The sequence below is a fragment of the Pecten maximus genome, chromosome 6 (assembly GCF_902652985.1).
Source record: "Pecten maximus chromosome 6, xPecMax1.1, whole genome shotgun sequence".
Lineage (NCBI taxonomy): Eukaryota > Metazoa > Mollusca > Bivalvia > Pectinida > Pectinidae > Pecten > Pecten maximus.
The window spans coordinates 41166022-41310200 of NC_047020.1; the positions used below are offsets into that span (position 1 = coordinate 41166022).

Below are 144179 nucleotides of genomic sequence, written 5' to 3' on the forward strand. Positions count from 1 at the left end.
TATCGACTTGGCAGACACGTTTAATAAGTAAATAAAAAAGCGTTACTAACAATATGATTATTACGTTAAAGCTTAATAATAATGTGGGCTATTTCAGACAAAAAAAATCACGTAGCTCTGTTTTACCTTCATGAAATACAAGAGTCCATCCGGTTTTCGCAGTATTCTGATTCACATAATTGGTTCCGGTTTGTTTTTGAAAATCTTGATCTCTTCCTTGATTTTTCAGCGTCATTATTAGTTATCCTTTCCACATTGCTAATGTTATGGAAAAATATCATTGTGTTTTCCTCTTTTTGTTTTGCAAACGTATACAAACCATGTATATATACAGATACCTTTATCTGTAGTAAAATATAATTATGAGCTTTGTCCTATTTCCGAAAGATCCCTTGAATTATGGTTTCGTTATTATATCGGGGGTTTTCATTGTTTTTTAACACCGACGAACCGACCGACTTTCATACACACTTTACGTAAATGTTACAATACTTGTTAATTGATAAGCGTATTAAAGAAGTCTGATGAAACCAACTGGACATTATGGTTGACCCAAAGGAGAGACAAATGTTGATGTTTCATTATAGGTAGAAGTAACTAAGCGACTTATATGGGAGAATATGTAGTGTCCTTAAATTCAATTTCAGTAGGGTACATCAAATCGACCATTTCATAACGATTATGTATGGACATCGCCCTTGTCACTACCCTGGTTCTCATTTTGATAACATGATTTGTCCAAAATTGGACCTCAATACATTTTCGAGTGGCGTCGATGAAGCAGAAGACGCTTAAACTTCGGAACACATGGTCATTTTCTACTTTTACTTCCACTTTGCTTGTATTTTGTATAAAACGACTGCCTGAAAGTAAAGACGTTACACTGCTTCCACTGTAAATTTCTGAAAAATTTAGAAAAGCAGACGAGAAAAGGGATGCTTATCACTCCTTCATCACTTGTTGCCTGTATAAAACAAAATAATTGGACAATTAAAAATATCTTAAGATTAGTGTAGAGCATATGCTGACCAAAATTAACTTACTTGTTGAAACACATAAAGCTGTGGCAATGACCTCATTATCCGTTATACATTTGTACGTCAATATTCAAATCTTAGTTATTGCTTGTTTTTGATCTCGTGCAAGATAAACTGACAGATTTCGGTTTCAACTTAATATGCCTTGCGCGAATCCAGAAAATTATCTTCTCTTTTATTTATATGTTTCGTCGCTAAAGCTGTGAAAGTGAAATGAGATATGAAAAACAAACACGCTGTCTTTCACAGCTTTAGCGGAGAAACAGGAAAATAAAAGAGACGGTAATTTTCCGGATTCGCGCAAGACACGTTATCTTGCACGTGAATCAACAATTAACGTAAGAGTAAGGAAAATGATGTCATAGTCACAGCTATATATGTTTCTACAATTAAGCTAATTTGGATCAGCACCTGCTCCCCACTAATGTCAGGATATTCCTCATTTTCATGCAGGATTTAGTGGAAATCCACATAGAAATCGTGATCATAATTAGTGTTTCTGGGCATATATTTTTCTTTTTCGGTACAAATCGTTGCAATTGTTAATAAATATTGTTGTCTTCATGCAGGCAAACTAATCGCGGATTTCGTTAGTAATGAAGTATCTTTATTGATTTCACTCAATACAATATGGATTCCTGTGTTCATGAATTGTACGAAGGACACCTAATTGCAAGTGATTAGCATCTTTAAATGTACAGAGTGTATATGAATTTAGTCATATAGAGAGTACGTGTACGTACATTTGCTGAATAATGACTTTAAAACAGTGGTATAGGGCACATGGACTTGACTCAATTTTCCAACTTACGGCCTATGTATATATGTACATGTATGGGCCGTGGGTTGGGAATTCGTGCCAAGTCCCTATGGTCTAGGGGTCACAACAAGTGAAGCTTAGAATGAAGAGGTATCGATATGGGCTTTAACAAATGTCAACACATAGATGCGAGGGTAAACAATTCATAGTACTCATTGATATTCATCAAATAATATTTACCATTGTATGGCACTGCCACTATATAACCCTACCAATTCAGTTGCGAGTTCACCAGCTTATGAACTGCCAACTGAAATTTGAATTTGAAAATTTCAAAAAAAAATCGCACGACAAATAAAAAATCGCAGATGGTAAATATAAGCATTGAACGGCTTTCAGTTGGCATTCATAGTCAATATGAATGCCAACTGAAGGCCGTTCAATGCTTAAATACACATCAATGTACATGTATATACCCATCAATATCCATGAAACAATTCTTATCACTATTCATCAAACAATTGATCAATATCCATCAAATAACATATATACAGGTATATAACTATGAATATTCATCAAGCAATTAATCAATATCCATCAAATACCATATGTACATGTATATACCTTTGAATATTCATCAAACAATTTATCAATATCCATCAAATAACATATACATGTATATACCTATAAATATTCATCAAACAATTTATCAATATCCATCAAATAACATATACATGTATATACCTATAAATATTCATCAAACAATTCATCAATATCTATCAAATAACATATGAACATGTATGAACCTATAAAAATTCATCAAACAACACTTAATAAACGTCCCTCAACAAATTACCTACTTACGGGTAGCTTTCTTGTGTTCAGTTAGGGGCTCTGGTCCATTCACCAAAATATCCATATTGGTTTGCTAAACCCTGGGGTGGGTTGGGGTGCTGGGATTTCACTGACAGCTCTGCAGAATCGACATGGCGTCGTCCATCCTACTATCACATCATACATTTGTCACTCTCATTGCTCCATCAGCTGATTGCAAGTCCGTATCTGTGACTGTAGTATTAAATTATATTTTATTTTTCTTTGTGTCTGTAAAGAGGAAACAGTCACTTTTTTGTGTATTATAAATGCTTTATGTCACGGTGCGACTTAACCCGGATTTGAACTAGATTTTTACCTCGCGGATGACGTCGATGAAGCAGGAGACGCTTACTCCAGCGGAACGCATGGTCTGATCCCCTTTCACTTTTACCAAGGTTTCCATGCTCATCTATGTTTCTTCCTCATTATTTTATATAGAATTACGATTTCCTTTTTCTATATGTTAACGATATTCCTACATTTAAAACATCCGTTATAATTATATATTTTACGGCTTTTCGTTTGTATAAAAACATTTCGATTAAATGTCAATTATAAGATATTTATGGCGGATGTAGACACCATTGCAGGTAAACCGAGACCTCGTTAAGGAAATATTGCAACAAGCCACCTGAACAAGACAGATACCATATAGGAACATTTGCTAAGCGTTCAATGTCCTAGATATACAGTCAATGAGGACACATAGTCTTTCAACGATCTATGACCGACACAATTATCGGCTCAAATCATGATCGGCTGTCAAGATTATCGCCATACCATACGACAGACGTCTGCATCTGGCAAGTACAGTGGCCGATTTGTGCCATTTCGTTATTTCGATGTTTTGCCCCAAAAATCAAATATCTTAATTCTCGCCCTTTCGTCTTTTCTGACTAGATACTTACAAGCTGGTTATCACTAGCAGGGTAATTTGATATTTTGATTGTTTCCCTTAGTAACAGTCACGTAAAAGTTAAGGGGTATGGCTTTCCAGAAGTTGTTGATGTGAGCAATGAAGATGATTATGTTCCCCGCATTCACCACCTTATCAATCGTCTTTCCTTCAGTGTAGTCTACTATTCTTTTTCCTCTATTTGAGAGTTTCCGCTAATCCCCTCTATATATTCTATGTCAAAGAATTACCTCTGTTGACTTATTCGACGTCGTGAAGAATGCTTTATATATCTGGACCACATCATTTCATCCTGCAATGTGGTGTAGGTAGCCCCAAGCGTTTGAGCCGATCACTATACAAGTTCCGCATGTCCTTCACGAGTTTGGTAGCTCTGCGCTGTGTACTTTCTATTGCCACGATGTCCTTTTCACAAGTGGGATTCCATATTTAACTGGCGTACTCTACTTGAGGTCGAATGAGGGCTCTGTAGATTGATAGGAAAGTTTTTGTGTTCATGTGTTAGAAAGTTTATCTTGCATTTTATTTGTCTCAGCTACAGATGATGCAACATGCTGGTTGAATTTCAAATTCATGTCGAATATGTCCCCCAAATCGTTCTCTAATTCTATTTCAGTCTCTTTGCTAGTTTGATGTATTCATTGAGTACTTAACTTTCTGATTTGTAAGTCCTATGTGTACAGTATGATATTTTGAAGCGTTGAATACCTTTTGCCTGCTTTATATATCGTCCCTCTTTCTTTCCTAGTAATTTTCCTTTTATGTCTCCGGGAGCTTAAGTACTTGAATATATTCATTTCTCGTTTCCTTTGATCTTCCAATTCTACTATCCGCTTCCTCACATTTTCTTCTAGGTCTTATATCATACTGGTGGCTATTTCTTCCTTCATCACTTGCACAGCTTCAATTTCAAATAATTTTATTGACAAAAATACAATTGTCAAAGGGATTAGACATCAGGCATTGCCTATATAAGTCTTCTCCCTTAGAACAACACAGTGGTACAAAATACAGACATTCATTAACAGTACACATACTCAACACACAACAAAACAATAATAGTCATCTAAATTAAAATGTAAACAATTGAAGGGAGATAACTCCAATATGATTATCATAATTAAATGAGATTTAAATGGTGTAAGAAAATAAATATATAATTCAAATTTGTCATTAACATAATAACTTGAATAAATGATTCAATTTTTTTAGTTGGTGATTATATTTTGCAAATATTTAGTGAAATTGTGGTCCCCTCCAAATACAGATACAGGCCAAGGACTGTCCATTTCACTTTAAGTAGGCCATCCACTGATGAGGAAGGAGACACAACTACACAAAACAGTTAGCTTTTTAAAAGGAATCAAGGTTTATTTAGTATTTTCGTTTCAATGGGACATTGTTTTTAAAAATTTATATTGGAGTTTCACTTCATGAGAGTAAAAAACAAAGAAAAAAGGTAACATGTAAATAATAATTTGAAATGAATAATTCATAACAATATGTATTATATTATTCAGTCTATTATAGAAATGAAAATATTTAAATAATGAATGAATATACCCATTGGAAATCTCGAAATAGAATTCATATACATGTGTTTTGTTAAAATTTAATTGTATCAAAAAAGTGATTGTTTTTGATTAAATGAATCTTTTTGAGCTGGTGATAAAGTTAGAGACAGCAGATAGAATATTCGTATTTTCATTAATAGTACACAATTCACATCCATTCAAAAGGATATTTAAAGAGAAGTGGTTATGATTTTCATTTTCATACATTATATTACTTATAGTATTATGTAAAATGACACGACAATTAGCGAAGTTAACACAATTAAAGAAGAAATGCCATGATGTTTCAGGACCATGACCACACGAGCGTACAGCAGATTCAGCAAGGTGATCTTTATATAGATCATAGTTTAAATTACTACACCTATTCCTCAGTTGACAAAGAATAATATTAATAATATATAATTGTTCATTGAGTACTTAACTTTCTGATTTGTAAGTCCTATGTGTACAGTATGATATTTTGAAGCGTTGAATACCTTTTGCCTGCTTTATATATCGTCCCTCTTTCTTTCCTAGTAATTTTCCTTTTATGTCTCCGGGAGCTTAAGTACTTGAATATATTCATTTCTCGTTTCCTTTGATCTTCCAATTCTACTATCCGCTTCCTCACATTTTCTTCTAGGTCTTATATCATACTGGTGGCTATTTCTTCCTTCATCACTTGCACAGCTTCAGTAACATTAGCTGGTAGCTCATTCTCCGTCGATTCCATTCTTGATTCAAGCTTGTCAACTCTTTCTTGTTGTGTCCTTAATATCGCTGACCTATCCATTGAACAGAATCTAGTGAAGTTTACCTTGCAAATGGAACAAGTCTACTTGAAGCTATCCAATATTCCTTCTGCTAGCTTGTATACTTCTTTCGCCAGTTTGCTGCATGTTAAACAATACCAGTTTTCACATAAAATGACATCCACTTTATCTGTTCCTTTCATAGCACAAGAGGGGCACTGAGGGACGGTTTAGCCTGACCATATGCAGGCCAGCTATTTCTAGGCAACTCTAATGATTCCAGACTTGTGCTAGGATTTACTCACCTACTTCCAGTTTTTCTCTGCATTCTTGCTGTACTCCTTGTTCTTGTATTTATGATCCAAGCTATGTATGTAAGTATGATGGATTATACTTCTGTATAGGGGCCGCGGTGGTCGAGTACGTTTAACAAAATAAACCAAACCAAACTCCTGTTCATTTAATGATTCGACTTAATTTACGTCATATTAAATATACTCCGGGTACACTCTATTTGAATAGATCATTTTGAACCCAAGGAGAGTTCAGATCCTCCTATTTCTGCTCCCAGGGTTCAGACCCCCCCCCCCCCCCCCCCCCCCCCATCCCATTTAAACGAACTCTCTCTGCCCCCAGGGGGCTCAGGTGCTTCGCTTAAATCGACCATATCTGCCCTAGGGTATTCAGGCCCTCCATATAAACAAACCAATTCTGCCCCCAAGGGTGACGTTCAGACCTTCCATTTACACTGAATATCTCTAGCCCCTGGTGTTCAGACTCTACAATTCAATAGACCATCTCTGTTCTTAGGGGTTCAGGCCCTTTATTTAAACAACATTAACACTTCTTCAGAGCAAAGGATTTTCGCAGCAGAAACAAATTCAGCTCATATATACTGGTTGTTTTGACCAGGTGAGCTAACAAATCCCTCGTCTCATATGATATCAGTTTAATTATTTAAGATTTAAACAAGAAACAACTTAAAATGTTAACGAAAAACTTAACTTTATTTATCAATCAAGGCACAATAACAAAACAAATCAACAATCTTTTAAGCATAACTATAAATTTCAAGTCTGGTATCACAGTATGGCCATTCCTGTAAAGAACCTTCAATTCAATTTGTGAATTTATAAGTAATTCATATAGACAAATCAGTGTCTTCAACTGAACAGTGAAGGGGACTACAAGTGTACATCTATTTCATGAAACTATATTTTGCAATATTTTTGTGAATAAAAGAAACTGCCAAAAAAGGCTGAATAAAATTAACTGAGAAATTCTAGTCTGTACATAATTTCTACCAAAAATATAAGTTCTTTCACTTCAAACTTCTGTTCGATAAACCTCCGGTCAGTTCGAATTGGCAGATAATTTGAACACGTTTGTAATTTTGTATAATAAAACGATAATTTTCTCGCTAGTGTTGGTTTAAACTGATGGTTTATAACCGACTCTATTTAGGATACTTTGTCAGGATTTTTGCTGATATCAACCGAGATAGTTTGAACTCAAGCTTATTTCTGAAGAATAATTTCACATAATTAGAACAGGTTATCAATACTTAGTAAATTGTGTTGGAAATGACAAAAGGTTTACTGTATATCATAAGTTTCTGATAAGAAAATTTCTTGACAACAACTAGCTGGGCACAAAGAGTGAACATTCTGCAACTATTATCAACAATTAAAATTTGTGCACAAATACCATTTACCTCTACTTAAAGTTTGATGTTTAAACATTAAATAAACTATACTTAAAATTTGCCTCAACACACAACATCCTGTCAATGTGGAAGTCAATCCTTATTTCCTTCTATCCACAAGAACACCATTTTCTGGACGTCCTCAAGGGACGGACGTTTAGTCTGATCATCCTCAGATGAGGGAGAGTGGTATCTCTCCTTCTTTTCCTTATTTTTTCTTTCCTTCTGAGATGTGTCATCTTTCCCCATGTATGATAAATGTCTTAAGATTTTCTGTTCAAATAGAGACAAAAATTAATCAGTGAAAGTGCTACCCTGATATGTTTCCCAAAATAGAACAAGTATCATTTTGACAGGTATCTATGAAAATCATATTCATCCAGCAATAAGCCTATGCATGCTAATAAGCCCACACATACATTGTGTTTTAAGGTGCTACATCTCAGACGAAGACTAATTATGATGGATTGAATATAGGGAACAACCAACCAATTGAAAAAATAGATTTTTGAAACACCCCCTGTGTATAGAAAGTTGAGCCAAGGATAAAATGTCTGGCAGCCACTGATTGGCCAGTATGTTATGAAGCGAGAAAATAGATATGTAGCCTGATAGGTAACTATCAATAAAAAATGTTGATATTAATTTCGTAAGTCCGATCGATTTTTTTCCCAAAAGTTCAGGTAATAACAATTAACAGGTAAACATTTCAGATTTTTGAGAATTTTTACTGCGAAATTCACCCATTTTCAAAATGGCTACCCTGGAGAAAATTTGAGCTGAAGGACCCAACTTTTTTTTTTGATTAGGTATTATACCCCAAACTTTTGTTATAAACCATAATTCGTCATATTCAATTCAAGAATTTGAATGAAATACTCCAAAACGTTAACACTAAAGTCTATGGGAAAACAATTGGTTGGTTGGTCTCTTGAAAACAAGAAAAGTCTGTTGTATATTTTCATACGATGCCAAAAGTTATATACATATATATTTTGCCACATCCCTTCTCCTGTTTTACAATGTAAAGTAGTTTTGTTTGCTTTTGGGTGCTATCAGGACGAAAACAGGGAATTGAAGACATTTCTGGAGACAACATAAGAAATTCATGCATTTCTGAAGTATTTTCTAATCTTTAAAAGTCGACAGGTTCGTCCAGTTTCTTCTTGATTATGACCTCTGCTTCGGTTTTAAATCTCAGAATGTCACTGAAAAAAAGACGCTTTTCAATATTTGGGACACAGAAATGATGGTCGCTTAACACTGGGAAGGAAAAAATACGGTTGCATTTGAGAGGGAGTCACTTAATTCAGGTGGTCGCTAAGGCAGGTTTGACTGTACCTTATGCTATTACCTCCCTCAAAAAGATTCACCTATTTTTTATATATATTTTTTTTTCTTAAAGTGTAAAAAAAATAAAGAGCATCCTAAAGAAATTCCATGGTACAGCCAGATTTTCCACCTTGATATTTTTCTATCTTAACTTTCTATCTATAAGTAAAGTGATAAGTATTAGCACTTTGTCAGTATCTTTAAAATTTCCTTTGTTGGTGTTGATAAGAAGATACATGTAATTGAATTTCATGCTCACCCAGCCTTCTCTGTCTTTGGTAAGATGCTTCAAAACACGTGACACAAACTGCTGGTATCTATAATATATAAACAGACAACAAATTATGTACAGAGTTAAGAGTTGTTTATTCTAATCAACTAGTTGAACTTTTCTGACAATGTCATATATAGTTACTGCCACAAAGTTGTCGAAGGCATACTGTAAACCTCCGGTTATTTCGAACACGTGGATAGTTCGAACACACATTTTTTTTCTAGAAAAACAATATTTTTTTAGCTAGTAATAGTTCGAATTCTGTTTATTTATATCTGACTCAATTTCAGATAGTTCAAACTTGTCAAATGAAGAACGTAAAATAACATTTTTTCGGCAAACTCCATTGAAAGCTCACGACGACCAGCCCAAAAAAAATACCAATGTACATTGTACAGCACTATACCCTTTTTCCATTATAGATGAACGAAGGGTTGCTTGATCAAATCCCATAACACGGACGCTGTGTTGTATCCTTAAACAAGATCCTTTAATGTGTTTTTTCCGGAAAACTGACCTCTCCCTACTATTAGAATACTGGTATGGTGTCGCTAGAATGTAAGTGACCACTGACCCCTCCCTACTGTTGGAATACTGGTATGGTGACGCGAGAATGTAGGTGACCACTGACCTCTCTCTACTAGTAGAATACTGGTATGGTGTCGTTAGAATGTAAGTGACCACTGACCTCTCCCTACTATTAGAATACTGGTATGGTGTCGTTAGAATGTAAGTGACCACTGACCTCTCCCTACTATTAGAATACTGGTATGGTGTCGCTAGAATGTAAGTGACCACTGACCCCTCCCTACTGTTGGAATACTGGTATGGTGACGCGAGAATGTAGGTGACCACTGACCTCTCTCTACTATAAGAATACTGGTATGGCGCCGCGAGAATTTAGGTGAACACTGACCTCTCCCTACTATTAGAATATTGGTATGGTGACGCGAAAATGTAGGTGACCACTGACCTCTCTCTACTATTAGAATATTGGTATGGTGATGCGAGAATGTAGGTGACCACTGACCTCTCCCTAATGTTGGAATATTGGTATGGTGACACGAGAATGTAGGTGACCACTGACCTCTCCCTACTATTAGAATACTGGTATGGTGAGACAAGAATGCAGGTGACCACTGACCTCTCCCTACTATTAGAATATTGGTATGGTGACACGAGAATGTAGGTGACCAATGACCTCTCCCTAATGTTAGAATATTGGTATGTTGAATGGAGAATGCAGGTGACCACTAACCTCTCCCTACTATTAGAATACTGGTATAGTGATGGTAGACTGTAGGTGACCACTGACCTCTCCCTACCATTAGAATACTGGTATAGTGATGGTAGACTGTAGGTGACCACTGACCTCTCCCTACCATTAGAATACTGGTATAGTGATGGTAGAATGTAGGTGACCACTGACCTCTCCCTGTTGTTTGAATATTGGTAATGTGATGTAAGAATGGCCAGCAACGTCTCGGCCTGGCTTTCCAGTCTACATTCCTCTGTGGAAACTCCAAGCTGGTCAAGTATTTCCTCAAACGTGTGAACAATAGTCCTGTTTTCACAACTCTCACTGCACACCTATATCAACAAAGGTCATACAGTTGTTACTATGACATAGACAGACAGGTGGTCAGGTGGCACAGTGGCAACACACTTGTCTTTCACCTATGCGGCCGGGGTTGGATTCCCCGTTTTAATGTGAAAAGGTACTGGGTCACCTACCCTACCACATGGGTTTTCTCAGGGTATTTCTCTCACAGCCATACCCCTCGCATGCTTCCATCTGGGCTAATAAGAGTGAGGAATATTATTCTAATACAAAATGTATTTCATGGGTGTCTGTGCAATAGTTTGGCCTCTTGCAATAGAACGTTAGTCGATTACCAGTACCAAGGGTCAAATATTCTGGACTACTGCACAGACAGCCATGATATACTTGTTTTATTACATAATCATTAAAACACACTTAGAATCACTGAAATTTCGACTTTCCTGTCGGCCTAGAAGTCGCCATGACTGTCGTCTGACAGTGTTGACATCTGAGTGACGTAGACGCTTGAAATGGTAGGACTAAATTCTGAAATGTCACAGGTTTCATGTGACCCAATTTCAAAGTGTCACAGGTGTTCAGTAGTTCGCACCTGTATGTGCAATAGTTCAAAATATAGCTTATGCTATTAAGGAAAATCAATTGAATTATGTAATTAAAGTTGACATAACTTGTTTTGCAGTTGCTATAGAATAAATAAAATTTACATAGATACAAAAGTGTCAAAATTGAGGGCCCAGCAAAAAGACTTGTCTGCTTTTACTGATAGGACAGATTTTATGAAAAAGTGTAGAATTTTTTCTCAGGTGAATTCCTAATTCATTATTATTACACACATTAATTCCTGTTTTGTGAACAGTTACATTTTTTTTATGAATTATATCATTTTCAAAAAAATTTGCAGAACATGTTATATCTACTCAAAGACATGGTTGGGTAGGTGACTCCCATAACACCTTTTGTCAGATTGGACAATACAAAAAATATCTACCTACCAACTTTCATTTGTTCGGACATTTTGTTTACCCCACATGTGTTCTAAGACAAAGTTGACGGTCAATTGCTAAAAAATAATCTGGTATACACTACTTGACAAAAAAGTCTGGTATACACTACTTGACAAACAAGAATTCCACGGAAGTGGAGGTGTCGCCTGTGTATGCGAATAATTAAAGGGTCATAACTCTTTAAAATTAGGACTTGAAAAAATAAATGGCTATAACTCTTTTAAAAACTTGCGAAAGACTTCCCATGAAATTTTGAATTCATTCCAGTAATTAAAGGGCCATAACTCTTTAAAACTAGGACTTGAATAAAAATAAAACAATAACAAACTTGTCCACAGTATTATGGTAACGAACATTCTATTTTCGCAAAAATAATTAAAGGGCTATAACTCTTTTAAAAAGGTCCGAATAAATTTGGTTAACGAACTTGTCCACAGTATTATGGTAACGAACCTTCCCATGCAGTTTCAAATTAATCCAGTAATAATTATTCAAGTTATTGAGTGGAAACCATTTTGGCAAAAAATTAAAGGGCCATAACTCTTTTAAAATGGTGCGAATAAATTTGGTTAACGAACTTGTCCACAGTATTATGGTAACGAACCTTCCCATGAAGTTTCAAATTAATCCTGTAATAATTAATCAAGTTATTGAGTGGAAACCATTTTCGCTAAAAATTAAAGGGCTATAACTCTTTTAAAAAGGTGCGAATAATTTTGGTTATCGAACTTGTCCGAGCTATCATGGTAATGAACCTTCCCATGAAGTTTCGAATTAATCCGTTCCAAACTACTAAAGTTATCGCACGAAAACCATTTTCCGGCCGACGCCGACGCCGACACCGAAGCCGCCGAAAAGTAATACCTATATGTCTCCTTTTTCAAAGACGACACAAAAAGTCCTTAAATCTGAAAAATTGAATGAATTTTGTGTATAATTATAAGTTGTTTTTTCATATTTTTTTTAATGAAAATGTGCTTGATACACAAATATTTATGGTACAGCATACATTACCTTAGTAAATGAGTCCAGCTTAACCTCACTCTTAACACAAATGTCAACAACATCCTTCAGTAGTCTTGTTGGCAACAAGGGATTTTCTACCAGGGTCTGAAACAAGTACAAAAACTTGCATCTTCTAGCAAAGGCTTGGACCAGGGATTTTCCACTGAGGGCGTTGTATTGTGAAGGATGAATGGGGAGGGTGTCACAATACAATGTATCATCGATTACATTCATGTACTGCAGTTTCCTGGCTATTCATATTTCATATTCCTGCATTATTTCTATCTCTTCATTGAATCAAAGTTGATGAGTCCCCCCCCCCCCCCCCCCAAATTTGGATGGGGATAAGTCCAACCCCCCATTTTTGGCATTTTCACTGCATAGCTATATTCAGGAAATACTGTATCCCAAACTTTTGAATGTCTAACCAACAACGGAAAAATAACAATAAAATGATACTAAACATATGTTGCTAAAATGATTATTTTCAGTAAAAAATGATCATTTTTCTTGAATGATCTTTCTGTGAAAGGCATACTCTTTTTAGTAATTACCTGTATGAAAAGTCTTTCTATATGAATACAGTGAGTTACCTGAATGAGAAGCATTCCAGTCTGAATATAGTAAGTTACCTGTATGAAAAGTATTTCAATTTGAATGCAGTAAGTTACCTGTAAGAGAAGTATTTCAGTCTGAATGCAGTAAGTTACCTGTATGAGAAGTATTTCAGTTTTAATACAGTAAGTTACCTGTATGAGAAGTATTTCAGTTTTAATACAGTATTTTACCTGTATGAGAAGTATTTCAGTAGGAATACAGTATTTTGCCTGTATGAGAAGTATTTCAGTAGGAATACAGTATTTTGCCTGTATGAGAAGTATTTCAGTAGGAATACAGTATTTTTTGCCTGTATGAGAAGTATTTCAGTTTTATTTCAATATTCATAATTTTACCTGTATGAGAAGTATTTCAGCATGCTGTAAGGCATCAAGGCTCAAGTCTAGACAACAAGGACTGGACATATACAGGGACAATGTCTTGATGTGTCTGTCTAACTCGGCCTGGTATGGTCGTCCTTCTGTCTCACGGTATACCTAAAATATAAACAAGTATATAAGGTGAAATATAATTAATATTAGATTACTATTCCGTGGAATTTTCAGTTCAGAAAGTAAAGATATGTAGGCAAAACTTTTTAAAAATATGATATAGAGCAAGGATTTCAACAATGCTTGCCTGATATCAGTGATATAAAATGAAGATAAAGATATAACAGAATAGAAATGTTCATTTCATTTTTTGCAAAACTTGCAAGTCTCAGGTTCTAAGCATGAATGTTTCGAAATCGTTTTTACTGCAACTATATGAAACTAAGGTATCCTTAACTATGATTTTTTAAAAATTGTTTACTCAAACAATGTTCGTGTTTTCATCTTGATATTAAAACTTCACAACACAGGGCCAGGGTTTTAACATAGTACTTTGTATAGGAACTGAAAACAACCAAGTATGCTGGGCATTGCTAATGCAATACATGTCTCCTACTGGCCCCCGCTTAAAATAGTAACAGTGACCTTGACCCAAAAACCCTGAAACTCCAACTTGATCTGTAGCTACTCATACTGAAGTTACATATTACCAACTTTCACCAACATACCTCAAAGCATGGCTGAGAAAAACGCGGAAAACTGAGTGGACGGACTGACAAATGGACGGGGAGGAAATTTAAACCTACACCAGTAGGGGAATTATATATGAGAATTTAAAATTAAAAGTAAGTTTTACTCTTTGGCAGTAGTCTGCCCAGTTAAAGGCATTCTGTATAGATTTGTCGTTCCAGTGAGTAACAGCATCTCCTCCAGCCTGGCGCACTATGTCAGCAAATGTGTACACATTCTTCATCAACGTGTCCATCGCTACGTCTACCTCAGTTTGTCCAAGGCCATGCTGTTCCTGGCTTGTTCCCCAGCCACTGAAGCCAAATATAAAACATATCATGACAAGACAGTTTAGAATACTATAGTCTCACATTTAATGTAGATCCAGGACATCCATGCCAGTAGACACTTGAAAATATGTTTCGACTCCACAAAATCGGATTTGACTAATCTGTTTGACATACATTATTTGTAAGTTTTTATCCTTCAAATTTCCAAGAAATAGTAATTTGCAATTGACTTCTGAAATTGGTAACAGTTAAGGGCCAACTGGATGCCCTAACTACATTCGTAATGTACATACATGTATATGCCTAGTCTGTCTGGATATAGGAGTAAGGTATTTGATCTTTGTTTTTTTTCTCTATTGCATGGTTATATTTTTATTAGTCTCACGTCTTTTCTGTGATCTGTACATGTAAAGCTAGCTAGCTAGCGCGCAGTGCCATTCAAATTTCTAGTGTTCCAACTTGTTGCCAACGCTGGATGTGTTACAGTACCATATAAGGCTACCCCTACACATTGTACCATCTCTAACTTATTTATCTACATCATTTCTTACGTAAGGGTCCCACTGAGTTCTATTATTTTGAAAGCTACATATCCAGATGTTAACCTTTCCAGTAATTCCATAAATCATAAGGAAGGCATGGTTCCCCTTATCAGAGGCCTTACTGAAGTCCATAATTAGCATATCTGTCTGTTCACCCACAGGGACATGTCTACATATACTCTTATATTAGAAAATAGCATGAAATACATATACAATGTACATGTATATAAAAACTCTAGCTATTTTTCAATATAAGAGTAGACATGCCCCTGTGGTTTACCTGCTCCTAAATTACTGAAGATGTCATCATTAAGTAGAAGATCATTTTAACTAACTTTAGATCTATATCTACATGTACTTTAAAAAACTGGTTATATATAAATTGATTATATGATATCCCTCAACTTTCCTTTGATAAGTTTTAGTCATGTATGTTAAGCATGGGAACTAATTAACACCCTGCTCACAGGGGCATGTCTAGTCTTAATTATGTATTAAAAAATAGCCAGAAATCCCTATAATTGGCAGTAGACATGCCCCTGTGCCATATACTGAACTAAAAAAATTTATGTACACCTATAGCTACCAGCAGTTGAGCGTTTCTGCTGTGCCAATCGGGCGAGAGGTGGGTGTAGCTTGATACCGAATGCGCTGCCTTTAGCAAATCGACACTATCAAATATGTCTAATATCTATTTCCTAGCACTGCCATGATTTCTGAATTACAGTATTCCGAAAAGATACTGGGTCATTGAAAATGTTGAAGGCACCCCAGTTGCCGTTTTTTTCACATTAATTAGGGGCAAAGAAAAATATAGACGTGACTGACAGCTGTAACTTTGATTACTAACTATTCTAAATAGAATGTGTCGCCAAAATCTTCATTATGACATTGATTAATCCTACTTACCTCGAGTCGCTTTACCATAAACTTTAGCGCGTTTGTTTTGAAATCTCCCGTATTCGGGTGCATTCGCATAACTCTGTTTAAAAACAGTCCACAAATTCTTATTCTATTTTAAAGTTCATACAATTTCAAACAAAAATTAACATAGCAATTAAGCTATACGACGAAAATGAATTAGTATGTGAGTATGATTGCTAATATTTTCTAATGAGAATACAACTAAATATCCCGATATTTCAGGATATTTGCCACGGAAAATACGCAAATCGAACACGCCTACAAGATCTCTTAATACAACAGCAATTTTCATTGGCTAAGAATGACACACCTTCTAATAAGCTGTTTTTGTATTGAGTTACTTCCCCTCTACCTATGATGCGTCGAAGTTCAGATAGTTAGTTGAAGTTCGAGGGAGAGTTCGAGTTGGAGTGCCTAGGTGTTACTTTGCTGGATGTTGCTACGTATGCTGATGAAAGCGAGAGTGGTGTTGCCATTTATATATACTCTGTACACTGCTGATGTTGCTGAATATATAGACTGAAACTTTACGACGGTGTTGAATTGTGTTTCTCGACGACCCACACTATTTATTTCTAAACTCGAGTATTGTGGCGGGTGTCTGACGCTACCTCGAGGACACATAGAGGTCTACCGAGGGCTGCGGGACTTTGATTCTAGTTCCCCGGCTATTTTCGCTACAATAACAATATACATAGTTCATTTAGTACAGTTTTTAATTAAAATGTTACGTTATAGACGAGTAAATCATTGTATTACAATTTCATGCTTGATTATTATGTATAATGTCAAAAATAACCAAAACTACGCTGTCCAAAATTATAGATTATCCTATGAATCTTTTTTTCCGTCTACTGTTAGGTTATGGAATAATTTACCAATCGATGTCCGAGAGCATCCATCCATCAATTGTTTTAAATCTAAAATCCAACACAACCTTGACGCGTTGCCTTTATTTTATCATGTAGGAAACAGAAAGTTAAATGTTTTGCATACAAGGTTGCGACATGCTTGTAGCAGTTTAAAATATGATTTGTTTCGAGTTAATATAATTAATGATCCATCATGTGAATGTGGAAATGAATGTGAAAATGTTGTGCATTATTTGTTAGAATGTATATTATATAGAAGACAACGTGAAATTTTATTCAACAACATTTCTCAATATTGTAATGTCACAAGCAATGTTGTTCTTTGTGGTTCTCCAAACCTGTCAGACGAGCAAAACGGATATATTTTAAAATCCGTACAGACCTATATTAAAAATAGTAATCGGTTCTAAGGTCGCTTAAGAATATTTCACTTCAATAGATTTAACCCCCCTACCCACTTTTTTTTTGTTATTCTTTTCTTCTTCCTGGCTTTTCAGCTCTCCTCTTCTTAACAAATATCTAACTCTAGAAAACTTAATTGGTGATAGTGTATATTATTGTAGATATGTTATAAATATACAATGTATTTTTGGGAGAAGGCGTTTCTAAGTTGAGATAACTTGTGCCTTATCCCTGTTGTTATATTGAACAATAGAAATATGTTAAATCAAAAGCGAAGGGGCGAAAATACGATGGCGAAGGAGCGAAAACACGATGGCGAAGGAGCGAAGTTCCATCGCCTCTCCGCCATCGTGTTTTCGCTCCTTCGCTCCTTCTCTCCTTCGCTATCGTGTTTTCGCTCCTTCGCTCCTTCTCTCCTTCGCTATCGTGTTTTCGCTCCTTTTTACAAAGGATATATCTTACACGGAGTATTTTCATTAATTTTCACAGGAACTTGGAATCTCTACCTGGAGATGGTAAACAAATTCATTCACAACAATACTTAAAATATTTATCACACACTCATATCGCAGTAGTCTGACCAGAATGATCTGCCGCGCGCGCGTTAAAACTTAAGTTTGTAAGCTGAAAATCGGTAGGTAATTGATATCGGTATGATAATAATCAGTTGCCGGAAAAAACAGTCGTTAATATCTCCCTAGTAACGATTATGACAGTTAAACAAAAACAATGTAAGGTATTTGATAAACTCATCGTTTCTCTAGACATATATTTTTTGCGTGTTGCACCACAGGCACCTGTTTCTGGTTAGTATTAATAGAAAACAAGAAATATCTTTAAAAAAAGATAAACGGCATACTTTAAATGCTAGTTTTATAATATAAAACTGCTGGTGAAATAAATGAACGAACTAATGTGTTTCAGCACAGATAACAAAATGATATCAGTTTGAATCATTTTGGTGATAATACCATACGCGTAGCCAAGTTATTTTGTATGTGTATGCAGAGAAATGAAATGAGGGGTGAATGAGTACCGTATTATGATATACAGTTAAGTGTAAGTCCGTCATTTAACGATGTCCGAATAGTTACGTTGTCCTGTTTTCTTGAAACGACGAGCCTTGTACAGCATTTAGGATGATAATTTGTGTTGACTTTACCTTATTTTGCACGCTTGGAACACGTTTACATAATGTCCGAATATGTGTTCAATAACCATACGTACATAACCATAGTCCATTGGGCAAAGCAGTACCTTTCCTGTGGGAAGGGATGTAAAAGAAAGAAATCAAGACCAAAAACCTGAGATCAACCTTGTATTTAAGTCGCGTTTCCGTAACACGACGTTTTGGGATGCTCATTGCGATAATGGGTGATGTTTTCATGACGGTATATGTAGGTAAAATACATTTAGATATAAAGATACAGTTGTAGTTATAAAAGTTCCAGTAAAGTCGAATTGAATTTTATATAAATGAATCTTTCAACTATACCGGTGGTCATAACATAGCACGACATGTGTTCTAGAGTCAAGTTAAAAGTTAAATGGGAAAGGAATTAATATAAGCTCTAAGCTTGTTTTCCCATCCCATAAAAATATTTGTATATGTATTGATTATTTTGATTAATGAATAAACTATTGTTTAAACTAAGTTAAAAGTTGGAATTGTAACGATTATCATTATACTCAGATAGGGGTTGATTGACGAGGATTAATGTCCTTGTTCTGGTTATAGCCGAGCCTAGGACACTCTCTCAGATACAGGCCAGAGTTCAGAAACTTAACTACCAGGGAACTGTGTTCATGTGACAAGCCAGGAAAACCACACTTGGTCTCGTTTGGAGACGTTAATCCCACTATTTAGCAGCCTTGATATATAAGGCAAAACATTCGTGACAGCGTTGGGGGGCTTCTTCCAAAGAAACAAGTCTTCGGATTTTTCTTTGTCCCACTTTAACCTACCGATTGATTGCGTTCCCTACCACGTAATGACTAGTTATATCAATTAGTGGGTTTGACTAGAACCATCACCTAGGGACAGCATTCATAGTTTGTGTATAGATAAGCTCATATAAATAACAGAGTTTTTTCTTTCTTTGTTTTGTTTTGTTTGTTTTTTTGTTTTTTTTGTTTGTGTTTTGTTTTTGTTGAAAACTGATGTGTACGCAAATGCGTATTTGCGTATAGGCAGCTACGCGCCTGAATACGACTGCATTTCAATCAGGAATATAATTTTATTAATGTGTCATTTGAAAAGATGCATCCACTTATTCAGCTTGCATTCCATCTTAACTGAAATTTGTTTCGTTTTTAACTGCATATCTGCATTTTGCATTTACCGCTACATTGACCAATCACATGCTTCATCTTGACCAGTAACGCCACCTGTCGCGTCATTTCCGGGGACAAAAGAATATTATACGGCTATGCCGAAAATAATATTACCCGGAGTAGGGTCTAATATTTTTTCTATTGACACTAACCGGAAGCAGACGCCTGTGGTTGTGGTCGTGAGCGATTCGTCAATGTAAACGATTTGGAAGATCGTTTAAAGTGTTGCATATACACGAACGCACCTACTTCCCTATTAATATTGACTTGTATGTTGTCAATGTTGTAGTGTTATCAGACTTTAATCGACCTGATGTGACCCCAACCTAAAGTTATCTGCTATCTACAGATAGTGCACCGCCTGATTGATAGTCAGGCCATGTATCATGTATATTGCATATATATTATCATGGTTTGTTAGGCCCTGTATCATGTACATGAACATTGTATATTTTGACTGCGTATACGTTAGTATGCCCGCAGTTGGCATCGAACATTTCCTATGGTTAGCGCGAAATTGACAAAGTTTCCTTAGGTTCAAAAGAAGAAAAAAAGAAGAAATATGTACCTTCTGCAGGAACACATGATAGAAAATTCGTTATAGTACTACGATATCATACAATAATGTTTATATATCAGTTGGAAATAATGTATATGGTAGTCATTGATCATACAATGTATGTACTTAATATCGCGTACAAGTTGGTTATATTAAGCAGGATGTTTGTTTGTTTGTTTGTTTTTGTTTAACGTCCTATTAACAGCCAGGGTCATTTAAGGACGTGCCAGGTTTTGGAGGTGAAGGAAAGCCAGAGTACCCGGAGAAAAACCACTGGCCTACGGTCAGTACCTGGCAACTGCCCCACGTAGGTTTCGAACTCGCAACCCAGAGGTGGAGGGCTAGTGATAAAGTGTCAGGACACCTTAACCACTCGGCCACCGCGGCCCATCTAAGCAGGATGTACGATAATTATGCTATAATATTTGCTAACCATTTATTTTTCTTTCATTTTTTCTTCGTTTTGATTCTCATAACAAGTCATGGTAACTACGAAAGCTTAATCGTGCCATTTTTAGAGGAAAAAAAAGTCGTAGGAACGAGATCAAATAGATTTTCGTCTTTCGTACGACGTAAATACACACACGAACTATTTTAATAGATGGAGACAAACATGAAGGTGTATTGACAGACTGGCAACAGGACTAAAATCACACAGAAAATTAAAAATGTGTCATAACTGTAGACATTTATAGATGAACAATCCTATATTATCAAGAAAGGGCGCCTCGTAACGTAAGCTTTCTTCTGGCACAAGAACATACTAGTGTTTATGCAAAGAGAGACAATTTCGCCATGATTTCCATAAAGTGGTTGAAATGGTGTATTCAACAACAGAAAATTCTTTTGTCTATTATGGATAAGAAATGAATTACAATACAGTAGTACAGAAAAGCTGGGTTTCAAGGACATTTAAACAACTACAACATGACCTTACATGATGGAACGCTGCACGAGTTTCTAGGATGATCCATTCGTAAGTTCGAAGCTGACAAGTTTTTAAATGCTTGTCTGATTCAATGAAAATCTTAAAAGATTTTTACGTAGCAACTGATGGCATACGCAACATTCGAGAACGTTAAACGCTTTACTTTATCAGCAAAGCAACATCTCCGAGGCTAGCATGATAATATACCGGGCAAGACTCAGAAATCATGAACTTATACGCCTATGTTCTGTATCAATTCATAGTTACAGGAATCTGTACATCAAACATCAAACCACACAGTTGTGCGCCATATGCTGGATCTGAGTACGAACGTTTAGCACGTTGTACATGTGCGATTCCACAACTGCTTACACGAAGGCCTTTGAAAACATACCGGAATATTCTGGACTTTTCCGTTAGTGTTAGAATCAAAATTCTGGTAATAAGACGTTCTCAAGATAAAACCCGGGGAAATAACAGCAGAAAAAAACAACAACAAAAAACAGCAACAACGAAAACAAAAAACAACAACAACAACAACAACAACAACAACACCGGCACATCAAGGTGTAACGAACATATTTAACTTCATAAGGGGAACTTTAACACTTCTTGGCGAGATCATGAATGATGAAGAAAAGAAACTGAAGCAAATTTGTTCGAAAAATATTTATTTCGCTGTAAAACAACACGAAGCAAAATATATATGCAAAGCGCCACATGTAAATACACGTGACAAAACTAAAGTTAAGAAAATCAGGCATAAATAGAAAAGAATATGCATGGTACATAAAACACACTTTTTCATAAATTAAAAACTGGAGAGAACTTACGATTCGGTAGAATAAATGATGATAGTCGATCTTTTATCGGCGAATGGAATTGCCGAAAAAGAAAAAAAAAATTGCATGCATTATCATGTGAGGATGAGGCGACTAACGTGAATGTGTTAGATTTCGAGACATCGGCTTTGGGACTTAATTCTTAATTCTTAATTATTAATATTAGAACTGAATAAGAATAAAGCAGGCATTATCATATACCTTCAATCGAGTATCATAGAAGAAGTAAACAAATAAATATATAAAATGAGTAAACATTTATATAAAGTCATATACGATTTCAATCCACAAACAATATCAAACTTGTCCAATACAATTTTATCGATAGTATATAGTTGTATTTAGCCCCCGTAAGCTACAGACGTTTTGGAAGTTTGGATGATATGTATATCAGAACGAAAATGCATGAGTAGCAATCGAAAACAATTGACGAGGCTTTTACTATTATTTACCTATATGTTCTATCCATGTTCATTTCTTACAGAAACAATAATTACGTAGATACTTATCAGCGATACACTGTGATTGTGTTCCATATCTATTTGTCCTCGTGATGTCCCCCACGAAGTAAACTTCACCGTCACTTTCAATATGCGCGGTCACTTCGAACAGGGCGCCACTTGGTGCTGTCTCAAACAATATTGTATATTTATTTTGATCTTTAACTGGTGTGTTGAAGAATTCCCTGATCGTGAATGTCTTTTTTGTCTCATATCGTTTAAAGCTTGAAACAATGAGCTGAGCATCTCTTACTTGTGACAAGGCTAATACTACGCATACGGTTCGGTGCTTATCCAACATGCGATTGATTCTTTCTAAACTGAAATTAACAATTTTCTGAACATCTGGCGAGTCTATATTTGTAGATTTACTTACAAAACACGGACAAAAATGTTCGGCTATGCTAGCGTTTGCGCACGTCCGCTCCTTTGGAATTTTTTCAAAAAGGCTTATACCTCTCCGCGGTTTTGTTGTTTTTCGATTCTGGTCAAAATTCTTGTGTAATACGTCACCAAGCATTGCGTTGACGTCAAAAGCCGTTGTCAGAACGTTTGTGTTCTCCATCATGGTTTGCACAAGATGTTTGTGCTCTTTTTTGAAATGCTCAGGGAGTACTATGGAAAGGAGTGGCATTCTGGCTTCTATTCGCCCGGCTGGAGTGTTTCTTAAATCATCAATTCTACTTCCATGGTCACTCATAAATAACAAAATAGTATTATCAAGATGCCCTTCGATTTTCATCCACCGAAGAAAATCCGTAAAATCTTGATCAGCGATTTCGAGATAATATGGATAGTCATGACTGAGTTCGCTCATCCATGAAAAGCTAAATTTCAATTGAGATTTATATCCTTTTAGAAATCTCTTTAAATTCTCCAAGAATATAACATGTTTGATCCGATTTTGATAGCACAGCGAGGATGGCATCACTTTAATACTTTTATCTTCTAGATAAAGACTTACTTGTTCTAAAGATGTCGACACGGGTGCTAATTTTTTCATAGTAAGATACATTGGACGTAAATAATGATCAGTTGGCTGCACTTTAAAGCCGTTTGACAAATAATTAAATGTCGAGAAATATGGCCAATCCTCGGCAAAATTGGTGACGTAGCCTGCGCTGGAATAATTGTACTGTATAAGAGGGAATTCATCGTAGTACTCCTGTCCCCAGGCGTGACCTAGATCTTCCTTGTCAGCTCGTCTGCCTGTCAACAACGGAACAACATTCGGAAATGTGTTGCCGCCCACTTTCGTATATCCTTTGAAAGTGATTCCTCCCAAATCATTTTGAATATATTTCATAGTTTTTGGAATTTTTCTCAAGGCGCCAGTTCTTGATAAGGAGTCTATACCAAACAGAATCACATTAAATTGATTAGGAGACGCCATTTTTATTTTATTTGCCCTTAATACGGTTCTGAAGTCTATATTTGTAAGCACACTTTGGTATATAAGTTTTGCTTTTTTGTTCAAACAACTTGCCACTACGACATCACTCTCAATATATTCTGGTTCCGTAAATTGCACTTCCGGTTTTAATATGACGTCATCGTCGCCTCCACTACGTTCCACTGGTCTGTAAGAGCAGACTACCTCAGATTTTGAAAGTTTATTTAAAGCGAATGATGATGTGTTAAATTGAATATAGCCGTTCATATCTATAAATACTAATGACATACTCTCGCTACAAGTGGGTGGCTTGGGGTGTTTGTCCAGTTTCGTAAGCTCCTTGTCAAATGGATCGATTTCCGGTATGACACACTGCGCATGCACATCGGCGTGACGCAAGTCTAACGTCATCGGAGTATTGTATTTGTGGTTAAGATAGAATAGTACACACAACATACAGACGAAGAGAAGAATTTTCTTCTGTTTGCTATTAGGCGACCACATTGTACATATGTATAATTCCTGTTCACCCAACTTATTCACCTAGGTTGAAGTAAAAACCTATCTTGAAATATACACACCTAACTGACAATAAACATTCAAAATTTGCTATTCCCACGCTACCTTCCTTTCAACTTTTGCCGCTAGGGGTAACATTCTTCAGAATGGAACGTCTCAATACGCATTCCTTAAGAAATTCGAAGTTTTGAAGTAGATACACTTTGACAATGCAGTTGCCAATTCGACGAAATTTCCTTCAAGGTGTCTTTGTTTTCATGTTGAGAGGTCTGTACACGATTTCTTTTGAAACTTGCAGATTAGGTAATGATGACACTCCTCGACAAATGTGTTCCTCTGTATAACGAATCCCAAAGTGATCCGCATTCCCGCTCACCTAAAATAATAATAAAAAAATGTTGAAAAGGTGTTATTTACAACAAAACACTTTGTTCAATTTCCTAAATGAAATGTGTTGCTTCTTTGTATACTGCATGTCGTGCGGTGTGTGCTGTATGTAATGTGGAAAGTCCCTGTTACTATTTATAGCCGAGCCTAATGTCCTTCCCGTATCGTGGCCAAGTGTTTTGGAGGTCCGTGGTAGATATATTCATTATAGATGGTGATTGTAAAAAAAGCATGTGTGAGAAACCTTGTAGTTCGCCTAATCATTACGCAATCAGAGATGCTGAATAGGGTACCTATAAGAACCACGGAACCAAATGATTTCACATAGACGGTAATGTTAACGTTTACCAGTGTACTGCTTAAATGGAGTTTTCAACACTGGTCCACTAGCCATAATTTTGAAGAATGTCATCTCGGAAACCTGTAAATAGAATGATTAAAAATTCTACCAATTTGAACTTTTTTTTTCATGGGGGCCACCATCTTGTATTGAATCAGCACCAAAAATTCATCTAAATTTACAACAAAATACACACTTAATTAACTCCCCCTGACAAAAACAGGCTAGGAAAAAAATATTTTTTTTTCTATATATTTTACATCTACATGTATTGCCCAGCCCACACATAAAACTTCTCTCACCTAAATATCCAATCAGTAGGCCCCGATGCATTCACCTTCCTATTAAATCTTACTGCCCAAACGGGGAAAACCCACAATCTATTTTTGATTTGGTTCTGTGGTCCCTATATCACCTTGGCTCCATCTGACAGCCATACAGAGGATGGTTACGTATGATGGCCACTTGAGCAGTGGCTATGTTTCAATCACAATAAATGGAATACACATTCTACTAATGCCGTTCTTCAACGACAAACCATATGTCGTGTGATTCCCCGAGACATTGTCCACTTAATACACAACGCTAGCACTTAAAGGTAACTTTACAATCGACATATAATGCAACGTTATCAATTTGTATCGAGTATATAAACCCATATCAATTACATATAGATGCATTGTCGTTCTCCAACGAAAATCAATAGATATCGTCATCCCCAAGGCATTGTCCACCCAATCACACATTTATTTAGAAAACTGGAGAAACGAAATCTACAATCTACAAGACTGAACTTTGTTTAGAGAAATATTTACTGAAATTCCCTCCCAAATCATCCAAAGCTTACTGTAAACTTAGAACAAGTAATACAAAAATACCAATCGAAAGTGGTAGATGGTCTAATATACCACGTGGAAATAGAATTTGCACTTTATGTACATGTTATATAAGAGAAATAGGCGACCAATTTCATCATTTATATAATTGTGATAACCAGACGGAAATATAAGTCTAGATATTATTATGAAAGATCAAATACATTTAAATTCCATACATATTCAATAACGTAACTTAAAATTATGAAAGTGATATGTCACTTTTTCTTATATTTTTGCACTAGCGAAAATATCACCTTTTTTAATATGACCAATCAAAACACTGCTTACAAACGACAAATGTAATAAACAGAATATCTAACAGTATCTTCAGTAATACCAAGTAAATTTCACTCGTGTAGCTAATATTCTAATATTTTCACTCGTGCTGCGCACTCGTGAAAAATATAAAAAAAGAATTAGCCTCACTCATGAAATATATTTGGTATTCAATTTCAAGTTCAATTGTTTATTAAAGTGTCAAACACCTTACAACATATAAAATACATCATACAATATTTCTCTCAAAGTAAGCTATGTCCAGCCATTTATCACTTTTCAATTTCTAGGGAAAGTGACCCACATTCGAAATTGCACAACAGGCCTCTTCCCTCTCTAAACTTAACAATTTTCACATAATCGCTTGTAGTAGGCTCAAACTTATAGGGTCTATGTAGACGTAATTTATTACCATTAGCATTTCCATCATCACTCCACAATAGATTTTGCCAGTTGTCAGCATCAATATTCTGTAATTATTTTTTTGATATTGCTCATTTTTCAGTTTAAAGACTTTTGTGCTGAAATTATATACCTTTAATTAGCCTTTACTATTATATTATGTATCCGAGACTTGGACCATTTATGAGTTTTACTCAATGTCCCATCACTTTCCTTATGTGTTATTCTTAAAGTCTTAAAACATTGATAGTCTGTTTAGTGGTAGTTGACGTCCAACCTATGTCACCCCTTGTGGCCAAGTTACTGGAAAACTTCGATTCTCCAAGAAAATATCGACAGGCCTTGTTTTGTAGTAATGTTACTTCTCTGTAGGAGTTTATACCCAAGAGTCTACTCGCGAAGTAAGTAATAGGCTCCACTAAAGATATGTACAGTTTGGTATAAACAGAGTAAGTCATACCTCCCGCGTGGGTGAGCTTTGAGTAAAGGGCATAAAGGGCTCTACTCGCAGACTTACACAACTCTCGTACAGCGAGACGTAGATCGAGATGTTCATGGAACCACAGTCACAAGTATTTTTACTTAGAACAACTGTCAAAATCAGAGTCACCACATATAAATTTAGATTGTGTTAAAGTCGAAGAAAGGTTACGAAAATAAATAACGTTAGTTTTGTCCTTGTTTATACATGTAATCAGTTTCCATTTTCAAAGTGTATTTTGCATTGAATTTTCATCCGGCGATATGATGACTATATCGTCCGCATACAGAAGGATGGATATCATTGTGTCTTCTACTTAAACACCACAATTCATAGCGTTTATATCTTTAGGCAAGTCGTTTAGAAGTAGAAGTAAAGTAAAGAAAAGTATCGATGAGGCTTTACAGCCTTGTTTTAATTCAGTTGAGACCCAGAATGGGTCAGTTAAATTGCCATTTACCCGAACCCTAATAGTGTTGTGTCCGTAAAGTAATTACATCTCTCGTAGAAATAATCCGTCTATTCCGAGATGCTTCAACTGCTTACTATAAAAAATCTCTATTTACACTGTCAAATACTTTTTTCATGTCTACAAAGCAGACGAACGTGGATTGTTTCCGTATTGTACGTTTTTTGATATGGTATAAAGTGCATATTGGTGGTCAGGAAAAATCGCCGAATCTGTTTTATTCATCGACTAGCATATTGCTAACTCTTCCAACCAGCTATATAAGCGCTGATTAAGTACGAGAGCAGATTGATATGCCTTGAGCCTCATATTGAAGGATTTGAATTTTGCCGGACATATTGTATTATTTATCAACATAATCCCGTTCAGTATCTATACAGTGGTGTTTAAGGGCCTCAATGCCACTTTTATAAAACTTCTTTCCTTGGCTGTTCAGGAAGTCATTCACTGCATGTATGACGTCATCATCGGACTGAAATTGTGTGCCTGAAATAGCTGTTTTCAGTTTTGGAAATAGATAAAAGTCTGATGGAGCGAGATCAGGTGAATAAGACTGATGTTCAATCAATTTAAAGCCACACTTTTGAGTGGCAGCCATGGCAATGACAGACTTATTGTCCTGATGGAATAACAACCTTTAGTGAGCTTTCCGCTGCGCTCAAGTTTAATATTTTCCTGTAAGTGCCCAAGAAGTGAAGCATAGTATGTGGCATTGATTGTTTGTTACTTTTAGAGATAATCTATCACAGAATACCTTCTGCATTCCAGAAAATCGAGGCCATAGCCTTCCCAGCTGATTGAACAGTTTTTGCCTTCTTTGGCGGGGGAGAGCCAGGGCTCTTTAAGCCATTGTTTGGATTGTTTTTTGGCCTCTTAGGTAAAATGATGGACCCATGTTTCATTCATCGTGAAAAATCTCTGAAGAAAGTTGGCAGGATCTTCCTCAAAATTGTTAAGATAAGCACGCGATAATGTGCTTCTGGGGTGCGTCTGATCAGCTGTCAGAAGTCTTGGTACCCATTGGGCCGAAAGCTCATTGCAAGATCCTCTGTCAGAATGGAATGTTCTCTTTCCTGTGAAATGCCAACACTACTGGCTATATATCTTTCTGTGAGCCGAATATCAGTCATAACAATATCATGAATTCTATTGACCATTTCTGGGGTTGCAACATTGACAGGCCTTCCAGGACGGGGGTTTATCCTCAAGGCTCTCCACCTTTTCACTGTAGCATATGAAGGGGCATCTTTCCCTAGTGCTGCTACCATATCATTATATTTACACTTGCAAAGTTTTGTCACTATATAACAATACCAGACCGATTTGTTTACCATTCTTGCATGGAAACATTGACCTTTGAACTTCGAGTGCTTCGGTCGCGGTCTGTTTTCTGTTACTCTCGATGAACGCGTGATGAAATGTTTCTTAAAATAAAACAACACGCTTTGTTTACCATTGTTAAATGTATCAAAATAACATGTTCGACAATATTAAATATGATAATCTATCAAAATGTTTTTGTTATTTATGTTAATATCATAATAAAAAACAGAACTATTTTTTAACGCGGAAAAAAAGTCTCAATTTGTTGTGAAGCGTCACCATTGGCTGTTCTAATAATTGACTCCTCCCACTGTGTCCGACTTTTATATGATTTTTTTATTTACAAAGAAAAAATATTGTTATCACAAAGACTTATAGAAACAACATCCGTAAGTGTAAATATAGGGATTGGATTTCACTTTTATGTTAACCATGCTTTTATGGAGCAATTCCTCTAAGAATGTATTCTAAATGGGGCGCTGCTCTTTCATCGATTTTGTCCCTTTTGCAAAAGCCGCTTGTCTTGTTTAATTTGGAGTGCTACCTCGTCGATATAAACTAACCAAATGAGACCAGTGCTTGGGTACAAGGCCTTATATAGTCAGAGAATAGTGGAACTTAAAAAGAACATCCTTGCGTACCTCCTTCAATACGAGGCTCACAATATATCAATCATTCCTCGTATGTCCGTATACATTTTGCACTGTATAGCTATATAAGTGATATTCCTCACTATATAGCTATATGGGTCCAACCCAACGGGCCTTTTCCTGCATTTGATATAGGGGTTACAATACTTTCACCCCACACGTCCGGAACTATACCTGATCGGAATGAGTTACATATAATCCCGTGAAGTATATGTCTATACAGGCTGAATTCCTCAGCACTGCACTTTGAATGTCATCTATACCTGCCGCTTTGTGCAATTTAGCTCAATACACGGCGTCCTTACTTCCTTTATAGATATGCGGTTGTTTAAAATTGTAATATCTGTATCTAGCACAGGGCCAAGTGAATGTTGGAGATAATCCGTTGAATATTTTACATCGGAGTCAGACGGTACGTTGTATAACTCTTTATAAACATCGTGCAATATTCTTTAGACATGCTCGCCGTCCGTACTTACGTTGCCGTCCTTGTCTATCACTTCATCAGGTTTCGATTTTTAGCGATCATTAGAAATAACCAACTGTCCTATCTTATTACCGAATTGTTTACTTTATTATTTATTTACTTTATTACTGAAGACAATGTTAGATATTTCCTGTTCAACGAAATTTTCCTGTAACGTGTAGTGGTATTCTGTCCAAAACAGTAGTTGATGTGTCCATGCTTTATGTACATGTACTTAACTTAAAGCACGCGTACTACCTGTCAACATGTATGCTATAAATGGAGATCAACAAAGGACACACATTATTTGCACATATATATGTATCTAAATTTTGGTCAGACTTTAGCCAATCGTACAACCATTCAAAACATATCTTTTTCAATAATTATTTTACACTTATCAACAAACAAGAAATAATTGATCTCACAATCCATATAGACTGAATCTAGGTTTTTTACTCGGTTTATTAACCTGTACCCATGATATCTGACGAAAAAAAAAGAAAAAAAAAAAAGAAAAAAAAGGAAAAACTTAAATTTTGGTTAAATGTGCCACGGTTTTCAATTTATTCACACTTTTATGTGTGCATACAGCTAAGATATTTATGTCAAGAATTGTCCTTTATTGTTAGTTCAGCAGAAAAAGAAATCAAAAAAAATGTATGATCCGATATAATATGGCCTTATAAAGCTGCCATTCGAACATATTTTTGCAAGGGTTGATTTGAAAATTAATGTATGTATATGTGTATATAGTATTTATGTATTTATGTAATACAATGTCTTTAAAGATAAAAATTAGAACAAAATGATCTCATAAGATTACCATTTCGAGGGAGGGAACACAACACTGATGTCATTTTGAAATATTGGATGTCATTTCACTATTTAACGTGTACGATAAGTGTGTCTGTTTCTCAGAACTTCCGCATTTACTTGAAATTCTTTTGGAAAATAAAATAAAAAATAAAGAAATCAATTGAATTGCACCTCTCCTTCACTTTTTAAACTTTTTTTGCTATTTTTTTTTTATCCATTGCCTTTATATATCAACGTGTATCAACACTTCAGGCCTAAAGTAGCACAGCTGATTCCTCCTTGAACGTCTATATAGCTGTATGATGCAGTTTAAGTACATTTTAAATTCTACTATATATAACCCTCAAATTATATTGTGTGGTGCTAAAATGTCTTTTGTGCAATCTGTCTGTATTTTGTTTTTATTAGGGTGTCTCCTTGACACCCGTCCTCTTTTGAATAGCTGTTGTGCCGACGTTAAACCTAGAATAAACACACTGACAAAGTTCTCGATAAGCGCCGTAGAATTGATAAGGTCATTGATTTCCTTCAAATTGAGCAGTCTGTTAAGGAGATAAGCTATAGCCGTACTGTATAGCACTTAGATTTCGCGTGGGATTTATTTCGCGTTAATACGCGATGAGAGTCTATCGCGAATTAAAATCCTTCGCGATTATTTATAAGAAAATAACACCTTTGACTGACGGCCATGCTATCAGTAACTGATATGGGAGTCTTACGGGGTCCTTGGCTCTATAGCAGATTATTCGCGAATTTAAGTCAAAAAGCAAAATGTCTTCATGTCATTTCATGTCAAATTCAGGCATATTTCATGTGAAAATTTTCAGGTGAAATTGACCTAAAAAGAGCAAAATAGTCAATTAATGTTAAGAAATTGACCTGAATTTGACATGAAAGTTTCACCTGAATTCACATGGAGATATTTGCAGGTCAAATTGACCTGAAATTGACCTGAACATTTCTTTATGCCAAGTTAACCTAATTTTCAGGTCAACATTTTTCCAGGTCAAATTTACCTCAAGACATTTTGCCTGTGTACAACCTATTGGTGAATTCGAAACACTTTAAATTCAGATACGATATTAACATATACAGTATGTAAATTTCATGGGATAGGTTCATTCTCTTGTAAAGTTTGCCCGTTAATTCCATTTTAACGACAATTTTTCTCATTTTCAGAATGTGACAAGTTTAGATTTGACCAAGATTTACATGGCGGATATTGTCGCTGAATTAGAGGAATGTCACCCTTCCGGAACGCGTGGGTCTCCATGTAAATGTACACTCATTTATCGATTTATAGTTAGAACTACGATTTTATTTACATGTCGGTAGCTTCCGTTTTTGTTGCACCTTCCTTTTAATGGAAACATATGTTTCCGTAATTTTTCAGTAAAATGGTCTTATTAAAGGAGGCATCATCTTGAAATTATAATAAATAAATGTGAAAGATCCGATAAGCAAGCCCTTCTTGATAATTCAACTTTTGTTGTTTGGTTTGGTTCGGGTTCCTTGACGTTGAAGCTATGTCGTGTTTTCGCTAGCTGTAGATAAAATCTTTTATCAGTCAGTAAGAGGAACTCGATTTCATTCAGATAAGTGTGTTGTTAAGGTTGGGGGAAATTAGTGGTTTGAAACAAAGCTCGAACGATATGTAAAAAAGAACATAGCTGATGATTCACCGGTTATTAACCAAGGAACTGTTCGGAATATTAATCAATAAATCTATGTTTAGATAAATAAAAACCAATAGATTAAAAAAAAAATAAAAAATTAGTAATAGATATAAAAGTATTTTTTGGTGAGAATTAAAGATTAATGTCCTTGCTGTATTTCTTCGTCGACTATTGTCAACGTATAATAATTCGGAGTACCTCTGATATACCTCTGTAAAAAGAAGAAAAAATAGATGATGATTCTACGGCTATTAAGCAAGAAACTTTTGTAAAAATTAATCAATAAATCTATATTTAGATAAATTAATAATAATAAATTATGAAAAAATAAATCATTAAAGGGACATCACGGTAAAAACGTTGTAATTTTCAATGAATGTACGTGTTTTGTTCCTTTCCAGTTATGTTTCTGTGCTGTCCCAATGTTCACAGTCGATCCTCATGTCCAGCTTGACCACTTGATTTAGTTGGGAATCCCCCTCTAAATTTAGCGCGGAAATTATTTTTAAATCATCACGTAACTGTTTTGAAATCGAGGCAACACAAGCACACGATAGTTTACAAGGGATTAGTTGGACAACGATATTATACAGTGGTTTAAATGTTAAATAACACGTTCTGTATATATTCCGGCACATATATTTATGTGTAAATAAGTGTAAACACCGTACATATAGTATAGTGACAGTAGCGATGTACTGGTACAGACTGTATAAATATTACCGAGTTTGTGTAAATATTACCGAGATTGTCATGACCTACTATCCAGCAATCAAGCAGAATACGAGCAGCGTCCGTATTACTGCTGTTTTCATGTTTGAACTGTATTGTACTGCTTCCCCAGTTTAATTCTAGGATTGTGTTTGACCCATTTTCCAATTATTCTCTTCATTGCGGAAGCTGTTATCGTTTTCAACCGCAGTCGATTCACATTGGAAGCCATTTTTGCTTTCAGGTGTTTTAGTGTGTTGTGCGCATGCGTGTTATCGTATATGTCACAAAATTTGCATATTCAGACTATTGATCAACGAATTGTGATAACCTTTTTATAATTAATAACTGATGTTTTTTTATATACATATATCATCAAATTCGAATGGTTATTGTTCATTAGGATATTTTTTTAAGATATACCCAATAATATGAAAAAATACAAAATAAAAATTGGTTTACCGTGATGTCCCTTTAAGTAAAAGATAAGGCAAAAAAAAAAAAAAAAATTTAATTGATAAAGAATTAAGTTTTGATGAAAATCAAAGATAAGATAAAAAAAAAGGAAAGAAAAAAAAAGAGTGCATACGAGACCAAACTATTCTGGTATGAAGAAAAGGAATAATAACAGAGAACTTATTACAAATGTATGTGTTACTGATATAGATTTTTCCATGCTGTATTTCTTCGTTTGGCTGTTAATGTATACTCATTCGGAATATCTCTAATATATTCTGTATACAGGTAGATATTTCGAATTCACCTGTAGTATTGATTTTATCGTACCTGTCAGGAATTTCACTAATGAGTCCCATTGATTGTCAATCGGAACATTTCGCCTCCGTCTGCCAACTTCTAGTTCAATCGGAACCCCTCGTCATTTTGTCCGAAACTAGACGTGTTCCGATTGCTTCTAGTTTTGTAGAAAATGACGAGGGGTTCCGATTGATTGATTGCACATGCGTTATCATGAATGTTTACAATAACATTTATTGTCCTTATCGCTTCAGTTTATCCTTATTTCGCTTGGACCAGTTGAAGTATTCGCTGTTCATTAGCAGGAAGCCATGACATGTTTTCAATATAAAAGTATGAGTTGATGTTTATGTCTTAAAATTATATAATAATATATAACCTAGGGCCAAGTATTTGGTCAGCGTATATCTTTGACCAACGAAATGAGACAGCTAGATTGATCACGAGTGACCACGGGTGTCTGGTATAGTGTGAATGTGGCCGACCCCATATCATTGTACCTCTTTAGCTGACCATCCTATCACTGGCTCTGTAATTAACTGTTCCAGAATAATACTACAAATTACCCATATTTTCATAAAACGGAGGATTTGTTTACCTTGTCGCTTCATTATTGAAAAAAAATCTAAAATGCTAATTAAGTATTTAAAAATTCACACATCATTTCATTGTTTGTGTTTCACAGAGAGATTAGTAACATCGCTATTTCCCCGTACACATATAGTGGCTCCCTTTATTCGTGACCACTCAAGCATATCCCTTATCGAGAGCGTCCTGTGTCCTATCAAACACACGCGAGCGCAGGTAAATCGGGCTATGCGCATGTGTGTATCGTAGTATTGGAACTTATTCGACATGTTCTGGTTAATCCGCCATTACGTCAGACCAAAACATCGTCATTTTAAATACACACAGAAAGCACATCGTTTTATTTTGGCCACTACAAAAGTTACCACATTAACCAAAAACTATCAAACTTATATATAAATTATGGGATATAGTCTTATTGATCATGCATATTGTTGTCATTTATCCGTATTTTCTAAAATCCATTGGGTCCTATTCGACATGTCCAAGTTTGTAATTAAGCCGCCATTACGTCAGACCAAAACATCGTCAATTTTAAACGCACACAAAAAGCACATCGTTTTATTTAGGCCACTACAAAAGTTACCACATTAACCAAAAACTATCATACTTATGGGATATAGTCTTATTGATCATGCACATTGTTGCCATTTATCCGTATTTTCTAAAATCCATTGGGTCCTATTCGACATGTCCAAGTTTCGTAATTAAGCAGCCATTACGTCCGACCAAGACATCGTCAATTTTAAACGCACACAAAAAGCACATTGTTTTATCTAGGCCACTACAAAAGTTACCACATTAACCAAAAACTATCATACTTATGGAATGTGGTCTTGATTATCATGCACATTGTTGTCATTTATCCGTATTCTCGAAAACCCCATAGGGACTTTTCGAAAATTGGAGATTCCCGCCGATCTTTCCTGCGTTGTGCTTGACTTTCATACTCAAAATACAAACACTTGGACAGCAAATTGTGATATATTTCATATTGATGACACTTCTGCACTTTGATATTAATAAAATTAAAGCACATAATTGGATCTTGGTGATGATTTCAAATAGAAATTATCGATAATTATGTGTCTGGTTTTCAAGTTTTCTCCAATATGGCGTCTAGTGAAGACTGAACCGAGCGACCGCAAAGGATTGTGGGAAGGTCAGGGGCCACTATGTAAACACAAGGGCAAATAGAGAGCTGCCAATCTCTCTGTATATATGTCTCTGTTATGAGCGAATGACTAGTATTACATATGTGTGCTAGAGTGAGAATTATAGCACATTATATGTACTAGAGTGAGAATTATAGCACATTATATGTACTAGAGTGAGAATTATAGCACATTATATGTGCTAGAGTGAGAATTGTAGCACATATATGGGCTAGAGTGAGAATTGTAGCACATAATATGTTTCTAAGTGGAATTTAATTTTTGGGAAAAAAAAAAAAATTGAGCCCCATTTTATTTTTGTTGTTTTTTTTAAAAAAAAAAAAAAAAGGGAAAAAATTTTCTAGGCCATTAAAATTAAAGTTTTGTTTTTATTTAAAAAGAATTTTATTGGGGGGGGGGGGGGGGGGGGGGGGGGGGGGGGGGGGGGGGGGGGGGGGGGGGGGGGGGGGGGGGGGGGGGGGAAATTTTTAATTTAGGGGCCAGTGAAAATTTGGGACAAAAGTAAAAAATTGACAAAATTAAATGAAATTTTATTAAGTCTGAAAATAAATTTATTTTAGATAAATTTGCACTTATTTAGTTTTTTACCCAAAAATTTGTCTAATGAGTTATAGCCATATGGGTTAATGGGATTTCCCTTTTTTGGGGGTGGTTTGGCTTTAAAATTCTGAGTTTTTTCAAAAATTTTTTTTCCCGGGGGAAATCACATTTTTTAGAAATATTTTCCTATTGTTTGGGAAAAATTTTTTAAATTTTAAATGAAAATTTTACCAAATTATACTTGCCTTTGCCTTGATGAAATTATAAAAATTGAAATACAATTAAAATTATTAAAGGATGCGTGGTTAAAGGGTTTCCTTTAAATTTACACATGCTTGCTTGGGGTTGAATCATTTTGATTTTAATTTTTGGGTTATGTGCATTTTTTTATTCAAAAATCTACTCATTTACTGTAAATATAAAAAAAAACGGGTAAAACTTTTATTTTGTTTAAAACTCCCAAATTCAAATTTCTAGTTGTGGTTGATATGGTTATTTAAGATATTGGTTGATGTATATTTTATGTAATTGTCTGGTTTGGGGGTGTTCTTGCAGAAATACTAAAGTCCGTGCTTTGGTAAGATTTCGCTATGTTTCTTTTGTGTATTATGAAAAGTGCATATACCAATACTATCAATAAATTTTTTAGTGCCCATGTATTTTTACGGTTAACATGAATTTAATTAAATTTGACATTTCTGGTTGAAAAGTTATATGAAAATTAATTGTACTTACTTGTAAGTTTTCTTTCAGCCCACGTGCTTAAATCAACCAATGTATGCTGTAAGTCCTAGTAGGGGAATTCTGGGTCGTTTCCTCTCATCGCGGCCCATACGGTATGGTCTTCTGAGTTGCCTTTATCGTATTTTATCGTTGCTCCTCTATGTTATAGGACATATTCCTATTGTTGGTGGTTGATACATTTATGTTTAATTAAATGGGATACTTGTCGGTCCATTGTCTATTAATCTGACAGAGTGACCTCACTTATTTAGTAAATGCAGTGTGTAAAAGGTTCAATTAAATTTAACTAATCCATTTTTCTTTTTAAATATAAATCTTGGTATGGTTCTTTACAGCTGGTTATTTCCTTAAAATCCCTGACTAACAATGTCTTGGTGTATAAATCTTCTATGTACAGGTATGTAGGGGTAATTGGTGGAGTGAAATTTGGTAGTGGGTGGAAGGTATTTTGTGTAATGGTTTTGGTGTGTTGGTAGGGAAAGTTTTTTGTGGTAATGGTAGTGTAGTAATGTATGTTGGTCCTGGTCGTTTTATGTTGGGTATAGTATGGTTGTCGGGGGTTTTGTGTGGCGTCATTTTCGTGTAGTCTGGTAGTGGTTGTTTTGTATGGTGTAGATGTAGTTCCTGCTGTAATGCGGGTGTGTGTGTCCGGTTGTGGTTTGGTTTGGTGGTGTGTTTGTCGTGCGTGTCATGGTTTGTGGTGTAGGTCTGTGTTCGGGTCAATGTATGGTTGGGTCGGGGTCTGGTGTTAGTGGTCTGGTCGTGTGGGTGTGTTGGTGTGTAGGGTTTATGGTCGGTTTGTTGGGTCGGCCTGGTCGTCTTGGTTTGTGGTCTGTGTTGGTCTGGGCTTTGTCGGGGTCTGGTGTTTGGGTCGTGGTTCCTGGAGTGTGTTCGTAGGGGTGGGTCGTGTTTTGGGCTAGTGGCCCTGTGTGTGTGGCCTGTTGTAGTGGTGGGTGGGATCGTGTCGTGGTCCTGGGTGTGTGGTCTCAGTTTGTAGTGTTGGGGTGTGGTTGGTTTTTGGTCTATCGGTCGTTATTGGGTTTAATTGTGTTGGGGGTTTGGGTTGGTAGTGTCGTGTCGGGGCCGGGCGGTTTTAAATGGTGTGTAGGGGTTGGGGTGTCGGTTGGTAGGTTGGGGTTGGTCCTGGTTGTTAGTGGTGGTGGTCTGGTGTTGTGGGTATGAGTGTGTGTCCTGGGTTTTCGTGTCGTGTTGTTTGTGTCGTGGTCTGGTCGTGGGTAGTTGGTCCTGGGGGTGTGTGGTCTGGGGTGTGTGTGGTATGGCTTGTCTGGTTTTGTGTTGTGGTTGGTTGTTTGTCGTGTTGTATCTGGTCGTTGGTTTGGTTAGGGTGGGCCCTGTGGTGCTGGTCCTGGCTTTGGTCGTGGTGGTGTTGGGGTTTACTGGTGTGTGGTTACTGGTGTCTGTGGTTGTGTTTGTGGGTGTGGTTGGTGGTTGTGGGGTGTGGGTCGGGTCGCGTTTTGGTGGTGTGGTTGGTCGGTGGTCCTTTTCCGGTTGGGTTGGGTTGGTCCTGGTGTGTTTGGTTGGGTTTCCTAGTTCCTGGTGGTTCGTGTCGGTTGGTGGGGTTGGTGTGTCTTGTGTCGGGTCTGTGGTTGGTTGGGTGTGTGGTCTGTGTGTGTGTTGGTCGTGTCGTGGTTGGGTGTGTGGTTCTGGTGTTTGTGTCCTGGTTGGTGTTGGTCTGGTGTGTCGGGGTCTGGTCGGGTCTTGTGTGGTCCTGGTGGGCGTTGTTTGGTCGGGGCCTGGTTGGTCGGTGTGTTGGTTTTGGTCGTGTGGTTGGTCCTGTGTGTGTGTGTTTGGTCGTGTCGTTTTTGGGGTCGCTGTTGTCGTGGTCGGGGTGGTCGTTTGTGTCGTGGTCTGGTCGTGTCTGGTCTGGTTTTGTGTGGTTTGGGGGTGTCTGGTGGGTCTTTTTGTTGGTCGGGTAGTTGTCGTAGGGTCGGTGGTCGTGTCTGTTGTTGTGTGGTGTTGTGTGTTTCTGGGTGTGTCTTGTGTGGTCTGGGGTGGTTGGTCCTGGTGGGGTGTGTAGTCTTGTGTTTGTCTTGGTCGTGGCTGTGGTCCTGGTGGGTGGTGGGTTTGGGTCGGTGGTCTGGTCGTGTCTGGTGTCTGGTAGTGGGTCGTTGGTGTGGTCTGGTGTTGGTTCTTTTGGCGTGTAGGTGGGTTGGGTTGGTTTTTTGGGGTTTTCCTGGTGGTGTGTGGTGTGGTGTGTGGGGTCTGTCTGTTGTGTGGGTGGTATGTGTGTTGTTTTTTGGGGTTTCGGTTGTGGTTGGTTGGTGGTAGGGTTGGGTTGTGGTAGTGGGTAGTGTAGTGTGTGTTTGGTGGTTGTGGTTGGGTTGTGTTGTTGGTGTGGTTTTGGTGGGTCATTGTATGGTATGGTAGGTAGTGGTTGGTGGGTGGGGTAGTGTATGTGTGTTGGTGTGGGGGATGTAGGGGTAGTTTAGCGAGGGAAAGGTAGTGTAGGGTTGGTAGGGTGTAGTTGTGTGAGTGGTAAATGGTAGTGTTTTGTAGTGTTGTGGGGACAATGGGTTGGTGGGTAGTTTTGGGTAGGGGGTTGGTATTTGGGGTTGTAGTGTGTATGGTAGGGTAGTGTGGGTATGGTAATGGTAGTGTGGGTGGTAGGTAGGTAGTGGTAAGGTGTGTTGTATGGAGGTTGTGTAGTGGTAGTAGTGTAGTGATATGAGTGTGGATGTCGTGTGTAGGGGTTGGGTTTGTGTGTAGGTATGGTCCTGGTCGTGGTTTTGGTTCAGGTGGTGGTGTGTAGCGGTGTGGGGTCGGGGTTGTTTTGGTGGTGTGTGTTGTGTCGGGGGGTATGGTGTGTGTGGTTGTGAGTGTTGTTATGGTGGTAGTTTTGGTGTCGTGGGGGTTGGTGGTGAATGGTATGGTGTGTGTGTGTGTTGGTGTGTAGTGTGGTGGTTTGTGTGGGTATGGTGTGTTGTAGGGGCGTGGTAGGTATTTGGGTCTGGTGTGTGTGGTGGTGTGAAAGTGTCGTGGGAATGGTAGTGTGTGGTATGGTGTGTAGTGTGCTGGAAATGTGTGTGTGGTAATGTTATTTGGTGGTAGGGGTTTGGGGTAGTGTAGGGGTTGGTGTGTGTGTGTGGTTGGTATGTAGTGGTGGTTTTTTTGGTGTGTGTGGTCTGGTTTTAGTGTGTTGGGTAGGTGTGTCGTGGTTGGTCGTGTGGTCGTGTCGGTGTGTGGTTGGTAGTTGTGTAGTGGTTGTTGTGGTATTGTAGTTTGTAGTGGTATGGAGGTCGTGGTGGTATTCGTGTGTGTAGGGGGTATTAGTTTGGTAGTGTGTGTAGGGGTCGTTGGTCTTTGGTCGTGGTGTGGCGTGTCGTGTGTGGTGGGGTTGTGTTGTTTGGCGTTGTGTTGGGTCTGGTTGTGTTGGGTGTGTCTGGGTCAGTGTGTGTAGTTGTGTGTGTGTAGGTTTGTGTGGTAGTTTTGGGTGGTATGGATTGGTATGTGTGTGTGTGTGGTTTGGGTGTGTGTATGTGTGTGTGGTTTTGGTCTGGTATTTGTGTGTGTTGGTAGTGTTGTAGGTTTCATGGTTTGTGACGTGGTACCTGGTAGTTTTAATGGTATGGTAAAGTGTAGTGGAATGGTCAGTGGTATTGTAGGGTAGTGGGTAGTGGTCTGTCGTGTCGGTCGTGTGTAGTGGTAGTGTAGTGTAGTGTAGTGGTAATGGTATTGTAGTGTAGTGGTAGTGTAGTGGTAGTGGTAATGGTAGTGTAGTGGTAATGGTAGTGTAGTGTAGTGGTAATGGTAGTGTAGTGGTAATTGTAGTGTAGTGGTAATGGTAGTGTACTTTAATAGACAGCTTTCCTCGCCGACTACTAATTTCGCCAACATATTTGACAAAGTCCTTGTTCTTGGTACTGTAAACAGATTTGCATGGTGTTATCGTCGATGATTGACCCAGATTTGTTTGGCGGGTGTTGTCAATGAAGCAGAGGACACTCATTCTTCAGGAAACCCATTCATACCCTCCTCCTCCTCGTCCTCCTCGTCCTCCTCACATCGCTTTTTCTGCTTTACCAACCAACTCGCTCAGCTAGATATTCGCTCGTGTTTATGTACACAACTATTGATTGAGAATGCAATATAACTGTAAAATAATGAAATCATTTTTTTATCTTAACTCCGTATTGATTTGGTTTTTTATACCGTACAACTGTACAACCCTCACAATAGACAATAAAATGAAAATGTAAATATGACTATGAAATGTTGATTTAAGATTTGTTCCTTTGGGAACCAGTTCGGGTGCAGTTGTAAAGGAATGGGCAATTTGTGCAGTTTCTACAATTTCGAAATGTTAATTTTCAACAAACAATAAACGCAGAACTTATACAGGAGCGTAAACTTATAAATCAAAATGCTTTATTTATTAAAGTAGTTTTTTCTTTACATGAAATATATATATAATATTTAAATTCTGAAGAGTCACCTAGACGTGACGAAAGCGCTAGCTGCTGTGTCGTGTTTTTTATTCTTTTTAAATATATATACATGTATATATCACCCGATGTTTTGGCCGAGTTTTGCGGGACGAAATGTAAAACCCGCTGTTTGGGCCGAGTTTTGCGGGACGAAATGTACATATGGAGAAAAAAAACAATAACAAAAACATTCATGACATAACACGCGCTGCCATCACATCGAATCGACCCGCGATGTTTTTCTGTTAAACCTTTAAGTTATATTATTCATTCATTCATTCATTCATTCATTCATTCATTCATTCATTCATTCATTTACTTTTAGCATCTTTACACCACCAAAGATGTTTCCTTATTAATCATAATAGGCCCTCGGCGAATTAAGTATCGGCCGAGGGGGATCATTTTTACAACATTACGATATTTTTTGTTGTTTATACCTACTATATTTGTGTAACTGTTCCATGTTATATGTCTATATGTGATCGTATGTAATTTACCTGTGTCTTGATAAAGGGGCAGATTGCCTCGAAAATTCGACAATTTACTTGTCTGTACTCTCGTTATTACTACTTGACATTTAAGCATTGAACTGTTACCAAATGGTAGTATACAGTCGATATGAATACAATTTGGGTGACAGATAAATAGAATGTCGCCCGTTAGGGCGACATGAAATATTTATCTGTCACCCAAATTGTATTCATATCGACTGTATACTACCATTTGGTAACAGTTCAATGCTTATATTTACATTCATAAAGATTTTTTATTTAGTGTAGGTTATGACGCGTTTAAATTTGCCGCTTACCCTATCACTGACGTCATCAAGTTCAAATACCGGAACAGCCGAAATTTCCAGAAGGAATGATATAGTCCCTGATGACGTTATTAATAGCAAGCACATACGAACGTTTTTGTACAAATTTGGCTTTATTTTTTATTTCATATACGCTTGTAGGTATCGCCAAATTGTTCACAATAGCATAACTTCTGATTGTTCAAAATCGAAACCGTTTTTTCTGCGCAATGATATAAAGTTAACATTTAGAAGTGATGCGGTTCGAACGGGCATTGCCCAGGACAGACTCGATTCCTCGGAAACACTTATGTTTCTATCGACTGGATTTACGTTAATTTAACAAGAATACCATCGTTTAGATTCTAAATGAAAGTCGTCTTGACAGTAGGGGAAACGATTCCAAGGGTATTTCGTTCGAAACAGATTCCAGTCTAACCGGTCAACTCAGTGTCGCTAGGCTAACTTAGCAGACGATTTTCAACTTCACAGGGGCTCGATTTTGTAAGGTAGGCCTTTGACATCAGTGAATAATCACAAAACTAAAATCCAGTAGGCCTACACACACACAACCGGAAACCATGTCGATACTCCCGATATTTATACAAGATTGTTTTTATAAATACATTACTTTTATTGTTGTCGTATCTTGCATTTCTCAAAATTCGGAACGAGCCCCTGTGAGTGTGACGACATTCACAATTTGATCATATTTCGTATACGGTATAGATCAAGAGTGGCACTTATAGTAGTTTCGTGTTGACTACATTTTTCTAATTATAAAATGATACTCTCATAACTTGTGATGTTGCTTTATTTTTCGTTGTGGCTTCTGTAAATAAATGCTAGCATTCCAAAGCTCTCTAGGCCGAAAGTAACTGGCGGCCATTGTTTAACCTACAACACTTGGAGCTGTATTCCTACACTGACCGAATCACTGTAAATTGTAGTATACAGTCTCATGAATACAATTTGGTTTACTAACGACATATAGACAAATGCAACACAGAATGTAAATATATATATATACATATATATATAAAAAACAACAACAACAAAACAAAAAAACCAAAAAAAACAAACAAAAATAAAACAAAAACAAAAAACAAAACAAAAAAACCCCAAAAAACAAAACAAACTTGGATGTAAAAAGGCCTTGGCACCACCGACGAGTCTTAGAAGGACGAAACCGCTGAAATGCGCAGTTTATTTCCATTTGGTTCTGCTGTATATATTGTAAAAATACATATCTTAGTGGGTTTTTTTTGCGCTTGAAACTTTCCGCAAAGTTACGATTACGCTAGTTGTAATTTATCTACATTTGTTTCTATGTCAATCATTGTTGGTGCGATACTTTATCATTCCGCTAAATTTATTTTGTGCTAAAATTTGAGTACGCCAAATTAAGAACTTTTACAGTAACTCTGATTTTTAGTTTTTTTGTCAGGTGCTTATATCCTGTGTACTGAACGGTCGCAATTGTAACAACATATGCGTACCTGTCGGGGTGCGTTTGGCCATAGCTTTCAATTCAATTCAAACTTTATTTATAGTCGGTACATATTATAACAAATCAACATTAGCTCCAATGAGCTATTAAAATCGACTCCAACAGTAAAAGATACAAAATAGAATAAATAAATAAAAAATAATGTAAAAACAAATAATTGTTTGGAAATATATTTCTTGGAATTATCTCTTTTGATATAGCTGAAGCACTTTACAATACAGATACTAGTAATAAGCATTAAGTTTATTTAGACTCTAGAAAAAAAAAAAATAAAAAAAAATAAAAATAAGAAAATTGTAAAATAGTAACAAAAGAAGATAATTGCATATAATAATCGTTTTGAAATGTATTTCTTTGGAGTTACCTGTTTAGATACAGCAGTAGCACTTTACAATATGTATATTAAACAATAAGCTTTAAGTTTATTTAGACTCTAGAAAAAAAAATAAAAAACGAAAAAAAATAGATAAATAAATAAATAAAAGAAAATAATTTTTTTTTTTGTAAAATTGTAAAAAAAACAACAATAAAACAACATAATTTGCATATAATGATTGTTTAGAAATATATTTCTTTGGAGTTACCTCTTAAGATATAGGAGTAGCACTTTACAATATGGATATTAAACATTAAGCATTAAGTTTATTTAGACTGAAAAAAATGACCGTCTGATGTTGTGTGTATGTCTATATGTTTTGTCTGCATTGTGGCTCATACCAGCTGTTTGTCAGTGATTTTAATTGTGCGAGTGAAGTTGTTGTTCTGAAGCTCTGGTGTAAATGTATATTAAATGTTAACCGTGTATGTTACGCAGAGCAATCATATCAAATAGGTTGGTTTTAGTATTTGTCCAAGGAGGGGTGTCAGATTTTAAAGAAAAGTATATGGGCTTTTAAAATCATACTCTCCACAGGATGTGTTTTATGCTAGACGAAGCCAGGATATTACCTAGACAGTGTTTGTTTGTATTTCACTTCCAACTAAATATCCGGAACCAAGTCGATCGATAGGTAAACAAGAAAAAAGCCATTTTACCTTCAACACGTACCAGAATATTTGCCGTTTGATAAATAGAAGCAATGAATTTCTAATTTTAAAAAAATATACTTTAAAAGAAGATACATTGTATATCGTTGCAAAAACTAGGTACGTGTGTTGAATGACTACCTACGTAGCGCAACACCAATACCAAGTCTGTATTTGGGGCTCAGTGAGGTGGATAAAGAACTCACACGTGACAGTATGTAACGTTTTAACTTTGTAAATTGTTAGACTGAATTACCTGCCGTAGTTTTTCGACTCTCCGCTAGGCTTCGCTTCGAAAACACAACGACAGGTCAGGGCCATCAATCCTGTCATTTTGATTGGCCGATATAAATAAAACCGGAAAGACATCCCCACGACGAATGTCGTCTGCATCAATACAATATTGATATGGAACTTTGCGTTTGGAGCAACCCTAATTTTGATGAAATTTATCACTCTACAATATTTAAGTGGGACGGAGGTCGAGATGTTTGTAGATTGGATTACCTGCCGTAGTTTTTCTACTCTCCGCTAGGCTTCGCTTCGTATTCATGAGCGCAGCCTAGCGGAGAGAAATGGTACTAAGGCAGGTAATCCAGTCTACTTCGTATTCGTGAGCGCAGCCTGGCGGAGAGAAATGGTACCAAGGTAGGTAATCCAGTCTAGTAAATTGTATGCTCATGAAAATTTCTACATACCTCTTTACCTTACAGATTTATTTTGATTTTGAACGCATCACTTTTACATGCAACCAAACTTCGCCATCTCGATAAGTCTTACTTGAACAACCCATTTATTTCGAAGTATTCCTCTTTTCTCCTCTTTATCTAATAAATAAAACTGATAATTCGAACTCCGAAAACTTAATTGAAATACCCTATTAATTTCATTTTTCCGGTCCCGATCGGTTCCGGAGAGGGAGCATGAGAAACGGCTACCACATCCAAGGAAGGTACATTTAGTACTCTTTATGCAATCACTGCCTTTTTTATCGAACTCTAGTAATTTAATTCGAAGACGGTTAATCTCGAAGTATTTACTCGATCAAGGCAGCAGTTCCTCGTTACCTAACTAATCCCATCTGATGATTCAAAATCTGAAACATCATCTCGAAAATGTCTTCCATCTCGAAGAAGATCTCCGTTGCTGACCTATTTCTATGCAACAGTGCAATGTTTTTATGAATTTGTATGTAGTTAATGTATATTTGCATTTTGTGTATGAAATGAAATCTTACTAGAATAAATTTAATATATCGCCTACCCAAGAGACTAAGTGATGTTTTTTGCAATACCCCAGGTTACATTTGAATACTATGTCCTTTTGAACTTGTATTTATATCTCTTTATATTTATATCTCTTTAATAGAAGCAATGAGGCTGGCAGTGTATTATACATTATAGTGTTGTCGAGGATGGCTTGGTACCCGAGCAGGAGGCGATGGTAAAATTCCATCTCGAGACAACACTATCACAAATACTAAGCACAAATTACGTGCTACATACACCTGCGTTATTCCACGCATCCCCCAAAAAACATTGCCGTACTAAGTTATACTTGTTTAAAACACTTAAGACCTATAGAGCTTCATGTCCAATATACGTTTAGCACAGAATGGGCACGCTTTCATGGGCGCAGCCATATTGTTACGTGTACTTTTTGATATGTTCCGTAGAGTGACGTCATTGAAACGAGGATTTTTGAATGAGTTGATCCACGGGCGATACACGTGGTATAACGTAGTGCAAACAATCGTAGATATTCGACGATGTTCGTAATAAGGATATACAGTACATGACTCGTCGATGTTCATGTATGGGATGATTAGAAACTGCTGGTTTACTATAATACACTTCCTGCTGTTTGAAGTGATATACAATTCATCATTTCCTTTTTTCGTGGAGAGGAGACATATGACACTCAAGATGACGATATGTACAGTTTAAATGCATCCACATATATGTGTGATTTGTATTATGTAGTGAAGATTCTGTAACAGATGACGAGGGACATGCATATTCACCATATTTTCGTATGGGCATCGTACTTCATCGCTTTTCTCAGTAAGTAATATTATTGTATATTGATCCAGTATGTCAATAATACATCTCTTTTCCATTTTATGTTGATCAGTTCCAGTTATCATCTAACTGTTATTTTGACGTTTTTGACGTGTTCACGGTTTGCCCTTGCGTGTTTGCAATGAAGTTTGTTGTTTATTGTTTTGTTGACAATATGCCGTATGATATCAATATGTGATATTTCCCTGTCTGTGTTCTTGTTGAAACATAACTTTTCTTTGTTGGCACCTCACATTAGTTTCTCGATGTGTATTGTCTTCATGATAAAATGTCTAAGAGTATATTAGAACATTTAACAATGACCTAACTTATTTCTTCTTTTTCACTTTTACATAATGATAATGTGTTTATTTTAAATAGTACAAAATTGATAGAACGCATTTACTCGCAAGAACTTTAAATCAGGAACACTTCCTTAGTTTGGCTGGCTTAACCGCCCTGTAAACAGTCAGGGTAATTTTGAGACGGGGTCTTCTTGTAGTAGTTGGTGACTACATCACTGAACAACATACGGGAGTTCCATTGCATGCCATTCAGAGCAATCAGGGTGTAGAGTCTTGGCAAAGGACACAACCATGAAAGCACCCGGCCCTAAATTTCAGCTTCATGAGAACATTTCTTAGCTTTATGAGATCATTTCTCAGATTCATGAGATTCACAAACCAACAGGGGTAAGGTCTGTAGAATCGGGCACCTCGGATTCACCTGAAATAACGTTGCCGGCGCTCTAACCGACTGAGCTATCGCAGCCAGGGACACCATATATGCTTTAGTTTCAGTCTCTTGCCAATTTCCTGATTTTTAATGTTTTATTTCTAGATAGTAACGACCTTGTTTTCCGAACCTACAGTAGTAACATGACCGAAATAATTACAAGGAATGGTTCCGAATATCACGATTCATGCGACATATGTCAATTAAAGACGAGATTATTTTTGAGAGAGAGATCCTTGTTGATGATGACTACGAGGAAGCATTTGGCCGACATCAGGATCTTTTGATATTTTCTATTTCCTTGTGCTGAATGATGTCAGCCGTGTTCAATGGCCTTTTGTGTGCTTGGCTCATGTTGTTCCGCTATCACGAAAAAGCATAGTCTTGTAGGTTTCCTACGATGACTAAATATTTCATTCGTTTTTTGTTTGTTTGTTTGTTTGTTTGTTTTTTTCATTTTACGCCTCCACTTTATACCAGTACTTTCTAACGGGGCCGCGGTGGCCGAGTGGTTAAGGTGTCCCGACACTTTAACACTAGCCCTCCACCTCCGGGTGGCGAGTTCTAAACCTACGTGGGGCAGTTGCAAGGTACTGACCGTAGGCCGGTAGTTTTTTTCCGGGTACTCCGGCTTTCCTCCACCTCCAAAACCTGGCACGTCCTTAAATGACCCTGGCTATTAATAGGACGTTAAACAAAACAAACCAAACCAAGTACTTTCTAACACTGTTTACACTCAATGTATTATGTTCTGCACTGTTGATACTATATCGTTAGTGAATGGGACACTATAAACAACTTCCTGTTTTCCAGGAAGTTTCTCGGTCTAAATTTACATTTTATCAGGAGCTTGTAACTCGTATGTAAATAGGGTGTATATCATCTATATGTTTTACCACGAAATTATCTCATTTGAATATGTTAATGAAGATTATTTAGATATTTAGATATATTATCGCCGTGGCTAACAGCTCGCTCGGCGTATGATATATTTTACAACAGAGTTGGTATTATTTTGTTAACCATGTTATTTTATATTCAGGGTTCATTTTTTTTCCTGTTTTTTTGTTTGTAGGGTTTATTTTTGTTTGTTTTACTTCTCTTAATTATTTTTGTTGATAGTGTGTGGTAATGTGCGTTTGGCATGATTTTATTTATGAAATATTTATTTCATTTATTCATCTATAAATCAACAAGTAAATTAATCAATTTCTAAAACGTCTTTTAATTTTGGCTCTGTTCGTTAGATGGCTCTGTCGGTGATAAGAAGAGCTGGGATAAAGCCGTGGAATATTGCAAGACAACATACAACGGCACTCTTTCTAGCTTAGGAGAAATAGAAAATTCTTCCTACACAATTCAGGAAAATGTCTGGGCAAGGTCTTCCAAACTAACGCAATGGCTCTCAATTCAAGGTAAGATAAGAAATCAACACCGCATTACCTTAACAGAATATATTTCCCTTCGTGATGGGCCTGGTTCTTAGGCACCGTTGTGTTAGCTCGAGTATCCTCTAGCCTTGACACCATGTGTGTTGAATGCAAGATTTCTCTAGCCCTGACACCCTGTCTTTTGTACACCAGATTCCTATGACCCTGACACCATGTCTTGTGTACACCAGATTCCTGTGACCCTGACACCATGTATTGTGTACACCAGATTCCTGTGACCCTGACACCATGTCTTGTGTACACCATATTCCTCTGACTCTGACACCTTGTCTTGTGTACATCAGATTCCTGTGACACCTTGTCTTGTGTACACCAGATTTCTCTGACACCTTGTCTTGTGTACACCAGATTCCTCTGACACCATTTCTTGTGTACACCAGATTCCTCTGACACCATGTCTTGTGTACACCATATTCCTCTATCCCTGACACCATGTCTTTTGTACACCAGATTCCTCTGACCCTGACACCATGTGTTGTGTACACCAGATTCCTGTGACCCTGACACCATGTATTGTGTACACCAGATTCCTGTGACCCTGACACCATGTCTTGTGTACACCATATTCCTCTGACTCTGACACCATGTCTTGTGTACATCAGATTCCTGTGACACCTTGTCTTGTGTACACCAGATTTCTCTGACACCTTGTCTTGTGTACATCAGATTTCTCTGACACCTTGTCTTGTGTACACCAGATTCCTCTGACACCATTTCTTGTGTACACTAGATTCCTCTCACACCATGTCTTGTGTACACCATATTCCTCTATCCCTGACACCATGTCTTGTGTACACCAGATTCCATTGACACCATGTCTTGTGTACATCAGATTCCTCTGACACCTTGTCTTGTGTACACCAGATTCCTCTATCCCTGACACCATGTCTTGTGTACACCAGATTCCTTTATCCCTGACATCATGTCTTGTGTACACCAGATTCCTCTGACACCTTGTCTTGTGTACACCATATTCCTCTATCCCTGACACCTTGTCTTGTGTACACCATATTCCTCTATCCCTGACACCTTGTCTTGTGTACACCAGATTCCTCTGACACCATTTCTTGTGTACACCAGATTCCTCTGACACCATGTCTTGTGTACACCAGATTCCTCTATCCCTGACACCATGTCTTGTGTACACCAGATTCCTCTATCCCTGACACCTTGTCTTGTGTACACCAGATTCCTCTGACACATTGTCTTGTGTACACCAGATTCCTCTGACACCATTTCTTGTGTACACCAGATTCCTCTGACACCTTGTCTTGTGTACACCATATTCCTCTATCCCTGACACCATGTCGTGTGTACACCATATTCCTCTATCCCTGACACCATGTCTTGTGTACACCATATTCCTCTATCCCTGACACCATGTCTTGTGTACACCATATTCCTCTATCCCTGACACCATGTATTGTGAACACCAGATTCCTCTGACACCTTGTCTTGTGTACACCATATTCCTCTATCCCTGACACCATGTCTTGTGTACACCATATTCCTCTATCCCTGACACCATGTCTTGTGTACACCAAATTCCTCTATCCCTGACACCTTGTCTTGTGTACACCAGATTCCTCTGACACCTTGTCTTGTGTACACCAGATTCCTCTGACACCATTTCTTGTGTACACCAGATTCCTCTGACACCATTTCTTGTGTACACCAGATTCCTCTGACCCTGACACCATGTCTTGTGTACACCAGATTCCTCTATCCCTGACACCATTTCTTGTGTACACCATATTCCTCTTCCTGACACCATGTCTTGTGTACACCATATTCCTCTATCCCTGACACCATGTATTGTGAACACCAGATTCCTCTGACACCTTGTCTTGTGTACACCAGATTTCTTTGACACCTTGTCTTGTGTACACCAGATTCCTCTGACACCATTCTTGTGTACACCAGATTCCTCTGACACCATGTCTTGTGTACACCATATTCCTCTATCCCTGACACCATGTCTTGTGTACACCAGATTCCATTGACACCATGTCTTGTGTACACCAGATTCCTCTGACACCATTTCTTGTGTACACCATATTCCTCTGACACCTTGTCTTGTGTACACCAGATTCCTCTGATACCATGTCTTGTGTACACCAGATTCCTCTGACACCATGTCTTGTGTACACCAGATTCCTCTGACACCTTGTCTTGTGTACACCAGATTCCTCTGACACCTTGTCTTGTGTACACCAGATTCCCCCGACACCATGTCTTGTGTACACCAGATTCCTCTATCCCTGACACCATGTCTTGTGTACACCAGATTCCTCTATCCCTGACACCATGTCTTGTGTACACCAGATTCCTCTATCCCTGACACTATTTCTTGTGTACACCAGATTCCTCTGACACCATGTCTTGTGTACACCAGATTCCTTTATCCCTGACACCATGTCTTGTGTACACCATATTCCTCTATCCCTGACACCATGTCTTGTGTACACCATATTCCTCTATCCCTGACACCATGTCTTGTGTACACCATATTCCTCTATCCCTGACACCATGTATTGTGAACACCAGATTCCTCTGACACCTTGTCTTGTGTACACCAGATTCCTCTATCCCTGACACCTTGTCTTGTGTACACCAGATTCCTCTGACACCTTGTCTTGTGTACACCAGATTCCTCTGACACCATTTCTTGTGTACACCAGATTCCTCTGACCGTGACACCATGTCTTGTGTACACCAGATTCCTCTATCCCTGACACCATTTCTTGTGTACACCAGATTCCTCTGACACCATGTCTTGTGTACACCATATTCCTCTTCCTGACACCATGTCTTGTGACCACCATATTCCTCTATCCCTGACACCATGTACTGTGAACACCAGATTCCTCTGACACCTTTTCTTGTGTACACCAGATTCCTGTGACCCTGACACCTTGTCTTGTGTACACCATATTCCTCTATCCCTGACACCATGTCTTGTGTACACCAGATTCCCCTGACACCATGTCTTGTGAACACCATATTCCTCTATCCCTGACACCATGTATTGTGAACACCAGATTCCTCTGACACCTTGTCTTGTGTACACCAGATTCCTCTGACACCATTTCTTGTGTACACCATATTCCTCTGACACCTTGTCTTGTGTACGCCAGATTCCTCTGACACCATGTCTTGTGTACACCAGATTCCCCCGACACCATGTCTTGTGTACACCAGATTCCCCCGACACCATGTCTTGTGTACACCAGATTCCTCTATCCCTGACACCATGTCTTGTGTACACCATATTCCTCTATCCCTGACACCATGTATTGTGAACACCAGATTCCTCTGACACCTTGTCTTGTGTACACCAGATTCCTCTATCCCTGACACCTTGTCTTGTGTACACCAGATTCCTCTGACACCTTGTCTTGTGTACACCAGATTCCTCTGACACCATTTCTTGTGTACACCAGATTCCTCTGACCGTGACACCATGTCTTGTGTACACCAGATTCCTCTATCCCTGACACCATTTCTTGTGTACACCATATTCCTCTTCCTGACACCATGTCTTGTGACCACCATATTCCTCTATCCCTGACACCATGTACTGTGAACACCAGATTCCTCTGACACCTTTTCTTGTGTACACCAGATTCCTGTGACCCTGACACCTTGTCTTGTGTACACCATATTCCTCTATCCCTGACACCATGTCTTGTGTACACCAGATTCCCCTGACACCATGTCTTGTGAACACCATATTCCTCTATCCCTGACACCATGTATTGTGAACACCAGATTCCTCTGACACCTTGTCTTGTGTACACCAGATTCCTCTGACACCATTTCTTGTGTACACCATATTCCTCTGACACCTTGTCTTGTGTACGCCAGATTCCTCTGACACCATGTCTTGTGTACACCAGATTCCCCCGACACCATGTCTTGTGTACACCAGATTCCCCCGACACCATGTCTTGTGTACACCAGATTCCTCTATCCCTGACACCTTGTCTTGTGTACACCAGATTCCTCTAACACCTTGTCTTGTGTACACCAGATTCCTCTGACACCATTTCTTGTGTACACCAGATTCCTCTGACACCTTGTCTTGTGTACACCATATTCCTCTATCCCTGACACCTTGTCTTGTGTACACCAGATTCCTCTGACACCATTTCTTGTGTACACCAGATTCCTCTGACACCATGTCTGGTGTACACCATATTCCTCTATCCCTGACACCATTTCTTGTGTACACCAGATTCCTCTGACACCATGTCTTGTGTACACCATATTCCTCTATCCCTGACACCATGTCTTGTGTACACCAGGTTCCTCTATCCCTGACACCATGTCTTGTGTACACCATATTCCTCTATCCCTGACACCATGTCTTGTGTACACCATATTCCTCTATCCCTGACACCTTGTCTTGTGTACACTAGATTCCTCTGACACATTGTCTTGTGTACACCAGATTCCTCTGACACCATTTCTTGTGTACACCATATTCCTCTGACACCTTGTCTTGTGTACATTAGATTCCTCTGACACCATGTCTTGTGTACACCAGATTCCTCTGACACCATTTCTTGTGTACACCATATTCCTCTATCCCTGACACCATGTATTGTGTAAACCAGATTCCTCTGACCCTGACACCATGTCTTGTGTACAACAGATTCCTCTGACCCTGGCACCATGTCTTGCGACACCATATTCCTCTATCCCTGACACCATGTCTGATGTACACCAGATTCCTCTGACACCATTTCTTGTGTACACCATATTCCTCTATCCCTGACACCATGTATTGTGTACACCAGATTTCTCTAGCCCTGACACCATGTCCAGAAGATGTTATGATCCTTACTAGGTTCTGCGCTTTCGTGATCGTTGATTATCGTTGATGGCAATGGTTAATGGGAGTTCATGATATTTGCGACAACCAGGAATATATGAAAGCCTAAGTGTCAATAGTCTATGGGCAGGGGCGCAAATAGGCAGGTTCATGTAAAGACGGGCGTCCAGGGAAGCGTCAATAATATTCAGGGTCGTGTGATCACAGTCGGCTAGCAGGGCGAGGGGCAACAATGTTCCGGGTCTTTTCAGGAGGGCGTTTAGGGGAGGGACACCATTAGCCAGCGTGATATGAAGATAATGTTTTTGTGTAGCATTTTAAGTGTTTTTTTTATATTCTTAACCCATTTACTAGCTATGCATGTTTCTACCACAATACGCTGTGTTACTCCATTCTCAAGCCATTGTATAAATGTGCCGACTGTTGGATATATATGTGTTATATTCCACTAGTTGAATATGACCTTCCGGTCTTTTGATTGGTCAAGAATTCGAAAATTGACCCAAGCTGCAATTGTTATTGACGTCATCAAGAATCGGATGATGTTACATCACCGGGTCCCGAACGTCACCGTTACACCTTATTTGCATACGCGAAATTATACATGGCCAGGTTTCCCTTTGATTCAAGCCGATATTGTTATGGTAGAAATAGGTCACACGACTCGTGCTTTTTGGATATGGAATTTATTTCACACTCGTAACTTATTATTTTTTTTGTAATTTGCAAAAGACACTCGTAAAAGCTCCTGTCTTTTGTAACTTTTGAAAAATAACTAAATCGTGTGAAATATATTCCATATCCAACAGCCACTCGTTGTGTATCCTCTATTACCATAACGTAGTAATTGAGGTAAAACGGGCTATGGTTGTTTTTTTTCTTTTCACCACAACAAAAACGATACACTTACATCACTTTTTATGCTGTGATCTGTATGTGGTGTCATGTGATGTGTAAAGGAAGTGTAGGAGGCGTGGCTGAATGTTACAGTGCGGATGCAGAGCGGAAGAGTTTTGTGAATTTTCTGTACAAATAGGATATTTATTCCATTACAATCTTCTTTTATTTATAAATCTTATAAATTAGTGAACAACTCACAATTGGCTTGGAACGAAGAAATGCCCCTTTAAATTGTATATATATATGTGTGTGTGTATTTGTATATTGCGAAGACTATACTTATAAGTATCATCATGTATCACGATATTTGCGCATTAAAACTTGTTTAATTCAAATCAAAGGGTGTTACAATATCCGGCACCAGATCTGGAAGAAGAAAGGGGGACTCATCTTTGACCGAGATGCCGTTGCTAAGTGGTGCAGCGAAGGATGCAAGACAACTTTTATCGCAAGTGTATGTATAAACTATATAGATGATCTAGCATAATGTTATAGCGACATGTAGACTTGGTAGAGTACCGTACACAAAAACACATGAGGGATCAGTGTTCCAAGGCGTTCAACATTATACAAGTCATTTATCATACTGATTCGAGAGCGAACCGTATAAATGCTTTTGCGTAATTATAGATCAACTATTCAAAGAAAACTGGATAACGGTTTTATGGTATACTACGTGGTAGCGCGTAGTTCTTATCTGCAGATGCTAGGCTCAATCCATAAGATATTAAAAGCATCTACCTTTCTCACATATCCTACTCATTAGTGCCTTTTAATCCAGAAGATCCAACAACATGCCATGCATGTGACACTCTATTTACAATGAAGCATTTTCTAATCGAATGTTCCGTTCGTCTTAACTACTTTCGAGTTCCGTATATGTAAACTCTTCAATTCTGTGTTTCGGAGGCACTTTTTAGCTATTTGAAAGACATGAATTTCCTAAACTTTGATGTTCTTTTATCTATCTTACCCCCTTGAAGTTATATCACGAAGTCCACATGCTCTATTATTCGTTATCTCATTTTATTTTAACTCCTCTTTTTATTTTAATGATCTAAATATAAAATGCAATTACATTAAAAAGAACATTTTTGCCTGATTTTGTCGTCGCCACACAAATGTTTGTTCATGATAAGGTAGTAAATGAATCACCATGACCCTAGATGACCAAACAAACAAACAAACCTTCGTCATACATGTATGTGTCAATCATAAATCATTTTTGGAGTAAGATTAAAATGTTTCTCATAGACAATTTTCTTAAATATGAACGGATAATCCTCTCATTATCCTGGCTACTCAAAAATTGTTTAAATCAAAGGAAAAGTCCTTACGATCGCGAAGCATGTCCCAGAACCGGCACTTTGAGCGCCACCTATATTTTGGCTTTTTCCGAAAATAGATAAAATCGCAAAAAAAATCCATATTAATGTAGCTTTTTTGTACAGAACTTGTAAGTTTGTGGCAAAATAATCATATCAAAGTAAAACTTTTGCAATGAACAAACTAATATCAGAATAAGAACACGTCTTAAATTTTGCTGCTTTCAAACATGAGAAAATTGTGTGAGCAGACGATGTGTCGTTGTGAGGGGTTGGCAGTTAGTTGTTTTTGTGTAGGTTGAGGAGTCGTAAACCGATTGATCATTAAATGCATATTGGTTTGTTTTAAAGAAAGGTCGACGGTGTGTATGCTTATCTCAAGGTCCAGAGGAAAAAATCGATTGGCAAGACTGTCATCCACCAAAGAACAAATCATTTTACATTGTTTACAAAAAATATCGTAGTAAGTATTTGTTTTTCATATATATATGTTTGCTGTAGTAACCGTTCATTCATGTGTAAACTATTGAATCAATATTATACGAGACTCTAAAAACAGTTTATGTATCTCAGAGACAAGTTCGGATGGCCTATCGTAAAAAAGTGAATTAATTGAATTCGGAGTTATTTAAAGTCTTTGTTACGCCATTGTACTTGCCTGTGAATTCAGTATCAACTTAAAACTATTAGATACGACTGTTACTGTGGGTTAATATCAGTTGATAAACTTTTGTCAGGCATTAACGCCTCTGCAACTTATTTACTACACAAGCAAAATGTCTTCATGTCACTTCAGGTCAAATTCAGGTCAATTCTAGGTCAAGATTTTCATGTCAAGAAATTGACCTAAAAAGAGCAGATTAGTCAATACATGTCAAGAAATTGACCTGAATTTGACCTGAAAATGACCTGAATTTGACCTGAAATTAACCTGAAATTTCTTCTATGTGACGTTCAGAAATAAATCAGGTCAATTTCATGTCAATTTCATGTCAAATTCAGGTCAATTTCTTTGCATGAAATTGACCTGAAATTTCTTCCATGTGAAGTTCGGAAAGAATTCAGATCAATTTCAAGACTTGCCGGTTAACTGTCGTTTTTGAATAGTTTAATGTTTAAGTGTCTGCCCTTTTATAGTCCCAAATGATGTCTTGCAAAACAATATGAACATGATAAATTCATTAATGTAGCTTCGTTTTGCCAATAATGAAGTTTGGATCAAGAAGTGTAGCGGAACAGGTTTAAGCAGTTAAAGGGGTTCTCACTGTTAGGATGTAATAAGGGTTATATAGTTGGCTGTTCATACATCTAAATTGTTATTACGATGTTTTAAATCCTTATTAACGTCACCAAGCATAACAATATCAGAACAATAATCAGAGTTTGGAGACCTGTAAAGTTATCCTAACATAAATGTTCTAATGTGACTCATAGCTTGCTCCCAAATACATTTGAGTGTAGCTGGATCGAAACTCGCGTTTGTAAGTGTTTTTTTTTATAGTATCGAAGAAGTAAATAAGAACTCCTCCGCCATGCGCATTCCTATTTTCACGCTTCAATAAAGAGTAAACTATCTTCAAACATGTCATCTCAGTGTCTCAGTAAGGTATTTGATATCCAAAAACACTTATAATCGTAACAAGAAAGATAAATTGAGTCCGTATGGTTCTAACATTTAACCGCAAAGGGTTTATAGTATATTGATGTAACTTACATTGTTAGGACCGGGGCTACCATCAAGGTTACCACTGAGAAGTAAATTATGAACAGAAAAGAAATGTCGGCATCGTAGAATACCGCTTCTAGTGACATAAAGCTCACACAAGTAAAAGAGGAATTGAAACATACCGCAATACTGTTAAGATGACCGGTCATTGCGGCATGTTTCAATTGCATTGTAATATACTCAATATCTATATTGTCGACAATGGTAGGTGAAGTCTACGATCACACAAGTATGGATGCGTAAAATACGTCCTAATACGAGCTTGACCAGGTGTAGACTACGCTGGTAGTCACGCAAGGCCGAACATCATCTTCGGGACGAGGTGACTAATATAATCTAACATGGGTCTGTTCTGTGGCAGGGATATCTCAACCCAAGTGTAAGAGTTTGGCCAGTCAGCACGAGGCTTGCCGAGTGCTGGCCAGCCAAACTGTTCCACGAGGGTTGAGATTTCCTTGTTCGCGGAACAGACACGTGATTGATTATTTTTCTCACATAATTGCAACCAAACGTAAGTTTTTATGAAAGTTTTTCATCGCGCCATCTTCAATGCTCCTAGGAATGTGCGTCAAAATTTATGACGTCATCATTTACGACTTGGTTACTCAACGTAAACTGATGATGTTACGTTATTGTGAGCAGCGTCATATAGCGCGTGCCATCTGTCTTTACCCACCCTGTGTAAGATCGATTTATCTTTTCCCTAGCAACCGCCGGATAACTCTGTGAAGTATGGGAGAAATAAACATCATCGTCTCGTACATTCACAACACTTCCACTAATCAACACCGAAATAACATATTTAATGATTAACACAAAATTAGAGTAATTTTGGAGGACGTAATAAGTGAGTTGCTACTACCATGGCTTTCCCCCGCCTCCAAAACCAACACCTGGCACGCTCTAAATGACACTGGCTGTTATTAGGACTTTAAACAAAATAAACCAAACCTGTACTCAATTGATTTTCCAAGTTCCAGTTGTAGGTTAATCTTCTACCCGAGTTATGCATGTTCAATTTTGGGGCAGATCAGAAAAGTACGATAGTATCTAACCAAACGAAATATTTTTATATTGAACAGGTAAATGAAAGGTTATAGGAGAAATTACAGAAAAGATCAAACTTTCCTAGAACCAATAAATACTATGGGATGGTTGGTGACAAAATCCCTCATGGATTTCATGTTCTAAGTGTGGTGTTCAGGACCTTTTATGTAAAATTATAGCTCTGATAAATTAACTAAAATATCAAAATGATATTCTTAAACCAGTCAGTGTTGGAAATTATTTCATTTACAAGAAAGTAAAGTTGGCTGCAAAGTATTCCATCAACGCATGTATTTTGATATATTAAATAGACTCAGACTTACCCAAGGAGTCGAAGTCGAATAGCAATTTATCGGATCCAAAACTGAATTGTGGTGCGGTTGCCTGCAACAGAACTGGGTATTTCCAGTCTCAAAACTGTCTGGACAAGTTTAGATTTCGGTGTGGTAAGTAAAAAAAAACAAAAAAAAAAAAAAAAAAACAACAACAACAACAACAATGCAATATTTATTTTAGAAATTAGTTTTACAATTTTAACTATTTGGAGTTACATTTTCATAGATAAAATTTTAAACGTGCGTTGAAAAACCTCGTTGTGCATATTTCTAAAATTAAATATCCGTTAAATAAATACACCATAGACTCGTTCACAAAATTACAATGTACATATGAAATGAAAACTTATATAAAATCATCTTTTTAAATGAAATCAAACAAAAGATAATATTTCTATTATAGTTTTTTCTTTTAAGTCATAACTTCATTGCAGCTGAAACCCGTTCGGTAAATAATATGAATTGGAAACAGGGAAAAAGGCATTGTGTAAAAAGCGAACCACAGCCGCCTCAATCGTTCGAGAAGTATTGTCAGAAGGAAAGTGATGGCATTTTCAGAGAAAATGATACAGGGACTTTCTGGATAGGGATGTTTAGGCCAGTAAATCATGGTAAGCTGAATTTGTTTATAATTTGGAAATTTTGGGCATAAAGAGATATCATGTAAAAAACTTTATTTTCTTCCTATAAAATATCAACTTAAGGTTATTTAATGTTTTCTATTATGTGTAATTCAGCTGTATCTGTTTAATTGTGTAAAAGGCAATTTGTCAAAGCTTTGTCGGCACTGTCGTTTTTTTACTTCTGTGGTGATATGAAGAATATGTATGTACAATTCGTATCCATGTATGTAAATACATTGCGATCCAGGTATTCATATCATCTTATAGACGACTTCCACAATGATCATGTCAGGGTATCGGGCCGACCATCACTGCGCCATTGAAACGTTCTTTTTTTAAGAACGCCGATGTGGCGCAGAGGTATAAGCTGCGAGTATTTCTGGCTAGGCGATTGGGCCCCGTAGATCGAGTTCGAGGCCCGGTCAGGGCACGAGTCAAAAAGTTGTCTTCCTTCGTCATTTGTGTTTCTAAGCACTTGAAGTCGGTTAATGTGAGGAGATACTAAGACACATGTAAACAAACAAATTGTCAGGTCCTATACGTAAGGAAACTGATAATTTTTCATATATAAATCTATTAGTCCATGCCGGTGAAACCAGTTTGACTATTGGCTTTCCCTCAGTCCGTCTTGTAGTACGCCAAAGATTCTCAGCGCTCTAATTGATTCATTACTTGAGGGATTTTGATGAAACTTCACACAAAGGTAAAAGAAACCATAATATCTAGGACAAGTTTGAGATTTAGGGTTTTTGGGACAAGGTCAAGGTCCCTGTTACTTGTTTTAGCGGGGGCCTGTAGGACATCTATTGGTTTTCCAATACCCTATATTTTTCTTACTTGTTGCATTCTATTTCAGAGGAGCAACCGTTTGAAGAATGCACATATCTGACTGAAAACCAGACAGAGTTGGTCAATTGTTCCCTTGAGCTGCGCTTCTTTTGTACTGGTAAGGTAGTTAATATAAAATCTAGCAATATAAACCAAAGTCCGTAACGGAAACCGTATTCATTGCACAACAGGTAAGATTTCATTCCGTCGCTGCATAAAGGCGATGTTAAGTGGAGCGAAAAAACAAAATGGAGCATATCAGGAACCATAATTTTATTCAAACATGCGATAATTATTGTTGCTGTAGTTTCACGATACACGATAATGGTTGAGCTTTGATAAGTTATTCAAATTAAAAATGCTATTAAATTTATTTGTATGGCTTATTTAAGAGGACCAGAACTATTTTTCAGTGTATTACTACACACTGTGATGAAGCCAGTGTTTGTTTGTAAACGTGAATAAAAAATCTGCCAATGGTTTATAATATCCTGTGTGTAACACTGAATTTGGTTGATAGTTTCTGTGAGCAATAATTTCCCCTTTTGACCTTGGCCTCGCAAAACTGGGTCAGGAATTGCTTCGATTGGTCCTGAACTTGACCTTTCTCTTAAGCCTGATCAAATTTTGCCAAAACGGAAAGGAGCAGAACCCGGATGAAATGAAGACACGAATGAGGTTAATATGTAAGCAAAATTTCCAGTATAAAAATCAGACGGCACCAACGGGACATTTGCAGATATTGACTGAATCATATTTAGAGGACTAAATGTTTCACTTTATGTTGATATTGATTATTCTTTCGCGACGAAGTCCGGAGGGGGCCGGGATGTCCAATACATTTACTGTTCGTACGTACATGTACATTCGTTCACTTTTTGTCGGCAGATATTAGTAGAACGGAATTTGATCAAACTTTATCTAATGGTCAAGTACCCCGAACGAGTTGCTGTTCGTGTTTCAATGTGCCAAGATCAAGATAAAGGGCATTGTTTATAGAGGGCACCTTTCTCAGCGCTCTAGTGACTTCATTTGTGAAAAGATTTTGATGAAACTTGACATAATTTTAAACAGGTCGCGCCAAGCACGTGGTTTATTGCAGGCTATTTCAATGCATCGTCGAATACCCACGGTTGAGTGCACAACGCTACGCTACACTTATCACCGAGTGGGTTTCCGACGATGTTCTTAGAATAGAATATATAGTTATGATTTGTTGTTATTTCCTTTGTGGACTTGTAATTCGGGAAATTTCTTGCCCCCAATGCATTATATTATGTTTTGTGTATCTATTTCTTATGTTCTGTAGATCTAAGCATGGGAGGGGCCGCGGTGGCCGAGTGGTTAAGGTGTCCCGACACATTATCACTAGCCCTCCACCTCTGGGTTGCGAGTTCGAAACCTACGTGGGGCAGTTGCCAGGTACTGACCGTAGGCCGGTGGTTTTTCTCCGGGTACTCCGGCTTTCCTCCACCTCCAAACCTGGCACGTCCTTAAATGACCCTGGCTGTTAATAGGACGTTAAACAAAAACAAAACAAAACAAACTAAGCATGGGATCGCTCAAGCTTAGGGGTCGCCCCATCCAAACAGTCTTTTTTTAGTTAATAGCTGCTTACTATGTGGCTTGAGATCTCGTTAAGGAGATCTCTCCTTTCTTTATACAGTCATAGCAAAGCTTATGATCGCTCAAGCTTGGGGGTTGCATGCCCCATAGTATCATTAGTATTTTAATTGTTTATGTGTATCTTTTCTTGTTGTTAGTTAAACTTATTATGTATTCTACCATGTTTGCTATGCAACGCCAGTTTTGATTGGTTAAAAACCATGTATTATTTTCCAATAACCCACGCTCGTGCCAATAATACACGCTCGTGCCAATAATACACGGTCGTGAGTCACGGCTGTTACAATTTTATATATCTAATATTCACCCGTTTCATAAAAGGTTACTATAGCCGAGTGGGGTAATGGGTTAGTCTGTCAATAAGTTACTTTTTTTTTACCCTTTTTTTAATTTTCAAAATCAATGCCATATGATAGATGCTCTTGATCGTAGTACTGTATTGCCTGTATATTTCATCAACAAATAATGACATACTCAAGAGATAAATTACAAGGTTTTCCCGGGGTTTCTGTGCTGTTTTTCTATTAGAAAGAGGTCGATCTCAGAACTAAACAGTACATGGTAGAATAGAAATAATCAACTTTGACTCGTGTATTGTTGCAGGATATACAACTCGGACTCGGATATTTTGCAATTTTAATTAATATCCTGCAACAATACACGATTCATCGTAAATTATTTCTTAAATATTGTGTAACTCAGTGTAAGGATGAACAGCTCAATGGGATACTTTGCTAATCAGGGTTGCAAGAAATTTTGCTTTAAGGCAGAAGGAGTTATCTATCTTCAGTCCAAGAGAGTGACAGTGTGACTCTTGTCAACTATACAGAATACATGGATACATGACCCCGAGTTCCCTCCCCTTAAACTTAATAAAACCCACCCATTCATCGTGCAGTGTGTTCCTGGTGCCGAGTGTCTGTGCACACACCAATTTAGTATTTTTTTTTAATAAAGCACTCGGTATAGGGATATTTCGTATAAGCTTTCTTTTGATACTTTTAAATAAAATTTGAACAAAAGCATCTACTTATGTTCTTATGGAAAGTGAACGCCTCAATTTGCTTTATAAACAAACATTGTGGCGTTCATATAACCAATAAAAAACTGTTAAAGCCCGCAATTTTCCAACTTGCGAAGAACATATCCTTTTAAAACATATGCACGCACTATCGGTTGAGAGTTTGCTCTTACGTTTTTGTTATTTATTGAACCAAGGAGCAGGGCGTGTGCATTTCCCTCAACAGAATCCTCAGCCTCCCACATCAACCATCAAGCCAAGGAGGAAAAGGCAGGGTAACGGAATTTCCCTTAAAGGTAAAATATCTAAATCAAAATTTTTATTGGAATGTTCAATGGACTGTATGAAAGAAACAGTTCGATATTTCCTATTTAAAACACCAGTTATTACAAAATGAAGAATTGCGAAGGTGAATATTTCGAGGAAATAATTGTATATCTGATGTTCCTTACATAACAACATTGTTTGTTCCAATTTATTTTAACATTTTAACGTGCCTAATTTTTGCATTGATTACGATTTTAGCTTTTAATCATGTCTCTGTTTTCATTGTTTTCAGTTTTGATTGGAGTTATCGTGATGTTGTTTCTGTTATTTGTGGCAATCGTGGTTGTGATGGTAAATCTACAGAAAAGGTATGTTTTTGTCCACAAATTGAGGAATACGGCATGACAAAGAAAAAAAAATGCCTATCTGGTATGATATACAGATATCAGCCGAACAATATCAAGCTTCTTTTATTTTCTATTATCAATGATTTCTTTTACGTAATCTTAAATTAAACAATTAAACAATTGCAATTGAAACCATTTACAATTTTCGCCACAATAAAAGAGGGATTCGACTGGTATAAGGTAATTATGTCTGTCTGTCCGTCTGTCTGTCCATCTGTCAGTCTTTTCGTCCGTAGTACAAAACTTGCGAAAAAGTTAATCTTCGGTCTCAACTGGCCATACAGTACAATGTGAGGTCGTCCATTGAAGTCCACACGCACGATTGGGAAACTTGTGGCCGACCAAATCTTGGACCACCGGCTTCCAATTCTAAACTCCAAAAGTATGTGCTTCAGGGGAAAATTTCCCAGACGAACATGCGAGTTCCCTGGCGTTTTTGTCGTCCGCCTTGGAGAGAAAGTTTCCCTATTCACACCATATCATCGACATCAAGTCCTAAATCCGATAAGATTTTGACGGTAATCGGTCAAAGTTATGGGGTCAAAAGTCACAATTAACCACTTTTGGAAAATATATTTTTGGTACCTTGTAATTATAGATACATGGTTTATCAAATATATGATCACCATAATATACCGATTTGAAGGGGAATATGTCTCTACATGAATGGCTGTATGCTAGTCTCCGCTCAAATCTTCTTTTTATTTCGCCCATACTGTAAATCACTTATATTTAGCGTGGGATTTTATTTTCGCGTTAATACGCGACGAGAGCCTTCGCGATTATGTGTACGAAACAAGCACATTTGAATGGCGGCCAAGCTATCGATTACTGATATAGGAGTCTTTCGGATTCCATGATTCTAACAATCCATCATTCGCGAATTTACAGTAATTTCTAGATCTGCGTTCGCGAAATCATGTATTCGCGAATGTGTCTGAAGAGGCAAGTTCGCGAAATTAGGAATTCGCGAAATCTACATTTTGTAAGTGATTTGCAGTAATCTACAATGTAAGTTTCTAATTTTCAGTTTATAATGATTATTATTTTTCTTTAGAATAAAACGAAACAAGCAACACATCATCTCACAGAAGGAAAGACAAACGCGGGAACAAAGTGCGAAAGCACAACAGCCTGATGAAAGTTTACAACCAAACAAACGGGGAAAAGACGTGGAAGAAATTTATGAATTTGAAGAAATCAAAGACGATGAGGATAGTCAGATGTCTTCTCGAAACTTTGCCGTAAAATGCCCCCTTCCACCTGAAAAGTTAAATTCTGCAACCGGTAGCCGAGCTTCTGGTATCAAGGCTGCTGCTAATAATTATTCACCAATTAATTGCATCTTAGATCAAAAAGATGATGCCTTTGTGGAAACTAGCAACGAGGCTGAGCCAGGGAGTCAGCGCCATGGTATAGATGACCCGGCGTCATATGAATTAGTAGAACATAATTACGATTCGTTCAACTGTTCAAAGGAAGATAACCTCAAAGAAACGGACATCTATGACCATGCCAAAATCGTCACTGTCCAAAGCAGAAAACCAACAATGGTTCGTAATAACCCCGAATGTATAGTGTCTGAAGTTAGCGCTCACCAACAAGACGATCAGTACAGACTAGATGGTATTTATGAATTAGCGAAAGGTGTTGAAAATGAATATGATGAACTGGGGACAAAAATCGACAGAGTAGTCTGTTCGGACATGTATGACCACGTGACTTGATTCGAACATAGCGTATTTGCATTTTTGTTGTACAAGAAGGAATTAGGTACGTGTTTTCCAACTGAGCACTTTCCCTTTTGAGAGGGTGTGTATATTCTGTTAATATGTTTAAATGAAAGCGTTATTAAGCTAAGTTCACGTATGCTCGATATGTAAACAGCGGCCATTTGCGTAGTTTATGTGCAGTGCATGTTGTTATAACCTCGCTCTCGGCTCCGTGACAAGTCTCGCTATAAATATAAATGCGGCGAGTTATTTTTATACACTGATGTCTCAAAGACTCCCCCGGTCAAGCGTCCAGGCCAGTGGTCATTTTAATGTTGAGAGAGCATGAATAAGCATCTTGGATTGCTGTGTGCAACTAGAATTTTAGGTTGTTCGGGAGTATGTGGCTTTAAGATAAAGAAGATTGATTTTTGTAATATATTTAGTCAGATCTTTTCGAATGTTGGTTAGATAACACCGTATGACGCAGTGTTTTATCGTACTTAAGACGAAGACTTATTTTCGTTGTTAAAGAACAATATCGGTCATTATAGCACCTTAGGTAGGGTGATCTTAACAGCAGGACTTGTCGCGAGCTTGACTCCGTACCCATACACTCGCTACACGACTGTGTCCATCCGGGATCTTGATGGGTTTATTTGCTGTCATTTGGAGGCATGACGTCACGCGTAACTCGTAGGCTTCGCATGTTGCTGCATTCGGTCGTAATCTGCTACAGCTATATATGTAAGCATTGGGTGTTCAAATTCTTAATTGTCCGATAGCAGGTGACCCGGGAATTAAATCAACATTTTGTGAAAGAGTGATGACTTTGATTATCTAATCACTAAATTGTTGTTTTAGGATTAAATGTTGATCATGAATGAATGAACGTGTTCAAATTCTATTAAATGTAAACGTTTATGGTCTGAGATTCAGGGAGCGAGCTGTGGCGAATTAATAGGTGTTGAGTATGACCAAATGGGGAGTAGCCAAAATAAAGGTTTGTGTTGTGTGTAGCCGGATGACGTCAGTCTTGTAAGGTACGTCAGATTGAGAGTGCGAAAGCTGGATTCATGATTTATACCTACAATGTACGTAAAGAATTGTATATATTTCACTGTAAATTAACTGTATATAGGAAGAAATTGATTATCTCAGCATACCAATACTTCCGGACTCGGCGATTTGACATTTGATCTGGCCTCAATGTCAGCCTTTAGGAAATACCAGGTTGACTAATCAATGTGTTATTAATGACATTCGAAATGTTCAGAGTTTGATGTTGATTACATATTTTATTTGACATCAGCCCATTTTTGCAAGACTGGAAACATTGTTCTGAATTCTGCTGAAAAAAAGAAAGAATTTCAGTCATATTACCATGAACAATTCTTTGAGTTGAACATGAATGACAACATAATCGATTTAATATGAATGAATAATGAAATTGAATAGTGGGTGGATGGATGGACAAAGGATAGATGGACGGACGGATGGACGGATGTATGGATGTATGGATGGATGGATAGAGAGACGGACGGATGGACGGATGTATGGATGGACGGACGGATGTATGGATGGATGTATGGATGGACGGATGGATGGATGGGTGGATGGATGGATGGAGAGACGGACGGATGGACGGATAGAGAGACGGACGGATGGACGGATGGATGGATGGATGGACGGATGGATGGATGGATGGATGGATGTATGGATGGATGAATTGGTTGGATGGATGGATGGATGGACGGATGTATGTATGGATGGATGGATGGATGGATGGATGGATGGATGGATGGATGATGAGCTGATGGATGGATGGATGAATGAATGGATGGATGGATGATTGGATGGATGGATGGATGGATGAGCGGATGGATGGATGGATGGATGGATGGACGGACGGACGGACGGATGGATGGATGGCTGAAATCGGAAATCATTTTTAATTAATGTTCGATGAATTGTAAAGATTAGTTTCTTCATTCATACTTAATATCAATTTGTCAACATAAAGGTACTTATTTTAAAAGTTGTGAGATTTGAATAAGTTATCACTGAAACTAGTAAGGTGATGCTTTAGCTCCCAAGTACTCAATTTGTAGACATAGTGATGCCGTTCTTAAATTATTTTAGACGTGTCACCGTTACCTGATTTTGTAAAGCTTAAATTCAGAATTCTTTGTTCATTATGATATATATATATGTGAAGATCCTAATATAGAGTGACATATAAGAACAGATTAATAATGCTTTTCTGTACAAATATATCATGACCTGTGAACAGCAAGTGGGTTTTATGCATAATATTGGAAATGTTAATGTTTCATGTCTGGTAAGTCTGATAAGGCTGGACATTTTAATGTATTACATATTTAAAATGTGTGACACTTACATAAAAAGTATCTTGTCTTATCTTATGGTCATTGTCCTGTGACAATTGTTAGAAATGTAGGTCACAGTGATATAATTTTTTCAAAATTCATGTTCAGCATCTGTCGCTTATCTCAGATGTCAATTTCAATTGGCATGTGGCAATTGTTATGAAAGTAGGTCACAGTGACTTTATTTCGCATTCAGCATTTATTGTTCATTTAATATATAACCTTTTATGATCCTATGCTACGATTTTACAAAGAACGCTACCCCCCCCCCCCCCCCCCCCCCCCCCCACACACACACACTTTTTGAGTGTAAAATCCATGTTCTGCATGTATTGTTAGTCCCAAATGTCAATTTTTACAGTCCATGGCATTTTTGTTTTTAGAAAATTAGGTCACAATGACGTGATTTTGCGAAATTGAAGTCAGCACGTTTTGCTCATCCCAGGTCTCAATTTTTCATTGTCCTATGACAATTTTTACAAAAGTATGTCATTTTGACCTAATTTAAATTCAAGCTAAAGCATGTAGAGTAAGGACAAACAATTCTTAATTAATACCATACGTAACTGATTTATATTAATTACCATAACATGTACATTTGCTTCATTAATAGCATTACAAACTTAATATAAATTGATTACATTATTTTTTTTATCATAAAGTTTACAAAATCTCTACACATTTACTATATTTTAAATGTACTAGTGTATGCTTCATGTATTTACACCGTCAACAAAACAAATCTTATTAGCAACGTAAGCATTGGAATATGAATACATAGTTAAGTTCTCCATAGCAGAATACATTTATTCGACTTCCTGCTTAAAATTGTCCTTTTCGTCACCTCCCACACAAACCAAGGCATCTGACCAGTCCTAACAGTAGACCGAGATGCTTTCCAAGGAATAGAAAACGTCTGACATAGTTTAATATAATAGCAAAGCACTTTGCATATCATAAATGAGTTTGAAACATCGGTATACGTCACCAAAGTACCTCATTCTTTTCATGTGTCACATTTTTCATTTTAAGGTAGAGAAGTCAGCCATATATTTTTCCCAGAATGCATTTTGTTTGACGATCATTTCTACTGCAGACAAAGAAGAAATGAAATTTATTTTAATTCTTTTAAAAAATACAATTTACGTCAATTTGTCTCCATATTTAATCGGCTCCGTTCATATCTATAACTACATGTTTTTGTCAAATATTATTGTGGTAAATGAGGTAAATCTTTTTTTGAGATATCCTGTCCACCAGGTACTTTAAAAAACTCTGGAGACACATACACTGTATAATAGAACCCCGTCGTGATAACATGAAAAATATTACAGAAGTACATGTAGTTAGATATTTTAAAATGGATTTTGAGTCTTGACACAGTAGCTAGCGAAGATCAGAAAATTAAAGGGATGGGAGTTGATTTTGTTATTAACTATTTAGCTTTTCTTAAAAACATCAATACTGTGTGAACTTGTTAAATGGTTTGATTTAATTACCTCCCTTGATCTGCTGGTATGGATTATCTCCCTTATATCGGTTGTTGACGTATGTTGCTACATGTACATGTAAAACAAATTGGGCAAACATATAAAATCATGATTATTATATTGGAATCTGCAAGTGAAGAAAGGGATTGCAGTATTATACAAACTCTGATAAACCGAAAGAAATTCAACAGAAATTTTAATATTTATTGAGGGTTGATTCTTAGTTTTCAGAGATAATTTTTGTTGATTGTTTTCCAATACTCATTGTATTTGCATTATAACTTTAGTATGTAAATGATGGAAAGAAATAAAAATATTGCTTAAACTTAACAAATTTTACTTTCTATATGAGGCACTGAATCATATTTTTGTTTGTGAAAGTCAAATAAAACAGAAATAATTATATTTCGTTTTGTCTTTATTTGCGTTTTAAAACAAGCAAAACTGCCTCCATGACATTGCGAAGCTTTAATCGGAACACCTCAGGTATTTTTTCTGAGCTTGCCGGAAAGACACGAGGTGATCCGACTGTGCGAAGCATATTATTTATGACGTCATCAATGTGTGTGTATCCACTCTTTGAAAATTTTCTAATGGTAGACTTTAGTTTCCATAGGGTAATTTTTCTCTGATGAAGGAGACTATCTGAAGTGTAATTAGTCCATACTCTAAACGTACTATATTTGACGTACTAAAATTTTAGCGCATATCCGGATTTAAAAAAATATAAAGCGCATTTATGAAAATTGTAAAAATTGCAATAAACGCAAATAGCATCATGTTTCCGTCGCGAAAAGAGATAAAATATGATTACCTCTAAAATATGCCCTTAACAGTATCTCAAACTGATATATTTTTTTTCAAGAAATACAAAGGCGGCATAGAAAAACATTCATAAGACCTTGATCACAGTTTTATTTTCATTCCATGGACGCCAACAATTGAGAAAGACATATAAGCAGACGAGCCTAAAATACTAATTTAGGCATCAAAAAGCAAGTACGACTTGATAAGTTTTGGAAGGGGTAGTTCCTGCACTTTTTCCGGTAAGTGGCTTGGAAAGCGATCTCTTATAAACAGACGAACTAAATGTTTCAGTTCTCTTGGTGTCCCCGCCATTTTCTTCAGAAGTTTTTTGTCCGAGGCCAGTAAAAGATCCGCACTGTTTATGTCAGGCAAATCATACGCAGATGCGGCCTCAATCAAAAACATAAAGATGTTCTTTTCGGTCTCGACATTCATCGCATAGTTGAGAATTCCGAATGGATCTTTTAGTCTGAACACTGTCATATCACCTTGAAAAGTTACTCTAGCGCCATGTCGAATCAACAAGTGAATGACGTCATAGTCTATATCATATTTGTTGTTTTTTATGTACTCTGTCAGGGGAGATAAGCAAGGGTCCGTATAGCTCACAAATGGAGAATGGGCATTTGCATTTCCTCCATATTTTAGCAATACCTCGATGATGGACTTTCGTTCCTTCAAGCCGGGAGTTGCGCAAGATAACATCAAAGGCGTACCATGGTCGTCAGATTTGACGTCAACTTCCGCCCCCCATTCCAACAACAACTCGCATACCTCCTTCCGGTCAGATATCACCGCCATGTGCAATGGTGCATATTTGAAATCTTCTATTTTTGACAGACTAGCGCCTCGTTCAAGTAGAGATTTAATCACAGTAGTGTTCCCACCTTGGACTGCATAATAGATGGGAGTCTTGTGATCAAACCGAGCCGGACTAGCGATGTGGATATCCGCTCCGTACGTCAGGAGTAGAGCCGTAGCTTCGTATTTCCCCTCAGTACATGCTTTCATGAGGGGAGTTAATCCAACTCGACTGAATGCATTCGGATCTCCTCCATATTTTAATAAAAGCTCGAGGCATTCCAAATTGTCCAAAGACACTAAATTCACTTCATAACCCATGAAATATTTGTTGTTTGGTTTCGCGCCTTTTTCGAGCATCAGACGAACACATTCCACGTGACTACTTTCAATAGCCATGTTGAGTGGCTCGAGAGTAAAATAGCCAAGATTTTTTGAAGAATCATCAACGGGACTTTCTTCATCAGAATCACAGAAATTGAGAACTGCTCCATTATCAATGAGGACTCTTAGTGTATTTACAAATCCCCTTCTGGCACAGAGATGCAGCGGCGTATACCCGATATCATCCGTCACGTTAACCACTGCGCCCTTTTTTATCAGCAGTTCTACGCATTCCACATAGTCAACAAAAGCGGCATAGTGAAGTGGACGTAGCCCCTTTTTCACTTTGCCATTCACGTTCGCCCCGCAGCGAAGAATGACTTTGATGTCCTTCAGGGAAGATTTGTAAGTTATAGCGTCCGCTAGGAGACGCTGTAGTGATTCAACTGTCCATTCTGTTTTTCTTTTTTCGCCGCCATCTTCATCATCATCGCTTTCCTCTTCTTCTTTTTCATTAGTTCCCTACAAAAGACAAATAATCAATTATTTGTTGTACACGATTGATATAAAGATTCGTTTATGAAATCAAGGCTGTGACGTAAATGTGTTTTCTTGTAAATGTGATGTTTACATTGGAGGATGCTGATTATGTTCTTAAAATGTGTATCCAATCCTGGTGTCAATGGTTGTAAGCAATTTTAGACCGTCAGCATATGAAAGATTTTTCATTCCAATTTGGAATTTTCCCTTATTGGCAAACGATCTCCGATAATTTTCCCGTCATTATTATGAAAAGTAACATTTTAATCTGAATAAGAAACATCGGACAAATGACGAATTAAGACATTTAACGTGTGCCCTTCCTTGCCTCGAACTCACGACACCTATAATCGTCTTGCCAAGAAATACATGTACATGTATGTAATACTTATATAAACCACCATGGCAAAAATTTGAAAAGAAGTTTTCAATATCGTAGTTTTGAACAGTCAGCGGCCCGCGACATGGTTGTTTACCGTTACGGAGTAATCTTGTAATCGTGGGCTTATGCAAGTCTACATCTGCATACTACTTCCGGTGGTACACAACAGTGTATGCTGACAAGAAAGCTACGTTTACATGAGGACTCCCTGTGTAGCAGTTACACACCATCACTTATTTATATATATACATAGACACACATATGTATTACATTATTTGTGTATGGACTCATATTTACCGTGTTTACTCTACGAATAACCCTACCCCATTTCTAATTTGCAAATTGATATAAAGTCAGACACACATGTGGGGACGGGAGTGAAAAAGCCCGAGACACTCTCGGAGAAAAAAGAGACAGATTGAGAGACTTAGAGAAGAAAACAAAGGAAAAATAAGGGGACAGGAAGGAAAGAAAAGCTTTATTTTAAGTAGGGTTTGTGCGTTGAATTAAAAAATCCTAAAACGTCGATTCCCTTTTCGTTCGCTATGCGCATTTTATCACATTGACCTCTAGCCCGAGTTTGATATGGTGTCAGGGCCTGAGGAAACTCGGGATAATTGACCTCTTCTACCATGTAATAAAGCTATGTATAAAGCATCGTAAGACCTCATACATTAATTGTAAATTGTTAAACATATCGCAATAACCACATGACGTCACATGATTATCTCCGTAGAGAAGAACTAATTAACGTCCGTTAGCTATAAGACGAGTTTTAACTTAACATAATCTAACACTTGTGGCTAAGTCATTTGGAATCAGTTGAATTAGCTGGTATATACAATTGTGTAATGGACAATTTGGTTTGCATTTGCAGGAAGTTTAATTCAGATCTAGTCAATTTCAACATATCGGCATAATTTATACTGTATATACATGCACATACGTAGGAACTTTAGCAAGTCTAGGACGGAACGATACCACGGCGTAGATTGTGTACATTCTTGGGACATCATCATAAACAGAACATGCACGAAGGCAAATGTTGGCATTATTTATATGTATATTTACATGTTCATAGAGAGGATAAACTTATATTTTAAAGAGTCTGTATACACAGGCAAGGAACACTCATATTTACCTCAGAAGTACCCATATCCGCCAGACTAGCCATTGAACTGTCTATCCTGAGGAACACAACCTGTGCACGCGCCTACAAAGTGGGCTAAAGGGGTTGGGAATTCTTCATTTTTTTTTAATTCTTACTGATAATAAAAATGATTTTGCTTTGTTAAAGATGGCTATTTCGAATACACGAAGATTTTATACTTTTATTTAGATTCATTACTTAATTTCATATAGGATTTCCTTTTTATCTAAAAACAGGGCATATAAAATGCCCTGATGGCGCCTCCGGTGTCAATTTCAGCAGCAGCATGTGCTCGCGTGCTCATATATATGTACACAAATAAAGCTGCAATGTACATGTAGACTTGCTAGAGTTTCCGGAGATGCGGTTCAATCGGAACACCTCGCATTCGTCCGGGCAGAAAATGACGAGGAGTACCGATTTGATGCGGTTATGATAAAATATCAAATTTAATTAATTACCAAGGTTTAAATGTCCTCTTTTACGTTTCATATATATTTTAGTGCGTGTATTTGAATTTTATGAGGAATATATTGATCGATTAATCAATTAAGAACTGCTTTACTTAGAGTACACACGATCGGAAAACGTCGGAACATTCCGTTAACGAAGAATAAATCCGAATTATTTTACGGAAATTGCCGACAGCTTTACCGATTGCAACAAAATAGGTTGGTATTTATAGTAGACAATTAAATATGTCCATCTCATAACATGACTTGTTATAATTGCCATGCGACATGCCGTGGACAAACAACAACAACACAAACAACAACGACGATGACCGACGACGATGACCGACGACGACGACGACGACGACAATAACATATATATTATTAATGGGTTTCTTTGCCGAACTTAAATTCTTACTAGTAAGACCTACATATTTTGAAACATACAATGCACCGGTGACTCGTTGTACTACTCTTTCTGATGTCAGAAATACTGGCGAGTGTCCCAAATTTTATGAATGGGCATATCGGAAGGAGATTCACAGGAAGGCGAACCGGACACAACAGTCATTGTACGTACACAATGAGAACATACGATTTAAGTGTTTACCTAGTAAGTTAAAATGTGTATACTTGTAATTACTCAGCACAAAGTTGTTTGTGGGTTTTAAATTGACAGGGACGATTTGAAAGAGAAAGTATTTACTGTCTTGAACGTAGACCACCGGCTGATCCCCTTGAACTTAACGTAACCACATAATTTGTACAGGTGCCTGTCAAAATTTACTTCCCATGGGTTCATTACTACATTGCACTTGGATATGTAATAAAGGCGTAAGCTCAATAATAATAAAAAGGTTAATATTACAAAATTATCAACCTCCACCTGAGCTAATGAGAAATGAGGAAAATCGGATCATATCTAATATATCAAGATGTTAACCTCCACGCCATCACGCTGGGAATTGGGGAAAGTCGGGCCATATTTAATATATTATAACGATTACTTCTTAGAGGTCCGCGGTGAATTTTCTCTGTCATAACATCATTCACAAAGGATGAGATAAGGATACGTAATTACGAATATCGAATGTCATAAGTTTAAAATTGCGCAACAATGAGAAACACTTCTAGTATTACACCAGAAAAAAAAAATGGTCAGTGAGTTTTTGTTCATGTTAACAATAAACTTTGATTAAAAAAAAGTTAAAATGTTTAAATATTGTCATTAATTTAGTGTTCGACGCTTTATTGGTAACTGATAATATATAATACATGTAATCTATAATTACTGTACATTTATTAACTTAGTATTTATTAGAATTTGCAAATGAAATTTGACTTAAAAATGACAGGACTGTAAAGATTTGGATACACGTGAGTTCGTCTGGCAAATCCAACGGAATCGTTTTGTTATGTAAAACATGTGATACTGTTCCTCTGATAATCTTCCTGAAGTATTAACATAAGTGTTAAATACTTATTACCACCAGGTTTTATTAAATACGTACATAACACATTCGCACTTAACTGGTATTTGGTAATGATGATATTTGAAGTGATAATTATCGATATCTGTTCCTCTCAAAAACAAGAGATCACCGAACTGTAGACAAAATAAAAATCATATCTTAAAGAAAGACAGAATGTGGAAAAAATATTATAAGATTAATGATATGACTGAAAGGTGCAAGATAATCTGGTATACTGGAAACATTATCGTCTAATGCTTCGTCGACGTCATCCGATATCTGAAGATGAAAATAAGGGCATTGCAAATACCTTAGAATTACTGCTCAGATTAAAATAAGCAGTAAGGCACTTACTGAAAAAGAAAAATTTTAGAAATATTTAAAGAAGCATTAGTATAAAATGAAATGTATTTCAGGAAGTTACGAAATGCAGTTAATTTTAAAACAATAAAAAAACCCCAAAAAAACGGAGCCATAAACGAGCTGAGAAAGGACTGCAAAAAGTTTGTCAGCTGGCGCAACTCATTAATGTTAAAACATCTGATGCTTGTCTTTTCTTGAGTGTCTTTCTCTCCTTTCCATTCAGGAGCTGTTCAGGTGAATTAGTCATCCTGGCAGATCATTATTCCCTTAGAAGAATAGAGTAAAATCATAAAAACAAGTCCATCACCACATGCACCTAAAATATTCACAGCTATATACACAGCCTAAAAGTAAAATCTGATGGTATATGCTTGTAGCATTAAAAAATATTTGACCTCTTGTTACACACGCTGTGTGTCAGAGTGAATAAAGAAATCCTTGAAAATCTTGAAATCTTGGTATTTCAGCAACAGTCCCTTAGGGGATCGTGTTAAAATAATGGCCGCTAGCCGGTCAATAAAATTGATAAGAGAGAGGTTTTATGGATAAAAGCTACTACGGCCCGGGTAAGTGCTAAAAACCAAGTTCAGACCGAGTGATACGAGTTCAACTAGGGGTAGATGATAAAAACCCTTTGCAGACCGGGTGATAATACTTTAAAATGTCAACTAAAGCCCCTAAAATTTATAATGGTGAGTTGCTATGTAAAAGGATTTAAAAGCTACTTGCAGAGGTCACATTATGCCTGATCTGTTGTTCTTGTTTACATATCTGTAAAATGTTTCAGCAAAATGGTTGTTTATTTTCTTTATTGAAGTTACCTCTTGTCTGCGATGTTATTCTATGATCGAAAATAGGGAAAACACTGTTTATTTTCAATATGATTATCAGATTTTAGATTTTTATTGATCACTCAGACACACACATGTGTGTTACAAGAGGTCAAACATAAACAGCAATTTTTGTATATGGCGGAACACAACAAATCTCATACACTCTTTATAATTTTGTTAAGCCTTTCAACAAACTTACTTACATTTGAGATCACACGAACATCACATACAAAAAAAAAAAAAAATCATTTTTTTTCAGATTAGGTTATGCACAATAATAATTTGGTATATATAAATTTCTAATTTGGCATACTAATTCATGACTACAGATAAATAAATAATGATACTCATCAACAACACTACTGGAGAACAAAGGACAAATTTGATCATTACGAAGTATACCATCCCATCGCACCGTTTCTATAGGCAAATGTAAATTTGATGTTTTTTTCGTTCTCTTATTATGCCATCATACTTTGAACAACTGAATATGTTTTTTTTTTTTAATTTTTTTTTTAATTTAAAAAAAAATTTTTTTTTGCTTATTTTTTGTTGTTGAATTTTTGTTTTTGTTTTTGTTTTTGTTTTTTCCCCATTGTGTACGTGACACAGGGGCCATGCTCAGTAAGCTTAGTATTATTGTAAAATCATTGTTTTAAAAGACCGGTCACTGTTTGCTGTTGAGGGCAGCCATTTACTCAAAAGTATTTACATGTTTGTGATGTACTCTATGTACCGAACTTACCTAAAAATGGGATCGCTTACTTCGCGCATCCTGCGAAAAAGTCAACGAAGCATGTCGGTAGAGGCCGACCACGATATGATATCTTTGGGATGCAATTGATTATGTTTCCATTTCAAATTAAAAAGATACACTTTAAAGCTCAAACTTTTGAACGTTGTTGATAATAAAGTATTTAACAAGGTATTGTAACACTATACAGCAGCGTATTCTTGTTGTAAATTATTACTCTTTGTCGGCCCTGTAGCATATTTAATTAAATGTTCTCATGTTTCCTTTCGTCGGTCAGGAAAAAATTGCGGACATTTTTCAGTAAACAATAGTTTTAGATTTATGTTACGGAAATATTTGGAGGAAGTTTTCTTTCGATTTCCTCGTTTTGTGTATGTACACATCATGATGTTTTTTTGTTTTTGTTTTTTTCCCTTTATTATTTTTTTGATCTCACGTAAGTCTTTTTGTGTGTTTGACTATTGTTTTGGCAGTTTTAGTAAATGATTAGTTTTGAATCAAATTATTTACATGTTTGACCACTGGTCGATTTGACCTCAAAATTCCCCTTTTAAATCCTTTGAGATAACCATCCTGTTTACCCCAGTTTTTAGAGACGCCATCTTTGTTACGACATACTTAAGCATTGAACGGCTTTCAGTTGGCATTCATAGTCAATATGAATGCCAACTGGACAGAGGCAAATTCCATGAAGCGCGCTAGCGCTTCATGTTGAATTTGCCTCTGTCCAGTTGGAATTCATATTGACTATGAATGCCAACTGAAAGCCGTTCAATTCTTATATTTACCATCTGCGATTTTTTATTTGTCATGCGATTTTTGTTTTGAAATTTTCAAATTCAAATTTCCCGCGCTTACCAGTAGCAGAGATCACTTCCTGTTGGCAGTTCATAGGCTGGTGAACTCGCAACTGAATTGGTAGGGTTATATAGTGGCAGTGCCATACAATGGTAAATATATAGATATGGACAACTGTTACAAATGTATAAACTGTGAGGCATTTACAGAAGGGTATGTTGTGGAATAGAGGAGAAATAGCAATCTGTTTTGAGAGATTCAGTTTGATAAAAACCTTGGGAAAGTGTTATAGTCGATAGAATGATCTTATTGACAAATATTATATTTCCCTTTCGTTATGGAGTTTATCACTCTGGTTCTCATTTGGGCGGTGGTGGCTGAGTAGTTAAGGTGTTCCGACACTTTATAACTAGCCCTTCACCTCTGGGTTGCGAGATCGAAACCTATGTCGGGCAGTTGCCAGGTACTGATCGTAGGTCGGTGGTTTTTCTCCGAGTACTCCGGCTTTCCTCCACCTCCAAAACCTGGCACGTCCTTAAATGACCCTGGCTGTTTTTTTTTTTTTTTTTTTTATTAGTTCCAGACAAACATATACATCAATACTCTCTTAATTACGTACATGTAATCAATTTTTATGAAATACTCATACATTTTTGGTGTATTTTAAATCTACTATAATCTACTATTACATTCTTAATTATTGGGCAGTATAGTGTACAGTAGTAGAATTGAAAACAATTAACCAATGAATATATTGACTGGAGCCAATTGAAAAATGGGATTGGGGGATAGTTTGGATAAAAAGTAGAAGCTGATTTAGAAAAGGAAATACAAAGATAAGAGAGAAAGGAAACATAAAAGGAAGAAGAGAAGAAGGAATGAGATTTCCGAAAGCAAAGGCAATTTCTGAAAGGGTGACAAAAAAATAACTGACCCTGGCTGTTAATAGGAGGTTAAACAAAATAAATAAAACCGAATCACTCTGGCTCTCATTTTGAAGACATGGCATTACCTGGAATTGATAACAATTACATGATGAGTGTTGCTGATGAAGCAGAAGACGCATATTCTTCCGGAATACGTGGTCTTGTCCTTGTACCTTTTAAATGGCCAACGTGTTTATACAGTTTTTGTCCACATTTTCTCTTCATTTGATTGATTTTGAGTAAGAATCATTGTTCCTTTTCTATTTTGCCATTCTTTTGTTCAATCCAAATCTTAGGTGATTGACAGATAAATGTCGAACCGACACATTGGCGGCAACACCTTAACGGAATAATAACAGATTAAAGCGATCAAAACAGCCTGCGACTCCAATACGGCAGGCTGCTACTGAACAAATCTGGAATGCAATATGAAGGGCTACTTGCGTAGGTGTTTGTTTGTTTATTGATAAACCTGTTGCACTTCTGTAAAATACGACACTTCAAATTCCTAAAGCAACATAAATCTAGTGTTATCCATTCATTCGCCAAGATATTTTATACAGAGCGAAACAGGAGCGGTGTATTGTTATTTTATTAAAGCCTTCATCAATCGGTTCTTATCTCTTACATTGAATCGAAATTGAATAGGTAAACAATTCATGAAGATTTATATGAATCTATCAGTTTAGCCCGAGTCGTAATTACTAAATTCATGAAAGCGCTGGCATACCAAAGTAATTATAATGTGTATATGGTACTCTCTACTTGGCACTCAACATTCAAGAGATGCACAGACAGAACTTGCCAATTCTGGTGTCAGTATAATTGCTAAGGAAGACATCATGACAATGTACACAAAATGTGACATTTTTTCTGTGAAATGACACTATAAAGAGGTGCTTATGCCAATCTACGGCTGACTCCTGCTTAGTTGCATCATTTCTTTGAGTGACGTACCACACCACCTAGCGTCCACTACAAGTGTGACTAAGATGGACTGTAGCCATCGAAAGCTCTCGACAGGCTTATTCAACAAGTTGTGCGTAAGAGTTCAGAAAATACCCTTATTTAAGTGCTTATGCTTGTACTAATGTAGGGGCCGCGGTGGCCGAGCAGTTAAGGTGTCCTGTGTCCTGACACTTTAACACTAGCCCTCCACCTCTGGGATGCGAGTTCGAAACCCACGTGCAACAGTTGCCAGGTACTAACTGTAGGTCGGTGGTTTTTCTCAGCGCACTCCAGCTCTCCTCCACCTCCAAACCCAGGCACGTCCATAAATGACACTGGCTGTTAATAGGACGTTAAACAAAACAAATCAAGCCAAATTGTACTTCTAATGTGTATGCGAGTATCGAGATGCATGTGGAGACAGTGTTTTATTCGTGTTTGTCTTCCTATGATAGAGCGGAACTGCTGCCGACTTTGTAGGGCTACCTCACTGAAGCACAGTACTGAAGCCACCCAGGAGGGTACCCTCCCCGGTAACATTATACTGACAACAAACAAACAAAAAAAACCCAAACAAACAAACCAAACAAACAAAAAACAAACAAACAAGAATTCTCTTTGTGTTTGCCGTAGTAAACAAAGATAAATATGAATTTGACAACAACTGAGAAAGAAGTTATATAAACTTATATTAATCACTCAATATGGAACCGGACAGGAAGTTTCTCTGATGTCTTCTTTTAAGTGGATATTTTAGAACCCAACATTTGGGTATGTGTATCCCTTGTACTGAAAAGAGTTGATATCTTGTAGGCCTATTGTACAACGCAAGTCAATCAAACAGACAAATTTTACCCTATGGCGACAGGTTTTGTTTTTTATTGGTTAATTTTATTTAACGTCCTATTAACAGCCAGGGTCATTTAAGGACGTGCCAGGTTTTGGAGGTGGAGGAAAGCCGGAGTACCCGGAGAAAAGCTTACAGTCAGTACCAGACAACTGCCCGACGTAGGTTTCGAACTCGCAACCCAGAGGTTGAGGGCTAGTGATAAAGTGTCGGGACACCTTAACCACTCGGCCATCGCGGCCCCTATGGCGACATGAAGCAATTCATAAACGAATAAAGTGAGTAAAGATAAAAAGTAACGAAACCGCAGTTTCCCACGTGTGTTCATCGCGTATATAGATATCTAGTCAATACCACGACTAATATCCGACCTACCAATCCAAACTTCCTATCAATAATTATTGACACAGTAAACACTTAAGATTACCTAGTGAGCAATTCACATTACTGACAACTCTTTTTGTCAACAAGTCCGTAAAAGTGAAAATGATTGTTAAGAACAACTATAAAAAAAAACAATATTTTTTATTACCATGCTCTGCCATTTATTTGTTTATATAACACCTTAGAAAATACATGCTGATTTATCTGAATAGATATAATTTAGATAAAAAAAAAAAAAAAAAACACACCAAGAATTAACACATTGAATGATATCCATGTTTATCTCGATAATATACATTTTTTTTTCACACAAAGACAAACAACTATGTCAGTGTGTTATTAAAGGCATATAAATGTTAGACGAGATGAAAGTGTTTGCTACATTTTATTTAAATGGTGTTAAATTTCAGTCATAAAAATGTGATCGTCGACATTATTTTTCTGAAATCTTACTACAAAGAAAATTAATTCTCGCCAAAAATCACAAAAAAAAAGAAGATTTTGTTCACTTACATGTAAATCAGGTTTCAAGTAAACGCTCTATGTAAACAATAATAAACGATTCGAGCTTTCGTACTGTTTTCAATAGTAGCAAAATAAGAATATCTTTAAAATATGTGTTAAGTTTATCGAATGAAACTAGAATAGATATTGTTTTATACACTTTGTCTGAAATACATTTAAGGAAAATAAATGTTGAATTCGCACGATATCAATGCCTTATTAGGAAAGTGATTGACAAAATACCAGAAATAATACGTTTTTTCTCACGCTCAATTTATACCAAAACAGTAAAAACGTGACCACATGGCGGGCCTCAAACCATACACATTGATAAACACGAGAGCGCTGTGTATTAGAGAGGGTCATTGGGGTCATTCACGACAAAGCGTACCGAGATGACCTATATTATGTACCTCTCTCAGTCACGTCATTTTATTCTTCAGGTGAGACATCAAGTTGCGATAAAACTAGCACAATACCTCTGGATTATCTCGATCCATATGAGAATGTAATGATATCATTTTCATTTTTATTATTCCTTTAATCCTCTTTCGCATTGTATGCGGATTCAATGTTTTTTGACGGTTCCAATTTGCGTATTAACTACAAATGGTTTTGACGGTTCAAAATTTCACAAAAAGTTTTGAAGCGGAATGGATGTACAATGCAATTTTCTTTAAAAAAAAAAACAGCAACAAAAAAATCCCAAAGCTCCCAGCGATATTGTATTATTTAAAAGAAATAAACCCATAAAGTACTTACATATCATGCAATCATTCTTTGTCGGTACCACAAATTAAAACATGACATTCTCTGGTCACCAGGTTTACCGAACTACTTGCAGTTGTGGAAACAAATTCAAATTCAAATTCCCTATATTCTCTTTTCATATGATACTGGCATGATGTATAGAGAAAAACATATTTACAATATAACATATATACAATTAAAGTAGTGTTCGTAGTTGATAGCACTATTTCACAACAAAATATTTTCATCTTTATCAAGGAAGACAGATCATGTTATTAATTATTCTGATAAAAGTACTCATTTTCATTAGTTTTTTAACATTAGTTATATTCATTACTTCGTTAAACTAGATAATAAACTAGATAATATTTGGTCTTGACTAATAGTATTTGTCTATATATAAAATTATATGAGCAGATAATGTTTGACATTCAAGTATATGTATGTAAATAATGAAATTCGTCACCAATTTGTTGACTATTACAATGTTATGCTATGTATGCAGAAGAAAAATCCACTCAGTATCAGTAAAATGCGACACAACATTTATTCAATGCATTTAAAAGACTACACAGCTGACACCAGTGATCTCCGTCTCGCATAAAAAAGGCTAATGGGAAGATTTAGTTGATACGTCAAAGGTGTCTCTGTTATCAAGATTTGATTCCTTTAGAAGTTTTAAGTGAAGAGATACAGCTTAAACAGTTAGACCATGTTAGTATCAAGCACCGACATCAGGACACATCTCTATTCAGATGTAAATGCACAAAAGACAGACAACATATTAACACCTTTCAAGACTAATTAAGAGTTAGATACTCTAGCGCAAAAATTAAGTTAGACACCACCAGATAGTTGTTCGTCCTTCTGTGACTCGTCAGTGATGTTAGGGACATCATACAGGGGTTTCGTCCTTCTAGGACTCGTCACTGATGTTTGAGACATGATACAGCTGTTTCGTCCGTCTAGGACTTGTCAGTGATACGAGGGATATCATACAGCTGTTTCGTCCGTCTAGGACTTGTCAGTGATATTAGGGACATCATACAGCGGTTTCGTCCTTCTAGGACTCGTCAGTGATGTTTGAGACATGATACAGCTGTTTCGTCCGTCTAGGACTTGTCAGTGATGCGAGGGATATCATACAGCTGTTTCGTTCTTCTAAAACTTGTCAGGGATGTCAATGACATCATATAGCTGTTTCGTCCGTCTAGGACTTGTCAGTGATATTAGGGACATCATATAGCTGTTTCGTCCTTCTAGGACTCTCGTCAGTGATGTTAGGGACATCATACAGCTGATGTGTCGTTCTTCCAGGTCTCGTCAGTGATGTAAAGGGCCTAAAGTGTTGATGATAAGTGGCGATCAAAATAAATAAATAAATAAATAAATAAATAAAAATAAAAACCCCAAATAGATTTATAAAAAGAAAAAAAAAGGTCAAAAACTGGACCGGGAGAAGCAAAAGACGAAGAATGCATAGATTTTATAATTTTCATGTTAAATTTCCAAAGAACGTTACGCATGGATTAAAACATGACAGACTACACATTCATTGAGTGCATTGTGAATAATGTCTGGCTGACATGCGTACACATGGACCTAAAAGTTAAATAAAAGTGTTTTCGTGATGATCATACACTGGAAATGATCTATTGAAAAATTAGCCCTTCATCATTTATCCTTCTTTTGTATTTCATTCAAAATGGATATATCTTACAGAAAACAGAATGACTAGCTTTGTAAAACATTACAATATGTATGCTCTTTTGAGGAAAGGACTCATTCTTCCGTGACCTTTTACATGTACTTAGGTTCACAATAATTTTTTACCTATTGTCACGATCGAGTGTGACTTTTCACCCCGTAATCCTTTCACAAACACCCTTTTAAAGAAATTCCTTTTTGGTGTTGCATATCCCAAAAATAATACCAACATTATCATACTACTAAGTACGTTTAGCATTGTGTCATATCAAGGTTTCTTTTTCATTCATACATGTCTTTTATTTGCATTTAAAATTAGATAAATATCTTTACTATATCGGTAAACAAGTATAGGTAAGCTGAACGCAATCTCCCATCAACAGTATCCGGGTCAATGTACGAGAGTATGTGTACCATTTGGTATATCAATTTTCAAACAGGATGATACTTTCAATTCATCTGGATGTATTTTTTAATCTTTAATTAGCGCTTAAGCTTGTGTTTCAGCTGCTTATGCAAAACCTGTCACGTAGACCGGTTTGTAAGCTTAATATCAAATTTAGTTCAGTTCCAAACATTTTTCTTTGTTTTAAACTGTAAAAAAAACACTTCTTCGTCTTTTTCATATCATATTTGTAAATATGAATCATAGAAAAAGAGTTTTTTTTTTTTTATCTTATGTCTAGTTTGGAAAAGAACTATTAAAACAACATTTTTTGGTGATATGTCTGACATTAAAGACACTGTAAAGAAACGACTTCTGATTCGTTTGAAGCTAAATGTCAAATACGTCAATAAGATTTTTAATGGAACAAATGCTACTGCTTGATAGCTTACTTGTTATACAATATTGTGCATTGATGATGACACCCTTTTGTATCGCGTTTACAAGCACAGTTTTTTTAAAGGTACGGGGACAAATTCTGGGGCATTTAAATATAAGAATATATTAACATATAACAGGAATTAAAATTTTGCTTTGACCTTGCCGATCTGTTTACTCACCAGCAGCATTTGAACATCCGTTTAGATGTACTCCATTTGTTTTCCTAATTACCATGAGATATTATATTTAGCTACAAGTGTTGAGCACTTATCGCCACTTTTGTCAAAGCAAGACCGAATTGTTTGTCTAGCACATGCTAATTAACTGGTACTGAAATTTTATCTAGGAAAACATGTTGATCGTAGAAGGGCGACTAAAATTAAGCCCCCTGATTTTCTTCCGTGTCTGTTTAAATTTTTCTTCTAAAGGTGTCTCTTTGACACCCGACCCTTTAAGACCCTGACTATTGGTGTCTCCTTGACATCGACCACATATAACCCTGACTGTTGATGTCTCCTTGACATCGACCTCATATGACCCTGACTGTGTTTGTGTTTCCTTGACACCCGACTTCATATGACCCTGACTATTGGTGTCTCCTTGACATCGACCTCATATGACCCTGACTGTGTTTGTGTTTCTTTGACACCTGACCTCATATGACCCTGACTATTGGTGTCTCCTTGACATCGACCTCATATGACCCTGGCTGTTGATGTCTCCTTGACAACCGACCTCATATAACCCTGGCTGTTGATGTCCCCTTGACACCCGACCTCTTATGACCCTGGCTAATGCAAGGACATTCAACACCTTAAAAATAACAACACTGATCGTATATCTTACGATGTCTTGTTTTTGAGCTGTTCTGTTTTTTAATTTCGATGTCAGCTGTGTGGTCGGTATCAACCGTTCTGTTCTATCTATTATAGATACGTGAACACATAATCAGATTAGCCCAAACGAACTGTACACAACATGTGATGATGTCAATGTGTTCAAATACTAATGTGCAAAAGACATTACATTGTATCACACGAAACAAGAGAAACTATTCACTTATCTTTTAAAAAAATAATTTATTAATCAGGTTTTTTTTTCAGTTTTGAAATCTTTTTATTCATCCTTTTGCATATTGTGAGTACATAAAATACATATAAAAAAAAAACATCAATTATAGATACAGTTTTACAGCAACACAAGATCGTTTAACTCGTTGAAATGGAAATAAAGTGATAACCTCTAAAAAAAGCATTACATTTGCATTCAAATCGTACATATAATATGATTGTCCGATTTCATTAGTGCAATATATGACATTACGAAACACTTCCATAAATGATATTTGTGTAAACGTACGAGAGTATATGTAACCATTGTACATGTATATATATGTATATATAAATCATTGAACAAGGTAATGTCGTGTATTTTATCGTAAACAGGTAAGCTGGACATATCATTTTGACTCATTGACTTGCATTCACAGTAAATATATATATGGATAGATATACATTTTTTTTTCTTTGGTCATTTTTAAAAAATCATGGAATTTATACAGATTTGTCCTGCTTTTCCTCTCATTTTTGTCGATGTTATTCGTGAAATATTATTTATTTCAATTTTTGTTGTAAAAGCATCAATTACGAGCAAATATATTTTGCCAGTTGCAGAAGCTTAATAGAACTGCTATATCGATGATACTAGATACGATTAATGATTGGCTTGCTGCTAACTGTAAAAAAAACAACAAAAAAACTCGTCATTTTGTTATGGAGTATTTAAATCGAAAGATTATGATTATGCCTATCACGTTTATAAACATTGACATAACGTGCCAGGACATATTCAAAGGTTGTTTTTTTTTATTTAAAAAAAAAAAATTAGATAAAAAAATGGAAGACATTTCAAATTTAGTTTTTTTCCTATTAGAAGCTCTTCACCGATAGAGTATGCATTTCAGAAAACAACATGCAAACTGCTAAAAGTAATGGCCAATTTTCTACATCGCCAACATAATGCGTGCAATTATATAGATTTAGCTACGTATATAACTACATAGTTTAGTAATTATCGTCACTTTGTCAAAACACTTGAAGAGACTGGTAAGGACGTTTATATAGTGCCTGTCGATTTATTGAAGTTTTTTTTGTTATTAATGAGAGTACGTAAATATCATTCGGACAAAAGTATAAAACGTGTTGATATTTTTATAAAGAATTATTAATTATATCAATTTTATAATATTTGTCAAGGAGCGAATCCAAACCATACCCAAAATTCAGTATCAACAAGGTGAATGTTCATCAAAAGCGAAAATGATATTGACATCATTTTCTTCATCAGCAACATACCAGACCTTGACTGCTAATCAACATGTAAGACGCATGTTGTAAGCCGTCTTCTATTTTGACTTTTTGATTAATTGTCGTGCTATCTATTTAACGCAAGCTGTTTTCCCAGTTGATGTTGGCCGTTAAGAGAGACATGATTAGGTATTCTGAATACTTACTACCAAGTCAACCTATAAATACACCGACTCAAGTGAGCTGTCGGAAGCCCTTCCAATTGATAATTTAAACATTTTTTTATGCTTCTTTCTTCATTATACGAGCCGTTCGAAGATTTCCTAACACACTACCACTTTGTCTAATTCTCTGATGCTCGTGTTGTCGACTTCAAAACCGATTTGGTTTTCTGAAAACTTTGACTCAAATGAACTGTCGGAAGCAGCCCCTGTGATGATTCAAGTATTTCTGATGGTATTTGCCCTCGTCATAATTATGATTCGTTCCAAGTTTGTCTTGGAAAAGGGGACAATTCTGAATTCAATTAAATAGAATATTGCCGCTGTGTCTACTTCTCTGATGCTTGTGTTTTCGACGTCAAAAGCGCGCGACGGTTATTTTTAGCTTTTTTGGATGTTATTTTAGTGATTATTGGCAATTCATGTTCTTCGCTTTTGTTCAGCATTCTTTACAATACTTTTCATTCAATTAAGATTAGTTAATACCTGTAACTATTTTCTAAAAAAATGGTTTACTATTTGGGTTACGTATAAAACAATCTTTGATGACAAAAGACTATGACATTAAACAATGTTGTTGACTTTATGGTCGACCAGTACGAAATCTCTCGTGTCAGTTAACTAGACTATATAACACTTAGGCCTACCAATTACAGATTAATATTACACAGAAATCGTTCGGTTGGAGTGTAAAAAATATGCGCTATAACTTGACACTGATTTCTATAATTTTCATTCATGATTGCAGATGTACCTGTTTTATGAGCTTTCTTGTTCCAATATGCCCCCTCCCCCCCCCCCCCCCCCCCCTTTCAAACCCATTCTGGTATATGCGGATTTTTAATGATACAACACTTGTGTTTAACAAATGCGAATTAAAGGTCATTGTTCTGCTTTTTTGACTTTTTAGGTTTGAAAGTTTTTTGAAATGTGAATACCTTCGTTTCATGGTAAAGTCCTTGATATCTTAAGAAACATTTACTTCGATTAAACATATATTATGACGCCCTGTCGTATCATGAAATATTTCTAAATTATCCAGGTCATAATTAAGATTATAGACAATTATAAATATTCACAGAAATCGATTGGATTTTTTTTCTTTTACATTTGGAGCTGTTTACTCTCCAAAACAGCGTACTTTGAAAAACAACCATAAAAATAGCATAGATGTTATCAATAACTGACATAACAATAGTCTATATTTAGCAGCATAGATAAGGAAATTAACACCATTTTGTCAAAGCAAGAAGACAAATACTGAGACAAAGGACATGATTGAATGATGAGAACACCTGCCTCTCAGTCATGTTCATATTAAAATGAAGTTAAAATCTGCAAAATATAATACTGGAGGATTCCATTCCATACACTACACCATATTCACAGATGGTACAGAGACAGGATGGGCAATCGAATATGTTTTTAAGGTTTCGTATATATCGACCAATGGTTAGTCATCGTAATTACTACCAGGCAGTCAAATTTATAAAGAGTTAAAATCAATTACATTACTGTCGAATGAATATTAATGCATATTTTCATAGCGGGCTGAAGTTAGCAGCGGATTCGTTATTCGTTATTGGGGATTCGAATAACGAATCCGCTGCCAGCAGCGGATTGGGGATTCGAATAACGAATCCGCTGCCAGCAGCGGATTGGGGATTCGAATAACGAATCCGCTGCCAGCAGCGGATTGGGGGATTCAGTATTTTATGTTTAAATGATGTTTCTTTTTATTGACGTTTTGACGATTGGATTCAAATAACAAATCCGGTTCAGCCGTGGATTAGAGATTCAGTTACATATAAGTATTTTTCTTATTATATGTGATTGGGGATATCGAATAACGAACCCGCTGCCAGCAGCGGATTGGGGATTCGAATAACGAATCCGCTGCCAGCAGCGGATTGGGGATTCGGTTTTTTATGTTTAAATGATGTTTCTTTTTATTGACGTTTTGACGATTGGATTGAAATAACAAATCCGTTTCAGCCGTGGATTAGAGATTCAGTTACATATAAGTATTTTTCTTATTATATGTGATTGGGGATATCGAATAACGAACCCGCTGCCAGCAGCGGATTGGGGATTCGAATAACGAATCCGCTGCCAGCAGCAGATTGGGGATTCAGGTTTTTTTTTATGTTTAAATGATCTTTCTTTAAGTTTACATTTTAATGTTTGGATTTAAATAACGAATCTGCTGCAACAGTGGATTGGGGATTCAGTTACATATAAGTATTTTTTTCTTATTATATGTGATTGGGGATTCAAATAACGAATCCGCTTGATAAACTATGATTGGAGATTCGATTTTACATTTTTATTTTGTGATTCGAATAGCAAATTTGTTGCCAATAGCGTATTGTGGATTCAGTTTACGATGTTTAATTGACGTATTTTATCATAAATTACGAAAATGGTAATTTGCGGGTATTACAATGATATAATTACTTGGTAATTCAATCAACAATAATGGAATTCTAGTTCAAATCTGCTGCCAAGAGTTTCTTTCTTGTGGGAGGTTTATCGTCTCTTTACAAGTAGACAAAGTTCTATGTTTCCTCGCCAGCACTCTATGTTATATATTGTAATATATAAAGACCAGAGTATCATTTCGATATAGCTGAAGGTTTGATTGGAATGCAAACATGTATACGGAATCTAAAATTATATCAGTAAAATAATCTTGGTTATTATATTTATGCTACAAATAGGATAATATTGTTAAACTATTCTGCTGTTGTTCGAATCTCCAATCATATATTAAAAGGAAAAATATCAATTGAACATGTATGTAACTGAAACCCCAAATCATATTTTATAAGAACTAGAAATGTCTGTAAGACATAAATGGTCCCGTCTTCACATGAAATTAGTTATCGATACTTGGATAATGTTTGTATTTTAACCAATAAGGGGCCAGAATTTTTTTTCTTCTTCTTCTTTTTTTTTTTTTTTTTTTTTACAAAAATAGATAATACCATTGTCTTTGTATAGCCAGACTGCATATTATACCAAATTTCATAAAAGTCGAACGATATTTAAGTATCGACCAATTAGAAATCTCTATTTGGCGGCCATCTTGAATCGTTATTCTATTTTTTTTTTTTTTTTTAATTGTTTATAATGAGTGCTGTCATGGTATCATTTCTCCCATCAATATCCATAATCAGATAGAACAAACGCTATTACAGGATATGTTTTAATAAAGTTTAATATTGAAGCGGGACGGGACGGGACGGACACGCGAACACTATTTATTAGATTTTTACCTGTGAAATATTGAGAATTATTCATTCTATCAAAATGATATTTTGAAAAATATCCCTTTTTCTGATTTGACCAATCAGAACACTGCTTAAAAACGACAATGCGGAAAGTAAAGATTTGAAATTATAGGATGTATAATGTAAGATAGAATATAGGCCATATAACGTCACAATTTTGCGTACATTTGTAAGCCACTGACAAGGGACTACAATGGATTCTGGGAGAGATTGAGCTGCCACGGTATATTTTACTATGGAATGTAATGAACAGAATATTTAACAGTATCTTCAGTAATACCAAATATATTTCATTCGTGTTGCTAATATTTTTTTTAAAAATATCAAATAATTAGCCACATTCATAAAATATAGTTGGTATTACTGAAGACACTCCTCTATACCACCATCCCCCACCATTTCATGGCGGGGGTATAAAAATAGTAATTAGGCTTAAGAAACTGAATCCCAAATCCGCTGCTGGCAGCGGATTCGTTATTCGAATCCCCAATCCGCTGCTGGCAGCGGATTCATTATTCGAATCCCCAATCACCTATAATAAGAAAAATACGTATATGTAACTGAATCCCCAATCCACTGCTGCAGCGGATTCGTTATTTGAATCCAAACATTAAAATGCCAACATAAAGAAAGATCATTTCAACATAAAAAACTGAATCCCCAATCTGCTGCTGGCAGCGGATTCATTATTCGAATCCCCAATCACCTATAATAAGAAAAATACGTATATGTAACTGAATCCCCAATCCACTGCTGCAGCGGATTCGTTATTTGAATCCAAACATTAAAATGTCAACATAAAGAAAGATCATTTCAACATAAAAAACTGAATCCCCAATCTGCTGCTGGCAGCGGATTCGTTATTCGAATCCCCAATCCGCTGCTGGCAGCGGGTTCGTTATTCGATATCCCCAATCACATATAATAAGAAAAATACTTATATGTAACTGAATCTCTAATCCACGGCTGAAACGGATTTGTTATTTCAATCCAATCGTCAAAACGTCAATAAAAAGAAACATCATTTCAACATAAAAAACTGAATCCCCAATCCGCTGCTGGCAGCGGGTTCGTTATTCGATATCCCCAATCACATATAATAAGAAAAATACTTATATGTAACTGAATCTCTAATCCACGGCTGAAACGGATTTGTTATTTCAATCCAATCGTCAAAACGTCAATAAAAAGAAACATCATTTCAACATAAAAAACTGAATCCCCAATCCGCTGCTGGCAGCGGGTTCGTTATTCGATATCCCCAATCACATATAATAAGAAAAATACTTATATGTAACTGAAACTCTAATCCACGGCTGAAACGGATTTGTTATTTCAATCCAATCGTCAAAACGTCAATAAAAAGAAACGTAATTTAAACATAAAAAACTGAATCCCCAATCCGCTGCTGGCAGCGGATTCGTTATTCGAATCCCCAATAACGAATAACGAATCCGCTGCTAACTTCAGCCCGCTTATATTTATAGGATATTCGTTTCATATGAGCAAATGAAAGATATACTGAGATTTTAATTAGAGAATGTTTCATGTTTCATCCGTAAGGTTCTATATGATTCATCATAGGTAATTTCTCATATGAATATTTAAGGTACTGCATAAAACTTAGCTTTTGCGATATCAGCATTTCGCTTAGCTTAAGATTATTCACTTGTAACGTGCTATTTTATTTATTTTACAGCAATTGCGAGTTGCAAGTTATATTGACGTATATCAACAGGCTAGTTGGTCCGGATGGAAGCTTGCGAGGGGTCTTATTGTAGGAGGAACCGGAGTACTCGCAGAAAACCCACGTTGTCGGGCAGGTGACCACAAACCTTTTCAAGTCCGATCTGGGAATCGAACCTCAGCCGCCTAGGTTAAAGGCAAGTGTGTTTCAATGTGCCACCCGATCACTCAATTATTCACTTAACTCGAAATGTTAACTGAATGAAAGCATTCGATGTCGTGCAAACATATTACAAATAAGACAGACATTTTTAAGGACAGTAAAAATGAAATCAAATCTTTATAATTCCATCAGTACCCATTTAATTTATATGGCCCTCAATGATGTCTGAAATTCCTGAAAATAAATCCTCATTTGTTCATTCTACGTGATGTCATTCAACCAGTTCAATCCCGTTTCAAGCACATTAATAGCAACGACATAACATTCGAACGAACGTTTTCAAATTGTATATGCTCCTCACTATCCCCGAAATAGAGGGATGACGCATTTGAGTCCTTAAACAGAATGTGTTTACCTATAGTATTAATTTGTTTGTCTTTATCGGCGCCAAATATACCTTATCTTGAACTTGCCATACGGTCAGATTTAACGCGACTGTGATTTTAGTTTATATAGTCGTTTTAGTAACAATACGTGTTCAAGTTCACCGCCTGAATAAACAGGTGAAGTGACGTCACAGACTTTTAGACGATTGTTGATGTTCCATTTTACCGTGAATAGATTTACGCCTGAATGCATTTTAATATGATTTTAAAACGAAATAGATAATGTTTACAAACTCCTATATTGCATGTCAACAGGTTATGTAGATATTTGGGGAAGGTATAATCTGATCTGTGTCCGGGTACATTTACAATGCAAACGCATTTAAATAAGTTTTAAATATATATCTTTAGCATTTTGACGTAATTTACAAGACAACTGATATCATAATAACATGACTACCTCACACAAAAACCTAGTTTATCTAAAACTTTGATGTTTTGCTTCTACCAAGATTTTCAACATTAAATCATTCTTTATCGGCTTCATAAATATGTACATAATTCATAATCAATTTTAATATCTGAAAAAAAAGTAAAAAAAAAAAAAAATTCAACAACCAGTAAACTCAATGAAGAAATGTTATCAAAAGCGCCTAATGTTTGGAGTCAACATTGAATCTTATAATTGCTACAGTTATATGTAAAATCGTTAAATCATGATCAATGTTTTTTTAAGCCACGTAATCATATTGCATATATATCAGCTGAATCATGGTTGACATATATGTCAGCGTAATCATGGGTGACATATATCTCAGCGTAATCATGGTTGACATATATGTCAGCGTAATCATGGTTGACATTTATGTCAGCGTAATCATGGTGTGGTATATATGTCAGCGTAATTATGGTATGGTATATATGTCAGCGTAATCATGGTATGATATATATGTTAACGTAATCATGGTATGGTATATATGTCAGCATAATCATGGTATGGTATATATGTCAGCGTAATCATGGTTTGATATATATGTTAGCGTAATCATGGTGTGGCATATATGTCAGCGTAATCATGGTTGACATTTATGTCAGCGTAATCATGGTTGACATTTATGTCAGCGTAATCATGGTGTGGTATATATGTTAGCGTCATCATGGTGTGGCATATATGTCAGCATAATCATGGTATGGTATATATGTCAGCGTAATCATGGTATGATATATATGTCAGCATAATCATGGTATGGTATATATGTCAGCGTAATCATGGTGTGGTATATATGTCAGCGTAATCATGGTTGAAATATATGTCAGCGTAATCATGGTTGAAATATATGTTAGCGTAATCATGGTATTGCATACATGTCAGCGTAATCATTCAGGATATATTTTCCTGTTAACCGGAGTAGTGTTGGTCCTTTAAGGTAGATCTAACTCTTTCAACTTGAATCTAATTTAGAGCATGAAATTTGAATACTCTCTGAATATATCACAATATGTAGTTCCTTCCAATATGTAGATTTTAATTGGTTTAATCAATGTATGCCACTGTTTGATTGTTGATTATATGTCGGATTCAGTCGTCGATAAAAGAGAAGTTTAACCTTTCTGGGCACGTGGTCTTATAACCCTTTCACGTATGTCCTGTAGCTGTTTTTTGTCTAATCTTGACATTGTTTTATGATTGTTTTTAGTCTTTTTTTCATTTGTTTTGTTAAGGTTGGGTATGTAAAACAAATACCTACAAGTGAAAAAAAAGTTCACAAACGTAAAATCCATTACTAGAGACAGACAGTGAGAATACTAATCTATAAAATGTGTTTGAAACGTAGGGGACTAAAAGTCTAGAGCAGGTCATCAGGTTTATTGCGCCACTGGCTAATGTTAAAAGACATTTTAAAGATATACTTAAACACGAAAATCCATTTGTGTCATCAGATGTGACGTTCGTTTTAATAAATATGCTTCATATATTAAATCCATCTTCACAATTGACAACCATCCCGAAGGTCAATCTCGGTCACGAATGCCCGACTAATAGAAAGGCGAGGTTGATAAATTGTACGATATCATATTTATTAATGAGTTCAAATCAGGATGTTTTTCTCGTTGATATACTCAGTAATGGTAGATCTTGTCCGTACCACCGTACTAAAACGTGACCTTTGGTAACATAGGTAGTTGCTCTAGTCAGGTAGACACGTAATCGTTCATTCGGGCATGGTGGCTGTTGATTGACAGATGTATATATACATTTGTACATGGATTATGTGAATGACAAATAAAAGCTAAGTGGGTTATGTATACTAAGGTATTCTTCAATTGCAACTGAAATAGTAGCGGCGACACTTCCTTTATGAAATGCTTATTCTTTCAATTGATAATCTGTAATCTTAGTAGTATTTTTTTTCTAGTGGTGTTCCTCCCTGGACACGTCTTTGTGTGGCCCTGAATATTGGTGTCCCCCTAGACACCCATACTAATATAACCCTTGGACACCTGTCATCATAGTATGACCATAGCTGTGAAAGCCTCATGGACACCCGTCCTCATTAGACCCTGACTGTTGATGTCCCCCTAGACACCCATACTAATATGACCCTTGGACACCTGTCATCATAGTATGACCATAGCTGTGAAAGCCTCACGGACACCCGTCCTCATTTGATCCTGACTGTTGATGTCCCCCTAGACAGCCCTATTCATATGGCCCTTGTTGATGCCCCTCCCCTTCTCGACACCCATCCTCATATGACCCTTAGGTTTAGCGCCCTTGGACAACTGTCATAACAGTTTTACCGTAGCTGTAAAAGCCTCACGGACACCCGTCCTCATTTGACCCTGACTGTTGGTGTCCCCAATAGACAGCCGTACTCATATGACCCAGGCATTTAGCTCCCTTGGACACCTGTCATCATATTATGACCATAGCTGTTATCGACTAATGAACACTCATCCTTATATGACCTAGGTTGTTTGCAGCCTCTGGACACCCATCGCCAAATGACCCTGTATGCAGATGCATCGTACCAATGTACAAAGATGCATTGACAAACTCTTTATACTCACCATAATAGACCAGTCTCAATGCTGGTAAAACTTGCATAATAAATCACCACTAAATTTACTTATATGATTTTCTCACTAGGTTTTCTTGTTCGATAAATAGTATAGAATAAGCGTTCAGTGCTGGGATAGGCTTCAGATCTACATTCTAGGTAGACGTCTTACTGTGGCGAATTGCTTACGCTTTGCTCGCCGTTTTATAAATAACGGATGACCCATATACTACATTGTATTCCTAGAACTCCACGGCAGACATCGTGTATGCAAATCACCTAATCCCTTCTTAAAGTACTTAGTTTTATTAGCGTGGGTTCATAATGTCTTTATCTTCTATTTTCGTGCCCCTTTGTTCCAGGCGCTATCTCGCCGTACTAACTACATATATTGTAGAAATGGATCATCATGTTGCGGTCGTGGGCTGGGAGACTAGTTTATGTAAATGATATTGTGTTTAGTCCATAAATAACGTTTGTGTTCAACTTATAGAAATCTGACTGCTGTTAATGCTTCTTTTATGATTATCTGACCGCAGACACATCTAATTTATATCATTTAATTAACCATACAACTTATTAACTCAAATTTACGAAGCGTCGTATGTGGATATCGTTTTTGACTCCGTGAAAGTAAAATTGAAAGTTGCTTAATTTAGCTGATCGGTTGTATCCCGATATTTCCTTTTCGTCTTAAAAACTGAGTATTAAAAGCGGCCAATGCCGAAGCAAATGACATTTTTTTGATGAAATTGAACATAGTGAATTTCATAAGTGGCCCTGTTTTGACAAAACGGGGACCCATTTTTCTAGCTGCTAATTATGTCATATAATAGCATATATACTCTATATGTTGATAATCCACAATCTTGGCAGTATTTTTTTCTGTTTGTGTCCCCCTAGACACCCGTCCTCATATGACCCTGGATGTTTGCGCCCCTGACAGACCTGTCATTATATGACCGTAGCTGTTGTCATATCATAGACACCCGTCCTCATATGACCTTGCCTGTTAGTGCCCCCCCCCCCCCCCAATTAACATTTTTTGATGAAATTGAACAAATGAATTCCAAAAGTTGCCATATTTTGACAAAACGGTGACCCAGTTTTTTAGCTGCTAATTATGTCATATAATAACATTATATACTCTATATTTTGAGAATCAACATTCTTTGCAGTAAAGTCTTTATACTCTGCATGTTATGCCTTAATACATATTAAAACAATACTTTTATCATCCCATATTTTAACTAGCCACCAGAAGGCCCAAATCGGCACCAATCCTTTGATAGTTTTCCGGCATTTAATTACTTGAGGATGAACACCTTTAATAATGAGAGAATGTGTGGTCATACATCATCCAATGATCACATTAGGATGCTTGTGTTTTCTGTCAAATTTGTTCATTTGGATGAGGAATGTATGTATGGAATTTCAGGAATGTTTCTTGCTAAGTATACAATATCTCTTAAATTTGGCGGCTCGTCATGAATCAACCCTGCCACTAGACAAGATGACATCACAACATCAAATTAATTAGTGTAATGATATATCCAGATGACACAGTCCTTAATTAATCCTACTATAATTTATGCACGAATATGAGGCATATGCATAACAGCAAGGCGCAGCTAATTCAAACAACGAGACACGGTGAACAATAGGTAATTGTTGATGAGTACAAAAATCATTAGTAGGATTGTGTTAGATGCATATATTAAGTGGTTGACGATTGTTTCAAATCAACGTATCATGCAATTACGTTTCCAACCAGGTAATTATACGACGGTGACGTCATATGATGTCAAACTAGTCTCCATTTAAAAGGGTTTTTCTTAGCATAAAACTTGAAAAACGAAAGGAAAATTGACGATATTTGTGTAACAAGGAAATACTGTTGTATTCTTAATAATAAATGTGTTGATTACAAATGTGCATAGAAAGTGATTTGACGTACGATTAATTTTTCATTTTATTTGTTTTCTCTTGATACTATGTAAAGTAAACTTATGTAGCTATAACTATATACATACATCTAAGATACAATTATTTATGTTAGCAGGTTATGATTTATTTTCCATTGTTTTTTCATACCTCTAAAAAAAAATTAAAAAATTTATTTTCCATTGTTTTTTCATACCTCTAAAAAAAAAATCAAAAAAAAAAATCCTAAAAATGTCGCGGAAAATGTGACGTCACAATACGGCCATTCATGTTGCGTATTGATTTGTGAACAAAATCCCTTATAAGATCAGTTAAATTGTACAAAGATGTCTCAATTTTGAAAATAAATTAAAAAAAACAATGAGAAGCGTTGATGTCAATTATTTTTTCAGTTTCATAGGGGAATGAAAAAAGTACATATCACGTATTATTTTCTATATATCTATTTTTGCGATTTGTTTCTTCCTTAGAAAACAGCGAAAATCATAACCCCTTCCGAAAATACAACTTCAAAGTATTTATATGCATCACAATCTTAAAGATTCTTCTTCAATTCGCACCCATTTATTTCAATCGTTTCTCTGTGAATGGCATATACACTGCATGTATGTGAAGATATAAAGGTACATCAATCAAGGTAATATAAAATCAACCACTTACCTGACTGACATGATCATTGTGTAGCTAAATTGACAACATGGCATTATAATTGTGTAGCTCAGGGAAAAGCATGACATGATCATTGTGTAACTCATGGGACAACATGGCATTATCATTGTGTGGCTCAGGGAACAGCATGGCATCATCATTGTGTGGCTCAGGGAACAGCATGGCATTATCATTGTGTGGCTCAGGGGACAACATGGCATGATCATTTTGTACTTCAGGGGACAACATGACATGATCATTGTGTACATCAGGGGGCAACATGACATGATCATTGTGTACCTCAGGGGACAACATGACATGATCATTGTGTACATCAGGGGGCAACATGACATGATCATTGTGTAGCTTAGGGGACAACATGATATGATCATTGTGTACATCAGGAGACAACATGACATGATCATTGTGTTCATCAGGGGACAACATGACATGATCATTGTGTACATCAGGGGACAACATGACATGATCATTGTGTACCTCAGAGACAACATGACATGATCATTGTGTACATCAGGGGACAACATGACATGATCATTGTGTACCTCAGGGGACAACATGACATGATCATTTTGTACCTCAGAGACAACATGACATGATCATTGTGTATCTCAAGGGACAACATGACATGATCATTGTGTACCTCAGGGGACAACATGACATTATCATTGTGTAGCTCTTGGGACAACATGACATGATCATTGTGTACATCAGGGGCAACATGACATGATCATTGTGTACCTCAGGGACAACATGACATGATCATTTTGTACCTCAGGGGGCAACATGACATGATCATTGTGTACCTCAGGGGACAACATGACATGATCATTTTGTACCTCAGAGACAACATGACATGATCATTGTGTATCTCAAGGGACAACATGATATGATCATTGTGTATCTCAGAAGACAACATGACATGATCATTGTGTACCTCAGGGGACAACATGACATGATCATTGTGTACCTCAGAGACAACATGACATGATAAGTGTGTACCTCAGAGACAACATGATATGATCATTGTGTACATCAGGAGACAACATGACATGATCATTGTGTGGCTCAGGGGACAACATGACATGCTCATTGTGTACCTCAGAGACAACATGACATGATCATTGTGTAGCTGCTTTATCCTTGTTGTCATTCCTCTCTCACGAACAACATTGGATAATGTGATAGTGAATTTGATATATCCTTGCAGAAGACAGCTAAGAATTACACAACATGTACATTTCAAAATACATTGCTTTTCATATATCTGCTAAATAGCTGTAACTTACTAAAATGCAAAGGGACTAATCGCGTGTGTAGAAATGGGTTGTATTGAAAAAATTGAAATAAATGAATTAAGGAGCAACTACGCTTCCTTAAACAGATTTTGACATTTTTTTGACTTACGCTATATCTAGTTTTACTTCCATTGTATCCTTGATATCAGAACTATAGTCTTTCAGTGCTCTTTCATTTAATAACTGACGAGCACAAGAAGAAGGAAACAGATGTTTAGTGAAATGTACTATACTTTTGGTTCTACTGTATCTAACTGTCAATTTTTGTGAGAAAGTGTTAATGTCTTGTATCTCTGTTAAAAACATGTTATGTAAGCTTCTGGACCCCACCTCCGGCCTCACTCACAGACATTGTACCCGAACTGTTTAAATACCGGGAAACGCATGTGTAGGTGCTACCTGTACTACACACCTATTGACAGACTATGGTATAGGTCAGTGCTATACATATTTCAGAAGGTGACTTACCATTAGAAATCTCGAACCTTCTTCAGCAGAGTGTGCAAAGTATACATATGCTACGCCTTTGGATGTTGCATATATTCTACACGTTTTAAAGAATATCGGATCAGTAAATGACAGTATATTATGTATTTGTTGTTATTGTTTCTAAATAAAAATCGTCAGTACAAGCAACAAAACTACAGCAAAGCTTACTGATATCATCGCGTCATTTTGATCTAGAATTAAAAAAACAACAACAAAAAACAAAAAACAAAAACAAAAGCAAAGAATAGAAATAACAATTTTGATTGGTTAATACTAAAATTTGATTAGTTATGTAGTTGTTTCTGATATTACACAGGTTAATTTGTTATCAAATGATCTGTCATATGTGGAAACATATACTACGTGTCGCTTGTATATTTTTTCTTTTGATCGCTATTACAAGATTTTCTCGTCATAACAATTTAGATTATTTTAATAAAATAATTAATAAATAAACAAATCACGTCTTTAAAAGAAGGCCATTTCTTCGTATCAAGATAGCTTTCTCGTATGTCTATACCATCATGAAGATTACCTGGTTGTGACGTCACGATTAAACCGTTTGGATTTTGAATCAAAGTAATCTCTGATAGCATGCGTACATCAGTTAGTTAATGAGTATACTTTCAACAATCTTGAAACAAATAATACCAATTTCCAACTGATGGAAAACATGCGAGTGGTTTTTTCTGCGGGATGAAACAGAGAAAACAGGAATAGTCGGCAGGTGACAATTTTCACGGGCAGGTGACAATTTTCATTTTTATTCGGCTTGAGGAAGAATGTCATCATCTTGATTGTAGCAGTTCATGTTACGCATAATGCTATTTAAGTTAAAATTTTGTGTGTTGCCTCATGCGAGTAAGCTCATAAAAATTGGTTAGCAAATATAATTACCGTTGTCCGATGTGTCAACATTTCTCATTGAATTATTTCCCATAGAATAAGGTACTTTGTACATTGCATATACCTGTTAACGCTATAATGTATTATCAAACTCTAGTTGTCATAATTACCTATATAGAAGGTAATACTGATATTCAATTGTGTACATATATGTAGAATTACGGGTCAATAACCCATAGTATATATGATACATGCACATTAAGTCTGTAAGTAGAGATATGATATTGGAACACAAATGACGGAGGGAGGCATTTACATAACTCGTGCCCTGACCGAGCTTCGTACCCTATTACCTGAAAAAAGTACTTATATTATAAGCACAGGTGAGATGTGTTAAAAAGGTTAATTAGTTTATGATAGAGGGCGTATTTTGAAACGTAAATACAAAATGTATATTAATTACAATTCGGACGCATATAGTACCTGTATAATGAATGGGTGGAGTTATTCATTAAAATGTATGGATTTATATTCATACAGATATATATGTTGACATTTCCGAGTGTTTCATAATTTACAAATGAACCAGAATAGATGATAGATTCATGATAAACAGTCATGAATGTAACATTGGCAATTCAATGAATCCTTCTCGTCAAAATTCTAAATAAAAATATTTAAAAAAAAAATTAACCATACTAGTAGAGGTCTGTATCGAGAATCACAAGTATACAATGTTATCTATCAGCGTACTTTACCAGTACATTGCCTGCAAATTACTGGCATTCTTGTCCGTTGCGGATTGATGATTAACATTTGGCTTACCACCAGGATCTAATTGGAATTGAATTAACTGTACTGTATCAGATTCCTAAAGTACATACAAACGTACAAATGCTAATACGTAGCAACTCAGCGCTTCAGATAGTTACAGATATCTGGAAATCTTACTTTTTGCCTTAAGTTGAGATTTCCCCCTGTGACAAAAGTTGTCTGTTCTGTCCCCGTCCAAGGCAAACGAAAGTTTATAAAATTGATAAAGTTGATAATATTTACCAGATATTTAAGTTTTAAAGTGTTGGCGCTAAGGACTGGTCTACCTGTTGATTATATAATGAATCCGGGAGGCATTTCAGTGTGATTGCACTATAATAACACCCATCATAGGCCCAATATTTTCATAGATATTGTAACTAAATGACCTTAGTGTATCACAACGTAAAAACAACCTTAATCACCAGGCACTTTCACTTTTATTTAAAATATCATACGAATAATAAATTCTGGTTATGGTGTAGTTATTTGGAATAATAGACACAAAAGATATTTGGTAAGAAGTATGTTTTATCAACAACCAAACGATTTATGTCTATACATTAAACTTGTATCCTGTTTCAGAAGGAGAGTAAATGAGATTTATACTATACAAACATGTACCTAAAATTCGTTCACCTTTTCAAGCAAATCGCTTCTTGGGTTCACGCAAGGTACAAAAAGCCAACAGGGTTAAACGTCTCGTTGTCTCAAATGTACACATTCCTCCCCAGCATTAAACAGATCTACATTGACACCATATATGGAGTGACTCCTTAAAAGGTGACTGCAGGCAGAGGTACACATAGATTATGCTTGACGTCGACCTGGTGACTCCGACTAGAGCAGACGACCAGCGTCCAAGTTGTGTCCCTGGTGTCAGACGGGAATTGAACTATAGATTTCTCACCTTTGAGATTGTTAATTGGCTTTGCATACTTTGATAATATAATTATTTTTAACACATCTTTTATGTCAAAACACCTGTCGTCCCCTTGATTTTTTAAAGGTCTCGTATAAATCTATACATTGTGTGCATATTACATCATTGTTTTATCTATTTTAGAATAAGAATTACGGTTTCATTATTATTTCAGTATTCTTTATTATTTTTGAGCTAGAATTACGGTTTCTTTATTACGTAAGTATTCACTATTGTTTTTGAGCTAGAATTACGGTTTCGTTATCATTTCAGTATTCTCAATTGCTTTTTAATACTAATTATGGTTTCGTTATTATGTCTGTATTCTTTTTTGTTTTTGAGTTAAAATTACGGTTTCGTTATTATGTCGATATTTTCTGTTGTTTTTATTTCCTAGTTTTATATATACTTTTTTTTGTTGGCTCTTTTTGCGGCCAGATAAAATAATTGAGCAATGTTCCTTGAATGAAGTTTTATACTTGCATATTTTTGAAACGTAAAACGCCGAAAGCCTTCCCGTATAAGTTTCTTTGTTTGCTTGGTCTATCGTCCCATAATACGCCAGGGTCATTTTGATGGGAAGTATCCTTCTGGTAGTGGCTGACTACCTCACTGAACAACATACGGGAGGCCCGTCTCATGTCATCCTGAGCAATTAGGGTAAAGTGTCTTGCCCAAGGACACAACCACGACGGCACAGACCGGCCCGTTTATCAGCTTTCCGAGAAACACAAACCGCAAAAGATAGGAAAATATGCCCATTCGTCAAACGCTGGCAGAAGTCCGCCCTGGTAGCGAGTATTTTTAAGAATTAAAATGAAATGTTCACGCAAAATGACCGAAGTTTCTAAATTAATATTTGCGTGGCATAATACGGGCAGGTGACCCAATACCTTTTCACGTTTGAGCGGAAAACGTTCGAACCCCGGTCACCTAGGCGAAAGGCAAGTATGTTACCACTGTATCACCCGACCACCCACTATTACTAGTCGCTACATAAGTATATGAATTCATATGGACAGGATACGAACATAGAATAAGATATCTTCTTTTAGGAAAGAAATAGATAAATACAAAGACGTCATCCATCCATCCATCCATCCATCCATCTGCATTAACATGTGTAGCTAGACCAGCAGACATGTTTATATATCAAGTAAATAAGTTATCAGCTGTAAGGTGTATGAACGAAATTAATCACAGGACGTAAAACAATAGCGTATTGTTCTTCTCGTTAACCACAACATTAACGCTCATCCGGTAGTTTATTGTAAGCCTTGTTGAGGGAGTCCATTAACCTTGATAAACGTAATAAAAGAAGAAAGGATTTATGTACGAAATATTGATACTTTATACGCCCATCATATCTTATTATGACGGATTCACACAGGTGTCGATAAAAGGTGTTTACCTCGTATGGGAAAAGGTCAGAAATTGGTAGTATTAAAATTCGTCCGGATAAACACACATTAACTCCCATTTTCGTAGTCTGTCTTGATATCGTTAGTAACTCACTCAAATATTGAAAAAAAAATGTGTTTGTGATATGTACCTGCTGATTCTCTAGTCTTACTGGAAGAATTCAAATAATATCAAGCAAAGGATTGTTTAGCAATTAAAATTCCTGAAATGAATTTGAATATCATTGCAAACTGAGTAATGGTACAGAAACGACCTATATATACTTCATAGGTGTCTGGCCCTCTTCAGCCATCGTATGGATAAAGCATTAACGTAATTCGATGTGGGCAAGGGATCAAAGGATTACAGAAGAAATTCCCGAATCTACAGTACGGCTTCTTTTTGACTCTTTCAGTGGTCAGCATGCATTGTGATGCAGTAGGTCTACCTTTTAACTCCTCCAGGGGTTAATCACCAGTGCATCAGTCTACCTTTTGACTCCTGCAGTGGTCAATATGCAGTGTGATGCAGTAGGTTTGATCATTGGAATAGCCAATGTCATATCACCATCAGAAATAAGAGAAACCCTCCCTAGAACTGCGGGACCACACTTTTGGTGGTACATATAGAAGCTTGAATTAGTGGTTTTTTTCATGACACTTTATGAAATGACTTTTTTGTTTTTTTAATTTAAACTTTAAGACGGTTTTCATAAAATCCAGACTCGTAAAAATAAAAACTTATTAAAGACCCGTTTCCTGAAATCTCAAATGAAGTAATAACAAATCGTAGACACTTCTTATCACATATCTCAGAAAATGTGCATTTTGATAGTTTTGCAAAAGTGTGTTCGCCCCTTGTTTAAAAATAAACAAACGAATAAATGAATAAATAAATAAATACGAATATCAATACAATTATCTAGGAACTGTATTCAATAATTCCTACACAATTGTATATCATTCAAATGGTGCATATGCAACAAAAATAAACAAATCCATTTTCTATTATTACTGCAGCAACTAGCAATAAGTATGCCCTCACTTTCTTACATCAGTCTTGGCCTTTATGCCCTTTGGCGGTCGTTTTGTAACCAGTTGATTTGTATTCCTTTGATAACAAATTAATTTGGAGCTTCAGTTTCATTTTAAGGGGGTGATCAAATTTCTGCAAAATAATGGGCGAGCATGTTGCAGTTGGACGGTAAAATTGAAAAATGAAGATGGACAGATGTAAGAGGAAATTAAGTTAATGTTTGACCTGAAAAGGAGTGAGATTAGGATGGTCATTGAGCTAAATTGTTGTGACAGAAGTGTGTAAATACCACCGCTGCGTTAGAGAGAAAATACCCATCCCTAAGGTAAAAACCGCCGATGTATCGTACTTGTAAGCAGAACATTCAAGGGCATTTATTCTCTCGGTAATGGGGTCATGGTACAAGTGGTCGTTTATATGACGAGGCTGATGGCTTCTTCACTGTTCTGATTTCTTCATTATACAAATCCCCATATATTCATTATTTTATCATTTCATTGTTTTATACGGATGTAAACTTTCCTCTGTTTTCTCTCTCTCTTAGTTCTGTTTAACCTGGGTCATTGCGTAACTTATCAATTTACACTATTTTCCCGTCTTTCTTAGTACACAAATAAATTGTCTTCATTTCAATTCAGGTCAAGTTCAGGTATATTTCACGTGAAAATTTCCAGGTCAAATTAACATGATAACAGCAAATTAGTCAATTCATGTCGAAAAATTGACCTTAAATTGATCTTACTAAGACTTGGAAAAATTCCTGTCAAATTCAGGTCACTCATAGGCCAAATATTTGTTTGCCTGTTTACTAAAGACTGAAACAACATGGTTTGCGTACTTAATCTGAAAAAAAATCTTACACATTTTCCATCTTTTTTACCCTGTTTCCTTTTCTATGCCTTTATACATTTTGACGTTTTAATGCTCGTTAATATACCTGGTAGTTCCGTTGCCACTTACACGGCTCCTATTTTGAGACTGTGGCATTGCATATCTTTGAATAATACGAACACTGCAAGTTTCGCCATTGAAGTAGGATCCGTTTTTTCTCCCGGATAACCTGGTCCTATTCCTATTCCTCTTTTTTGGCTCTTGGCATTTTGGTCTCTATAAACGAGGAGTGTCAATTTGGGCCTTCTGGTAGAGTCATACGTATATCAGATATATTTGACATATATGTCATTGGTAAAATTAATTCACTGTGACCTACCTTTTGACTATCTTTCAATTTCGTCAATATGTTTTGTTTTCAACCTATCAATGCCTCATAATTATGAAAAAAAAAATATCATTACGTCTCGTCGAAATTTCGCCAATCGGGAAATCGACTCTATTTTACAATACATTTAACTCATATCTCGAAGAAGGTCTCTGACCTGCCCTCATTCCCATGTCATATCATGGCCACCTAATTTCAAAGTATTTATATACAAAGAATAAACTTTACGGTGATAGCTACCGAGGGTCCAAATTAGCACTCCTCCGTTTTACTTGGTTTTATCGAGTTTGAGTCAGTGTCTAGTCCAGGCCTTGGTATTGTCCGCTCTGTAACAACTCGTTGTCAATGTCAACCGTCGTCAGTACAGAGCTTCAGAAGTATAATTCAGCTGAGGTCATTGTATGGCCAAGATAATGGCAAATGTGTGTTGTATGATAACCGACTTAGGTCAGTAACACAACCTCACACAACCTCAGTGTGTAATAATTGGTGTGCCATAATTAAGACATTTTGATTGGTTAGTTTTAAGAATTTAATGAATCAATTAGTAAAGATCGTTCTTATGGAGGATAAGTTCAAAGTACAGTGTATAATACTAATTTGAATATGAAACGTGGAATCTGTACAGGGGTATACAAATTGAAAATGTGTTTTAGATATTTTATTATAAAATGTTGTAGAATCTTATCTGAAATTATATATTTTCGTTTACTTAAATATCAAAATAACATCTAATATATAGATATGTTTCTAAACTTTTACATAGATTTGTGAAGTTATTAAACGATATTTCGCCACGATATGATATATATTCGTATAGTTACTTATATTGTATAGCACTATCAGGTTTTAACATTGCCAAATAGTTTCCTGTCGGGAAATCTACGAAGATATAAAACAGATTTCTAATAATTAAATGGATTTATATATATATATATATATAATAAAATTGTTGTGAAATTGTATTTTCCAGTCTTCTATCTTTTTCTATATATATATATCTGTGTCGGTTTTATATATTTTCAAATATATTTTCTTCCACGAGGACACTTTTATTTGTTTCACTGTATATGTATATATATTGATATAATGTCTACATGAAATTTTATATACACGTGTTTCAGACACATGACTTATACATTCGTCATTAACGTAATTGGTTACTGCATTAGCGTGAGGAGAGTGTTGACATGGGTTATCAGAGTGGTACCGTACGTACTGAACATGAGTGACTGGGATCAGATTAGCAGATCCCTGATATAGGTATTAAGGCATTGTTAGGAGTTTACTGATTAGTATAGCAAGCCGTTGGATGTTATAGGCGTTATTCATACGAACACAGTTACTCATGAATTGGATTTATACTATTATTGTCGATGATTTCCTGTCAGCACCTGGTAACATATTTAGCATAATCTATTACTCACTATCTGAATTTGAATCATTATAACCGATGATCTCAGCTCTCAGCACAATGACTTGTCCCTCAGTTATTCTTGTGAACTCTCGCTTATAACAAAATATTATAAAGTATACACCAATTCTATATTAAAATGATTTTATCCTATACATTATCAAGGTATAGCCGCTAAACGATTTGACTTGTCTGGTAACATATATAGAATCATAAATTAAAAACTCATTTTATATCAAATTACTGAACGAGTTTATTGAAATTTGTTTTAATAACAACACGAATGTAAGATTCTGTTCCTCTCAAAACGCACATTTGTAATTTTTGGACTCATTTTTTTTATTGTGTAAACAATGAATTACAACAATAGGTATTCAATATCTACCAGTCGGGTACACATAGTTCATGCAGTTACATGATGTGATATTAACCTCACATGCCACCGTTTTGTTAGGTGACGCCGGCATGTTGTGTTATGTCTATGCTATATTCCAGGAATATTTACATTTACTCTCAAATTGTCCTTAGATGACCCCACAATCCGTGAGGACCAGCAACATGCGAGGTGTGTATGTGGCGAGGACACACAATCTAATATAACTGTGCAAAACAAGCATGTTAATAGCATCCAAGATTAACTGTCTGTAAACAAACATATTCATGCTATGTTTGAGAATGTTACTTGGTTGAAAGGAACAAAAATCTTAACATATGTTCGTGTGTCTCGCTGAATATAAAATTGTAGCAATCACTACGCCTGTACTGTAAACATGGCGCATTCATCTACAGTTTGATGGGAGCTGTCGTCTGCTCACATTGATTGACATCTCTCCTCGTAAATAAAATCCTGGTCATGAACTCTGATCCCGGGGAAACATTGTCTGGAGGAATAGACAAGGATGTTTAGCGAGCGGCTCTAAGGGGTGACGGAAATAGGTCGTTACTGTTCCGAGAATTTTCATTAATTTACTGTTAAAGGATATTACAGGCGGTTTTACCTAATCCTTCTCAAATGCTATGATATAATACTTACAATATAAATTTTCGCTAGAGCAAAGCATATCGTTGTAACAGGAAACAAAACATACTTGATGGCAAGACCGAAAATGTTTATCTATAATTGTTTAAATATCTTGCTTGCTGATATGTTTATAACAGCTGGCTGTCCATTTTTGAAGAGTTTTGTCAGCTTAACGGAAAAACACATTAAATTCATTTTTTTATATAAATAACAAAGTTTCTTCCTTAATCATAATCAAAATTAATTCTAAATTATAACAGGTAAGAGCGAATAGGAAAAATTGCTAAAAACACCCACAGATTTTTCCTCAAGAGATGTTTTAAACAATGTTTACATTAAGATAACCAGGCTTTGATCAACAGTATGTTTATCTTGTGAGACTAAGTTGATAATGATTAATAGGTGTCTAATGATGTGTTAGTGTGTACCACGTGTTGATTCATTACACCTGTACTTTCTTTGGATAATTATAATCATACAATACATGAATATTTATGTTTCTATCTGGTTACTTTTTATCATCTTAAATCGATATTTTTTATATAACCATAATATTTATATATTACACTCCTTTTATGTTATAATGAAAAGGTTGATACAAGACATGTATTTGAGAAACATATTTCATAAATAAACGTACAAAACAATAGATATAATAAAAAAAAACTCAAAAAAATAAAAAAAGAAAGACAAAAATTTAAAAAAAAAAAAAAAGAAAAAGAAAAGAAGAAATAAATGAAAAAATAATAGATAAACAAATAAAAATAGAAATTTGTATAACTAAACATGGATACATCTTAGTAGCAATTTATACAGATAGATAATATAGAGTTTGGATTTCTTCCTCATCAGGACTCAGTGATGCCTAGTCGTCTATATTTACCAGCACAACACGCGTACAAAGTAATTAGTGGTAAGGAGTCATAATACCCATGTGTCATTGGGTAAAACTCCGGCTCGTATATCGAGGTTAAAGGTCTTTAGTGCTTAGAGGAATCAATCTGGTTTGCGTCTGGTGTGTGTGGTCTGTAAAAAGGGTAAGTCTATTTTTACACAAAACCTTTAATGCAGTAATATCCTATCTAATTCCTCTACTGAAATGTGGGATTTACGGTCAATGAATATAGCGAATGATCGGGCGTGGGCTGGGGGGAATTACCTTATATCTGGACATCCTAGACTTACTCATGTCCCAATAGCATACTATATTTAGTTGTGTCACACTAAGATCCACAGTCAACGTTTGTGAAGACAGATAATTTTATTATCTTGGGCGAATCTGGCTTTTGCTGAGACTTAAACGTTTTTGAATCTACTGAATGGTTCTAAATTATGGAATTTTAGGCATTTTTTTTTTAAAACAAAGCATGATTTTTTTTTTATCATGTGCTGTAATCTGTTTATGAGAATTTTTACTTAACTTAGCGAAAATAAAGAAAAAAAACACAATAATGTTATGGATGTGAAACAAATCAAAACAAAAAAAGTATTTTAGCAATGTAACGAGTACAATATTGTTCTCCATATAAGTGTAGACATAGTTTTCTGTTGAACAATTATTTTATAAACAATGAGTGAATTCATTGTAAACCGGAACTTTGGAAAGAACGCACTCCTTTCGCATGACCTTTGAACTTGCACTTTCCGCAAAAACAGGAAAGTTGAGAGTCGGGGCCACTGCTCAAGTGGTTCTTCCCATCCTATGGGGATACTTAACATTGTAAGTAATGTGGTTTTGTGTAAAACGTTTCTTTGAAAACTGTTTACACCTTCACCGAATTCCAATGTTTACATATTTGTTTTATCATGCTTTTAATAAGTATTGAAAGATTTTTACGGCATGTCAGTAATCTTCAGTGAAATAACCTTGCCATCAAAACATGTTTTGTTTTCAAGACGAACCGAATTCTTCAGTTTTTATGGTCGTGCTATGTTCATAATCTCAAGCGTAAACGTGTTTTAGCTAAGTGACACAACATCTTATCCTTGCGTCAGTAGCATAGGCCTATTTACTCTCTACAAATATTAAATGCAAAAGGTTATTTTTATCGTTGGTTCTGCTTTGAGGATTTCTCTATTTTACATTCTTCATTATGACCTTGGCTGCACTGCAGCACGGTTGTATGCAACCCGAAACAAACAAATATCACTATCTAGTTTACCTTATCACACCGCAGATATGTAATCATGTATATGATAAAAAATGTTTATGTTATTGATGTTGTTTATATTATCCTCGTATTTATGGGACGTTGTTAAGAAAAAAGAAAGGCTTAGTGTAATATCAGGTTCCAGCTGATGTTTTCACATTAGACTCTATTGTCATTATGATACGATGTTTTATCACGTCTCTGCTGTTATGTAACGTCAACCTATATATATAGGTGTCAGATTTATATAAGCGTCCTGGCACTTTTTTCTGATTCCTTTTTGTATCATTCATATGTTGTATATATATTGTTAAATGGAAATGGACAAATAAACCACACTTTAAACAAAATGACTATGTATAATCTTTTGTTGTTGTTTTTTTGTTTTACAAATGAAAGCAATTCTTACATTTTGATGTTTTTGTTATATTTTCCTTCTAATATTAACGTCTGATCTTTTGTGTTATTTTGAATCACTGCTATACCATGTTTCTTTTTCTTTCAAATGCAAACGATTACATATCCGGTATTTTGGAATGAGTGTCTAGCAAGTATGCGTCATACGGTGCATTTTTTGTACAAAGTGTTTGCCTTGTTCGGTTCGATACAGCATTATTTCTTTTGAATTTGTGTGTTTTACCTCATCCCACACATATCGTGACTCTCCAAGATAAGAAGTCGGTTGGTGGGACACAGTGATAAATAATCTGCCACTTGTATGACCCACTTTAGATTTTATTCCTTGTCTCTTTACATACCGTGTCACGTCATCGACAATTACACGGTATAAATAAACATGCTGCGTGTTCCATTGTAGGTTTTACAGGTGTATATACACCCACCTGGGGATTTGTTCCAGTATTATGGACAAGGACATTGTATATATATATACTCATATATACACATCGCAGACAACAAAAAAGAACAGTACTTTAAATTGTTTTCAATGTTTTGTTTTTATTAACAATAAGTAACCATTTGATGATCTCATTCACAACAACACAACTCGCAAACAATAAAAATGAACAATACCTTAAATTCTTTTCAACGTTTTCTATTTATCAACAATAGTAACCAGCTGATGATCACATCATTCACAACAACAACAACAACCACTAGTACATTCATCAATAATCTTTAACATTCTTTCAGGATCATAGCATACCTAGTCATACTATCTCTCACCTTTCATCTATCTTCATTCTGTTTACCTGCATACCGTACCACAAGGTAATCATTCCAGTCACACAATACAAGATAATAAATACTGATAAACTTCATCACAGATAGCCTGATAAAAATATTTGTAGACTTTCACTGAACAATATCTGGAATGTAACGACAGCAAACTTTCTAAAGTCAGATTTCATAAAAAAACTAAATTCTTTCACCGGATGTATCACATACAGGGAATAAATTTCCTGTCTTTCCCTCTCAACTCTGAATCATCTTTCTGTTACCGAAATGTATATTGCTTTCAATAACTGTCTTTGTTTATCGGATTTTGAGTTTTTTTCTTTTCACAACAGTAATCCAAATGCTTTTGAAATTCTGATATAGTCTCTTTGATCAGGTCCAGTTATTATGTCAGTTTCATATTTGTTCATTATAATGTTGTTGAATATATCCAACGTATATATCCATGGAAACATCATTTTTGCACATCACGATACATACAATAAATACATTTGCATTGAGACATATAGGTCCATTTGATGCTACTGGTTACTTGTTTTCATTCCTCTTCTTCCTGTAAACATGGCATTAGCGGTGTCCTGGGAATCGCTGGGGACACAATTTGTCGAATTGTTGATTTTCCAGAACGTTGTGTGTTGTTTGAATGAAAAGCTGAAATCCAGTCTTCCATATCATGAGATTCTTTGATTTCAAATGTCATTTTTATTCCTTCCATGTTGTCTGGTATAACAATAATACCATTGTCTCTCGTCTCACATCGACGTACGACACAGTTCTTCAAGCTCACGTAGATAGAGTTGTTGGTAAATGTTTGATTTCTGTAGATCACTGCATAATGCTCGAATCTGTTTCGGTATACTCGTACAAATACTGGCATTTTTCTCATTTTGTTGTTCTGTTCTTGGAGCATGTATAACTGTCCAGATTTGACTTCAAGTCCTTCCTTTCTGTTATCATTGACGTTTACCAAAGATCCACATCCACACGTGGTCTGTCCAGTCCTGGGAACAGCTAGCAACATTTTCATTTTGTGACAGTATCTTCAGAAGAATTGACAAATCCAGATATGTTCCACAGTGTATAGGCAGTATCCACGAAGATGATATTATTGACAAATTATCAATATGTCAAATATCGTTCAAGATTCACAACACTATGTTTAGTAGTAGTGCTGTTACAAGCTGAAGCTCTAGGAAGTCTGTGTGTGAAAACCTCGCTAACACCGCCAGTTTTATACACAACCGTGTGTCATGTACCGAGAAAGCTGTAACCTTTAAACTCTCATGTTATACATGTATATTACTACTGCTATGATAGAGGGGCGGAGCTTCGTTCCTAGTGGCTAGATTTCTAAGCCAACACATACACACTATCATCTAAATCATGTCGTACTATACGACATAACCACTACTACATATATGTACAGTATATCTACGTGTGCTTACTGTATTGTTAGCATATCCTTCAATTCTTCATATGAATTTTGGCATTTTTAAGTTTTTGTGTTTTTGTAACATTTCAGTGGCAACAATTTATAAACATTATTGTTCTATGTTTTCAATCTTCAGCTGATCTCCTGTATGTACCCTGAGCTTACACTGTTATTTAGCTGAAAATATATCGGTGATGTTTGCTCATTTTCTTATTATTATTAATAGAATGAATATGTTTTTATGCGTAAAGAAGAACATTTCATAAATGGTTGTACAACCAACGAACACATAAAAAAAAACTCAGTACACTAACGAAAAAGGAAAAGGGAAGCTTTTTTGTTAATCATTTTTCGACATAACTTTCCTTATTAAGATCACTTTACAAATAAAGGCACTTCCGCTAGGGGAGGGTTTTCATTGGTCGCTGTTATGATAATGAGCCCCATGGCGTCTGTTGATTATGTGTACTTTGCCGTGACATGTACATAAACGTGTCTGTCAGAAATAGGAGCACCGTTAATTGGATTGTCATAAAAAACGGGGAAATTATAATTAAGTCAAATAATGTTTTCCTATTAGATTACCGCAAAAAATTATGAAATATCTTTTTTTACTTTATACAGCTGACAAGGGGGATGTTTATGCCAAATATTAGGGTCAAAAACCAATCCCTACTGGATGCATTGGTGACCACAAAAATTTGCTTTGAACAATAGATTTCCTGCATTGATGGGAAAATCATATGGGAAACCCTCCAACTAAATGATGAAGCGGCAAAGGATATGTTGACGAAAATGTTTTTTCCTTTTTTGGTATACAATATAACATACATTGTAATTATGATATCATAAAACTGATTTTTTTCCACATAACATACTGAATTAAGATTTTATAGGGATATTCTGTAAAACAAAATTGCTTCTAATTTGATTTCCGCCAATTATTTTGGGTAAATAATGTTTTTTTTTTTAATTTTTAAATTTTCCTTTTTTTTTAAATTATTTTTCAATGTTCACATAATACATGATAATATAATCCTAATACATGACACAAGCATACTGAAAGTATACCAAACAGTAGTATTAATACATATAAATGTTTATTTAACTCTATTACCCCTCCGTGATTCGCGGTCACTGCTTTATATTCCCCCCTTGGGTCCAAGTACCGGGTAACAACCTATCAATTCCCACCAAAGGACATGTATAGTTAACTTATGTTTATATGCATAATAATATTCATTTAAAATATGAACTGAACCAATTTTTTTTTCATCTAAGTTAATGGTTAGGCCACACCAAATTAATCAGTTGTTCTTCGGGAAACTGGTAAAAAAAATTGGGGCGAGCGAGCGAAATTTTTTTTTCTAGCAAAAAATTTCCATTTAGAGATTTCAAGAGGCGAAGCGTTCAAATGATGTGCGAGCGATATATTTTTCCATTATTTTTTTTTCATTAAATGTTGGAAATAAACTGAATACCATATTGAACAGATGTTTGTGTCTATTTGTGATCAATTCAAGTACATGTATATCATGAAGTGATTTCATACACAAATAACTAAACAATTGTATGTAAAATCCAACAACAATTTAATACCTGATCTACTTGATCAAATCAAACTTAACACAGTTCTCTCATTTGTATGGAACAAATACCGGTATAATAGAAAATAATGTATAAAACAAAAGAAAATTGGCACAGAAAAAACAAAATCACTATATCATATATAATTATCTGGAACAAAAATAATAATACCATATAAAACAACAGAAAATTGGCATATTAGAACCACAATCATTAAAATGTATATGGCTGGGAATTCAGCATCTATCAAATATAATTGACTTCTATTTAACAGTAAAACTAAGGGCTTTTCCAGTAAAACATCTACCCTACCCCAGGAGTCCAGTTTGTTTTAGGGGTACCACCCAAAGAATTTATTTTAATTAATTTTAATACACAGAAGTAATTGGAGCGAAATCTAACCATGGACAGAGGTGAATTGTTTTGGAATCCTGGGGTCATTTAGATATTTTAATGGAATAGCCCTAATACTAAGAGGACAACTGTGAAATGATGAAATTGGAATAAAATAATTCCACATTTTCTGATTATTATTATGGAATACAAATAAAAAAAATATCACATAGGTACTGACCTTATTTAACAAAAAATATCATTCTTCAAAATAAAATAAATACTTTGATTGTTACCACATTACAAAAAATTTCCAAGGTGGTAGTTTCCAATTATTGTATATAATGACCCATGTATTGTATATACCATTGATAATAAAATACTGTTTAAACCAAGGTGGTAGTTAATACTGCGGATAAAAATGTCATAAAACGTTTCATTGTTCTCCGCTTCGATCGCTGTATTTACATTAGTGCACCCGACCCCCTCTGTACACTTACTATAAAAATACCCATACTATTCCAAGAATTTACAGCAGACTATCCTCTACTCCTATACGTATATGAGGTCTTATTCCACCTGATTACATTGGTGGATATCGTTACATGACAGCCTGTCAAAAGTTTCCTGTCGTGTAAACCTCTAATGTTATTGGAGTAACTATCCTCGTGCTAGGCCGGAGCCTTTCCGCCATTTTTTTTCATCTCTGCATCAGGTATCAACGAAACGCTTGTTTGGGTCGGCGTTTCAAGCGTCGAAATGTGTTGTAATAACCGGAAAAAGAAGTCGGAAAACGGAAAAAAAAATCCGGATTTGACGATTTTTCCGGAGGTGCGGGAAAAAATTATTTTTATTTTTTTCTCGACTTTGATATTTTTGGAGCGGGATTCCCGACGAACAACTGATTAATTTGGTGTGGCCTTAAATAATGTTTTGTCTGTATGGCTTAAAACAAACATCAAAAGTGATGATAAAATCAAGTATGTTTTTTTTTTCTTAAACATTTTCTTTTTATTATTCATCAACCAGAAACCAAAGGTAGATAAACCAAAATTAATCATTTTTTCATTTCGGAAAATACTTGCTCACAATAGTCCTTTTTATGCCATGGCATTACACATACATGTATATCATAACAGACGAGTGCAGTTTTCGACATTTTTACTTCATTAAGATGCAATTAATCTTTTACTTGATTGAACGCATTTTAGCTGTTATATATACATATTTGTCATTTGACGGAATTATCAGAAGATTTACCCCCGGCTGAAGGTGGTTTAAGATAATGTTGATAATAAACTGCGTTATCGGTATGATAGCAGTAGTTCCTGGATGCCGCTATGCTGAAATATGTCGGCAATGCGGGTTATCAATTTTACAACCATCCGGGAACAGTTGAACTACGTACAATAGCTTAATCAAGTTCATATAACATTTGAAATTATGATATTTCCATAATTACTAAAGCCAAAATCAAATATGACATGGGATTCTGTACAATGATTAATACATATTGTACACGAATACATTGATATGACTCAACGTTAAAAAAACCGGTTAGTGAGTTTGCAGAGTTATTTCTGTGTATAAGTAAGACTTGCATAGCTGGATATTGCTGTTAAGTGCTAAAGATACGAGGTTATAGCAGTGCGCTTGCTGTACCAAAATACCGAATAAATGTTTCTTTTTTTTACGAATTTTTATGCCGATATTTGAAATATCCGATATGAAAAAAACTTTTCTATCAGACTAGCTGTTTCGTGGAATGGAAGGTTTCCAGGTGCACACTGATTGTACAAATTTTAGGAACATCTTTATTCTCGAACCAAGAGAACGAATCAAGGCCACAGGGACGTGAACTTACAAATTTTATAGTCTTAGGCATGTTTTGGCAAGTACGTAGCCCCGAAAGTACAAGCAAATGCTTACATTCAATGGTATCATTACGAGAGAAATGGCAGCGGCAAGCACATAATATCTCATGGAAAACATCACTACATATTGAAAGGAATTTTTGGTAAATTATGAGATGATTCCAATAATTGAACAATGGTATTAAAAGAACAATAGAAAATACTCTGCCATTGTAACGTTACCCATTCTTTTAATTTAGAAATATAATCCACTTTCAGAATGTTTCACGAACTTTTCGAGAATTTAAAACATTTAAATTGATTGGATTGATCACTGTCAGTGAGTCTTTTCATAACGTTTCTTGTTACGTCATCTGTGGATGATATAACTGCAGTCATGATCCAAGTGTGTTACGAAACATCTCAGGCTGAGAAAATCTGACAGAAAAATTAATATTTTTGTTGACAGTTCCTCTAATGCATTTGTCTCATATGATGTCCTACTCCATTTTGTAAGTTAGGGACATTAGTCTTTGCGACACAGTTTAGGTCATAGGAAACCATTGCCCACGGATGTTTGTGGCACTAGCTTGGATGTTTGTCCCCCCTTTTTTTAAAGACGTCATTCATCTGAAAAGTAACCGTTAGGTGTCGGAGGTCTCCCTTCCTGTTGTGTCACGCTCCTATGACCGCTTCATCCATATACTTGTACTCTGTTCTTGTGTGATGACTGAAGCTGAGACTTTAACCGAACACTTCATGAGAAGACCCATTCGTGTTGCAGAAAATGTTAAAATAAAACAAAACTTTTGGACGATATTAGTGTTTTTTTAATGCTTATAGTGGTTTGTTAATGCTAATAGTGGTTTGTTAATGCTAATAGTGGTTTGTTAATGCTAATGGTGGTTTGTTGATGTTAACAGTAGTTTGTTAATGTCAATAGTGGTTTGTTGATGTTAACAGTAGTTTGTTAATGCTAATAAAGGTTTGTTGATGTTAACAGTAGTTTGTTAATGTCAATAGTGGTTTGTTGATGTTAACAGTAGTTTGTTAATGCCAATAGTGGTTTGTTGATGTTAACAGCGGTTTGTTAATGCTAACAGCGGTTTGTTAATGCTAATAGTGGTTTGTTAATGCTAACAGCGGTTTGTTGATGTTAACAGTAGTTTGTTAATGCTAATGGTGGTTTGTTGATGTTAACAGTAGTTTGTTAATGCTAATGGTGGTTTGTTGATGTTAACAGTAGTTTGTTAATGCTAATAAAGGTTTGTTGATGTTAACAGTAGTTTGTTAATGTCAATAGTGGTTTGTTGATGTTAACAGTGGTTTGTTAATGCTAATAGAGGTTTGTTGATGTTAACAGCGGTTTGTTAATGCTAACAGCGGTTTGTTAATGCTAATAGTGGTTTGTTAATGCTAACAGCGGTTTGTTGATGTTAACAGTAGTTTGTTAATGCTAATAAAGGTTTGTTGATGTTAACAGTAGTTTGTTAATGCTAATGGTGGTTTGTTGATGTTAACAGTAGTTTGTTAATACCAATAGTGGTTTGTTGATGTTAACAGTAGTTTGTTAATGCTAATAGAGGTTTGTTGATGTTAACAGTAGTTTGTTAATGCCAATAGAGGTTTGTTGATGTTAACAGTAGTTTGTTAATGCCAATAGTGGTTTGTTGATGTTAACAGTAGTTTGTTAATGTCAATAGTGGTTTGTTGATGTTAACAGTAGTTTGTTAATGCTAATAGAGGTTTGTTGATGTTAACAGTAGTTTGTTAATGTCAATAGTGGTTTGTTGATGTTAACAGTAGTTTGTTAATGCCAATAGTGGTTTGTTAATGCTAACAGTGGTTTGTTTATATTTGTTGTTGCCAGTTGATGTTAATAGAGGTTTGTTCAAGCTAACAGTGGTGTGCTAATGCTAACAGTAGTTTGTTAATGCTAATGGTGGTTTGTTGATGTTAACAGCGGTTTGTTAATGCTAACAGCGGTTTGTTAATGCTAATAGTGGTTTGTTAATGCTAACAGCGGTTTGCAAATGCTAATAGTGGTTTGTTCATGGTAACAGTGGTTTGATAATGCTAACAGCGGTTTGTAAATGCTAATAGTGGTTTGTTAATGCTAACAGTGGTTTGTTAATGCTAAAAGTGGTTTGTTAATGATAACAGTAGTTTGTTAATGCTAAAAGTGGTTGGTTAATGATAACAGTGGTTTGTTTATATTTGTTGTTGCTAGTTGATGTTAATAGAGGTTTTTTCAAGCTATCAGTGGTTTGTTAATGCCTATAGTGGTTTGTTGATGTTAACAGCGATTTGTTAATGCTAATAGAGGTTTGTTGATGTTAACAGTAGTTTGTTAATGGTAACAGTGGTTTGTTAATGCTAATAATGGCTTGTTAATGATGATAGTATCCAATATAAACGTATCTAACGAGATATCGTCAGAAGGGGGAAAATTAAAAACCGGCCTCTTTGCACTGTGTCCCCAACGGTGAATTTTATTCTTATATTTTGTTTAAATTTAAGTGGTTATCAATCTTAAATTACTTATCAAAATCAAAATAATTGAATTGTATTTCAGAGTTTTATACACCCTTATAGCACAGCAAGATAACCGTCTCAAAGCAGATCACAAATCATTCACCATCTTTCACTGTCGTGTGACGAAGCTATTTTTCATCTATGAAGCTAGATTTTTTTCTCAGTTAGGAATCATTTAAGTTACTTCGATGATTGTGATTTTGTTACAAGTCATGTCACGACATCTAGGTTAACACACAATGCAAAGCTATTACTGAAACACTTGTCACTGTTAATAATTGTGTACTTTCAAATGATCTGAAATAATTTTATAAAAGCAAACAAGATATGTAAAATGAAATTTAGGACCTTCATATGTACTTAATTCCCAAATCTAGTAACATTCATAGTTCAATCATGTGCTATAGAACTGTCAAAGTACTGGTAAAATATGGAAGTTGTTCGCCTCGTTCGTGAAATACGAATTGCTGTTTTATAACCTCTCTATTTGTTTACACAATAAACAAACACAACAAAATAAATCAACAATCAAATACCAGCAAAATTATGTAATTCTATATACTTGGAAAAAAGCTGAAGTCCACTTCATGGTAAATCAGATTATAGATAAAGCCGATTAAAATAACAGTCATGTATGCGCGGGAATATAGATACGCCCACGAATACACATATATGATATATGAAATAATTTAAAAGATATTGAAATTATTCAGTAGAAATAACCAATTGTTTATTACTTTAATTATACATATTTATACAAAGATTTTATATCATCATGCATACAAATTATATGTGTAATTCCATGGATATTTGATATGGAGAGAGTTAATATGTTGCTGGCAATAACCTTGAAGATACTGACCGAAAGGTCAACTGTCGAGTGTTTGTCCTCATACGCTAAGCTGTCAAACTCTCTCATATTGTTGAGTCTACATGGTACATGGACTTTTATCTTGTCGTATTTATGAACAATGATCGATTCAGTGTCTAAGCGATAAGCCGTGTCCGTTTCTAAACAAAACATTTTCTTGTTTGAATTAAGCCAAAGGTATTTGACCCTATATCTATTTCCCCTGGTCTTCAATATGTATGCTGTGTTCATAAGCTTATCATACACAGATAGGTGCGTGTCACACATTGTTGCACTAATGGTCGAGTGTTCAGACGGTATTGAACTTCAGCGTTTAAGTATGTGAGTGTTCGATTCTTTATGTCGGGGTGAACTTGTGTCAAACATTCAACTCACTTTTCTTATCTCTAACGCGCTTCTAATCTAATCATCCAATACGTTATTTGACACAATAAATCGGCTAGACGAATATTATGATGAAATGGTGTTACATTAAAGTAAATACTATATATATTAGTTTCTATTTTCCACAACAGGATGAAATATTGAATTATTTTCTTTTTGAAAGGAAGCTACAAAGACAATCATAAAGAATATGATCTTACACATAAGGATGATAAAACAGAAATATATATATATGTTTCCAATCCTCGTACCTACCTGGAATTTTCAGAGTTGGTATATAGGTATATGTGTTTGCTATCCCCTGCCTATCCGTAATTTTTAGATTTGGTTGATTAGGTCTAAAATCATAATATATATTTTCCTATCCCCACTTTAACAACTTGTCGACTTTTAAATGTTTCTGTCGGCTTAATCCGCTTAAAAGAAGATGTAGCAGAGCGCATGATTAATTAAATTTAAATCACTGCCTCCGCTAGGGATTGAACCCGGGACCTCTGGCCTACTAGTCTTACGCTCAACCGATCGAGCTAAAGAGAAGATCTCTCTAGCCGAGCGGTATATTGCGGCTAGTATTTACCAGGGTTACAAAGACATCGGCCAACCGCTGACTAAACCCGGCTAAACTCTACAAAGCATTAATATCCTTCTTTTCTTAATGCACTGAAATATTCAATCAGTAAAAATATATGCAAAATTTCTTTTGGCAATCTAAAATCAGGATGATAGTCAGGGAGACATTAATAGAGGAAAGATAAAAAAAAAAAAAATAGACAATGAAGAAAGATAAAGATGAAGATCGAGAGTGCTGCAATCGGGGCAGTATCTTTGTTTTGTGTCCTTTCAATTCCCTCTAAGCGGATGATACAATAGAACGCTCCCTATTCTACCTGTCTGTAGGGACACTTGTACTCGCCTCCAAGGTTAGAGTCCTCAAGGCTCAACACTTGAAAACAAAGAAGACAGCTTTGTAACTCAAAACCAATGTTCAATTGAACTCTCTTTGACATCGTAAGTCGCCATCTTGGGGGCACGTGACATTTAATTTACAAGATGTTGACACTATATATTCGATTTGCTACATTTTTGGTAGTTTGGTATTAAGCATACTGCAATTTATTTACTTATTTTAAAGAATCAAGGTATAAGAATCAGTTAAGTAACTCTGACATTTGAAACCCAGAAAAAATCAGACATTGACGGAAATGAATAACAGCTCTGAATAAAAGATTGCGAATTTATAGCTGCTTTCAAAACTGTTATCGGAAATAATCGGTCAATAAACCCATGCAACAAACAGATCCTGACTTGATTAACTGTAATTGCATGGAGTTATATGGTGTGGATGTTGTGTGATATGGTGTGAGTGTTGTGTGATATGGTGTGGGTGTTGTGTTATGTGGTGTGGGTGTTGTGTGATATGGTGTGAGTGTTGTGTGATATGGTGTGAGTGTTGTGTGATATGGTGTGGGTGTTGTGTGATATGGTGTGAGTGTTGTGTGATATGGTGTGAGTGTTGTGTGATATGGCGTTGGTGTTGTGTGATATGGTGTGAGTGTTGTGTGATATGGTGTGAGTGTTGTGTGATATGGTGTGGGTGTTGTGTTATGTGGTGTGGGTGTTGTGTGATATGGTGTGAGTGTTGTGTGATATGGTGTGGGTGTTGTGTGATATAGCGTGGATGTTGTGTGATATGGTGTGAGTGTTGTGTGATATGCCGTGGATGTTGTGTGATATGGTGTGAGGGTTGTGTGATATGGTGTGGGTGTTGTGTGATATGGTGTGTGTGTTGTGTTATGTGGTATATGTCGTTTGTGATATGGCGTTGGTGTTGTGTGATATGGTGTGAGTGTTGTGTTATGTGGTGTGAGTGTTGTGTGATATGGTGTGTGTGTTGTGTGATATGGTGTGGGTGGTATGTGATATGGTGTGAGTGTTGTGTGATATGGTGTGAGTGTTGTGTTATGTGGTATATGTCGTTTGTGATATGGTGTCGTATGTGATATGGTGTGGTTGTTGTGTGATATGGTGTGAGTGTTGTGTGATATGGTATGGGTGTTGTGTGATATGGCGTTGGTGTTGTGTGATATGGCGTGAGTGTTGTGTGAAATGGTGTGAGTGTTGTGTGAAATGATGTGAGTGTTGTGTGATATGGTGTGAGTGTTGTGTGATATGGTGTGAGTGTTGTGTGATATGGTTTGAGTGTTGTGTGGTATGGTGTGAGTGTTGTGTGATATGGTGTGGGTGTTGTGTGATATGGCGTGAGTGTTGTGTGATATGGCGTGAGTGTTGTGTGAAATGGTGTGAGTGTTGTGTGAAATGATGTGAGTGCTGTGTGATATGGTGTGTGTGTTGTGTGATATGGTGTGAGTGTTGTGTGATATTGTGTGAGTGTTGTGTGGTATGGTGTGAGTGTTGTGTGATATGGTGTGGGTGTTGTGTGATATGGTGTGAGTGTTGTGTGATATGGTGTGAGTGTTGTGTGACATGGTGTGAGTGTTGTGTGAAATGATGTGAGTGCTGTGTGATATGTTGTGAGTGTTGTGTGATATGGTGTGAGTGTTGTGTGATATGGCGTGAGTGTTGTGTGAAATGGTGTGAGTGTTGTGTGATATGGTGTGAGTGTTGTGTGGTATGGTGTGAGTGTTGTGTGACATGGTGTGAGTGTTGTGTGATATGGTGTGAGTGTTGTGTGATATGGTGTGAGTGTTGTGTGACATGGCGTTGGTGTTGTGTGATATGGTGTGGGTGTTGTGTGATATGGTGTGAGTGTTGTGTGATATGGTGTGAGTGTTGTGTGATATGGTGTGAGTGTTGTGTGATATGGTGTGAGTGTTGTGTGATATGGTGTGAGTGTTGTGTGATATGGTGTGAGTGTTGTGTTATATGGTGTGAGTGTTGTGTGATATGGTGTGAGTGTTGTGTGATATGGCGTTGGTGTTGTGTGATATGGCGTTGGTGTTGTGTGATATGCCGTGGATGTTGTGTGATATGGTGTGAGTGTTGTGTGATATGGTGTGGGTGTTGTGTAATATGCCGTGGATGTTGTGTGATATGGTGTGAGGGTTGTGTGATATGGTGTGAGTGTTGTGTGATATGGTGTGAGTGTTGTGTGATATGGTGTGAGTGTTGTGTGATATGGTGTGAGTGTTGTGTGAAATGATGTGAGTGCTGTGTGATATGTTGTGAGTGTTGTGTGATATGGTGTGAGTGTTGTGTGATATGGCGTGAGTGTTGTGTGAAATGGTGTGAGTGTTGTGTGATATGGTGTGAGTGTTGTGTGGTATGGTGTGAGTGTTGTGTGACATGGTGTGAGTGTTGTGTGATATGGTGTGAGTGTTGTGTTATGTGGTATATGTCGTGTGTGATATGGTGTCGTATGTGATATGGTGTGGGTGTTGTGTGATATGGCGGTGTTGTGTGGAGTTTTGTGGTGTGGTGAGGTGCGGTGTTGCATGGTATTGTGTTTTGTGGTGTGGCGCGGCATGACGTGTTTTGTGATGTGGTGTTGTATGGTGTGTCGTGGCATGGCGTGTGGTGTGTGGTGTGGGTTGGTCTGGTGTTGCGTTGCATGGCGTGGCGTTGCGTGATTTGATATGGCGTGTAAAAGAAAATGAGAGCAGAAAGACAGTAAAAACAGTTAATGTATCGATACAAAAAGATAATTATATCGTTATTCTGAAAAGAGTCAGATCTTAATTAAAAGGTTTTATTTACTTTTGTGTTCTTTGTAGAAATGGTAAACATAAGGTTTTATAAGTAATTCACACATAATTTGCGTATTAGATTATTCAAATATAATTAATTTAATCAGACTATTTTTTATACAATGAAATGCTTAATTTGTAATAAATTAACCATCATCGATGGGAACAGTCTGGAACCATGATTGATAAGGATTAGCATATTGTGTTATGAAGGTGATACATTGCAGTTAAAATGCAGATGATCAAAGAACATAATCAATCACTTGTTATATTTATATAATCATTCATCAATCATTATATGGTGTGAGTGTTGTGTGATATGGTGTGGGTGTTGTGTAATATGCCGTGGATGTTGTGTGATATGGTGTGAGGGTTGTGTGATATGGTGTGGGTGTTGTGTGATATGGTGTGGGTGTTGTGTGATATGGTGTGGGTGTTGTGTGATATGGTGTGAGTGTTGTGTGATATGGTGTGAGTGTTGTGTGATATGGTGTGAGTGTTGTGTGATATGGTGTGAGTGTTGTGTGATATGGTGTGAGTGTTGTGTGATATGGTGTGAATGTTGTGTTATATGGTGTGAGTGTTGTGTTATATGGTGTGAGTGTTGTGTGATATGGTGTGAGTGTTGTGTGATATGGTGTGAGTGTTGTGTTATGTGGTGTGAGTGTTGTGTTATGTGGTATATGTCGTGTGTGATATGGTGTCGTATGTGATATGGTGTGGGTGTTGTGTGATATGGCGGTGTTGTGTGGAGTTTTGTGGTGTGGTGAGGTGCGGTGTTGCATGGTATTGTGTTTTGTGGTGTGGCGCGGCATGACGTGTTTTGTGATGTGGTGTTGTATGGTGTGTCGTGGCATGGCGTGTGGTGTGTGGTGTGGGTTGGTCTGGTGTTGCGTTGCATGGCGTGGCGTTGCGTGATTTGATATGGCGTGTAAAAGAAAATGAGAGCAGAAAGACAGTAAAAACAGTTAATGTATCGATACAAAAAGATAATTATATCGTTATTCTGAAAAGAGTCAGATCTTAATTAAAAGGTTTTATTTACTTTTGTGTTCTTTGTAGAAATGGTAAACATAAGGTTTTATAAGTAATTCACACATAATTTGCGTATTAGATTATTCAAATATAATTAATTTAATCAGACTATTTTTTATACAATGAAATGCTTAATTTGTAATAAATTAACCATCATCGATGGGAACAGTCTGGAACCATGATTGATAAGGATTAGCATATTGTGTTATGAAGGTGATGCATTGCAGTTAAAATGCAGATGATCAAAGAACATAATCAATCACTTGTTATATTTATATAATCATTCATCAATCATTATATGGAATACATCTAGCGAAGATCGTCCGTAATGTTTCCGAAAGCTGTCTAGAGACTTCACACTGTAAGATGAACCAAATAAGAATAAGGATACATATTAATTCCGTCTAATATAACACGTGTCTACGGGACAGCAATGCATACATAAAGGATACATTATCACTACACCGGTTATTATAACGAGGACGTGAAATTATGTAGAATTGTTGTTGTTGTAAAAACCGATAACCTTTAGAAAGTGGTAACGAGCAGCACTAATTATCTCTAATGTTATGTTCTAATACAATAGATATTCAATATATTGCCGCATTAACGGTAAAAAGCGATAATAGTCACTAGTTGGAAATGTAAGAGTGATCATTTGTACACAACAACGAATTACAGGTGAAGACCATTCCACGTGCTAGTAGTCCAAGTGCTGGATGTCACTTACAGATCCCCTTTTTTAACTACAAAAAGTCATTTTGTCATCGTTCTAGGACTCAGCGTTAATTTTCTATTGGCTAATAGTGTTAAAGTCCAGAAGGAAAGGATATGTCAGACTATATACTGCTAATAGGAGAAACATTTACACGACTGATTTATATCAAAACAAAGACTATGGAAGCAAACAACAGTAGGACAGCCTTGCCATGGGCGATTTTTTTGTTAAGCAAATAACTCCAGTATTATTATATGCATACAAAAATGAAAAAAAAAAAAAAAAATAAATAAAATAAATAAATGTACACTATAATTGGTATATTCATTATAAAGTAGTACATACAGGCTTCACATTTGTTGAAACTTAAATAAACTAATTGGTTCCAGATTTTGAATTTCCGGATTTTCCGAAAGCGTTTTTACACAGGAAATTTAGTCTTGCCTACAGCGAAAAATGGAGGCTCATAATCAAGGTAAGATAGCGGGAAACCGTACAACATATGTCAAAACAAGATTAATTCTGTCTTTGGGATATTTAATTTCAAATATGTTTCAGGAAAAAAGGTTGTGTAGAGAATTGTGTCATTTTGGGTCAAATATTATAATATTTTGCAATTTTTAAGCTAATTTTAAGTTGTTACCACGGTATTCACAGCTCTATAAAACATAAAAAATGAGTTTACTTATCCTTCAGAGCTGTATTAAAATTGCAAATGTTGTAAAGATTACAAAAATATATACTTTATTAGAGGTAATATGTAGGGTTAACTGGCAATGTTTACATATCTAAAACATGTGCCATATTTTTCAGAATTGGGCATTTTTACTGTACAATGCTACCTATACTACAACATCTCAAACATGTTTTGTTTATTTATGTGCTCTACGTCATCACAACATGCTGTATTAATTTAGTGACGACGGCATCTTTTATAGTGCCATCACTATGAAATATCACACCTAGATAATGTAGCCTGACATCCCACCCGGTCAACTTAGCCATTTTATTGGAATCAATGATTTTGGAGAAAACAGGTAACTCTATTGATGTAAATTGTGACATTGCAAAAAAGATACAAGATAATATTTCCAGTTTAAACAAAATGACATTGTGGAGTAAACTAGTAAAATGCAAACACTTTGCAAATATTCTAATGAGAAAGATAATGTAAAATATACAAAAATAATTGCAGTTGTGTTTCAGTATTGACATCTACCAATTCTGAATCTTTAAAGTCGCCATTTCTACCGATTTTATATTATTATTTTAAATGTTTTGTCTGTGTAGCCCTAAATAATGTGAACTGAATATGGTGGTGTTCTGTGATATTTTGATATGTTTCCATGTTCCCATAGGTCGGTTGGGGAGTAACACACAAAGTGATATCATTTTAAAAGTATACATACTGAATATGTAGCAAACTTAAATGTGATCTGGTGTCAAATCGTATCATCCTACTGTTAGAAATAATTGTCATGGACATACGTTTGATGATATCTATTTATAAAGTGACCACTTAACTTAAGTGGAAATATATTTGTTTATATATTTTGGGACGATAAAGTATGCTATGAATATATACCCTTTACATTCTTGTTTATGTCTGTACGGATTTCCGGAGAAAAGCGTGCGGGGCCTCATCAAATTAAGTTATTTTTCTCACATAAATATTTTTACCATATTTAGTCAAGACCGAATGTCAATACATTTAATGAATGTTGATGTGTTGTTTAGTTCGAATGCATTCAAAGCCTGTAAATTGACGTATACCAATTGTAGACTCGCTTTTAAATATGTGCAAAAATCTGTCCATCCCAACCACTATATCGCTCGAGGTGAAAGAATTACGTTGACGCTTAGTTTCCCCGATGAATTTTCATTTTGCATACTTATGTGATGAGATCCGATATGATATGTAAACAAATATATATAATTAATTTTTCTTTGTTTTCATGGTAAATTCTCAAATGTGATTGGTCTATGAAAGCAATTCCGAGAATGGCGCGAAAAATGTGACGTCACAATACGACAATTGACGTTGCGTATTGATTTGAGAAAAAGAATTCCATTTAAAACCAGTAAAATTGTACATAAAACATGTTTTAAATTAGAAAATCATTTTCAAAAATTAATTATAATCGTTGATGTCAATTTTTTTTTAGTTTCATCGGGGTATGAAACAAATTCCCGATAAAACTAAAAAAAAAATGACATCAATGCTTAAATAAAATATAGAAACCGCGTGTATGTTTTATTAGATGTAATTATTTCGAAGCTAACACGATAACTCTACAATAGTAGTACGGAGTAAGCCTCCACAACCAGCAATGATAAAATAATGAAAATAACTAAAACGAATAAATAAAAAAGTATATTGAAAATTCATCTTAATAGGAATATGAAACATACATGTATCCTTAGAGTAATTTTAAGATACTTTAAATTTTATATTTTAAAGTTTGCGAAATTTTTCTAATATATATTTATACCACACCAAATTGCTGTAATGCTGCAAAGCCATGTATAGATTATACCTATACAATGATTAATTGAGCATATACCATGGCGGTGTTAATTGTTGTGATAATGGACTGAGGTCACTAATTAAAAAAAGATATAAGAAAGTGTTACTGCTATCGCGATTCTAATGGTTTGCTGAATCAGACATCAATATAAAAAAACCACGCATGCTATACAAATGAGTAATAAAAACTTAAGATGGCCATAAATTAATCATATATCTATGACTTTATGCTATTTAGGTACCAATGATAGACTGAATGAAACATTGATTTAAAAAAAATATCCACATGCTATACAAATGAGTAATAAAAATATATGATGGTCATTAATTAATCGTATATCTCAAAAAGAGAAAAATATACTCCGAATTCAATGTTTTCTTAACCTCAGTATGCTTCGAACCAATGGAATGCTCTCATGTAGGTAGACGATAGAATGTTTCATTACAGCGAATTACATGTTTTATGGTGATCTTCAAAGGGACAATTAACCATGTTGGTTCAAGGCAAGGTTAAGCATGTCGACTAAGACTACGGTAGTTTATAGGCACACCCATGTATTTGCAGGATTCCAATGTGGTGTTTTCATATGATCCTCTTGTTAGAGCGCTTGTACTAGCATTCCATGGATATCTCTATCATTATATACAAAATACTTCCTTGTTTGTCTCTAATTTGTCTATATTTTAAACCGGACAGTGAGAAAAAAACCTGTTTTTATAGATATACCTATTTATATATATTCCATTAACATTGCATTTTTAAAGTACTTAAAAGGCTACACAGACATCACTTTTAGATGCATGTTGTATTTTCTCTCGCACTGATACCTAACGTTTTGTGTTTTAATGGGCAGGAAATTGATACTGTTATTATACTTCCCCGAAAAAAAAACAAAAACAAAAACAAATATTGCATTTTTGTAATGTGTACTGTAGGACACAGAAACCACAGGGTGTAAAATTGTTAAAAATGCGATAACCCTTCATTTCTTTCTTCCGCTGTCCTTATGATAAACACGCATATCCAATGGCTATTATACAGTCAATTAAACAATAATACATTGGGCGACAAACCAGGTTAAACGAGGATGTCAGCACAAATTATTGACTAAGGAATGTACTCTTTAACATCCATTCCTATAGCTGTTCGCATATTAATCTTTAGATTATCGTACAAAAGTTACACTGGGTATTAACATCTTTTGACAAATGGTGACTTAGATATAGTAGAGTCAAACAGAAAAAAGGCATCACACAGGTTTTTTGTCCTTCTAGGACTCGTAATTGATGCTAGGGACACCATTGAGCTGTTTTGTCATTCCTTGACACGTCAGTGATGCTAGGGGCATCATACAGCTTTTTCCTCCTTCCAGAACTCGGCAGTGATGCTAGGAACACCATACAGCTGTTTTGTCCTTCTAGGACTCGTCAGTGATACTAAGGGTTTAAAGTGTTGGTACCTGGGATGCGACCACAAACGACCTATCTTTGTAACATTTCATACTTTATAAACGAGTTTTAGCCCACTGAAGTTACTTCTTTTTAATAGGCAAGTCATATGTACCAAAATTGTAAGAAATCCGTATATGTAATACAACCATGTCCCAGTTGTTTAAAAGGTGATTATGTTAGGCAGTTTAACAACGATTTTAAAATCGTTTCTGGCAAAACTAATTTGAAAAATGTTAATGAAACTATAGCACTCACCAGTCTCTTCCTGCCTGCCTATTTTAAGGAATATATATACATTTTCATTAATCAAGTGATTAAGCTAATCACCCTTTGAACAACTGGGCCCAGATTTGACATCCATCTGACCTAAATGTTGTGATTTGACACACTAACCTCGTTGCCATTAAACCGCTGATACATGTACATGTCAAGAAATCATTCCTCACCAGGGGGGTTTCCCCTGTCAGAACATCTTATACACGTAATATAGTATTTAAAGTTAACAAATTGGGAATTTCATTCGAATATGAGGAGTAAGTGACAAAACAAAACAACAAACAACATTTTGAAATAAATTTCCATCAATATGACAATTATTAGAACAACAATTTGTTAAGTCTTCTAACATTTAAAAAAAAATGAATTTGCCTTGACAATTGTTTTCTCAGTGGCATGTTCTTTTTGCTTGGTTCGTCAAAAATAGCAGTAATGTGCTAAATAAAATCTAACACTCGTGACAGTTAGAAAGTAAACAATTCTAAAGTTCTTCATGGCAGGGGGCAAAGTGAAAAAAGTGTAATAATTATCAAATCAAATAAAAATCTGGGACGTTCTGCTAAATAACATCAACGTGAGTCCTCATACACGTGTTACGGAATTACTGGTTGAAACTAAAACTATTACATGTACTTACTACGATAACAAGAGTAATATAAGTGAGAATAAACATGTTTCATCGCAAACAACATCGAATAATCTTTCTCACATACGCTATTTCATTTCACACAAAATATACCACAAAGGTCTTTGTTTTTGTTACAAAGATGTTTAATATATCTATGGAAACTAAAAATCAGTGTCCAATCTTAGTACTTATTTTAAATAAACTTCAAGCGAACAAATCTTATTTGAAACAAATATTTTCATTTGCTTTGAAATTCACGCAATCAGTCTATAACGTGAAAAAGTGACGTCGCTGTTTATAACGTCGCCCTAGGCCTATATTGGCGGATGGATCAGCGTAATAATTTGTAAGAGAAAAAAGTCCATCGATACATTGAATTTTTGCAGGGTGTATATTAAATCATAAGGATTAACTTGAATATATATTTTTATGTTATGAAGTTATATCACAAAAAAACCGGAGGATACTCTCATCGCGGGTTTAGAGTACACACCGTTTAAGGTTATACCGCCATAACATAAAAAATATATACATTCAAATTAATCCTTAAATATCTAAATGGCATTGACAGTACTACAACACTTACATAACCAGGAGATATTTTAGGTTCCATATGCGAGATGTCTTATTCTGTTGACTTTTAAAACTTCTGGGGCTCAAGTGAAATATTTTTGGTTGCGTTCCCACTGCGAATGTTATCGTCTTTGTCATGCGTGCGATAATTACTGACATGAAGTGGACTCCTTCAAATTCTTTTAATATAATCAGGAAAATGTTTATGAGATACAGTTGATGTATCACTTATGGTTCGTTATTGACGCACAATATACCTTTACCATAAGATATAACCCCTTCTACAACACATTGGTTTGCCAGGAGCAATTTATACAGTTTGATCTTTGCACGGTTTAACTTTTAATAAATGTATTTCTTTTTGTGACTAGTTTGTATAGTGGTGTTTAATCTTTTATAAATATGATTGTCGATAGACCGTTCAACATTCGAATTCAAACAAAAATCAAACCAATCCATCTTTCCATCTTTGAGAACGTGACATTCTTCGATTTGGGCCAATGAAGCAAATGAGATGTACAGTCTCTTACCGCCTACTAGGTCTAACTATTGAACAAAAGATGAATCAAAGTAGATATCCATGACTATGCTACAATGTTAATAGTTCCTTTGTACATTTTAAACTGATCAAACTGACTTACTGTAATACTACATTTTCCTGAACGAGAATTTCAGTAATAGAAAGTTTCTAAACTTTCATTTCATATATATTGTTTAACGTACTATCTTTTTTGTGTTATGTAATATTTCTCTAATCTTCATATATGGAGGAAATAAAGATCATTCATTCATTAATTCATTAAATTCATTTATTAGTTAATTAATTCATTCATTCTCCAATAGTGTATCCGGTGATGGAGGGATGACCATTTACTAACTGCTGATTAAGTTAAAGTGTTTATTTGATGTTAGGGGCATCATACAGCTTTTTCCTCCTTCCAGGATTCGTCAGTGATACTAGGAACACCATACAGATGTTTCGTCCTTCCAGGACTCGTCAGTGATACTAAGGGTTTAAAGTGTTGGTACCTGGGATGCGACCAAAAACGACCTATCTTTGTAACATTTCATACTTTATAAACGAGTTTTAGCCCACTAAAGTTAGTTCTTTTTAATAGGCAAGTCATATGTACCAAAATGGTAAGAAATACGTATATGTAATACAACCATGTCCCAGTTGTTCAAAAGGTGATTATGTTAGGCAGTTTAACAACGATTTTAAAATCCTGATTAAATCGTTTCTGGTAAAACTAATTTGAAAAATGTTAATGAAACTATAGCACTTATCAGTCTCTTCCTGCCTGCCTATTTTAAGGAATATACATACATTTTCATTAATCAAGTGATTAAGCTAATCACCTTTTGAACAACTGGGCCCAGATGTGACATCCATCTGACCTAAATGTTGTGATTTGCCAGACTAACCTCGTTGCCATTAAACCGCTGATACATGTACATGTCAAGAAATCATTCCTCACCAGGGGGTTTCCCTGTAAGAATATCTTATACACGTAATATAGTATTTAAAGTTAACAAATTGGGAATTTCATTCGAATATGAGGAGTAAGTGACAAAACAAAACAACAAACAACATTTTGAAATAAATTTCCATCAATATGACAAATATTAGAACAACAATTTGTTAAGTCTTCTAACATTTAAAAAAAAATGAATTTGCCTTGACAATTGTTTTCTCAGTGGCATGTTCTTTTTGCTTGGTTCGTCAAAAATAGCAGTAATGTGCTAAATAAAATCTAACACTCGTGACAGTTAGAAAGTAAACAATTCTAAAGTTCTTCATGGCAGAGGGCAAAGTGAAAAAAGTGTAATAATTATAAAATCAAATAAAAATCTGGGACGTTCTGCTAAATAACATCAACGTGAGTCCTCATACACGTGTTACGGAATTACTGGTTGAAACTAAAACTATTACTACCTACGATAACAAGAGTAATATAAGTGAGGATAAACATGTTTCATCGCAAACAACATCGAATAATCTTTCTCACATACGCTATTTCATTTCACACAAAATATACCACAAAGGTCTTTGTTTTTGTTACAAAGATGTTTAATATATCTATGGAAACTAAAAATCAGTGTCCAATCTTAGTACTTATTTTAAATAAACTTCAAGCGAACAAATCTTATTGGAAACAAATATTTTCATTTGCTTTGAAATTCACGCAATCAGTCTATAACGTGAAAAAGTGACGTCGCTGTTTATAACGTCGCTCTAGGCCTATATTGGCGGATGGATCAGCGTAATAATTTGTAAGAGAAAAAAGTCCATCGATAAATTGAATTTTTGCAGGGTGTGTATTAAATCATAAGGATTAACTTGAATATATATTTTTATGTTATGAAGTTATATCACAAAAAACCGGAGTGTACTTTTAAAGTTATACCTCCATAACATAAAAAATATATATTCAAATTAATCCTTAAATATCTAAATGGCATTGACAGTACTACAACACTTACATAACCAGGAGATATTTTAGGTTCCATATGCGAGATGTCTTATTCTGTTGACTTTTAAAACCTCTGGGGCTCAAGTGAAATATTTTTGGTTGCGTTCCCACTGCGAATGGTATCGTCTTTGTCATGCGTGCGATCATTACTGACATGAAATGGAATCGTTCAGATTCTTTTAACATAATCAGGAAAATGTTTATGAGATACAGTTGATGTATCACTTATGGTTCCTTATTGACGCACAATATACCTTTACCATAAGATATCACCTTCTACGACACATTTGTTTGCCAGGAGAAATTTATACAATTTGATCTTTGCACGGTTTAACTTTTAATAAATGTATTTCTTTTTGGGACTAGTTTGTATAGTGGTGTTTAATCTTTTATGAATATGATTGTCGATAGACTTTCAACATTCGAATTCAAACAAAAATCAAACCAATCCATCTTTCCATCTTTGAGAACGTGACATTCTTCGATTTGGGCCATGTGAAAACGATGAAGCCAAGGAGGTGTACAGTCTCTTAACGCCTACTAGGTCTAACTATTGAACAAAAGATGAATCAAAGTAGATATCCATGACTATGCTACAATGTTAACAGTTCCTTTGTACATTTTAAACTGATCAAACCTGACTTACTGTAATACTACATTTTCCTGAACGAGAATTTCAGTAATAGAAAGTATCTAAACTTTCATTTCATATATATTGTTTAACGTACTATCTGTTTTGTGTTATGTAATATTTCTCTAATCTTCATATATGGAGGAAATAAAGATCATTCATTCATTAATTCATTAAATTCATTTATTAGTTAATTAATTCATTCATTCTCCAATAGTGTATCCGGTGATGGAGGGATGACCATTTACTAACTGCTGATTAAGTTAAAGTGTTTATTTGACGTTAGGGGCATCATACAGCTTTTTCCTCCTTCCAGAACTCGTCAGTGATACTAGGAACACCATACAGATGTTTCGTCCTTCCAGGACTCGTCAGTGATACTAAGGGTTTAAAGTGTTGGTACCTGGGATGCGACCAAAAACGACATATCTTTGTAACATTTCATACTTAATAAACGAGTTTTAGCCCACTGAAGTTACTTCTTTTTAATAGGCAAGTCATATGTACCAAAATGGTAAGAAATACGTATATGTAATACAACCATGTCCCAGTTGTTCAAAAGGTGATTATGTTAGGCAGTTTAACAACGATTTCAAAATCCTGATTAAATCGTTTCTGGTAAAACTAATTTGAAAAATGTTAATGAAACTATAGCACTTATCAGTCTCTTCCTGCCTGCCTATTTTAAGGAATATACATACATTTTCATTAATCAAGTGATTAAGCTAATCACCTTTTGAACAACTGGGCCCAGATGTGACATCCATCTGAGCTAAATGTTGTGATTTGCCAGACTAACCTCGTTGCCATTAAACCGCTGATACATGTCAAGAAATCATTCCTCACCAGGGGGGTTTTCCCTGTAAGAATATCTTATCAACGTAATATAGTATTTAAAGTTAACAAATTGGGAATTTCATTCGAATATGAGGAGTAAGTGACAAAACAAAACAACAAACAACATTTTGAAATAAATTTCCATCAATATGACAAATATTAGAACAACAATTTGTTAAGTCTTCTAACATTTAAAAACAAAATGAATTTGCCTTGACAATTGTTTTCTCAGTGGCATGTTCTTTTTGCTTGGTTCGTCAAAAATAGCTGTAATGTGCTAAATAAAATCTAACACTCGTGACAGTTAGGAAGTAAACAATTCTAAAGTTCTTCATGGAAGGTGGCAAAGTGAAAAAAGTGTAATAATTATAAAATCAAATAAAAATCTGGGACGTTCTGCTAAATAACATCAACGTGAGTCCTCATACACGTGTTACGGAATTACTGGTTGAAACTAAAACTATTACTTCCTACGATAACAAGAGTAATATACGTGAGGATAAACATGTTTCATCGCAAACAACATCGAATAATCTTTCTCACATACGCTATTTCATTTCACACAAAATATACCACAAAGGTCTTTGTTTTTGTTACAAAGATGTTTAATATATCTATGGAAACTAAAAATCAGTGTCCAATCTTAGTACTTATTTTAAATAAACTTCAAGCGAACAAATCTTATTTGAAAGAAATATTTCCATTTGCTTTGAAATTCACGCAATCAGTCTATAACGTGAAAAAGTGACGTCGCTGTTTATAACGTCGCTCTAGGCCTATATTGGCGGATGGATCAGCGTAATAATTTGTAAGAGAAAAGAGTCCATCGATACATTGAATTTTTGCAGGGTGTATATTAAATCATAAGAATTAACTTGAATATATATTTTTATGTTATGAAGTTATATCACAAAAAAAAACGGAGTATACTCTCATCGCGGGTTTAGAGTACACACCGTTTAAGGTTATACCTCCATAACATAAAAAATATATAAATTCAAATTAATCCTTAAATATCTAAATGGCATTGACAGTTATACAACATTTACATAACTATGAGATATATTTTAGGTTCCATATGCGAGATGTCTTTTTCTGTTGACTTTTAAAACTTCTGGGGATCAAGTGAAATATTTTTGGTTGCGTTCCCACTGCGAATGTTATCGTCTTTGTCATGCGTGCGATAATTACTGACATGAAATGGACTCTTTCAGATTCTTTTAACATAATCAGGAAAATGTTTATGAGATACAGTTGATGTATCACTTATGGTTCCTTATTGACGCACAATATACCTTTACCATAAGATATCACCTTCTACAACACATTGGTTTGCCAGGAGCAATTTATACAATTTGATCTTTGCACGGTTTAACTTTTAATAAATGTATTTCTTTTTGTGACTAGTTTGTATAGTGGTGTTTAATCTTTTATAAATATGATTGTCGATAGACCGTTCAACATTCGAATTCAAACAAAAATCAAACCAATCCATCTTTCCATCTTTGAGAACGTGACATTCTACGATTTGGGCCATGTGAAAACGATGAAGCCAAGGAGGTGTACAGTCTCTTACCGCCTACTAGGTCTAACTATTGAACAAAAGATGAATCAAAGTAGATATCCATGACTATGCTACAATGTTAATAGTTCCTTTGTACATTTTAAACTGATCAAACTGACTTACTGTAATACTACATTTTCCTGAACGAGAATTTCAGTAATAGAAAGTATCTAAACTTTAATTTCATATATATTGTTTAACGTACTATCTTTTTTATGTTATGTAATATTTCTCTAATCTTCATATATGGAGGAAATAAAGATCCTTCATTCATTAATTCATTAAATTCATTTATTAGTTCATTCATTCATTCTCCAATATTGTATCCGGTGATGGAGGGATGACCATTTACTAACTGCTGATTAAGTTAAAGTGTTTATTTGATGTTAGGGACACCATGCAGCTGTTTCTTCCTTCTAGGACTCGTCAGTGATGCTAGGAACACCATACAGATGTTTGTCCTTAAAGTGTTTAATTGCGTTTTGTTTATTACATGACATTTAATGAATATTCGTAATGAGGAGATATATTTAGGCGACACTAAAGTACATGATCAAAATCACGTGCTATGTATATCAAATGTAGTTGACAGAATACCGTTTTAAGGGGTTTATCGTGTGATTTGAAATATCAGCAGTAATTCGATTGATAGTTTCTTTTAAAATCTGTTTATATCTTTTATATCGAGTTATATAACATTTTGTTTATCTAGACGATTGTTAATCTGCACGTTGATAATATGCACCTTTCCTACGAGGTCTGCAGACGTTGATTACATGTGACACGTGGCATACGGTCTCGTGTGCAGTCGCTTATACACATTCCTCTTTTTATCACTTAGATGTTCTTTCATGCGATAATAATTACTTTTGAGGACATTTGTGAGGAGAAGAGCCTTAAACAGCATTTAACGTAGATGTACATGTATAGTACATGCTTCGGTTAACTTCTGAACACTGTTTACAGCATCGTATAGATATTTCATGTATGTATAAATCCAGGTGGGATTATTTGCCGTTATGTTACATATCCACGGAAAGTAACTGTCATTTTACCGTCCATCCGTCTTCATGTATTACATCCGTCCGTTCGTCCGCCCGTTCGTTCGTTCATTCTCCCTTGCAAACTTCTAAATAAATTTAGTATTATGACCACACCATAACATCACACAATCAAGCTTAACACCCGTGCCCAGTTGTTAAAAAGGCGATTAGGATAATCACAGCTTAACAACAATTCTATAATCTGGAGAAAATCATTTCAGGTCAATCTAACTTGACAAAATTTCATGAAACTTTAGCACTCGCTTGTCTCTTCCTACCTGCCTCATTTAAGTAATACACACACTAAGGGTTTGATGTAAAGGAGGACGAAGATTTTCACTCACCAAATGATTAAGCTTATCAACCTCTGAACACATGGGCCCTGACTTTTGTGATCGTCGGTCAATGTAAAGGATCAAATCTGTACGAGATATTTCATAAAATCTTGGACAGATATATTTGATAATTAAAGATGGGGGTTGGGGTATATTTACGAGAGGCCATACTTACTTTGCTTTTGTTATCAATATATATATATTAGTTTTATATTACCTACTGGTATAGTAACACTGACATCGTTATAATATACCTAGACTCGATTATCTCCATGAAATTGCATTGGTTATGAAAATATAAATGTCAACTGGTAAAGCATTAGGAATATTTCTTTTTTGTTCACATTTTATCAGTGAAATATTGAAAATTATTAGTGAAAAATACCACTTTTTCTGAGAGTGAAAAATATCACTTTCTCTGATTTGACTAATCGAAACACTGCTTACAAACGACAAAATGGGAAATTATAAGCTGACTCAGTATATTTTGCTATAAAAATGTAATAAACAGAATATCTAACAGTATATGCGGTAATACCAAATATATTTCATTCGTGTGGCTAATTTTTGATATTTTTCACTCGTGCTTCCCACTCGTGAAAAATATCAAACTATCAGCCCCACTTGTGAGACATACATGGTATTACGGACACTGTTAGATATCCCCAATCCTTTCAAACATTCATATCACCCACGTGTTAATCTTGTAGTCCTTAGATTAGCTAATGTCGGTGAAACGGAGTTCCGCCTCTGGGTTCATCGGGATTCAGTTGACCAATCAGGTTGTACTATATGAGGGAAGTTAGGCAACCTTACACGGACTGCGATGAAGTGTCAATTTCCTATTTCTGTGTAAACTCCTGATGTTATATCATAAGTGCACGTTCGGAGACTTTTGTAATGCTTTCTAAGTAAACGTCACTGTATTTACAAACATGGACAAATTTGGGCATGCATTTTAAACGTGTCCTGTTCATTTTTTAGATATGTTTTTGTAGATTTATTGAATTCATTCGAAAATAACAGAAAGAGCCAGATGATACCAGAAAACGATTAATTTGAGGGTAGATTTCAATATGCAAACTGGATTTTAAATTGTTTTGTTTGGAAAGGGAAACTAAAGGTAGGCTTTGGTAAATTTGATTCATGTCAACAACTCACAAGATCCTAATGTCTTCGATATTGCTTCAGAACACCTGTATATTATTAACAACTTCATATTTATGACGTTATTTGAAATATTATACAGTTAGTTGGATACATTTGCGTCATTAGAATTTGTTTTGTTAATTATTGAGAGAATAAAAATAAATCCGTATCTGATGATCTCTTGAACGCACGCACTCACATTCAATGCTATGACGACCGTAGTTTACCCCAAACATTGGTATTAGAATATGCTAATACAGTCATACGTAGTAAAAGATAACAACTGCAATAGCCTTGTTAATTACAACAATAGCTTTGTTAATTACAACAATAGTCTTGTTAACTACAACAAAAGTCTTGTTAATTACCACAAAAGTCTTGTTAACTACAACAAAAGTCCTGTTAATTACCACAAAAGTCTTGTTAACTACAACAAAAGTCTTGTTAATTAACACAAAAGTCTTGTTAACTACAACAAAAGTCTTGTTAATTACCACAATAGTCTTGTTAACTACAACAAAAGTCTTGTTAATTACCACAATAGTCTTGTTAACTACAACAAAAGTCTTGTTAATTACCACAAAAGTCTTGTTAACTACAACAAAAGTCTTGTTAATTACCACAAAAGTCTTGTTAATTACAACAATAGTCTTGTTAATTACCACAAAAGTCTTGTTAACTACAACAAAAGTCTTGTTAATTACCACAAAAGTCTTGTTAACTACAACAAAAGTCTTGTTAATTACCACAATAGTCTTGTTAACTACAACAAAAGTCTTGTTAACTACAACAATAGTCTTGTTAATTACCACAATAGTCTTGTTAACTACAACAAAAGTCTTGTTAACTACAACAAAAGTCTTGTTAACTACAACAATAGTCTTGTTAACTACAACAAAAGTCTTGTTAACTACAACAAAAGTCTTGTTAACTACAACAATAGTCTTGTTAACTACAACAAAAGTCTTGTTAGTTACCACAATAGTCTTGTTAACTACAACAAAAGTCTTGTTAACTACAACAAAAGTCTTGTTAACTACAACAAAAGTCTTGTTAACTACAACAATAGTCTTGTTAACTACAACAATAGTATCTTGTTAACTACATAAATAACCGTATGAAATATTACAAAAACACATATATGGTGAGATTTAAATGCCAAGCGAGAATGTATTAAACAGGTTTATATACAAATTATATATGGTCTCTAACCATATTATCTTCATTGAAATGTCGTTCCTGGTTTCACTGTTGGATCACTGACGAGTCCTAGGAGGACGGAAAGCTGTACGATGTCACTGTTATCACTGACAAGTCATAGAAGGACTATTGCTATTTCACGAGCTGCTGATGAAAAAAACAGTAATGAAAAAAGTATCTCGAATGTATCATAAATGAAGGAGTATGACCGTTTTGTGCATTTCCAAAGAGTCACATTACTTTTGCTCAAACGATCGATATAAAAAAATAAAGTATGAAAATGACAATCTTCACGCCAGGTTTCATTAGGTCTTTTGATTTGCATTTTACATAATAGTACATATATAATATAGTATTCTTATATTATACACATCAATATGCATTTATATAGGAAACTACACGGTATATGGACGATTTGATACAGTAATGTAATATTGGTCTTCCGACATTGTGTTGTATTCAAATGCATGTGTATCACAAAAGTTCTAATATGGAAACAAATCACATTATCATTAGATATTCGAAAAAACATGGTTTTGTAGTTTTCAGTAAGCAATATTGAAAAGATGTCGATAGTAAGAGACACCGCTGTGTATTATTTTCCTGTTTAGTTGATATTGAAATCTTTAGTAAAGAAAAGAAAAATACATTAAAAATCTACACATATCCTTTTCATTAAGCCCTTTTTTATATTTATTTTCATTTTTTTTTCAAACGGATAAAACGTTTGATGGACAAACTTCTAAGTATACATTATACTGATAACTATTAATTTATGATTAATCGTTGTCGGTTTAGACTTGAACGTATTTACGTATATATACATTTAAATCAAATTTGCTTGATGGTGAGCATGATGAAAACGATTATCAATGTAAAGAAATAGACATTTTAACTCTCATAATAGAAATCCACATGATTGAAATCAACATGATATTGATCATCACTGCCGATCCCATTCATTAACAATTATACCACATTGCGTGAAATTGATGAGTGGTGATGCCATCACAGCTTGGCGTTTCACACGTACAGACGTAGGTAAGTTCTCCTTGTTGTGGACGTAAAAACCACTGTTATTGTCTGTACGTAAGCAATGGTCACAACTATATCAGACATTCTGACGATAACAACAGGTAATACTGACCAAAACAATTCACAGGTAGATAATGTCTACATCTTATCTTCTGTCATTAAAATGGTAAATTTGTATTTGTTTGTTTGTTGGTTTTCTTTATTTTGTTTATGATTTATTTCCATATCTGGGTTGATTTGAAGATTCATCATTAAAAGATATTCGAAAAAAGGAATATGGACCAAAATGAAAACAAAAATTATTTTTCCAGTGTTTTTAATTTTCAACTAGAACATTAAAACATATATGTTTGAAGATTCATTTCTGAAGAAGTATTTAGGTTCAATTTGCTTAAAATATTAACAGAATAGTCTTTGTTTATATATCAATGTATATATATCTTACAGACGTTTTGTTTAAAGCCTCCTTGCTGCTAGTTTGGAGCACAAAAGTACATAAAATACAACAAATTATTTAGGGGACCTAGGCGATAAAGTTAAATCGTCTTCGTTTGAGAATTTGAAGTTATTTGGCAGATGCCTTGTACCGATTGGCCCTTAACCTTTCTTATCAGGAATGTACCTGTGTCGAAATTCAACACTAAATGTCGAACGCCCAATGTACCGATACAACCATGTACGTACAGGGTTTAACAGTGCACCGCCATTTCTGCATCATGCCTGAGTAGGCCGATCGACGTCATCTTGTCAACGCTTGTCACGATCCTTGACTGTGTCACTTAAATGTTTGTATGGAAGAGCATGATATTAGTCGTAATGCATATCTGTGTCATATGTAAATGTACACACGTTTTGGCGTGGCTTACACCATTAGGGATGATGTAGGACACGCATTGGAAGCAAATCGCTTTGATCGTAGGTGTTAGGGGAATATTTCGTTGGAATATGTTTTGATCAAATAAAATTTTCCTGGAAATATCTATGTATGTATATGTATGTAAACCTGTGTGTCACGTTTTAAGTAGATATCTAATTTGCATAGTAACGCGTATCATAATATACACCTGTATTTTGTTAAATAATGATTATATTGCACTTAATATCATTGACATTTCCTT

The 144179-nt window shown here is 35.8% G+C and overlaps 5 protein-coding genes across 6 annotated transcripts; 1 reads left to right on the top strand and 4 right to left on the bottom strand.

Moving 5' to 3' along the window:
* Window positions 1–6877: 6877 nt before the first annotated feature.
* LOC117329799 lies at window positions 6878–16269 on the bottom strand. The gene is made up of 7 exons (XM_033887950.1): window positions 16181–16269; window positions 14567–14753; window positions 13735–13875; window positions 12791–12886; window positions 10638–10798; window positions 9194–9251; window positions 6878–7875 (listed from the first exon to the last, which is right to left on the bottom strand). Exons 2-7 carry the CDS (start codon window positions 14693–14695, stop codon window positions 7696–7698), a joined length of 765 nt encoding a protein of 254 aa, XP_033743841.1. The 5' UTR covers window positions 14696–14753; window positions 16181–16269; the 3' UTR covers window positions 6878–7695.
* Window positions 16270–21944: 5675 nt separating this feature from the next.
* On the bottom strand, window positions 21945–24938 carry LOC117329800. The gene has a single exon (XM_033887951.1). It carries the CDS (start codon window positions 24527–24529, stop codon window positions 22604–22606), a length of 1926 nt encoding a protein of 641 aa, XP_033743842.1. The 5' UTR covers window positions 24530–24938; the 3' UTR covers window positions 21945–22603.
* Window positions 24939–38266: 13328 nt separating this feature from the next.
* Window positions 38267–39598, bottom strand: LOC117330188 (mucin-2-like). The gene has a single exon (XM_033888411.1). It carries the CDS (start codon window positions 39596–39598, stop codon window positions 38267–38269), a length of 1332 nt encoding a protein of 443 aa, XP_033744302.1.
* Window positions 39599–46933: 7335 nt separating this feature from the next.
* On the top strand, window positions 46934–67445 carry LOC117329801. 2 transcript variants are annotated; one of them, XM_033887952.1, is made up of 10 exons: window positions 46934–47068; window positions 49048–49215; window positions 55330–55442; window positions 56665–56776; window positions 59398–59532; window positions 59856–60032; window positions 60901–60990; window positions 63717–63815; window positions 64079–64154; window positions 65251–67445. In XM_033887952.1, exons 1-10 carry the CDS (start codon window positions 47005–47007, stop codon window positions 65918–65920), a joined length of 1704 nt encoding a protein of 567 aa, XP_033743843.1. In that variant the 5' UTR covers window positions 46934–47004; the 3' UTR covers window positions 65921–67445. The 2 variants fall into 2 exon arrangements, with proteins under 2 accessions (XP_033743843.1, XP_033743844.1); XM_033887953.1 differs by having other exon boundaries at window positions 63717–63794.
* Window positions 67446–70190: 2745 nt separating this feature from the next.
* LOC117329803 (ankyrin-1-like) lies at window positions 70191–73879 on the bottom strand. Its single transcript, XM_033887954.1, has 2 exons — window positions 73781–73879; window positions 70191–72239 (listed from the first exon to the last, which is right to left on the bottom strand). Exons 1-2 carry the CDS (start codon window positions 73811–73813, stop codon window positions 70767–70769), a joined length of 1506 nt encoding a protein of 501 aa, XP_033743845.1. The 5' UTR covers window positions 73814–73879; the 3' UTR covers window positions 70191–70766.
* Between the last annotated feature and the right edge of the window lie 70300 nt (window positions 73880–144179).

Coding starts and splice junctions, on each gene's coding strand:
- LOC117329799 (XM_033887950.1), bottom strand. CDS start 14,695: ATGGACACGTTGATGAAGAATGTGTACACATTTGCTGACATAGTGCGC. Junction 10,799..12,790: donor AGCTGGACTCATTTACTAAG/GTAATGTATGCT, acceptor TTGTTGATATAG/GTGTGCAGTGAGAGTTGTGA. Junction 7,876..9,193: donor CCAAAGACAGAGAAGGCTGG/GTGAGCATGAAA, acceptor CTATTTGAACAG/AAAATCTTAAGACATTTATC.
- LOC117329800 (XM_033887951.1), bottom strand. CDS start 24,529: ATGTGGTCGCCTAATAGCAAACAGAAGAAAATTCTTCTCTTCGTCTGT.
- LOC117330188 (XM_033888411.1), bottom strand. CDS start 39,598: ATGACCCACCAAAACCACACCAACAACACAACCCAACCACAACCACCA.
- LOC117329801 (XM_033887952.1), top strand. CDS start 47,005: ATGACGAGGGACATGCATATTCACCATATTTTCGTATGGGCATCGTAC. Junction 59,533..59,855: donor CAAGTTTAGATTTCGGTGTG/GTAAGTAAAAAA, acceptor ACTTCATTGCAG/CTGAAACCCGTTCGGTAAAT. Junction 60,991..63,716: donor GCTGCGCTTCTTTTGTACTG/GTAAGGTAGTTA, acceptor TATTGAACCAAG/GAGCAGGGCGTGTGCATTTC.
- LOC117329803 (XM_033887954.1), bottom strand. CDS start 73,813: ATGGCTAGTCTGGCGGATATGGGTACTTCTGAG. Junction 72,240..73,780: donor CGGATATGGGTACTTCTGAG/GTAAATATGAGT, acceptor TGTCTTTTGTAG/GGAACTAATGAAAAAGAAGA.